This window comes from Cyrtonyx montezumae, unplaced genomic scaffold (genome assembly GCF_038088225.1).
Source record: "Cyrtonyx montezumae isolate F1298 unplaced genomic scaffold, pur_monq_1.0 scaffold_2, whole genome shotgun sequence".
In the NCBI taxonomy this organism is placed as follows: domain Eukaryota; kingdom Metazoa; phylum Chordata; class Aves; order Galliformes; family Odontophoridae; genus Cyrtonyx; species Cyrtonyx montezumae.
In genome coordinates, this window is record NW_027071936.1 from 53,672,288 (window position 1) to 53,792,238 (window position 119,951).

At 38.5% G+C, this 119,951-nt stretch overlaps 2 protein-coding genes across 6 annotated transcripts; one reads left to right on the top strand and one right to left on the bottom strand.

The window, feature by feature from the left end:
• The first annotated feature begins 11,319 nt into the window (after positions 1 to 11,319).
• LCORL (ligand dependent nuclear receptor corepressor like) lies at positions 11,320 to 85,312 on the top strand. 5 transcript variants are annotated; one of them, XM_065735738.1, is made up of 8 exons: positions 11,320 to 11,507; positions 35,576 to 35,641; positions 41,180 to 41,259; positions 41,494 to 41,623; positions 50,158 to 50,412; positions 58,426 to 58,516; positions 67,152 to 72,010; positions 84,201 to 84,273. In XM_065735738.1, exons 1-8 carry the CDS (start codon positions 11,351 to 11,353, stop codon positions 84,212 to 84,214), a joined length of 5,652 nt encoding a protein of 1,883 aa, XP_065591810.1. In that variant the 5' UTR covers positions 11,320 to 11,350; the 3' UTR covers positions 84,215 to 84,273. The 5 variants fall into 5 exon arrangements, with proteins under 5 accessions (XP_065591810.1, XP_065591812.1, XP_065591809.1 ...); XM_065735740.1 differs by lacking the exon at positions 67,152 to 72,010 and having other exon boundaries at positions 84,201 to 85,312; XM_065735737.1 differs by lacking the exon at positions 84,201 to 84,273 and having other exon boundaries at positions 67,152 to 72,767.
• Positions 85,313 to 88,347: 3,035 nt separating this feature from the next.
• On the bottom strand, positions 88,348 to 111,606 carry NCAPG (non-SMC condensin I complex subunit G). Its single transcript, XM_065735744.1, has 21 exons — positions 111,417 to 111,606; positions 111,110 to 111,313; positions 109,716 to 109,944; positions 108,234 to 108,379; positions 107,489 to 107,573; positions 104,490 to 104,682; positions 102,557 to 102,706; positions 100,861 to 101,001; positions 99,860 to 99,983; positions 98,430 to 98,519; positions 98,091 to 98,270; positions 97,603 to 97,713; positions 96,543 to 96,662; positions 95,496 to 95,732; positions 95,020 to 95,201; positions 92,465 to 92,639; positions 91,925 to 92,086; positions 91,271 to 91,442; positions 89,847 to 89,939; positions 89,541 to 89,619; positions 88,348 to 88,674 (listed from the first exon to the last, which is right to left on the bottom strand). Exons 1-21 carry the CDS (start codon positions 111,525 to 111,527, stop codon positions 88,548 to 88,550), a joined length of 3,111 nt encoding a protein of 1,036 aa, XP_065591816.1. The 5' UTR covers positions 111,528 to 111,606; the 3' UTR covers positions 88,348 to 88,547.
• Positions 111,607 to 119,951: the final 8,345 nt, after the last annotated feature.

The window sequence follows — 119,951 nt, forward strand, 5'->3', positions numbered from 1 at the left end:
ACAAGAGCAGACTGACAGAAGAACGTACGGGCTGCAGACTTTAGCAACCTCAACAAGGCAGCCCACAGCCATCAGCACTGCAGCCAGCAGGCAGAAGGAGGAAAGAACTTTTGGTATGTGCTTAAGTTCATTTCTAATTAGGAAAGTGGGTAAGTGGATGCTTGAAGTTAATCACCTACTTAAGCGCTTTCCTGAATTACAGCAATGCACTGCTATCTTTATGTAGACTCCATTTTATAACTCCATACAGAAGCAGAAAAGAAAAGTATCCAGGTTAAGTGAAGCTGAGTAAATTCTACCCATGCTAGTTTTGTTGGCTTTATTATAATACTGTTAAACCACCTTCAACTTCATTTAGAAATCTGTTTTTTTTGTCATTTTGGGGTTGATACATGTCTAAACAGTAGACTATTTCTGGAAGGTAAAACATTTCTTCCTTTCTCCTTTGCTTTTTGTTGTGTGCTTTTTTTTTTTCACATACCTTTTACCATTTCTTATTTCTGTCACTAAATAGATACAGCTGTTAGGATTGCAGTAATTCCAACTGTAGCTGTGCAGTGTGTGTGGCAGTGAGCTGCTTCCTCATCCTGGTGAAGCAGATTTCTGAGTAAATATTTACAAAGAAATAATGGAAGTGCAATGTAATTAAAATCCTAATTTTGAAAAAATGAGAAATAAAAATGATGTGACTAAATTACATGGAAAAAAGAATCAAATAAGAAAACAAGAGATAGAGTTAGTACAATCCTAATGATCATTATTAAACAAAAAAGGACATTTCTTGAAAATGATTATTCAAAAGAATATTTCACGTTCTCTGAATTCATTCAGAAACCCATCCACATCTTTGTGTTTACTAAACATTCTTCAATACTACATAAAAAGTAGAAACAACATTGCCAGCTATTCTGAAAAGATCCCAGTTTCTAGCAATTGCAGTTTACTTTGCTCACATCAGAATCCCAAAGCACAGAATGAAGCCAGACACAGTTCCAGTACCAGCAAGCCCACCCCTCAGTCCAGGGACTGACCTTCACTCTCTAAAACTGGTGTCTAGGTTGCTAAATACTCACTACATTTCATTTCAAAATGTAGCAAACTAACCCTATGCAGATTATATATCATGTTTGGTGAGACTCTTTTCTTCAGAAGAAGAGATACCATATATTGTCTCAATCTTGTATACTTTTAACCAAGCTTTACTAAAAATTCAACTATGAAAAGGCTCAAAAAATGGCTAGAGAATGACTACCGAAATAATTACTTTCCAGGTGTAAATCTGAGAAACAAAATAAGGACGTTTGTTTTTTAGATATATGTATGCCCATTTATTTGTGGCCAGGTAACCTAGGATTGAACTTTTGGAAGGTTGCTTTAAGATCAAACACTTGTCTATATCAGTCCTCTTGTAGGATCAAGGCCTAATACTATTCAAAAATAACCCAAATTCAGCCCAAAACTTGAAATTAGACCATTTTAACCTTTTTTAAAGCTTATTCAGAGATACTGTGGATTTAAAATCCCCAAAAGGAGGTTCCATTGGACAAATAATGAAGTAGAACAAGCTAGTCCTGTAACAGGAGCAAACTGAGAAATATTGGAACATACTTTCAAAAAAGGGTTTAGTAACAAGTATGTTCCCTGCCTGCAGAGCCTATAGGGGCTAAGACTTTTCTTGTAGTCCATTTTTCTTAACCAGAAATTTCCCAAATTGAATAAACTCTGCATAATCTCCTCATGAAAGCAAATTTGTCTCAATTTCCTCTGAGAGTTGGTAATTTGTATGTGAACAATACTGAAAGCTAGCCCTAACTCTCACAAATCTATTTCAAGTTTCAAATTTACAGTACACTCTTCCTCAGACCAATCTCCACTTTCTAAGGGGATACTGACTGGGGGGAGGCAAGACTTTTTTTCTCATCAACCAGTAAATGAAAACCTCTACTTTACTCATCCCTCTCCCAGTGCCTGTGCCCTACTGCTCTCAGTGGCCTCCTCCCTGCCAGCCAGGGTGCAGCAGCAGCACAGCACTAAGGCAGCTGCCCTCGCTGTGCTCAGTCAGGCTGGTGAATAACACATACAATTGAATGAATTGTGAACAAAAGGTGTTATCCGCTACCACGATGGAACAGGTTATAACCTTAAGCTTGGTGTATCAAGTTAGATAGAATTTCAACATTCTTTATTTTCTACTCTAACTTCTATTCTGAAATGTATCTCCTTAAAAGAAAAAAAAGCATTCAGTGATGGTACCTATTTGGGTAGCTGATTAGCTTGTGTTTTACATATCTCAGTACTTCTACTGGGTGAGTATTTGAACATATATATACTTTTTCCTTTTCTCTGATTATTCTCAAGATGGTACGCTGAATTTATTTATTTTTTTCTTCTGGGTTTTCATTTTAGGAGTGCTTCCCTAGAGTAGATCTAGAAGGTTTGGAAACTCTCATTTTGGTCACAGTAACTGCAAACAGATGAGGGAATGGTTTATAACATACCATTTTATGCTGTTTTAAGGTATTTGACTTTGTAATTATTAGAATACAGCACAATATTTTTAATCCTCATTTGAAGATGTGGAGCATTTGACAACATGGTGGTTAAGACGGAATCCTTACAAAATGATATTGTTTAGTGGTCCTCACTGATAGGAGGCCCAACATTATTTGATAGTTTCAAGACCTGATTGCTATTTTGATGTTCTCATTAATGATCTGAAAGTAAACAGAAAATCCTAGGGATGAAAGTATCAGATGCAAGGATTGTTGGATTTGTCACTGATGGTAACAAATTGGGCCTAGAATATTAAAAAAAGAAAAAAAGTGGGTCTTGGTATAGCCAAGTGGAAGGCATTTAAGGGAAAAGATGCTTTATACAAAATAGAGAACTATATTTCAGCCAATGACAATCAAAAATGTCTGAGTCAGACCAAGTGAGTTTCTCTAGAAAGATTAGTGGAATCAAACACTGATGTTCTTGCAAGCAGTGAGTCCTTTACCTAAAGTAATTATACTTCTAGTAAGTATCTCACTTTCAAGATTTTAAAAGTTCTTTTCTTATTCACCTTTTTTAAAGCACATTTTGAAGCTAGAAAACAGGCCAGCATAGATCACAATAAATAAATAAATAAATAAATAGGAATAAAAGAATATGGACTGGCTTGTGCCTGTAATGCAGAAACAGTTCTTTTCTACTTCTCCCGTGTATGAGAGGCTTAATACTGTGCCCTAAATATTCCTAGGGCACCATAACAAACCTGTTTTTTTTTCTTTTCAACCACTTAATAAATTTGACACCCAAAATGTAATTGAATATATTCAGTGGTGAATCATATCTCTTAAAATAAACTTGTTATTGTTTATTTGATTAAAATACAGTTTCTAAGGACTATTTGAAAACCTTCACGAATGTTGATCATTTTTAACAAAGAAAAGAGGGAAAAGAGGTGCTCTGCCATTTCATCAGTTTCCTCCCCAGATACCCTGATGCTCACCTAGATCATGGAAAATCCAGAGTGCATTATCCTCTTCCTTGGGAGATAAGTATACACTTCTCCAAGTACTGAAAAGATCCTGATGATTATTATATTTCAGAGGGCTTAGAGCAATGCTTGCTTGTCTGTGGGCTTAGATGCCCTTTCATTTTACAGCTGTCCTCTTTGTATGGATTAGACAAATATTTGCATTGCCTATTTGGTGATTAGCTGTATATCCACATAGGGTCCTATCCTGAGGGTTTGTCTTAGTTCAGACTTATGCTTGTTTTTGTCCTATATCTATATCTTCCCCTTACCTTTTTGTCATCTACTGCATATATGATTATCACCTTATTCTGGATGTGGTTCTTGCATCTTGAAACTAACAGTACTATTCAGTTAGGAAACTCATTTCTGTAAAACAAAATGCATTCCAAATCATATATTCTGTATAAATCAGTGATATGTGTGATAAAATAATAATTACAGTTAATCTTCAACTCTTTTCATATCAAGATGTCCTTGGACAACATCGACTTCTCACTGGGTCATATGCCACATAATTTTCTGGCTATGATAACTTTGATCAGAAGTATACTCAGGTACTGAAATTTAACAATCAGGCCACAGATGGCTGTTAATCTAGTCTTTGACTAAATTAATTGCTTTCATAATTGAGTACACATGGAGCTGTTTAAACACTAAGCATGGTGCTCTTAGGTATTTTTAATAAGCGATAGTCTGGCTGTTTTAACCAAAGCTTTGAGCAGCTGGGAACAGCAGGAGAGAATGTCAAAGGAAGAAGCAGTGCAGGGATATCTTTTCTCAGTAGGGCTAAATACAACAGTAAATTTAGAACAGGTTTGTTTGGTTACATCCAAGAAATGTTTCATAATTGCATGAAGGTAGGAAACTTTTCGCTGCTATCCCCTTACTGGGCACAGAATAAGCTTAAATTAATATGTCTTACTAGTTTCACCTACTGTTAACTAACAGATTGCTCATGTGTGAAAATAAAGGGAAAGGAATTTAACTATTACTTGCACAAGCTTTCTGGTTCTTAGGAATGCAAACCTTGTTAAGGCTTTGGCACATCTAGCTAGGACCCTGTTATGGGGAGGGCTCTGATAATCAGTGAGAAAGTGGTGGCTGTTATAAAGATAAGTTTGATCACCAGTAGAATACCAAGGTGTGCAGAATTTGTACTGGTGAATTCATACTCTTACATAGTGTTTTAGAAAAGCTACCTTAAGTAACTAAAAATTATCATAACAAGTTGTGCTGACATTGGCTGGTTTCTACCTGACAAGCCAGCTCTGTCTTAGATGACCTTAGTTTTGGAGAGGTCGGTTTTCACGTATGCATGAGCTTCCTACCTAGCACCCTGCAGACCCAGACATGCACAAGAATTCCCTACTAGCAATCTAAGCCTCTGTCTTGCAAATAACATCTGGATAGGCTACATCAAATAGAAAACATTTTCTCTGAAATTCCTCATATCTCTGAAAGCACAGTGAAAATTTTGTCACTTAGACTCTATTTATATTCTAACTGTCATGTTTTCCTATACTTCTCTATGCTACAAAGAAAGTGCAAGATATTTTAAAATATTAAGCTTTTACTGATAAGAAATATTGGTTCTGTTAAGAAATATAGATCTTGGTAGTGAAAAGATGTTTTTTCTAATACACTGTTGCCAACAATAATGCAAAACTGTTGTAGATGCTCAGTGTGGAAATAGAACAATTTATTTTAGAAGTCGTGCTCCACATTTAAAAAAAAAATCCCTTGATTCAATGCTAAGATGAAAGGCAAGAAAAAAAATACACAATAGAAAGTAATATAATAGAGAGGCTGGACTGGGAAGCAATATATTTGAATCTCTGAGGTACAGCGCCCAGACTAGAAGAAGCAGGATTCCAGCCTCACTCTGATGTAGCTACAGTGCTTTCAGAACCACACCAGCTTCCAAGCCACCTGTACCTTGTGCTGCAGGCAAGACACTGCTGGGGATTATGGATACTTAGTTGTAAAAGTGTCCTTCAAGGCTATTGGTGGAAATGCAAACTGAATTTTAGACACGAGGAAGAAAGGGAAGAAAATTACAGGCATACCTCCTCTTCTCATTTAAGAATCACAAATATAACTCCTGGAGGGGCACTGGAGACTAGGTATGGTACACAAATGGACTGTACACTATGCTTTGCTCCCTGGGCAATGGCTGTTGAAGCAGCCAGTTTGCAAACTGAGTTTGCCACCGCATCTGAAATTCTCTACCTGCCTATTTACACTGCAGTCCTTCAAGGAGCCATCTTCTCTCTCTGATGCTCAAAGGGCTCTGTATCCTGTCTTGGGCTCCAGTGGCACTGCTGTCACACAGGGGAAACCCCCTCAGTGCAGTGTTCACATAAGGAAGAGTAATACCAGTGGAAAATGCTCTCCTTAGCTTAAAAGGTAACTAATCTAATGCCTGCAGCAGAACTAGCAGCCCTTTTAGCATTTAGCTTTAGTGAGTACATAGCTAGCATAATAGTAGAAGTCATTCATGAGGACAGTAAACAGTCCTTTGTCTTTTCAATAATAGCATAACTTTGAATCGTCAGCACATGCTCTGACGGCTGGCTCAGTATTTCATATCTATTGCTAATACTAAGCTGCAATTAGTGATCTATTCTCTCTGGGTTTTAATGGCAGTATATTTTCAGCTGCAGAGTTGCTCTGGTGATGGCATACTTAAATTACTTGGCCACCTGGGAAACTTTAGAGTGAGTGAGTGACGTTACTCAGCTGTGTGGAACATGGGATATCAGTTTAAATGAAAGGAAAAAACAGCAATATTTGACTGATAGTTCTATGGAGACATCACTTAGGAGTATATATAGGATTTTACCTTCCCTGTAAATTTAATTTTAATAGTCAAATAATGACACGTTAAAACAGCAGCTTAATCTATAGAAGACAAATTCCTCTCTCTCTCTTTTAATTTTTTTGTCATTTCAAATTGGCTCTTTCCACTTACACACCTTTTTCTGCCAGGTTACTGCTGAAACATAGGATATATCATCCTCAGAAGAACACTTAAAGTATAAAAAATGTTTTAAATCAGTACTAAACATAAGTTGTTAAATTTCTACTTGAAAAGTACTCTAATTGGCTTTTAGAGGATAAAAACCCAGAATCTTTCATGTAGTTTGCATTTAGCAGTTATTATCAGCTCACAAGCATGTACTGTTTAAAGCTCTATTTTTTCTACCTTAGTGTCCACTGAAATTATACTGTGCTTTGGGAAGCAATTCTGTAAAGTAAAATTTGGGATACCATTCTGATCTGGATATTTTCCAGTGCAATCTATTGTAGGGAACCTGTTTTAGGAGGGGAGTTGGACTTGATGATCCCCAGAGGCCCCTTCCAACACCTGGGATTCTGTGATGGCCTACTTGAATTGTTTTGGAAGTAACCCCATTCTTTAACATTGTAAGTGAACATTCTGCATTAAATTAGATGAAGTTTCTGTATAGTATCTTAGCACAGTATTACCTTTAGGCTCTAAACAGTAATGATAAACTAAGACCTGAAAACAGTCTTCAAAAATTTCACTCTGTATTCTAACATGGTATAAACTAAAAGCTCTGTTCATGCCTTAAATAATCATGTAAAACTGGGCATGTCTATCATGAATACTAATATAGAGCTTAATAGCTGCTCCAAACTATGTTAGTTTGGAACATAGGGTCACATTTCCATTTAACCTGCTAGTATTGGTAATTTTTTGAAGAATATTAGTGTTCTCAAAAGCCTGACTGCTTTTTGCCAAGTTAAATGGTCTCATACAAGAACACCCTCTCATGCACATTTGAGTCCACACAGCTTCAGGACCACTACAGCAAGAGCATACAATCAGAAGCATTTTTTTTTTTATCTTCTCTTATGAGAGATAAAGATGTTTGCAGAAAACTCTCATCTGTCTGCAATAATCATGTTTCATGTGCTTAGAATTAGATCAATAATGTGGGCTCAAGTACAGCACTGACTTGATTGGCTTACTGCTGCCTTTCTACTTAAGGTAAGCTTCACTTTATGAATTTCTCTGTTGTTTTCCCTAGCCAGAGATTCAAGAATAATGTTTTTGGATGAAAATTTTATTGTACATTTTGAAGTTCACCTTGGCTATCTTTCTATTAACCTGTGCAAAGGCACAGCTGTGCACATATGTTGGAAGACAGCAATATTAACTGATACTAATGAGATGAGATTCCCAAAGACAGATCCTGTAATTAAGAGGTAGCAGTACTTTTCATTTTTACATTCTGCTGAAAAATGTAGCCACTGACCACCAAGGATTGTGCATGGATAATATTTTTTGTTTTAAAAATTAATCTTCAAGGCACAGGGAGCCCCTAACCCAGATATCCACAACTAATCATATAGGATTTCAACCTTTTAATTCAGTTCTTAAAGCTATTTTTGATCGAGGTTGTTATGAATTCGGAGCTATTAGATCAGGTGTAATCTTTTCACCTGTGCTGGTTGCCAGGTTGGGCAGGTTTCTTGCAGCCTTCCTGCTGCACTGCACTGCCAACTTTTGGTCTGGTTTCTTCTTCTGGAAGCTACTTTCCTCCTTCATTCAAGGAAAATGAACCTGGAATACTGGGGTAACTGCTAGCAGTAGGTGAAATAGTAGGTCAGTTATTCATGCCTCAAACCATACGTATCCAGCTACAGTGGAAAAATATTAACCATTCCCTAACTGTCCGTGATTACCTCTCTTTTGGAAGTTGCCGTCCCTTAGGAGAAGTAGCAGAATTGAAAATTTGTTGACTATGCAGCCACAGCATTTTAGAGAACTGAGTAAATTTGTGAAGTTCCTAGTACTTCAGTACTTAAGATTGTGATTTTATGAATCAGTCTAAACCTGTGAAATTCATGATATTTTAGCTCATAAGACTGTGACCTTATGCATCTTTATAATGTACTAAATTGCTGGGTAATGTATACTGCATGTAGGTTTTAGTTATCTATTGGCAACCTAATATTCACAACAGTTACTAAATAACCTTTGTTCAATTTGGCTAGATTATGTATCTAAATGATATTAGTGTTTATTGAAAAGTCTCCCTTAGTATTTCCTTTAAAATGCTTTTTTTTTTCTGCTGTGGTACATCTTTCAAGTATTAATACTTTTCTACAATACTTGGTCATAAAGCCTAGTGACCATTTTCTTTATTTAACCCTTTGTTTTATCAAAAACACTTTCAGTTTCCAGATTATGCTCGTGTAAGGGGGAAGGTTCACCACCTCAGGATGTATTCACTTCCAGACAGTATCTGAAAAGTCTTTTGAATGTTCACATTAGACTGCTTCAATTATGCTTCATCCTTACTCCCCAGTTTCCACAAAGCAGTATTTTGCAAAGCTGTCTGTACAGGAGGGAATTTCACTTCTAGGAATTAATTATAAAGAGGTTTTTGTGATGAACAGTTTTGCAACATGTCAATAAGATTGTTAAATCTCTCCAATATATGTTGAAAAAAATTAATCCAGAATGTCAGCTTGTGATAGGGATCTGGTGCCAAACCATAAGCTACTTTGGCTATGTTAGTATACTGCAGATGAAAACACATGTAATGGTAATTCCTGTAGCTTTAAACCGAGTTAGCTGACTCTCTGATCACTTACAAATTAGCGAGGACAGACAGCTAAACTGAACTAAATCAAAATTATCCCTTGCTGCCTCTGCTCTCTGTCAGTCTTGGAGTTTCCTTGTTCAGAAAAGGAGGATCAAGTCCATACAAGCAGTAATCTCTTGGCTGGGAAGTTGTTTTAAGAGAGAAGGAAAAGCAATTAATTTAAAAGTAACACACCTGATGGTTTGATTAAGCAGGACCTTTTAGTTGTCTGGCTTAGTTCTAGATTTGGAAGGACAAAATACCTCAAAGAGAAGGAGTTGTTCAAACCCCAGTCTCTGCCATATCTGCATGGAAGCAGAATTTTCAGAAGGCCAAGCAATACAAAATCCAAGCGGCAAGAAAAGATCAATTTAGTATTCTTTCCTCTTTCTTCCTCCTCTCTGGAATCTGCCCACCAACTTCATCATCATGTTTACTACTTTTTTTTTTTTCTTCTTCTTTAATGTCTGAAAAAGTTTCTCAAAGGGGTGAATCTTGCAATCACAACAACAAAAATATGTGCTAGATTAACAAAACAAGGAGTGTCTTCTCTACTCTTTATTTAATCATGGGCATCTCAAAAAAGAATCTTCAGATGCAGGATATTTGCGTCCCTGTGAAACCATGATAACCTGAGGGATTCTGTCAAATTAATGCTTCTTTAAATTGCTGGATTAATTAAGCTCAATTAGCTGTTTTACCTAAGTGATAAAGTTTAATTCTATGAAAACTGGTCATTCATATGGTCTGGTTTTGGGGTGGTCTGTGTGGAGTTGGACCTGATGCTGCTTATGGGCCCTTTCTAACACAAGTTATTCTATGGTTCTATTAAAAATCTTTATGGAAACAAACAAACAAAACAAACAAACAAAAAAAAAAAAACAAAGACATAACCTGTCATGTGTGTTACAAAGGCCTTGTTAGCTCTGGTGGAAGTAGAGCCGCACCTCCTGGTTGTGTTCTGCAAGCAATTCCTCAGCTTGTCTTTCACCTCCAAAACATCTCCAAGGATTTCTGAAGGAAACATCCACAAAGATTTGCACAAGAAGCAAAGCCCAACAGATTTTTTTTTAAGCCCATCTTGTGGCCAAATAAACAAATGAATTTATAATCTCTCATACAGATGATACTATTAGTTTGACATAATATGGATGTGTTTCAGTTTATGTGTGCTCTGATGCTGCCCTTCAGGAGTTGCCCTAGGTTTCACTATTTCCCTGTGGCAGGCTGGGCTCTGTTTGTTGTGTTGAAATTCAGCGCAAATAAGACGTGCAGGGTGCTCGCAGCAGATCTGAGGCGAAGAAGAAGGGAGCAAGGAGGCTGCTGCTTGCTTATTGTTGCTGACTGTTGTGGGAATTAGCCAGAGGAAGCAACGGGATGTCTTCCTGCCTGCAGCTCACATCCTTGTCATTCCTGCAATGAGGCAAGCACAGTAACAAATGGCATTTCTCGCAGAAGCGGCAATGCGTGCAGGGAGTGCTCCAGAGTGGAACGTTAGCGGGAGGCACTCGGGGAACACCTGCGGAAACAGCGAGAGCTCCATTTTCCGCGTTTACAGCTCTGTGCTTCGCCTCTCGTGCCAACTTTTTAGCTGTTACCCGGAGCCGGCTCACTGCAAGGCAGCGCAGGGCTGCGGACGAACAGTGCCCAGGGCGGGGCAGCGCTGACAGCTCCCCACCTCCCCAGGGCAGCCGCGGAGCAAGAGCCGCGACCAACAGGACGCTCATTAGTCGAGGAAACTTTGGGATCTATCCTGCGAGCGGCTCCAGGAGGCTCGCTAGGAAGGCGTAGCGTTGGGACTATAACTCCCGGCGTGCATTGCGGCCCGCCCCACCCGGCCGAGCAGCGGCAGGAGGCGCGCTGCATCACGGGATTTGTAGGAGGTTGGGGGGGGGAAGGGGAGGACACCAACGGGAGCGGGTCGGGGATAAGTTGCCGCGGGGCACGCTGACGGCCCCGTTACCGAACCACGCTCTGAGCGGGAGGGATCGAGCCCGGAAGGCAGGAAGATGTGGGAGGGCGTGACGTCTCGGGGACACGTGTCAATCACCCCGCCAGGCGGCGCGCGCGCGCTCCCCGCCCCGGATACTGAAGGGGGGGCGGGGGGTGGAGGCGCGGGCACGCGCTCGCTGAGGCGGGGGGGTGGGGGGGCTGTTCTGGGTGGCGCGCGCGCTCGTATGTAAATGAGCGGGCGTGAGGTCAGAGGCAGATGGAAAAGGGAACAGACAGAATGGCCGCCGCGGCTCCCGCTCCTCCTGCCGCCGCCGCCGCCGCCTCCCAGTGCCGGAGCCCCCGCTGCACGGCGGAGCGGAGAGGAGTCCGCCGCGAACTCGACTCCTGGCGGCACCGGCTCATGCACTGTGTGGGTAAGCGAGGGGACGGCGGGAGGGTTCGGCCGGCCGCGGTGCGGGGACGAGGGGCGGGGGCGGGGAGCCCGAGCCGAAGCCTCTCGGGGGGAGGGGGACGCGGGCAGAGGGGCGGCAGTGGTGGGAGCTGCGGGCAGCGCCGAGATGCGGAGCCGCCTCCGAGCGGCGCGGGGTGGGTGTCGCGGCTCGGTGCGGCCGATCGGTGTCTCCGCCGGCCCAGACCAGCTGTCCGCTCGGCTCCTTTTGTTTCGGCTCCGCGCCGTTTGCGCGGCGGTGCCGCCGGCCGCCCCCGTCCTCTTCTCCTCCATCGCCTCAGCGCCCGGAGGGGGGCGGGGGGGAGGGAGCAGCCCGCGCGTGGCGGCGCCTTTAAGAGGGAGCCGCTCTGCACTGACGGTTGGGATTTGAAGTTTTCCCTTCCCCCCCTGGAAGTTGTCATGGCGACGGCACTTCTCCCCTCGCTCCCCCCTCCCTCTCCCACCCCTATCCCGGGGGGGCTGCCCCGGTGCTGCGAGGTTCCCCCCCACCCCCGTCACGTGACGTGGCCCTGGCGGGCGCTCGGCGCCGTTCCTGCGCGGCCGGGTCCGGCTGCTCGGCTCCCGGTACCTGCGCTCACCGCGCGGCATCCGGTGCCGCCGACTCCGGTCTGATCGCGCTGCGGCGCGGGGCTTTTGTTGTGTTTTTGGTGCGTAAACGCCGGGATGCCCATGGTTTGTGTCGATTCGACGGAGCTTAAAGAAACTGAAATCGTTGGTCTTGAGGCAGTGTGTCCGCGTCAGTGATCTGCGCTGACAGCTGAGCCCTGAAGCGCATCTCGGTGTAACCGAGAGAATGGACAGCGCCCGGTGCGGCCCCGTGTGCAGGTATGCTGCCGGGGATCAGCCTTGTTCTCTTTCACCCTGCTTCTGCAAATTCGTGGCAACCCGGTGGCTTCTCCGTGCGTGTTTTGGAGCACTGCTAAGCACCTGTTACGGCACCTGTGGGTGTTAGGGCACCTGTACGTACTTGCACTCTTAATCCTGTAACTGGAACATGATGTTCCTGAGTAAAGGAAGCGTATTTCAATATACATAAATTAGGAAAACCTGTGGGAAGAATGTTCTTTAGCTACAATAATGTACAGAGAGTTTCCTCAGCATAGGTGTTGTGGTGAAGTGGTATCTGGTGGACTGATCCCTCACAAGTTACACATGAAATAGCCATTCCTCTGCTTACATCTCACTTGATAACACATCTCACTTGATAACATTTCAGTTTTAAATCTAAACTGGGATCCTGAAAGGCTGCTCGGTAACTGGAGGACTTTGAGCCGGTAGGAGCGTGCTGCTGGGTGCGCTCGTGGAGCGCAGTCGCACCTGACCAGCACACACAAGGGCTGCGTGGAAGTGCAGTGAGTGCTCTGAAAGACTAAGTGTTGCTGTAGACTGGGACCTCTGCTGGGCAAATACGTTGTGTTTGAGGGACTTCTTCCAGCTCTTTTTTTTGGTGGCTCTTAGTCTGGGATCTGTTAAGTGTAAAACCAGAAATTAATTACTTACCCTTCTCTATGTTACTGCTTCATGCTCTTTTTTCTACAACCAAAAGGGAGATGGCTTTTTAGAATGTAATTTCTTTGTGAAATCATTTTGCAAAATTCAATTAATATAAAGGATTAGCGGGTGCTAAGTAGGAGGGATGTGAGCTATGGTTTAAAAGTGAGGAGCTCTCTTAACAGTAAGAACTGTTGCTTGGTGTGCCTATGGAGCAGCCTGTGGCTGAAAGCCTAAACAAAGTGGTGGGAAAGTGAATAGTCAGGGTAATGGAGGTAGAACATACTTAAATGTGGTTGTGTTTCCTTCCATGCGTAGAAAATCTGTAGTGTTATCTTTTAGATTCACTCTAATTAACTTTAAAAACAGAAATGTTCAATAGTTCTCAGTCAGCAAAATATTTTTAAAGATTTGAAGAGCCCTACCAAAATTAGTGTTCTCTGGAAGGTCTAAAAATGAGGGAAATGGTGGATGTGATTGGTAATGTGATTTATTTGGCATAATGTTGGGGCTTTTCTCCACTCTTTTTCATGAGATGTACCTATGTAGCAAAGCAAGGCAAATGATGTGGTAAAATAGTAGTCTCCAAGCTCTTGAGCTCACTTTGTGTCAAGGAAGGGGGAGATGTTGTAACGTTCTACCCTCAATTCTGTTTTGTAAAAATTGATGAAAGGCGGTAGAGCTTTGTCAAGCATGGTAATTTGTCGTGCATTGCCAAGAACTGAAACAAGAAAGTAGAATGAGTCTGCTAGCCCTTTGAATGAACTTTGTTTTGACATCTTGCGCCATATTGATATATGATGATTCAATTTTTGTAGTATAGTGGTACTTGAGCACCTTGAAATGTGAAGGATGCCTCATCCACTTGCTTTATGGAAACGGTAAACTGAGCCAGTAATAATCGTTTCAAGACACTGATTGCCAAGCTAGAGACTGATAGTCAACAGATTGTTTGTATCCCCAGCAGCAAGGTGGCAATAACTCTGTTGTCTGAAATGTGCTGTTTGCTTGAGGGTCAGTAACGGTTAGAAACCTCTGCTCCAAGGGCTCCGTTACTGAATAGTGTTTTTGTTTGCCAAACCCTTATTGCCATTGTGAATGTTTGCATGGGTTTAAGAATTAAAAGCTTGTTTCTTGCCAGGCTATTATGTTAATTAGTGACTTTTGGAATATTACTTTATGTCCCAGGTTAAAATGTTCAAGCACTTCAAGTCTTGAAGAGAAAAACATTGATAAAATTTTACTGAAATTTCCAAGAATTCTATTACTTGATACCTTATGTACTTGAAAGTACAAAAAAAAAAATCCAACCAATCTCTGTGTTATATTTGAGTGGAATGTATTTACATAAATCCTAAACAGGTATGCAGTATGAAATAGCTGTTCAGATGGTAAGCTTTGTGTGCATTGTGCTGAACACTAAGCATTCCTAAGATGCCAAGGCTTCTCCTTATGGATGTGCCTTGGTTCCAAGTACCTAACTCTTGCATGACTCAGAGTTTAAAACCAGATGCTATTGGAAGTTGTCTGTGGATCTTGATTCTCTTGGTCTTCTTGTGTGTAATACATGCTAACAGGTACTGCTTACAGCCTCGATTACAGGTATGATCAGAATGGCTCACAGTTCTGTTTCAGTGCCCTTAGAGTAAAACTTTGCAGTGTGAATTGGTTAAATTCATTCCATTTGATTGAGAGGTTTTGGTTGTGGAGCTATAAATCTTGCTTCAGACTATAGTCAGCCTTAAGAAAAAGGATTTATGCAGTTCCCCAGAATAGTTGTTGATCCTACTGATCAATTTTACTGGAGCTTCACAGGTGAAGGAGTTGGCAGGTGTGTTGAGTCCACATGACTTCAATGTGAAAATACAGAGCTGACCTAGTAATAGCTGGGGTACTTAAAGATGCTACAGCACAAACTGGTGCTTTTTGTTATGTTGTCACAGTATCTTATGCACAAAGCATGGTGCTGTAACTTGAGACTTCTTAATGGAGAGTGCCAGGTAACTCCCATCAGGGAAGCTGAAATTTTTTGCTGGGGCCCTGCATTGTATTGTGAAAATATAAAAGACAGTGAATAAACTTTCTCTGTGAAAATTAAAGATTTTAATATAAATAATTAATTCATAAAACAATAAATGCATCTTTATTTAGGGAGAGGATAGAAGTTCTATTGGTCCTTTGATGCAGCTCACATCTGACAGCAAATGCCCTCACTATTGTTGCTTTCTTAGGAAAACTGAGAACTGATGAAAACAATTTTTTTTGTCTGATTGTGAAATCATGTCACCTCCCTTGCTTTCATTGTCACTTCAGTCATTTTTCTTTCTAAACCAGATACATCAGTGTATCGTAATGGTTCTAAACTTTCAGTGGTGTTTTGTTTCTACAGTGTTTGAATTTCTGCTTCAGCTTGTTCTTTTTGAACAAGTTCAAGTGTACTTTCCAGGAAAACAAATTCTCCTAAACAAAAGATTTGTAGTAACTGCTTGGTATTATCTCCACACTCATGGCACTCCTGCATGAACTGTTTCATATCTTTGTTCCCACAATGTGGACAAATGTTGTCAGTTTCTTTGTGGCTTTAAGTACTCTGCAGCATGCTACTGGATTTTGTTTTATAATGCCTCTGCAGTTTTATGTGCCAATGTATTACTAGGTCTAATGATTCTACTGTACTTCTGTTATGTTGTATCTGTCTGCTAGTGGTTACTTGATGGCCTGGTGTTCTTCACCTGGCAAACCACTTAACAGACTGCACACAATAATGGTCTTAAAATAAAACCTGCTTTGGAACTTTTGCTTCTGTGGCATTTTAGGTTCTTTAAACAGCAAACAAGCTTACTATGGCTATAAAGTCATTATCCAATATGAGCAGTAATACTGGTAAGATTTTCTTGGGGTTCTTTCATGCTTTGAGTGAAATTCCTAGTACAACTCTAGTGTAAAACAGATAAGAGAGGTAATCTGAGTGTTATGTCAAAAGTTGCAAGACTAGAAACACAGCATGTTGAAGGCTGGAAGAGACCTCTGGACTTGGTTGAAGCTACCTTCTTACACAGGGATATTCAGAGCAGGTGCCCGGGCTCACATTCAGGTAGCTTTTGAAGGTCCCCGAGGAGGAGGCTCCACTGCCTCTTGGCAGCCTGTACCAGTGCTCTGTTACCCACACAGCACAGGTGTTCCAATCCCATCATCATCCTGGTAACCTTCCTTTGAACTCTTCCCAGCTCATTTGCGCATCTCTTGCACTGAGGGCTCTGGAACTGGACCCAGCGCTCCAGGTAGTTTCGCCAGCCCTAAATAGAGGGAAAGGATCACCTCTCTTGACTTCCTGGTGATACTTTGCCTAATGCGAGAGAATTTAAGTTTAGATTGGAATCTCAGCACAGGTTCAGAAGCAGTTCTAGATGCAGTTTGGGAGATGGTGTCATGCGGGGAGTAGTTCAAACTGGTGTTGCAGAGTTGGAGTCAGAATTATTGAACATGCCGCATTATGTAATCACAATCTAAAAGTGTGGTGAAGTGCCATCTTGCATCATCAAGTCTCATGGAACTGTTACTAGAATGGAGAAACCATAATCTTGACTGCATGCTCCCGCTGCACATATGTTTGTATCAGCAGTCTGTGCACCACTGTCTGATCTGTTTTAACTCAGTGCTCAATTGTCAATTTGAGAGGAGCTACTGGCTTGCAAAAAAAAACAAAAAAAAAACCTCTGAATGCTGGTGCTTGCACGAGGATGGGTGTGGGGCTGTGTGATAGGAGCAGGGTGGGTAACAGCAGGAATAAATTACTGGCTCAGTGTAGCTGCCTATGGCGTTATCAGCTGACCGGGATGAGAAGGTAGTCCTGAATGTACTGTCCTGAATGAACCATCCTTATTTCCCATTAAATAATCAGATTAAGATAAAATGGTTAGGCCCAATTTGTTTATGTATGTCATTGGATGTTGCTGCGTTGCATCATGTGAGCTGTCTTTAGACTGAAATGTGAGAAAATATATACATGGGACTTACTTTGTTTCTTTTGGAATATCTTTGTTTCAAATATGTAGTGTTAAATAAGCTTCTCTCTCACAAGCCTTTTCAAAGCATCAACTTCTCTCTCTCAATTGCCTGCTGCTGTCATTATTTGTTTTCTAGGGAGTGTCTTAACTTTTTTTTTTCCCAGGGGTACGATATAAGAAAAGTTATAATGATGGAATCCAGAGGCTTAGTTTAAAAAGCAAATGGGGCATAAGTGCTCTGTATATCTAGCAGTAGATTTGAAAGTATTTTACTGATATGTTGTGGACCTACAATTGTAAGAGTATATGGAGCTTTTATGAAAGGCAAGACTTCATCTGCTACACAGAGTATGCAGAGTGGAAGCAGTGCGTTGTCTGAATTGTTTGTACTCGGGACAGAAGTGTGTTGCAGAGCATGCAAGTAAATATACTCATCTTGAGTAGTGTGGATAAAATCTGTTGTTTTTTTGTGCTGCTTGTATCTAGTATATGGAAGCAATTCAAATTTCAAGTGTTCCTAGGAAGTGCTCTAATCTTTGTCTGAGGCTTTAGGCATAGCTTGAACTTGTGTATTGTACATTCTTATATGGTCGCTGTTTGTTTTTCATGTGCTTGATGGTAAGCTGAGAAATTCAAACTCTAGTCTTTCTGGATTGTGCATACTAAGATACTAACAGTTTCTTAAACTGTAACTTCTTTAAACAAAAATAAAAATGGAGATCTTTGTAGTTACAACTCCACTCTCAGTTTTTACTTAGCATTGTCATTCAGTAATGCTGTACTAACAACTGAAGCTAGAAACTTTGGTTTTCCCGTTGATGCATGTGACAATTTCAGTGTTATTTTTTTTCTTGACTTACTGTACCTTACTTCATGATGTATGTAGATAGATATAAGGATTAATTCACTAAGCTATTCAATAAGCTTCATTAATTTTACAATGTAGTTTATAGCTAACCTGGCAAACGAGGGGAAAATGTGTCAGGACAAAGAAAAAGGAAGGAAAGGTCAGATCTAGTTTAGCTTGGCACAGCTTCCTAGGCAGGTTTACTATGTACGTGCTGTTTCTCCCGATTCAAATATAAGTGGCTTTCCAAGAGAGAACATGGCTTCTGATTTTTTTTTAATAACTGCTTCTTTTAACAATGTGGGGTGTTTGTTTGTTTGTTTGTTTGTTTTGTTTGTTTTGAAGAGAGTGGATTAGGATGCTGTTCAGTCAACTTAGTTTCCAGCTCATTTTAAACAAGATTACAGTGCTGCTAACAATAATGTGGTTCTGCTTATCCTTTCTTTGCTGTAGAACTGGTCTGATCTAATAGCCAACTGCCCTTCTGTTTTAAGTTGTTCTGGGGGGCTTACAATGATTTTTGTTGCTGTTTTCTGTTGAGTCTGCTGAACTGGTTTGCTACGGTAATAAGCACTAGTAGTTGTGTAAGGGGAAAGAATAGGAGTTTGTCACGCTGGCTGATTTATCATATCAGTTCATGTTGTTGAGGAGCTGTATTCCAGTTACTGGCAAGTAGCCAAGACTCACACTGCCTACAGCTACAATGGGGAAAATTAGTACCTCTCCCCCTTATCCGCCTCTGCCTTTTTTATTCCTCAGCTATATTATATGGGTGTTTTGTATAGGTAGTTACAATGGATCCCTTCTTCTTGGTTATGATTCAAGGTTGTTATTCTAACCTTTAGAGTTCAGTGTCTTTATGTGCAGTTTGTGTGTCAGCCAGAGCTTTATAGACTTCACTCACTTAAACTTCTTTGTCCTAGTTAGGACCTTGTCTTTCACATTATCTGTGTACTCAGAGAAAACTTTGATAGGTTGGAACATTTATAGAGAACTGAATTTGAGTTTCATGTTTTCACTATCAAACTCCTGAAAAATAGGGTGGCATTAGACTTAGTTACCCTATATTCTGGAGGGGACTGAAAAGCTTCTTTGAGAGTGTAAAGTTATTATGTGATACATCTTTTTGTCACTACCTATCACTGTATCCTTCCATCTGCTGAAGGCATAGAGAAGCCAGGAAGAAGGGAGGAGAGAATAAGAAAGATGGATGCAGTCATTCAACTATTTAATACTGTAAAGGAGTATATGATGTATTACAGAGGGTATTGGATTCTGAATCTGCAGGAGTGCACTGAGTGGTAAAGGTTGAATCCCCTTTTTATTAGTTGTGATCAGCTGTATATGACTTCTGTGATCAAAGACACCATGTGGCAAGTTGTCAAATTTTTGTTTCCGCTCTGGCACAAACCTGATTCCTGTATAATACCTTGAAACTGGATTAACCCCTTCCTGGAGAAGTGCTTTATTTCTCCTGGAATTCTTCTGAGGTCTACATTGTTACTTTTAGTTGTTTGGTTCTCAGTATCCATTTAGACTTGCGTCTCTGTATGACTGTGTTGTACTGTAGGGGTGAGAGCTGGATAAATGTCACTGATGTAAATTTGTAATTTATTTTTTAAGGCCTGATGGTAAATGGAAGGCTGCAGAATTTGTAACTTCTTTGTTTCTCAACTCTCAGATTCTGTGTAACTCTTAAGTAGTGTCTTGCTCTTGTAATGTGGGACCTCCTAGCTTTTGCGGTAACCAGAGATTACTCACATTTAAGGAGTGTTTCTTTGGAGGCAGTTGCTGCTTTGCCATGTCATATTCTGAAGTGCTACTTGCTGATTTAAAAAATGCACAGTTTTCAGATTACAGTACTTATTTTCCTCACTTCACAAATCTCAGCTTCTTCAAACCACCTGAGTTGAAGACTAGTTAAAATCTTTTACATAAAGGGTAATAATCACTCCTATCGTAATTCTGCTTTATAGGCTAGCTTCCTAACTGGAGGGCAGTGTAATTAGTCCAAGGTTGAATATGCTGCTGTTTTTCTTAACTTCTTTTGAAAATGCTTTGTAAATAGTATTTGTTTTACTTTTCAAGCCACAAAAAAAAAAAAGCTACACAAATTCCAGATCAAAATATTCCTGGTGCAAAACCACTGAGCATCTTTGAGTAATAATATTGCTGCCATATATAATGCAGATTGTAGAAAGGTACTCTTTTGTGACTGGTAGATTAGATGCAGGTCATCTGGTGGGGGCGAAAAAATAAGATCTGCTTGAGGTCTACAGCTGCCTTAAACTGCTCTGTACGAAGTGCCAGCTGTACCAAATTTGGTCTCAAAAGTTCGCTGTGCTATCAGCTGAGCAATGCAGGGACTGTGTGCTTCCTCAGACTGGTTTGTGTGCCTTCAGTCTTATTCTTGGGCCACCTTACATTTCAATTCTTCAACTTTTTTGAGCAGTAATTTCCTATCTTTAACTTACTAAAATTACCAAATTATCATCTTCAAATCCTTCATGTATTGTTGTTGGTTTTGGTTTTTTTTTGGTTGGTTGGTTGTTTTTTAAGTAACACTGGCAATTGTCAAGGAAAAAAGTTCTCTTATATGAAAAAACTATCAAAAGCTATTTCCATGTGGACTTTCCTTGTAGTTTACTTGCCTTACACTAAAAATGTGCTTACCAAGGTAATTTATACTTTCCATAAAGAGGCTTCTGCAATGTCTTCCTCTAAGTGTTTAGTCCGCTTGGTTTCTTCATTCAGGTGTTGCAGCTGGATTCTGCACTGTGTGGTACTTGAGAGAGAGGATTCTTCATACCACCTTATTCAGGAAATGTCAGTCTGTGGTGATCATGCTGTGTCAAGAAGCTCTCTATCTTCTTATTATGGACTTCTGCATACTTGTCAGTAATCATGTGAAAGGGCTTAACTGTTCCCTCCTGGAAATTGATTCCAAATTCATTCTGGCTATAAGTGTCCTTATTTTTAGTCTGAATTTATCCCCTGTGTGTATGTATTATAGGAATGTTTTTATTTGGAGTTTTTCCTTATGCTTTCCCTTCCCGATTTTCCCCTTTTTCCTTCAATATTTATTTTTATTCAGGTATTCTAACTTAACATGGTAAAAACTAAATATCAGTGGATAATGGTGCTAATGACTCAGTTTAGTGGATTTGAATTTTAAACAAGTAGTTCAAGCAAATGGGGGAAAAAATGTGCGTACAAATGTATACGCTAATGCATGCTGTTAGCAGCTGATATTCCTCAGAGTTTACTGCCTGAAATGTGGTACAATCCCATTTGCAGTATAGAGGCTTTAATAAGCTCTGGTGATCTGTTTGAGTAGCCTTTCCTTCTGTGTTAGTTTGAATGAGTTTGTCTACAGAGTCATTCCAAACAGTATTTCAAACAAAGAATAGTTAGGCTCGTGTTCAGTAGGGGGCCATGATAATGTCTCTGCATTATCGGATCAGAACAACTCAGTTGTTTGTTGTGATCTGTGATGGAAATTTTTCTTCGTTTTGATAACTGATTTACTAGGCTGTTCTGCTGTAAGCTGTTAGCACTGTGTGGGTGTGCATATTTCAAGCAATGTAAAACTTTAGTGTTGATCTCTGGTGTCCTCTGGTTATGAATTTTATTTTGGGTAACCCTTTTCTTTGTCTTAAAAGAAGTGGAGGCATCTTATGGAAAACATTATTTGCTTTTTTTATTATTTTAAAATAATGTCAGGTGCTTCCTTCATGCTGGTTCCCTGTAAAGAATGTGTTTGTTCATAAATGTGATAATTCTTCCCTCCTTTCTGTTGTTTTCTTAGTTCTGCTTTCTTCTCAAGAGGTGAAACTAGAACTGCAAGTTCAAGATCACGTCAGTGTCAGGTCACGTGGAAAAAGAGCACTGGCAACCTCTTGTGATTTTCTGCTATGAAACCTAACCATATACTTCTGTCTTTAACCAGTTGTCTATGGTAATGGCTTTAACTCTGTTCCTTGGAAAGCTTAAAAAAAAAAAAGCTTCTGTTTTTTGATCTATTTAAAAAGGCTAGAATGCTAATGTGAGAGAGAGGTTTTCTGTAGTTATTGTATAGTAGCACTGAGCCACGTAGACCCTCTGAGGAGCAGGAGAGGCTGTTCTATCCCTGTCAGCAGCTGACCTTGTATTCAGTCAGAATTTCAGATATGCTTGTATACTTCCTTTGATGGTTGATAAGGTATATTTAACAAGTCATATGGTAAATTATGCTCTCAATGAAACCTTCTAATAACCCATCTGGGTTATTATAACCCAGCTGCATTACTTGTTGTCTTCCTCCTTTTTTATTAGTTTCACATCAATTTTGTGTGTTGCACAAGTGCCCTACAATCTTGATGCAGTTTTGCCTTGAAAATCCCAATTCATGTATTTGTCCTAGCCTAAGAAATGATACGCTATCAGGCATGTCTGAATTGTTGGAATAATCTTCAGCAAGAGGTCTTTGTCACACCTTTTAAGGAGTGAACTGAAAATTCAACTGATTGTGGATTTCTTGTTTCTCCAGTCAATATATTCTACACTGACACTGTTCAAAAAAGCTCTGAGAGATACTCAATATACTCTTGTGTGGCAATAAGGAAATTTGCTTGGTATGATGATTTTTCGCTATTGAGACTTGCAGTCTTCCTTGCTGAATGTGCCTCTTAATTGGTGACTTCAGAAATACTTGAATAAGATTCATGGAGGAATGATCCATTCCCAATTTTATGTGAGGACTTCAGCTTGTTGCCTATTGTAGCATTTTGAGAGCTGATGGGAATTCACTTTTGATTCTTTAACATTTTTGGAAGACATCATGGAATCCTTAGAATTGGAAGTCATTAAAAAGTCATCTAGTCCAACTCCCCTGCAATAAACAGGGATGTCCATGGGTGGATTTGGTTGCTCAGAGCCTCACCCGGTCTGACCTTGATTGTCTCCAGGGATGGGATACATTGGCATCTTCTCAAAATCTCTCTTCTAAGGAATCAGTTCACTTTTTTAGGAGCAAACTGATACTAACTGTGATTCTTAAAGGTAGTAGGAGTTCTTATCAATATCTTAAGTAGGATCTACAGGTTGCAGATCTGCTCACTTTGACTGCTTCATTAGTCCACAGTATTGCAAGCCGTCACTAACTCAGAAGCACTGAGCAGCCTCTTCTGCTGTCTGCAAGAGTAGCCACTTGGTCATGATTTAGATGGTGTGTTTGAAGAGTTCTTCTTTTGTGACACCGTACATCTCCACTTACCCCCTCAGAGCCAACAGACCTGGTCATGTGGCATACAGAATAATTATGAGCTCGATATTAAACAGCTTTGTCAGTAGTATATCTGTAATGGTCCTCTAGCATCCTTCACTCTTGACCTTGTAGGTTAGTACTGTTTGCTCTTTGTGGATTAGGAGTGACCCTGACCTATGGGACTTAAGTTTGGTACCAGATAAGTAAATTCATATGATGTTTTCTAGAATGCTAGAACTGAGTCTTACCTCATTCCTGTGATAGTTTCCTTCTTGCTGGGAATGCATACTGTAATCATATTTTATTTTAATGGAAATCCTGATCCTGTATTCTTGCCCTTGAAGATCAAGCTGGCCTTAAGTAGTTTGTTACCTTCCTAAATTGTTTAGGAAAATAGGGAAAATTAGCCTTCTTAAAGATCAGTTCAAAGTGCTGAAGTTTACCATTTCACTTGCTGGAAGCAATAAGATAAGACTGCATTGGATAAGAGAAACTTGCTGCATTTTGAATGGAATAGTGAAACTTGGTGGAAGTTCTATCTCCTCCCTCCGATTTTCTTATGATCGTGGTCTTCCAGGCAAAAGACAAAACACTGTTTTGTTTTTGCTTAATGCTTGTGATTCAAATGCACTACTTCTCAGCTGTTTAAACAAGAGTACAAAATTTCATGAGGTTTGGTTCATTTTAAGGAAGAAAATTGCTATGTAACTCCCCCCCTCTCTTTCTACATAATATAAAATAAAGAGGTGTAATTTCAAGTTTTTTAAAGCAGGCTAATGAACTCAGATTGAATTTTTTCATTTCTATAAATGCATGTTTCATCCTCTTAAGGAGGAATGAGTGCTGCAATGTGGCAGGAATGGAGTGTTACTAAGATAAGATCATTGACCACTGTGTTTAAATATATGCTTGTCTGTACTCCCCATGATTAAAGTATTAGGAAGTCCTCCCGTTGTGTACTTGAAATATGTCTTGTCTTCCTTGTTTTTCCTTTTCTTGCCTGGTCAGTTGTTAATAATGTGAGTTTTAAAAAATGTACAAATTTACAGTATTGCTACAAACTTGGCTAATTTCCAATAAATTCCCAGAATAGGTATGTGGTATCATTTGCTAGCTTCATGGTTTGTTTCTTAACAGATGCAAGTCTGAGTCCAGAACTTGGAACCTTGCTGCTTGGTGCTGTGTCTTATGCCATTTAATGACTGGCAGGAGGTTAATCACATAGATATGTGCTTATTGCCTTTTAAAACAAACAGCAAACCCAAAAGTGAAGTCGCTGTTTGAAGTATGTCAAATGCTTTAAAGCAAAAGACCAATTCACTTCCTGTTCTTCTCTCGTTTGATATCTTTTCTACATGCATAACGTGAAGCAAAAATTTGCATTCAGGGTCTTTGTTTCTGTGTTTCTGCTTTTTCAATCTCTAGTGGAAATTGAGAAAATTCAGCCTTAATCAAATGTTAAATAATTGAAAGTCTGTATGTGTGCACATACTCTCTTCAGCTTTAATACACAGGTTCAACAGAAGTAACTATACTCCCAACTCAAAGGATTCTATGATAAAATGTAGATTGCAGGTTGGTTGCACATGACATATATAAATTGAGATATGCTACCTATTTACTTCAAATAATGTTATCGTTTCTTGGGTGTGTTCTAGACCAAATTTGATTTCACAATTGAAACAAATTTAGAGTTTAACTGAAATGTGTGAGGAACTTTCAGTTTTAAACTCAAATTCTAGACAATTTTGCTAAAAAAAAAAAAAAAAAAAGGAAACTCATTTAGTACTTCATATTTCAGTTGAAGGTTTTATTTAGTTTAGTATTTTATTTAGATTAGTGCTTAGTTCTTATTGACCTAGTTGATATGTTGCCAGTTCCAAAATGTATCTAATTTACCAAGCCTAACTTTGCCATCATTTTTGTATCTAAACAATGTGTGAAATTCTAGGGGGAGGTTTTAACCAGATCTTTGAAAGAATAAAGTTAAAGGTGCAAATGCGTGGCATAAATATCATAGAAGTGTTGAAATGTAAGCTTATGACAAACATACCAAATTAACTGGTAGCTTAAAGGCATGTTGCACTCATTGATTAAAAAAAAAATTACTTGTCTAAATCACTTGTCCAAGATTATTAAAATTACACAAACCCTGAACCAATTTATTCAAAGATTCATTAGGTTGGAAAGGATCTACAAGATCATCTAGTCCAACCATCCTCCTATCACCATCCCTACCCACTGAACTACTAAATCAAATCCCTTAGTACCTCATCTAAACACTTCTTGAACAGCGCTAGGGATGGTGCCTCAACCACCTCCCTAGGCAGGCCATTCCAGTGCCTGGCCACTCTTTCAGAGAAAAAAATTTTCCTCAAATCTAATCTAAATCTTCTCCAGTGCAACTTGTGGCCATTCCTTCTCGTCCTGTCACTTTATTAAAAAATGGAATCAAAATGCCTGGGAATAAAAACTGACTAGCATTTGTAGGGGTGATGTGTTTACTGCATGATAATTTGTCATCTAGATACAAGATATCTCTCATTCTGCAACTTCAGCAGATTATAAATAAATTGTGTGAATTGATTTCAGGGAAGCACCACGTGCAGTTTAGATTGAGGATTTCACACAGCTGCAAGCTCTTCTTAATAGTAGGAATCAAATTTCTGATTACAAAGGAGTTTGATCTGCTAGGAGAAAAGAATGATTTTTCCTTTACTCATCATTTCAATTATAAAGAGTTGTGAAAATTCTCACAAGGTAGAAACTCAGAATCCTTTAGTGAAGTCCACCTGCTTAATTTACTGTCAGGCATCAGTTTCATGGATCGCTCCTGAAAGCATGAAAGTTTGTTAGCTTGCAGCAGAGCCATGCTGTAGAACAGAAACTTAAGCTTCAGTTTCTCAATATTTCATCAGGCTTGGAATGTTTTGAATTAAATGCTTTTTTGGCTTAGTGAACTTGCTCTTTCTGATCACTGTTTTTTCCAGCAGCTTCCTTTTCTAGCAGAAGGCTTCACGCTTTTGATTCCGATAATCTAGGAAGTGTGCCAAGCCTATTCATTCATTCGTTGACTGCTAGACTTTCTCCTAGTTGCTGGTTAGATGTGTGGCACTGTGCAGTAGTAAAGCAATGTTGTGACTTGTTCATTGTGACTTGCTGTGGGCTTCACTTCTGTGGGATGATTAAGTAAGCATCTGAATAGGCACTTGTGTAGGAATGAAGCCTTTGTTTTGCAATCCTGAGCTTTGGAGGTGAGTAGCCATCCTTTTCAGTTCTCTTGTCCAACCTAAATTATTGTAGAAAAGCAAGAACCTGCTTCAAACACGTGGTCTCCTAAAGTAAATGGCTGTTTCTGTTGTAGTCTTGAGTAAACCTCCTCATGCTTAGAGAAGTTAAATTTGTAACAACGAAGTTGCAAGTGTTTTTCCAAACTGGGCAGTATTTTTGTTCGTTTGTTTTTACAGTGATGTTTGGTCTGATTTTTTTTCTCTAAATATACAAGCTACGAACTTGTAACCACCCTGAATTATCATAGAACGATTTGGGTTGGAAGGGACCCTTAAGATTATCCAGCCCCAGCCTCTGTGCTGTGGGCAGGAGCACCTCTCTAGGACAGACTGCTCAGTCACATCCAGTCTGGCCGTGAATGCCTCCAGGGAGGAAGCATCCACAGCCTCACTGGGCAGCCTGTTCCAGTGTCTCACCACTCTCACAGTGAAGAATTTCTCCCTAATATCTAGTCTAAATCTACCCTTTTCCAGTTTAATGCCATTATATCTCATCCTGTCACTAGGAGCCTTTATTAATAAAATCCCTTCCCAGCTTTCCTCTAGGTCTCCTTCAGGTACAGGAGGGCCACTGTAAGGCCTCCCCAAAGCCTTTTCTTCTTTAGGCTGTTTCAGCTCTCTAGCTTTCTCAGCCTGTCCTCACAGGAGAGGTGCTCCATCCCCCTGATGATACTCACAGCCCTCCTCTGAACCTGCACTGTTCAGAGCAGCAGTTCATATAGAAAATTCTTGGTTGGTAGTCCCTTGAACAAGTAAAGCAGTAAGCTGTGCTTCATTGTCTTCAGGGCTGTCAACCAAGGCTTGTGCGAAACATACTGTAGTTTTCTTTGAAATGTCTGTTCTATGTCTGACTAATTTAACAAGGTCCAACAAGTGATGAGAGTAGGAAAAGAAATTACACTGGTCAGCTCCAGCAGTTGGTGGTGCCTGCATTCTGAGGTAGCTGATTACTGGGTCTTGTTTTCAGTCACCTGTGTTAATGTCAAGGAGTGAAGCCTTAGGTGATGGAAAGATTTTTCTGTTACATGATGGAGAAGACTGTCTGCTGCTTAAACGTTGGTCACTATTAAGCAGTAATGGATCGGTGCTTTCTACGTTGGCTTGCAAATATGTAAAGCACATTTTGCTGTTAATGTCCTGTGAGGTTCACGCCAATTCCGGACCTGAATGTCTCTTTTTGACAACTAGGGTTATGCTATTGTTCCAAGAAATAAGAGTTTTTAATGTGAGCACATGAAAGTGTAGTACCTTAAGAAGCAATTCTCTTTCCTCCTACCCACAGACCAGCTCAGTCACTTCTGAAGTGTTGCCCTTATACTTTGCAGATTAGGAATAATGCTAGAAGTATTTTGTTGCTGCTTCAGAGATTAAATCTCACTTTAATTTTGACAGTGTCTAGAAGCTATAGTAAAAAGTTTCATGCCCTCTATGCTTTGCAGGTCTACAGTGACACGTTCTTATAGAAGAGTCATGTACTTTGGAGTGTTGAGGTGCTTCATTTTTCACTGAACATTATTTTTTTACACTGTTTTTAGTAAGAACTTGGAAACAAGACCTGATCTCAAACTCAGTGTTAATTTTTGTCTTTAACTGTGAATCTGATTTTATTATTTTCTATTGGCTGCCTCCCTTTTATTTAAAGCTGTTGAACAATTGGGGAGGGGGATGGGGAACACTTCCTGCCTTTGTTTTGCTCCTGAGGTATAGTCAGTGTCAGTCTCTAACACTGGAAGGTTGCTCCCTCTTTGCTTTCTGATGAACTGCTTAATGGCTCAACTAGCTCTTCTGATGTGTGTGTTCTTGGAAACTGCGCCATCACCCTTTCGAAAGCTCACAGTAGTAACTCAAAAGCAGGGATTTTTAGCTGAGCTGAGCAGCAGCTTGTTAGAACTGAAGCTGTTCAGTGGTTACGTTTTGCATCTCACTGGCAAGTGCGTGCAATATATGGTTCACCTGATTTCCCTGCCAGCAGCAGTGTCCTCGACTGCATTAATTTTTTGAGTCAAGATTTTCACTAGACAAATATATTTTTAGCTTTGGTTCAGAATTTGTATTGGAGTCTAAATAGAGGATTTCCTCCCTTTCACATTGGAATCTCTGGTATGTTGGTTGCTGTTTGTTCAGGGATCTGAATCAATACAGTAAAGAAAATGAAATTAAGTTAAATGTTTTCAAGCTTTCCATTTTATAAATACCTTTTTGAGTGCTATAAGCAAAAACTGGATTTGAGCTGGGCACAGTATTTGTAAAGCAGCCTTCTCCCTATCCTACTATGTCCTTGTGAAATCTGTCTTTAATTAAATCCCTAGAATGTTTCCAAAAGAAAATGAGACTGCTTTTCACCTGCAAATATAACCAGTGTTTTGTCGGATATTGAGTTTACTATGCAGATGTTCTGTGGTGACATTTCAAAGGATGTGTAGGGGGTGGAGGAATAACATTTTTCAATTAAAAAATATTATTCAATTTTGTTTCTATTGTCATGATCTAGATGTGGGGTATTTTGTCAGCAGCTTAGTTCATTCTTTTTCTTACAATTTGTACACATAGCAAAAATAATGGTGTTTTTTCTTTTTTAAATTGAAACCTCAGTAGTTTTATAACCTGGTAGATTATTTTCAAATTCTTGTTATAACAGAATTAAAAATACATAATAATGTGTGTATGTGAAGACTAAGTGAATGAACCTTTCGGTAGCTTGGGAAGGTGGGGGGCAGCTGCTGACCTCTAGAAGAGGGAAGTAGAAGAAACTGACAGATGTTAACGTCAAACTTAAGTTATTCTGTTAAATTCCTTGCTCCCTCTTTTAAAATATGAAAGTAGCTCTATAGAGTGTTCTCCTTGTAACAAGCTACAAGGGAATTGCTGCTGGTATCCTAATGGGATAACTAGATGTAGTAAGAGAAAGAGATTAAGAACTACTTGATGCTTTTCAAAAACTTAAATTAGTGTTACAAAAAACTCAAAATGCTTTCTAAATCAGTCAGGTGGTCTGATGCACAAGAGGAACTTGGTGATGGGTGATTAAGGAACATGTGTTTTTACATGAGTTAAGTTTTTCACGCAATTAGGTATTTTTTTCCCAATGAGGCTATTCCTTTATTTGGAGAGAAGCATACAAAAAAAAAAAATCCAGAGTTAATATGGGTTACCACTTTTCAGTGGAACTAGTAGCATAGTGCGGTATCAAATATCCTGGAACACAAAGTGCAGGCATCACCTGTAAAATGCAGGCATTTACTTAAAAGAATTATAACTTCATATCCATTCATCTTCCTATTCATAGTCATATGAGCTCTAAGCCCCTTAATTATCAAGTGGATAACTTATAAGAGAGGTCTTTGCCTTTAAATAAGCTAACACTTTATTTATTTCTATTCTTACACCTGTGTTTTTGAGTACTGATGGTAAAACTTGAAGAGAAGCAGAAATGAGTCATTCAGAGACTGTGAAACTTGGTGCTGTCTGCTTAGGTTACTTTTTAAAAACAAACAAAAATTCTATTTCCTGAAGAAGCAGATTCTGTCTCTGATTAAACTTGGTTAAGTCTGAGATATATTAGTAATGCAAACCACAGAACTTCATTCTGATACGCTTCTGAATAATACACATTTGTGAAACTGTGGAATGGGGACAAGTATAACTGCAATTGATGCTAATGTATTAATAACCAGAAGGGATCACTTTTTGCTTAACAAAAAAACAAATTGCAAAGAGAAAAATGTTGAGTCACTGTTCTAATAGTAGAAGAACAAAGCTTCACGTTTTCAATTGCATAAATATTTCTATACCAGAAAATTTTTTTACTATTACTGATGGCAATATTAGCGTTGACTAGTGAAAGTTTTCACATGGACTGTATGGCAAGGTTCTGTAGAAATCACAAAGTAACTGCTATTGAAGTAAAAGCATGTGGGAGAAAGGAGGCTAAGCAGTTAAGGAGGTTATTGGTTCACGTAGCAGTCTGGAGTGTGCAGGGCCTGTCTTTTGATCCTTACCTGTCCATAATTTCTTCCCAATGGGGTTTTGGTTTCTGAGACTCCTCATGCAGTCCTCATAAATGGAAAAACACCTTCTCTAAATATGGGTTGTGTTGTACAATTTCCAGATTGGAACAGAGTTTTCATGAAAGCGATATTCCCAGGCTCAAAGGAAGATATTCAGAAGCAGGAATCTTAGTCATGATCAAGTCAGTTTAATGTATAGGTGAAATAACACTGCTGTAATGTGTTATTTTACTAAAAAACTGAAAAGGAAGTTTCTTTTTAATGCTGTGTAATGGTATTGTACACTTCGTACAATCTCATTAAATGTAATCTTAATCTTTGGATTTTCCCAATTATACTTTAAACACCATTTGTTTTTTTAGTCCCCTAGCAGTTAAATCAGTTTTGAACTAATTTTAACGTATTTTTCTTTTAGAAGCAGCATTAATGTACTAAACACCATACTGCATAGAAAGCTCATTTGTTTTTCCTTTAGCTTTTCCTTTGATTGCTTCAGAATGTTAAATAAAAGAACTCACTAATATACAACAATGTTCCTTGTCTGAAGCATGCTATTTAACAGCATATTCTTAAATCAGACCTTTACCTCTCTTCAAGTTTATTTATTTATTTATAAATAAGCTGAGTAAAGTAGGGCTTTGGATTTTTAGTAAAACCATAATTCCAATGATCCCTAGTACAGGAAGCCACAAAGTGGAGGAAGGTGGAAGTTCAGTTGTGTATTTTTTAGATGCGTTAGAGTTGTGAAAATAACAAAGTAAATAGAACTGTATGTTACAAGGCAAGTTAATGAAAGTGTGTTTTAGAGAAACTTGAGATCCTGTGGTGTCTCCAGAGGCTGTAGTGCTTTAAGCTGAAGTCTTGTTTCACTGTAGTAAATGAAAACATGCATGAATGCCCGTCCTTCAAATCAGTGCACAGCAATCTTGTCCTTTCTGTATGTAGATGAGAATATCCTGAAGAAGAGAATAAGCAGAATTCGAGTGTACCTAGCATTTTCTAAGTTCCTGAAGCATTTTTTGATGCCTTTACCCTCTCTGCCATTCCCCTACTTCCAGGGAGGCCTCCTTATCTGGCAAGTGTTTTGGCAGCGATTTTTTGCTTTACCAAATGAATCCTGTCTCAAGCGCTTTCTTTCACAGAGAGAATCTTACTGTCATGAAAGCTGAAGTCCTGCCTGTGGCAAGATAGTCACATGCTTATTCAGTGGATGTTTTTGCTGTCAAAGCCTTTAGCCGGGTCAACACCTGGGCTCCAGTGTCCTTCACTATTGTACCAGGACCCTTGCAGTTAACTTTGGATTGAAGATCTCCCTTGGCACTTCCGTGGGTGGTTGTGTAGATGAGCAGCAGATTATAGTACAGTAGTCATGTGAACTGTAAGATCTTTCAGCAGCATCCCTCTGTCTGACCCCTGGGTGAGCAGCAGACTTTTGGAAATGGCATATCTATATGGTGTGTGGAAGTCTTCATACCACATAGGAAAAAGTCTGCAGTTGCTGCCAGCTATTGGTTCCTTTTATTGACATTGGCTGTAGACACATGGATTGGGCTTAGATGCCAAACCTAGCAGAACTTGTTTCTTCTCCTCTGTTCTGAGCCTTTTCAGCACCTCTTCCTGTTGCTTCAAGACACAACGTAAACCTGCCTTGTCCTGAAAGTCCTTATCCTAGCAGGAATGAAACAGATTTGGTAGAGGGTGATCATAAGTGGGGGGTGGGGGAGGAAGTTCTTGAGAAGGAAGTTGACAATTTTGTTTGGGAAAGCAAAGTATGAAAATGTTCTTCCATAAAAAGACTGGTAGTACCATAAACTTCTGCTTAGGAAAACTGTTGGGGAAACCCAACTTGGATCATAAAGGGTGTCAATAGTGAATAGAGCTAATGTTCTGTTTAGGTGAAGGTAAAAGATGTCAAGTGAAAAATCAGTTAAGAAGTAGATGGAATTAAATTGACATAATGAGGCATTGCAAGATAATAAAGTGTTGTGCTTCTCTTCAGTTTGGAGTCAAATAGTGTCTAGGATAAAACAGCTCTAGCTGCAAAAGGCAGTTTGACTGATTGCTTCTCTAATTCCACCAGGACATGGATGTGAAAACAGCTGTAAGGTGAACATGGAACAGTTTTTTGGTTTTTTGATTATTTGGTGAAATACAGGTGTGTAAGCAAAGTATATCTCTGGCTGGTGTCTACTGGCCTTTCAGCTTTTGAAGACTGCTAAAACAGCTGCTTTCATTTCCAATTAAAGTATTATTGAAAATCCTAATATCAAGTGATAACACTTTATAAAAGGGTGCTGGTAGATATTCAGCGGCAGCTGTATGAGAAACCAAAATGTATCTTTTTCTGTTTAGGCTAAACTGAAACTTGCACAGCCCTGCCAAAACAAACTTGGGGTACTGGTGGATGAGAAGCTGGATGTGTGTGAGCAATGTGCCCTTGCAGCCCAGAAAGCTAATCATATCCTAGGCTGCACTGTAAGAAGCACGGCCAGCAGGGTGAGGGAAGTGATCCTTCTACTCTGTGCTGGTGAGACCTCACCTGGAGTACTGCATCCAGATCTGGAGTCCTCAGTGCAGGAGAGATGTGGACCTGTTGGAGCAGGTTCAGAGGAGGGCCACAGAAGTGCTCCAAGGGATTGGGACCCCTCTCCTATGAGGACAGACTGACAGAGCTGGGGCTGTTCAGCCTGGAGAAGGCTCAGGAGAGACCTGAGAGCAGCCTTTCAGTACCTTAAGGGTGGCTGTAAGAAAGAGGACAGTCTCTTGAGCAGGGTCTGTGGTGATAGGAAAAAGGGAAAGTATTTAAAACTAAAACGAGAGATTTAGATCGGATATAAGGAAGAAGTTTTGTTTTGTTTTTACAAAATGCTGGAACAGATTGCTTGGAGATGTGGTGGCTGCTCCATCCTTGGGGACATTCAGGGTCATGCTGGGGCTCTAAGCAGCCTGATTTAACTGTTGATGTCCCTGTTCCTTGCTGGGGAGTTGGACTAGTTGATCTTTAAAGGTCCCTTCTTACTCAGTTGATTCTGATTTTAACAGGTAAACTTTGAGAGAAAGCATTTAGTATTCATGAGGGGTGGTGTGGGAAACAAATAATCAAACACTAAACTAAACTTGTAACTCTATGGGGATGTTCTAACGAGGTCTGGCAAGATAATTGCCATCTTAGATGGGTAGGGTGAAGCAAGGTTTGTTAAACGACAAGTGAAGTGGGTTGGTGCCTCCTTTGTTCAGGAGAGGGAGGGAAAAAAAAATAAAGCTACTAAGTACTGTTCATAGTACAGTCTGCTTGGAAGTCTGTTAGAAGTTTCCCTAAGGAAGAGCACAGTTTTGCAGTTTTATGTACTCGTAGTTTTTGCAGAGGCAGGAACAGGTATTGGGGAAGCAAATATGTGTAAGTACAGTGGAGACAGAAACAGATAACATGCTATACAGCCCAGGGGGGGAAGAGAAGGTGGGAGTCAAAAAGAAGAAAATAAAGTTTTTGGATGTTGGCTTGAGTTGTAACAAATTTCCTGGTGCTCTATATACTAAGTACTAAAATATGAGCATTAGTATTGTTCTTCTGGAATAAGCACTACTGACTGTTTCCAAGCGACACTTCACTCCAGTGAGCTGTGACTTGAAAGTACCTGGCTAGATACTGAGCTCAGGTGGCTCACTGCTTATAACAGTGATCATGATCATAGTAACGTATGGAGTGTATTTTGTTGTTTCAAAGGCTTGTTTGGGGAATTGCTATCTCAGCTTAAGATTTCTTCTCTTGCTTTTTGTTAACTGTAACCCGCTAAAACCAGAAAATCAGGAATTTGTGCAATGCTAATATGACTTGAATTTATATTGCATAAAATCATAGATTTCATATTTATTTCAGTAAATGCTTAGTGTATATTTGGGCCTTGGATTTTTGCTTTCTAATTTTTGTGACATACATTAATTAAAAAATGAAAAAAGTATTTATTGCGAAAGAAGTGGAAACCTGAGATAGCAATAAACACTTCTCATAGAATTATTGGAAGTATAATTACATTCGGTTGAATTTAATAATATAAACGTAATTAGATATAAAAACATGGTCATACAAAATCTGAAATGTATGTTTTAACACAATTGTGACCTTTCAGACTGAACAGCTCCTATGTGTTAATATAACTTCTCTCATTTATGTCTTGTGATAGAGCAGATTTATTAAAGTGTTCTCTGCTGGTAGGCAGTTTTTTCTCAAGTATACTGATACCTTTTCTGTAGCAGGATGATAAAATACTCTTGTAAAGTGCTGGAATGTAGCTTCATCTTTGATATGGACAGATGTCCTGAGTATGGAGAATTCGAACCCTCAAATGCTGCTCTGAATTATCCTCTTAGTTGAAAATAGGCTTATTATATAGAAGTCTGTAAGAAGAGGAGACAGTTTAAAACTGTTTAAACACTGAATTATACTTATGTTGATAATGAGATAGAATTCTCACCATATTTAATCAGTTGTCCTGTTGTGTGTGAGTTGCTTTTTTGGTTTGTTCTTTTGGCAGTGGGTTTGCTCTTCTCCCCTGCTGCAGTTTGTAATTTTACGAAGTACCTAGAACAGACTAGCTAGTCAATCTGGAAAATAATTGGATTTATCTAATCCTCAATTTTAAAAGGTTTTTGTGCAGTTACATAGGACTGCAGAGAACTTCTGTAACATGGGAACAAGTTTTGTAATGCATTTTTAGGAATGCTTCTGAGATAATGTATGGTTAGTGAATCTATGCAGGGTGTTTCTAATTTTTGCAGTCCTATCTCTTCCCTTTTTCTTCTTCCCAATTTCTAATTCACGGTGTAAGAACGGCTTCACTTGTGTAGAGCTATGAGGTTAATCTTCCCACCTTTAAGATTCTGTGGTAGTTATTTTAAGTCTAATGAGGTTGTTGGGGCATGGCTTAATACGCTGATTGTGTGCAGATGGCAATTGCCTTGTCTTATGTTTATCTTCTAATTCTGCTGAATGGCCCTATAGCAGCAGGAGTATTTATATGATAAATGTAAGAATTTTTGAAGTTGCTCTCAGGGTTTGAGAATATTTGATGCTGTGGTGTTTTTTTTTCAAATTTGCATTCTTTTTAGAATAAACCTTTGATTCACTGTTCTAAATGTTTGTTTCCAGGTTTTGAAAGTATTTTAGAAGGGCTTTATGGACCAAGGCTACGAAGAGACCTCAGTTTATTTGAAGGTAAATGAGTCAACTTTTAGTTCACTGATCTTTATGTGCAAGTTTTTTCTTTTAGCTAGGAGTACTCAAAAAGTAATTTAATACATATTTTTATATAAAAAAAAAACCAAACAAACAGGAAATCTCCAGTTGTTTTTCTTTCTAATGTATTTTTCTTCACATTCATGTCAGTACTGTGCAGAGGCAAAACCCAATTTAAAGTAGTTCCCAGGTCATGATTTGCAGTGAAATTTTGGATTAGTTAAGCATTCTTGAGTAGCTCTCATCAGAGTTTTACTTTTCTGGAATATTTCATCTCCTGTTTCATTCTCTGGACAGCTTTTAGATCAGCCTGTCTTCCTTATCAATTTTAATTGTAAAAGGGATGATTATGAATGCTAGCTTGCTTTTGCTATTACTAAAAGTTTAATCCTTTATGTAAAAATTTTTTTTAAAAATCCAGTCTTCTTATAAAAGATCTATCCTTATTCCATGTGAGTTTGGTGTTGTTGGAATAAGTGTTAAGTACTTAGCTAAGCACCTAGATGTTATTACCAGTTTTTAACAAAAGCCAGGGATGAGAATCTAGCACAAAATTGCCTTGAGATTTGCAAAGGGCTATACTGTCAAAATAATTGCCATGGTTTTAAAAAAGCTGTTGTAAAGCTTTCAAAATGTTCCATTTCCTCACAGTTCTATTGTTCGATAGTGTAGTTTATGAAGTTTTTAATTCGTGTACATGCTAGCACATGAGATGGAGTGTCATATACTGTGTATTCTTACTTAGAGCAGGTTTGGAACAATTGCTTTAATGTGGCTGTGGTTTTGTTGTCTTTGTATTGTGTAAGTTCCTTGGTCTGTATCATAGAAATAACACTATTTTCAAGGGAGAGAAATATTACTTCACTGCTATTTTAAGAATTTTTTTTGTCATTTATAAAGTTAGGCATGCCACTAGTCAGATTCTTAAAAACACTTAAATGTATAGATTTGGGCTAAAGCTTATGTTCTGGATTAGTACTCCCATCTGCTATGATAAAAACAAGCACATTGCTCTGGAAAGCAAAGAGGACAATGTTAATCCTAGTGTACAATTTCTTTTTATCTGGTTCTAATTCTGATGGGTTGTTATGTATTAGGCTTCATATTGATCAGTTATTAATGCAAGAAAATAATAAAGCTTTAAAGGGTTTACAGCTTGAAGGAAAATTCAGTATTTTGGAGGTTTTGTGTAGGAAGACAAAGCATCAAATGACTAAACAGAATATAAGTGTTACAGCTAAAAGAGCTTAACAGTCAACTGTAAAGTGTTTCATTACTGCTTTAGAGTTGCTTCATATATGTTGCTTCACTTCTTATGCGAAATGCTATAGCTTGTTTTTCTCATGCTGTTGAAGATTTCTTGTGACCTTAAGGTGTTCTGTGGTTTCCATTGTTTAGAGCTTCTTTGACTTACTAGCTTTTCTTGTCCTGCAGATGAAGTTCATGATTATCAAAAATGTAAACTGTTGAAAGTTATTCTCCCCAGTCCTTCTCATTTGTCAGTAATATGTCTGAATTTTTGGACAGTTAAAAGCCTTTTTCTGTATGTTTGACACACCTTTAAAGCTGGTTTTAGTTCCGTGGCAACTACAGAAGCGAAGGACGATGATAGGGTGCCCTCCTTACCTTGTTCTTTTTTATTTATTAATACATATAGATACTGTAACAGTCTGAAGGAGATTGCTGTGCTCTATAAATATGGTAAAAGTTGACCTTATAGGATGCAGGTCTGTTTCTTAATTGTCATCTGAATTGTGCTGTAAAGATTAATGCAGAATTCTTGTGTAAGATTGACAATAAATGTTCCCGTTATAATTAAAGCAGAGTTTTTCCATATTACAGATAAAGAAATAGAGAGAAACAAAATTTCCGTTAATTTAAAAATATGGTTGATATAAAGAAGAGAACTCATATTTTTAGGCTCTTCAGAACATTCTTAAGGATGACAGAGCACTGGCACAGGCTGCCCAAAGAGGTGGAGTCTCCTTTTCTGGAGGCATTCAAGACCTGCCTGGATGCCTACCCATGCAACCTGGTCTAGGGAGCCTGCTTTGGCAGTGGGATTAGACTAAATGATCTCTGGAGGTCCCCTCCAACCCCTTCTGTGATTCTGCGAAGTCACAATGTCTTGGAAGTTGTCCACTTCATCTGCCATGTCCACTGTATCAGTACTGTCTACATGCAGCATTATGCTTTACTACCAGGAGTGTATGTTTCTTTGATTTAAGCTCAAGAAATCAAATGTCTTTCTAATCTGAAATTATGTGGGAATCTGTTGAAATATATGCCTCACAGCTGCAATAGGTTTTTGTCTTATGTTGTTATTTTGTTTTTCTAACGAATAGTAGTATGCATAAAATGTAATGTGAGTGTATTACTTTGTGTAGCTCTTCCTTAGATTCATCTTGAAACAGTATTTGATCTACAGATTAAATTATTGTACTCAAAGCTGTTTGAGGGTGGAATAAATAAATTACAATGACAACTTCAAATGTAGATTTCAGGGTTTTTTATTTTATTTTATTTTACATTTACTTTTCAAAAAAAACCTTGTAAACTGTGCAAACTATTTTACTAAGCAGAATTATGGTAACATGAATTTGTTAACAAAAGCGTAGTATGCGTTAGTTTTTCATATGCAGACATGCTGAGAGAATAGCTCTACCAATCAGGAGTATTGGGATTGATGTTCTTACTGTACAGTCAGGAAAATACTGTCTTTTTTTTTTTTCCAACTGATGGTCAACTCTTCAACCTGTCAAAACTGCTATATATTTCCAGGGATGCAAATCAGCAGATTATTAATGCAGAATTCTGCTCTACAGTAGCATTTGAGAGTCAAGCTTACCTTAGTAGAACTCATTTTTTTCTATAGCTAATTATGTTCACATTCAATATAGGAACCTAATTTTCTTTTGGATTAATTTTATTTCTGGTGGTGCCTCTGTGATAACACATTTGGGAGAGTTAAGAGAACAAAGTAAAATTACCAACAACAAAACTGCACATTATTCATGAGAGAGGAATGTGGGTAGGGCGAAGAAACATAAGAAATGTTCTCAAGATACGTCAGAAAAACATCAGGAAAAGAGGGAGAGGAGGTGCTCCAGGTGTTGGAGCAGTAGCTTGCGGAGGGTACCACCTGGAGAAATAACCTGGAGCACTTAGAGAACCACAACAGGGATTATATCTGTGCTGCAGTCCGTGGAAGACCTTACACCACAGCAGGTTAAAGAAACTACAGCCCTTGGAGAGCCCACCCAGGAGCAGTTTTTCTGGGAACCCATGCTGGAGCCATCTTCTGAAGGACTGTGCCCTGTTCAAAGGCCCCATGCTAGAGTGCTTCTTGAACTTCAGCCAATAGGAACAATCCACACTGGAACAGCTGATGAAAACCTGTAGCCTGTGGGAGGGATTACGTGCTGGAAATGGGGAAAAAGTGAGGAGGGGGAAGGAACTTATGAATTCTTAGGAATGGATGGGGATTTCAAGATGCATATCTTCCTTGCACCATTTGGAGCTGAGGTCGAGTCAGTAGTGAAGGACTGACTGTAAAGACGGTGGGAAAATGTGTTTGTTTTTGCCCTTTTCTCATTATGGAAATCTGTTTTAAATGGCAATAAATTAAATTTACTTTCTGCGAGTTGAGTCTTGTGCCTTTGACAGTGCTTGGTAAGTGATCGCCCTGCGTTAATCTTGACCCATGAGTTTTTCCATCTTATTTTTCCTCACTACCCAGCTGAGGAGGGAGAATGAGAGGGTGATGGGTTGGGAGTTCTGGCAGCCAGCCTGAGTCACCCACCACAGCATTACCCCTCAAGAACCTCCCAAAGTGAACTGTGGTTGTAATTTAATCATATATTTAAAAAAAAAAGCAGCTTATAAGGAAAGCAGGTACACTTTTAAGCTGTAAGCAGATTAAGTGGAAACGACTGGTATGGTGGAAGGCCTTGTTGTTCTAGTTAAATTAATATTCAAGATGATGTAGCTGTGATCAAGACTCGGGTACAAACAGAATGCTGTAGCAAATGCAAGGGGAGGGCATTATCTTGAGAACTTGATCACCTGTATTGAGGAAGCAGGAGTCCAAGTGGCAACTCTGCAGAGAAAATGGGTCTGAGTCCTATGAGACGAGAGCAAATGGACTGGATTAGCCTAGCAAATTGAAGCATAAGGGGGGGATGGTGATATCTCTAAGTATGTCAAGACACTAAAGACACTAAATACCCATGACTGATAGATGTTTAGATGTAAGAACAATACTTCCACAAAAGGAGGCCAGAAGAAATTGCTATAAGTAAATCAAACAAGGAATTTGAAGGTTTTTAGAGCAGTCAGTTTGGAAAATCTGTAGTGATCGGTGGTTTGTGAAGGAGAGAGTTTGTGGTGGAAAGCTAACTTGAAATGGAGCTTAATAACATGATTTAAGAAAGTAGATGATGTTTGTAGATGTCTGTTTATGCCCTGTATTTGCTCAAGACCAGAGTAGGTCTTCTGGTAACTTTACGTTTTTGTCAATAAATAAAACATTACAAATAATGTAGGGTTTTTATTTATTTGTAGTGGTGGCACAGGATTAAATATCTTGAAGTACAATGCAATTTGCTGTAATGGTGAGGGAACTATTCAATTTCTAGCTTGGTTTGATAAGGGCTTGCAGGCTTTCTTTAAAAATAATAAGTCTGAGATTCAGAGCTTAATTTGCTGTATTCAGACACCTTTCATAACTGTAGTACAACTGAAATATATGAGTTTTTGAAGGGTGCTCTGGAAGTAATGCTTCATATTTTATTACGTTGGCCCGTGATATCAGAGGTAGATGTTGGTGCTATGGCTTTGTAGAGGTTTAATGTTCCTACCAATATTTCATTAAATTTTGTGCTGTGCAACAGATGGCAGCAGAGGGGCAGTCAGACAAAGTGGCATCTCACACAGTTGTGTGTATGAAGCAAAGGTGTGTAATTTAATTCATCTGTGTGGAAAAAAAAATGGCACCCATTGACATTCATCAATGCTTGCTGAACGTTGATGGAGATCAAACAGTGGATGTGAGTGCAGTGAGGTGGTGCCTGGTGCATTTCAGCAGTGATGACAGTGGGTCACCTCCACTGGTGCAAATTTTTATGAATGTGCCGTGAAGATCCTTGTTCATTACTGGTGAAAACGTGTGCCTAATGGTGGTGACTATGCTAAAGACTGGTAGCTGAGAATGTGCTCTATTGAATATTGTACTCTTTGTATCTGTTGTAGCTTCCTTGTGAATAAATAGGAGGCATTACTTTCAGAACAACCTTATGCATCTTTCATTTTAAGAAATATGCTTTGAATAGTGGACCATATAAGCTGGACTAGAATTTGGAAATATCCAAAGAACTAAGTACTGTTAAGTACATTTTGTCAATGAATGTGTACTAGATTACAGTGAAACTTAGTTATGAAAATTATTGGATGTGTATTTTGTTCTGAATTCATTTTTACATGTTTAAAACATCTAGCTTTTTTTTTTCTTCTTTTAAGACTGTGAGCCAGAAGAGCTAACTGACTGGTCTATGGATGAGAAATGTTCCTTTTGTAATTTACACAAAGAAACAGTCAGTGTAAGTATGAACATATTAAGCATGGTTTCCCACTTAATTTTCAGTATAAAAATAGGAATTGGAGAACTGAATTTTGCAAACAATTTAATAATGAGTTTTGACTCAAGATAGTTTGGCTATGAGGGGAAGTAAATAAAAATATTTTTAGTGGTTCATTTCATAGCTAAATAAGTTATATGTTGTTCTATCAGTAGGCTAACTTCTGAAAGGCTTTATAATTTTCATGTCTTCTAGGATCGTGCATCAGTTATCGGTTCTTCACAGTCATCGCCTACAGAGGAACTTTCATCTCAGGGCCAGTCCAACACTGATAAGATTGAATGCCAAGCAGAAAACTATCTAAATGCACTCTTTCGAAAGAAAGGTAATGAAAGCATATCTTTTCTACTAAGAGGGAACTTGTTCAATTTTTAAAGTTACAATTTACATTTGATTTTTATTCTTTTTTTTTTTTAATTAATGTACTGAGTTTCATCTCTTTTTGTTCCCTAGTCTTTACTTAATTTAATAGCAAATCAAGCACTACTTTTCTTCTGACTTGCCATTGTTTTTAGTCCTTTTGCATTTTCTGTTTTTCTCCTGGATCTGTGTTCACTATCTTTCTTCTGTATGAGCTAATTATTTCTTTCTATGCCAACTCTGATTCTGTTCTCTGGAATTCTTAAGCACTTAAACTTTTTCTGTTCCTAAATTGCTTTCACTTCACAACAGGAAATCTCTCTTTTAAGTGAAAGAATGTGTCTTACAAATTGCAAAATTGGGGTCCTCCTACTTCTCAGAGTTGCATCTTTCAATACATTCAAGTTTGTGTTTGAAACGTAATGCTGAAACAACATTTAGAAACTCTAGTTCCTTGTCTGCTCTCGTTCTTTTGCAGTTGGCAAGTATATAGGAGTGACTGAAAGCTGGTTCATGTAGATTTCTTTCCAGTAAGCTAGTCACTATTGACTACCTTACTGGTCACTCATTTTCTTCCTGAAGCTTCTGTGTAAGGAAGTTTACTCATGCCCTTTACATGGTTTTACTGGGGGTCTAGCAGGTGTACTTGAATGCCAGAATAGGTGAATGTTACAGTCCTCCCTTGCTTTATCATGTGCTCTTTAAGCACAGACTGGAGGGAGGGGGGAAAGAAGTTAGCTTTATCCCCTTTACCTTCCTGTACCAGGAGATTACTATGCATTGAACCTGGGATGGGTATAATCTTTTTCTGTACAGGGCACACCTGTTCAACCTACAATTTGCTTAGGATTTTAAAGAAATGTGGATGGAGTGCAGCACCATTTTGAGTCCATCTTTGTTCCTTGACTTTGCTTAAAACCAAATATTTTCCATTTGAAATAAAATGTCATCAACTCAGCATTTCTGAAACTACTACTATAATCTTATCAAGGGACCAGTTTATATGACACCTCCCTAGGCAGGTGTCCCTTTCAATTTCTACTTTCTTTGGATTGTTCCTGGTCTCTTGAAGTACTGTGTTTTCCAGCATTACTTGCTTTATGTTTTGCATACTGATTCTCAGAATTATAGAATATCCCAAGTTGGAAGGGGCCCACATTGATCAGGGAATTCAGCTACCAGCTCACACTAGACCACACCTAAACCAAACTGTATTTTGTTGTCCAAACGCTTGTGAAATTCTGGTAGGCTTGGTGCTAGGACCACTGCCCTGCAGACTCTCTTCTTGTTCCTAGCAGTCCTCTTGGTGAATGACCTTTTCCTTATACCAACTTGACATTCCCATGATGCAGCTCCATACTGGATCCTGTTGCTGTCCCCAGAGCAAAGACATCAGGGCCTGTCCCTCCACTCCTCTCATGAGGAACTTGTAGTCTACATGAGTCTTCCCCTTAATTTCCTCTTCTCTGGTTTGAACAATCCAAGGACTATCAGCTACCCCTTATGCACCATACTACTAATTGATATATCTGAAAATCAGATGCTTTCTTCCTTGGTATAGCATCATTCTTTGTCCATTGAGTGTTGTAAGCAGGGTAGACTTTTCACTTAATGATTCTATGACTGATAATGTTTAAGGTTGGAAAAGACCTCAGATCATCTAGTCCAAATGTCAAACCATCACCACCCCACTCACTATAAAACCATGTCCCTAAGTGACACATATACCTTTTTCTTGAAAACCTCCAGGCACAGTGACGACCATCTCCTGGACATCATTTTCCCATGAAGTTTTTCCTACCATCCAACCTGAACCAGCCTGGTACAACTTAAGGCTGTTACTTCTCATCCTATCTCTAGTTACCTGGGAGAGGAGATCAAGCCCCACTTCACTACAGCCTCCTTTCAGGTAGTTGTCGACAGCAATAAGATCTCCCTTAAGTTTTCTCTCCTTCAGACTGAACAATCCCAGTTCCCCCATCTGCTCCTCTTAAGAGTTGTGCTCCAGACCAGCTCTGTTGCCCTTCTCTGGATGCGCTCCAGAGTCTCCATGTCTTTCATGTAGTGAGAGGCCCAGAACTGAAGTACCTGAGTACAGTACCTGAGGTGCAACCTCGCCAGAGATGAGTACAGAGAGATAATCACATCCTTAGTACTGCTGACTGCACTGTTTCTTATACAAACCAGGGTGCGGTTGGCCTTGACCACCTGGGCCTGGTGCTGGCTCATGGTCAGCTGGCTGTGGACTAACACCCCCATATCCTTTCTTCTGTGCTGCTTGCCTGTCACTCTGCCCCAGGTCTGTAGCATTACATGAGGTTGTTGTGACCAAAGTCCAGGACTCCACTTTCAGGCTTGTTAAAGCTCATGCCATGGGCCTCAGCACATAGGTCTAGCCTATCCCGATCCCTCTGCAGGGCCTTCCTATCCTCAGACAGATCAACACTTCCTCCCAGTTTGATGAAAACTGAGAATGCACTCAATCCCCTCATCCAGATCATCAATGAAGATAGTGAACATAGATGGTCCAAATATTGTCCCCTGGGAAACACCAGTAGTGGCTGGGTACTGGACGGATTTAGCTTCATCACCACAGCTCTCTGGGCCTGGTCATCCAGCAAGATTTTTACCCAGCACACCTGTCCAAGACATGGGCCACCAGCTTTAAGTTACATGAAAATGCATCCTGTTTTTTAGTCTTTCTGTTTGTTGATCAGCTGACTAAACTAATTATGAGATGTGGTAAAAATATATATATATATATAACTATTGTTTTTAACCTGCTGGTGATTTTACAGTGAGCTGGGAAAGTTTACATGTGGAAATGGATGTTGCTGGGACAATTGGGTTTTTAATGTGGGTCACTTATTTCTGTGAAAGGGGAAGAGCTACAGTGTTTACAGAAAAAGCTGATAAGTAAACTGATGTAGAATATTGACTTGAGTAGCTACAGGGTTTTCAAGGTACATAAACTGGGGAAGCTTTAGTCCCAAATGTGAGCTTTGAATCAAAATAAATCATTACAACTAGGTAGAGGATGTTCTTTACATCCTGTCCTGTCCACACTGGCCCCAGGGCCACGGCACGGGCTATCTCCTGCTTAATTTGTTCAAAAGCCTGCTGCTGCTCAGGGCCCCACACAAAATCATTCTTCTTCCGCATCACCCGATAGAGAGGGCTCACAATGAGACTGAAGTTTGGAACATGCATTCTCCAAAAGCCCACTACACCCAAAAAAAGCTTGGGTCTCTGTCTTACTGGTGGGTGGAGACATGGCAGTGATTTTGTTAATCACATCTGTTGGGATTTGACGGCGTCCATCTTGCCACTTTATACCTAGGAACTGAATTTCCTGTGCAGGCCCTTTCACTTTGCTTCGCTTGATAGCAAAGCCAGCTCACTGGAGGATCTGGATTATTCTCTCTCCTTTCTCAAAAACTTCCCCTGCTGTATTGCCCCATACAGTGATATCATCCATGCATTCTAAGTGCTCAGGAGCACCGCCCTGTTCCAATGCAGTTTGGATCAACCCGTGGCAAATGGTTGGGCTGTGCTTCCACCCCTGGGGCAAACGGTTCCAGGTGTGCTGAACTCCCCTCCAGGTAAAGGCAAACTGCAGCCTGCATTCTGTGGCCAAGGGAATTGAAAATAAGGCATTGGCAGTGTCAGTGGTGGTATACCACTTGGCTGCTTTTGACTCCAGTTCGTACTGGAGTTGTAGCATGTCTGGCACAGCAGCACTCAGTGGGGGTGTGACTTCATTCAGGCCACGGTAATCTACCATCAGCCTCCATTCTCCACTGGCTTTACGCACCGGCCATATGGGGCTGTTAAATGGTGAGTGAGTTTTGCTGATCACTCCCTGGCTCTCTAGCTGACGAATCAGGTTATGAATGGGGAGCAAGGAATCCCTGTTGGTGCGGTACTGCCGTCTGTGCACCGTTTTTGTAGCAATCAGTACCTGTTGCTCCTCCACTTGGAGCAACCCCACGACAGGCGGATCTTCTGATAGGCCAGGTAAAACAGACAGCTGCTTAATGTTATCTGTGTCCACAACAGCTATTCCAAAAGCCCATCAATACCCTTTGGGATCCCTACTGAGGTAATCAATACCAAGTATACATGGAGCCCCTGGGCCAGTCGCAGTAGGATTTTTTTGCCTGTCTTTACCAGTGAGGCTTATTTCAGCCTCCAACATGGTCAACTCTTGGGAACCCTCAGTCACCCCAGAAATATAGATTAATTCTGTCCCTTGGTGACTCGAGGGCACTAGCATGCACTGTGCACCAGTGTCCACCAGTACCATATATTTTTGTGTTTCTGATCTGCCAGGCCATCGAATCCACACAGTCCAATACACTCTATTATCCTTTCCCCCCAGCTGGCTGGTGGGCAGGGGCTATTGTGGCTGGTGGGTACCTCGCTCAGTTCTGAAGGAGTACTGTTCAGACAAGAGGATGTCTCGCTCCGACTGGAGGGTGTCTCTTTCAGGTTGGAGGACATCTTGTTGAGACTGAGGGTTGTTGAGTTCAAACTGGAGGGCATCTCTTTCAGTCTGGGGGGCGTCTTTCTCAAACCAGAAAGCGTCTCGCTCAGTCAGGAGTGTGTCCATGTTGGATTGGAGAGCATCTTGATTGGACTGGAGGCTGGCTGTCTAAATTGGACTGGAGAGACTGTTAGATAAAAGACTCTTTTTCTGGATCTGGACACTATCCCTTTCGGCTCGGAGACTCTCTCGCTCTATTTCAGAAACTCTACACCTCTCTTGGATAGTACTGAATAAGGTCTGATTGGCATAAGCCAGACCCCAAATAATTTGGGCCTCCTCAGATCTGTCTGAGCTGCAACATATCCCTGTCTCAAATATCTGCTTAGGTTCTCAGGATCTTGCCAGGTGCTCAGGGAAAAAGTCCCAGTACGTTTTGAGCATTAAAAAGGAAAAAACAATGAAATGCAGTACCTTTAAGAGCAGTTTAAAAAGAGAAAGCATTTTTTTTTCCTTTTCTGAAACAAGCTAGCAGCACCCAAAAAAGCTTACAAATATCCCAGAACAACTGGCAGTATGCCCAGACGTCAAGGTCGTGTTTTGCCGTACAGCACCTGCAGTACAGATAAGCTTCCTAACGAAGCTCTCTCTGAGGGCAAAGAGACTCATTCTAAAAGTATGTCTCCGCCCGGCTAAGGCAGCTAGTTTTGCCCCACACTGGGTGCCAAAAATGTCAATGGTTTACGGGCAGGTTTGGCCCAGTTCCGTGATGATTGATGCGGTGGACCCACAGACCCACACCCCAGGAAAGGAGAAGGGGGAAAGGGAAAAGGGAGATGGGCCTAGAAACAAAACAGCGGCAACGATCTGAGGAGGAAAGCTAACTTACTAAATAAGATCAGAAAGCAAAATAACACAATACAGTACAATATAATTGGAATTAAATCTGATAAATTAAATAAAATGAGAAAGAGAGAGTGTCTGATAAACCGAAGGCAGTTGAAGGCAGACGGCAGCGAGCACCCACTGCTGAGTCCATCCCAAAGCTAAGAGAGTGCCCCGTGACCGCAGACAGTTTTTATCTTTCCCTCTGAGCGTAAACAGAAAAATGCAAAGCATTGCAAAGTCCTCTGGGGACTGCAGTTCTTATTCCCTTCTGAGACAGGTATACCTGGAACTATCGATGATCCACGGAGCTGGAGCATTAACTCTTTAACTCTTAATGCACCACATGATGTTATGATGTGGAATACCAGTGCCAAAAATCATAAAATCATGACAGCCTTGAATGATGGGGGTATCCACAGCTTCTCTGGACAACCTGTTCCACATGCCTCATGATCCTCTGAGTTAAGAACTCCTTCTTTTAACATCTAACCTAATTTCCCCTCTTTTAGTTTAAAGCTGTCCCACCTTGTCCTATCAGTAGATACAGACATTTAGATTTAAAAGTGACTCCTGATAAAACATCTTAAAATAAAACTTTTTGTTTGTACAAAGTATATCTGGTGCCATCTGCTGATAATAATTAAGAAATATTTGCTAGTGAGACTTAAGCTCAGAGGTCTAGTACTTCTCCCAAAATACATTAAATTGTGTTTCCAAATATTGTATCGTTAGTTAAAGATTTCCTATGCGTAGTGAAGCTTTACCACTGTGAACTTGAAATTACAGCTCTTTACCTGCTTTCATTTCATACTTCTGCATTAATACAGGCTTGCAAGCTGTTAAATGTAAGCATTTAGGCTTTTATATCATGCAGTTTAACTGTGTACCCTGTTCTAATCTCTTGGTCTTATACTGATAGAATATTTCATAAAAATTGTATCCTTAGAAGTCTAACTTTTTTTCTTCTCAAGAATGTAGTATGTAAAAATATTTTTTTCCTTTGAATATCTAACATCTCTCATTTCTGTTCTATGTGGAACAGGCTACTGAGAGAAACTGAAGTCTCCATCTACAAAATTTTCAAGACTGTGCTGGGTAAAATGCAAAGGAACCTGGTTTGATCTTATAGGTGACCCTCTCTGAGCAGGCAGTTTTACTTGAGACTTCCCAAGGCCCTTCTGACATGGATTATTATTTAATGCCTTGGTAATAGTCAGTACTGAAAATGTGATAGCCACAGTATTTGCATTTCTGACAGCCACAGTTATACTAACCGTGGTCTAGCCTTGTAGATTGAATATGCATTAGTGGCTAGAGTACTGCAAACACAGCCCTGGAGCACTTCTTTTCAGATTACGTGCTCAGAGGTATGGACTTTTTTCCAAATACTGTATTTTGTAGTAGATGAACTGTAAGCTGTCAATAGTTGTAGCAGTTTAATGTAGGAAAACTTCTGTTTATTTGTTCTTCCAGATGAAGTATTTAGAAATAATGAGGAGAAACATAAAATAAATGCTAAATAAAATATTATAAGAGCCAGAAATAAATCCTTTGTTACACCACCAGTTCTAAAAATAGCTTGGCTGCTAACAGAAATGTGGGCTCCTCAGGGAGGAGCTATCTAAGAGCAGTCAATATTTGGATATTACCATTAAGAGGAGTCTGAAATTAAGTAGAAAGAGAATAGAAACTTGGTGGTTCCAAAGGAATTTTTTCTTGATTCTGGAGGTCAAAGAATCATTCTAGGCTTTTGCAGTTTCTGGTTAATTACAGGTGTACAGCGTGCTCAGTGATTTTTGGTGTTTTAAAGGCATCTATAATCTTTTCCTTCTTAAAAGCAGAGGTTGTATCAGAATGTAAAATGGCCATCTTTCCATTTGCATTGATAATCACCTGTTTTCCAAAAAAAAAAAAAAAAAGTTTTTTCTTGGCTATATGAAGCAGGTTAATTTCATGCACAGGAAGCATCCTTCAACAAGAAATATCTGATAGACCATTCAGTGTTGATGTTTCATATACTTCATTGTGTTTGAGTTTCTTGATTACTCACTGTTAAATCTTTGCCTATTTGTTTTCTGGTTTTTGTTTGTTTTAAGGTAAGTTGTTGATCAGTAATTTTCTCCATTTGACAGTGGAATTATGGTTTTAGACACATACTCTTGTTCCCGGATAATAATTACTCTCATGAAAAGCAAATGCCATTGAACATTTAGTGGATTCATTATTCAGGAATCAGGAAATATCAGTAAACAAAGAACACCACCTGCATCTGGGTGTTATATGGCTGGGGAAGATTTTTGTACTTATTCTCCATCACTTAGAATTTCCAGAAACTCTTATTAAGTTTTATAAATTTTGGTAGTGTTTTGGTACAAGGAGTGTCAGAAGGTAGCCCTTCAACCAAAGGCACTTTTTAACTTCATACCTTGCATATCGTCTCTTGAAACTGAGTTGTCTAGCATATATTCAGTCTTTGAAAATGTAGGAGCTCCACCTTACCTTGTAAAAGCAGAAGTTTGAAGTATATGAAACCCTAGTTTTCTGTGGGACTTCTATAAATATGTTTGCACGTCGTTTGTATACGGTTTAGAACAGGAAAATTTTTTTTTTTATCCCAAATGATTTCATTGTTAGCACTTGGAAAATGACATGGGAAGGTTATTCTTAAATTCAATTGCTTGTAATATTACAATTTATGTGGGACCTTTCAAGTTGCGTCATATCAGTTTTGACTGATTATTTTCCAAACTTAAATCTACGATGAGGGTGTCATCTAATATACACATGAAACAACTCTTCTCTTTATGATCAGCTTCTGAAAAGTTCTGTGTGATATAAAAGACTAATCTGTAGAATTGCATTTTTAATATATATATGTATTTTTAGTTGTTCTTTGAAAGCAACTTCTCAGTATGGTCATACTGTATTACTGATGCATGCCAGACGTGCTCTTCCAGGTGTCCAATAAGGAATACTTGTAAGAAGAATTTGCTAGACAACTTAATTGCACACGTGAACTCATTGCATGCATTCATTGTGCTTATGTGAAATATTCATTTTAAGGAAAGTATTTTCATTTTTCTTAAATCATCTGTTGCTTGTGTTGTTGTTCTTTTCTCTCCTAGATCTTCCTCAGAACTGTGATCCTAACATTCCCCTAGTTGCTCAGGAATTAATGAAAAAAATGATCCGCCAGTTTGCAATTGAGTACATTTCAAAAAGTAGCAAAATTCAAGAGAACAGAAATGGTTCATCGTTTGAACCGAGTCTGATATGTAAAAGTATCCAAATGAACCAAACGGAAAACTCCCTTCAGGAAGAGCAAGATAGCCCTCTAGACCTCACTGTGAATCGAACTCAAGAACAGAATACTCAGCAAGGTAAATATCTCTTATATGTTTATCTGTATTTTCATGTCATTTACTACCTTGTTATATCTTTCTACTTCAAACATTAAAATAAAATAAAATAGTGCTTATCTGTGCCAAATAATACGTTTTCACTTTCCAGATTAGTGATCGGTCCATAAGAAAATAAGAAATTATTTTAATTGATTAAATGAAAAAAAGCCATTATAAAAGCATTTTTTCATACCTTGTATTTGGTGGTAAATATCCTAGCTTCTGAGTGTATGCTTTTAAGTATGGTATGGGAATTTCTCAGCTTTAGAGTACTTGGTTTTCTCACCTGTGGCTGTAACAGGTAGCAGCAGCTTATGATTTTATTGAAGAAAGCTCCATTAAGCCTTCTGACAAAAGAAGATGCTAGAATTTCAGAGAATTAAGTTCATTCTGACAGTTTCGATCCTTGGACACTGATTAAGTTCAGACAGGGTAGAGTGATGGAAAGAGGAATTTTCTATACTTAATACTTACAGATCCGTACAACTTTGTTCAGAGTAAAGCAAGAAAAATAAGAATTCTCATTATCATTTACAAATAGGAAACAATATCTTGTCTTGCCTTGAGGAATATTGCCATACAAAAGAGATAAGGTCCAAAGCACTCTTGTGATTTTATTGAAGTTGATTTGAAGTAGCAGCAATTTTCAGGAGGAATTGTGACTGTCATGTACAGCTGAGAACACCAGCAAAGTCCGCTAGTCTCTGACAAAAGCAAGGGTCCACGTTAGTCCAATTATACTGCAGACCACAGAGGAAAGTGAACCCACGTGTCACATAACATGCTGCAAGTTAAATGAAGATAGAATTGCAGAATTAAGGTTTTGTTTGTATACAGTCTTCAATTAGATGGTATCTCATTTAAAAAAAATAAAAGGTTTTGACATGGACCTACCTTTTTGGATATGACTATTCTAGATGAAATTGAAGCAACCTTTCTCTTTGACTATAGAACCTTTAAAAATTGCAGAATTCCTTTATTTATTCCCTGTGGTCAGCAAAGGCTAGCTCATGCCTGCATTTAGACACGAATTTACCTTGTGCAGATGAATCCTGAGAAAATGTATCTGCAGAGTGTTTAGAATTGTGTATCTTCAAGCAAAACATCTGAGGCTGAAATAAATAGTTGTTTATCACAGTATGTTTGGAGGACTTGATAGATGTTGATCTTGCTATGAGGTTCAGAGCTGCTGAAACAAGAGGAAATATCAAAATGAAACCAGAAGGAAAAATGTTTTGAGCCATCTAATCTAACAAGGAAGTTGTATTACACTTCTATTTTCCTATGAGCATATTAGTTTGGAACTGTGTTAGCTTTCCACTGTAGTGGTGACAGCAACACAAGGAAATAAAACTCAGGACAGAAAAAGACAACCTGTTTGGTTGTTTGCATTCTGTTCTAGGTGCAGTGGCTGACAAAAAGTTATTTCAATTAAGTGTTGTAAGGGTCAGTAAATTATTTTACCTGCTTCTCGTGTGTCAGCTGTCCTTCTACTGCAGACAGCTTGAGGATGCTGAAGTGTTATATGCTTACAGTAGAGAACTGTGAAACTTCAGATATCACCCACATCCTCCTGGTGTTTGTACTATACAATTGGACCAGCTTTTCAGGGGTACGGTGATTTAGTTTCAAGAAGTAATACGTACCTTGCCCTGGAGTAATGCCTCCTATTTATTTTCATGAAAGCTACAACAGATACAAAGCGCACAATAACAATATTTTATAGAGCAGATTCTCAGCTACAAAAACACTATTTATCAACACGTTCACTACCATTAGCCATGCGTTTTCACAAGTAATGAACAAGGATCTTCATGGCACATTCATAAAAATTTGCACCAGTGGAGGATGACCCATTGTCACCACTGCTGAAATGCACCAGGCACCACCTCACTGCACTCACATCCACTGTTTGATCTCCATCAACGTTCAGCAAGCATTGATGAATGTCAACGGGTGCCATTTTTTTTTCCACACAGATGAATTAAATTACACACCTTTGCTTCATACACACAGCTGTGTGAGATGCCATTTTGTCAGACTGCCCCTCTGCTGCCATCTGTTGCACAGCAACAGAATTAATGAAATATTGGTAGGAGCATTAAACCTCTACAAAGCCATAGCAGCACCATCTACCTCTGACATTCTGGGCCAGCATAATGAAACAGGAGCCATACTGCCCTCTGGGTAGTGTTGTGAAATCAATTGAAGCTTTCATCTTTTAATTGAGTTACTAAAAAAAAAAAGCAAATAACATAAAACTTTTCAGTCAGTAGACTTATAAATACGATGCCATCATTTGTTCCCTTTCTGGAAGTTTCTGATGATCTTGTAACTCTTATTGTTTGCTTATTGTTATTCCCAAATGAAATGACAGGAAGAGAGTAGGAAGTTTAAATATCTGCATTTCTCAAAAAAAAATCTTCAGAAGTTGAAATCTTTTCAGTATGAATTTTGTCTCTTTGTGAATCAGGGAATAGTCCACACCATAAATACTTCAGGTTTATTTGCTTAATTAAAAATCTTAAAAATTCCAGTTCTTAGTAATAAAAGCAGAAGGTCTTTTTCCTTTATTATGGAAATTATTCCTGGAGTCAGGAGAAAATTTTAGGCTTTATTTTCCAGATCACAAGAACCACCTGCTTGCACTGAACAGATCCAAGTGTTCAGTACTGAGAAAGGGCCATTCAGGTGTCTTAAGAATCTACCTTCACCTAAAGGTTTCTTACCTTTCTTGGCTAGCTTAAGTGTGTCTCTGAAGAACTCCCATAATATTCACGTTTGTCACTTGCAGCACTGCTTGTTGCCAGAACCTCTGTACAGAGTTCATGTGGCACTTTTAGTAATGGGAGGACTGTAGGGATGACCTCTGTGAGAAAATGCCAGGTGTTGCTCTATCCCAGGCCCAGCTACCTTAGCAGCAGACCCTCTACAGGCCAAAGGGGAGTGCAGCAGCAAAGTTTGTGCCATCTCTCTGAAAATACATTTAAGAGAGCAAAAATACTGAATGGGAAGAGGGGTGAGAGACAGTCCTGAAAACAGCATGGTCAGAGAAAGAGGGTGAGGAGGAGGTCCAGATGCTGCTGCAGGTATTTCTCCATAGCATGTGGAGAGAACCACGGTGGAGCAGTTGTCAATCCATCATGCTCCTGGCACTGAATCATTCAGTACTGAGTATTTAAACACTGACATCCAAGTACCTCTTAAGCTCTGTATTAATACAGGAACTTCTTTCCATTGATAGATAAGGGAGAACTGAGTTCATCACCTTCCAGCTGCTAAGTGACTTACAAGAGGCAAAAGTATAAGCTGTACAAGTACGTAGAATGCCTTGGGTTGGAAGGACCTCAGAGATCGTCTAGTTCCAACCCCCCTTGCTATGGGCAGGGTTGCTGACCACTAGATCAAGCACTAGATCAGATTGCCCAGAGACCCATCCAGCCTGGCCTTGGATACCTCCAGGAATGGGGTATCCACAACCTGTTCCAGTACCTCACCACCCTGAAATATTCATACTCTAAGAAGCTAGTTAGTTTAATGATACTATGTAAACATAGCAACAAAAAATATAGATACAATTTGCATTGACTTCCTCATGTTTCATTCATCCATTATAGGTTAAAATTTCGAGTAAATAATATAAACTGTCTTCTATTTACTAGTAATTCTGGAAGGTAGCTGGCAATGAGTGACATCTTGCTTGGCTGAAATTTTTAAAGCTATCCCATAACCATATCATTCTTGCTGTTTTTGAAGTAGGAAAAATAATAACCAGAGTTAAAAATGTAATTTGAATTATTTAAAACAGCTTTTTTATTATCCAGTTTACCACTGTGTGCATGAAATCACCAACATTTATGACAAAACAAGATTGCTGAATAGTAATCCAGAATTTGGAAATAATTTTTGAAAAGTATCTAATTCCAAATCTCTTGGATGCACACGTTCAATTCCGTATGGCAGCTGGGTTCACACAATGAATGACTTCTTTATTGCTATATTCAAACTTATTGAAAAAATTCCAAATACTTAAAAAGATGATGGGTGTTATCTTTATTATTTTAATACACTGTTCTCTCAGTGCATATTGGGGAAAATACTGTGGTTTTTGAAGGAATGCGTGTTATGGTTCAAAATATAAATTGTGTAAGGTGCAAAATATATTCAAGAAACAGGATTTAATAATTCTATGTGAAAAGCCCAATAATTCTATGTGAAAAGCCCAACCAACAGGGTTCAGGATTCTGTTTCTTCTTAAGCAAGAAAAAGTAGTGGTAGCAGCCAAACACCTGATCAGACACTCATTTGCTCCTTCCTCAGCAGCATAGGGGGAAAAATAAGAACAGAAAAAGAGTTGGAATAGGGACTGTTTTACTATCATGGACAAATTTAAGACTCATCTTGGGGAAAATTAAATATTTAAAATATTAGGCAGTAATTTAATAGCTAATTCAGGTACTGGAAAACAAAACAAGTATGTTAAAATGATACCTTTTCTCCACCTTTTCCTTTGCTGAGTTTCACTTCTGATTCCTGTGTAAACGTACCCCTTTAATGTGGCCCATTTAAAAAAAGGGGGAAGGGGATTCAAAATCAGCAGGTTTCTCTCTGTGGTTTCTCCTTCCTCACATTTTCCTCTGCCCTTGGGCTTTCTTCTACTTTTTCTCATCCTTTTTATTCCCTCTTTCTTTTTGTCCAGTGTTTTTAGTCCTTTCTTGAATTTGTTTTGCCACAAGGAGCCACCAGTTAGGCTGCTGGGACCAGTTGCGCCCTGCAGCAAATTTGTTGGAGCTGACTTGTATCAACTATGACTGACTGCAGTGGGGCAGCCGTCCATCTCTCCTCACAGTGGTCACCCCTGCAGGCCCTCTGCTGCCACCTCTTTGCTGTGTACACACAATATGTAACCATATACTTTGTGTGCCAGTTTTTTGCTTTATGAAATTACGTGAGGTCAGCAAAAATTGGCTAGTCGAAGTGGTAGTTAAAAATTAATCAAATTTGTTTGAGTTCTTACAAATAGTTTTCTGAAGCTTATTAGAAGGGGAAAAAAACACGAAAAGGGCTTTGTTTGCACAGTCAATTGTAAACATCTGGAACTGATGTGACAAACTGTTTTAGAGATGGGCAGTGTTAGTTGGTTCAAAAAAAAGGCTTTACACAGCTTCCCAGCAAATAGATCTTAGGCCAGATTATGAAGAAAGTAGTCAGGAAGAGAGAGCTCTGAGATCCAGCAGCTACTGGGACAGTAAGAGAGCCATGTGGCGCAGGTTGTGGCCAGGTTGACGTTGTGCTCCCATGCTAGGAGTGGAGTTTGTGATATCTGTGGAGAGTTAAGAGGGCTGAGTAGATCATCTGACTTAAGGTAGGTAGATAACCAGTGAGAGATTTCCCAGAAAATCAGATATTTACTAGAATGAGTACTGAAATACGTATGGTAGGAACTCAAGGGTATCGAATACAGGCCTATTTTTTCCATTTCTTTAACCTTGCTAGTCTGGAGGAGGATCAAGAGCAGACCTGAAAAACTTGTCACAATGTCACTCTGTTATCTAATTCTTCATAATATCTGTTAACAAGGACTCTCTTTATAATTATCATGTTTTTTAGCTAAAGGGTGGAAGTAGTTCTGTAGATCTTATTTAAACTTATATAGTTTTTTTTAGGTTCTGATGTCATTCTCTTCCTGTACAGAATTCTTATCTAAATCATCTGGTTTGAGTGATTTGATAGCAATAATAGAAAATGCTGTTTTGGTTTAAAAGGTACTATTCCTACCTCGTAAGTGATTTAGGTTTTCAAGGTTCATTATTCACCTGTACAATATGGGTTCTGTTCTTTAATACTAGAAAACTGTGATTTGGGCCCCATATTGGTGCAGGACCTGAAGGATGAGTTATATCTGCTCCATTCTTTGTGTTTGTGATAATGTACCAGGGAAGAAGCATGTTCTCAAGGGGCACTGCTATTCAGATAGATTTTTGTTTGTTATGCAGGAGATAATGTGTGTAAAATTACTAGAGTATGTGTAAACACCGCATCGCAAGCAAAATTTTGTTAAGCTGAGAAGATAATCTTGCTAAAACCAGTCTGTGATGACTTTATCTGCTGTTTTGTATGTGCATCAAATCTCTCACATTTCTCTTTCACTCTTCTTGCTGAGTATCACCTTTCCATAGAACGTAGTCTTCAGGGAATTGCCATACACATATTTAATAATTACATTTTCTCTGTTGTACATTCAGCTGTCTTGAGCCTGAATTGATTCTTCAGTTCTGCTTGCCTTTTAGAGGACCAAAATGTATCTAATTTTTTGCCCTAGCAGCCTGTATTTTCAGTACAGATTTAGTCATTTATACAACTTATTGAGGCCTTTTGTCCAAGGATCACTTAGGTTAAACAGGAGATATTAAACAGGAGATATAGTGATATTATCTGTTCAGATGTTGTCATGGAAGCTTTCCAGAGCCTTTCACTTTTTCCCTAAGAATCTTACTAGCTTCAATTCCTCTGTGTGTTGATTAGATAGAGACATCCAGGTTGGATATCTTGATATTCCAAAGTCTTAACAGTTTCAGGTTAATTTGTTTTTGATTTTTGTTTTCAGCAGTGTATCTCAGAACATGTTTTCGTTTTGCTGTTTGTTTTGATTTTAAAGTGTACTTGGAGTTCTTCTGTTCTTAGCAGTCAGGTGATAGCGATCTAATGATTGGCTCTTTGCAACTTGATGAGTTGTGAAGTTTCAGGTAGTTTTCTGAGGTATTTTTTCCAGTGACTTTGTCCAGTGATCTCTTCTAAGCATTTTATGTCATGGTGCCTGTGACTATAAGCTAACTGAAGGTGGAAATTGTGAAAGCTAATGCACAAATGAAGGCTAACATAGTTTGTACACAACAGATGAGACCTGTCTGTTGCACAGGAGCTGGGGATATTTTACAGCTGGGTAGGCTGGACGGTCCCTGGAGACTATTTATGCCGTGATTTTAATTGGCTTTTCCTTCTGAAATATTACTGCTTTGGAAAGCTTGATTAGCATTAACTAGTGCTTCCTTTGCCATCCTTAGGGTTTAAGAAAGACTTTGAAGAGAACAAGTTTAGGAGGAAAGGAGCATCTTGAAAAGTAGTATATTTAAAAATGTTTTTTCCTCTGATCTGCAATGCTAATTTTTCTCTTAACTTTTTTCCAACGCAAGATTATTTGGCAAAAACAGTCAAAAGTAGTTTTAAGCAGACCAAACCAAATAGCTGTATTTACTGATTACACAAAACTCACCCTCTTAGCAGTATGGGTAATAAAGCAGAGTTAGCCTAATAGTTTTTCTGTATTTACATTTGAGCAATGGCATTTGGGAAATTCAACCAGTGTTTCATGTTGAACATCCAAGGCTATGGGAAAACATAAGCAATTGATTAATATTTTAGAAATAACACATAGTAACATAAAGATGATACAACTGTGAAAAGGGCAAGCAAGAGATTGCTTATAGTGTTGAAACTCAAAATTAAGATTCATAGAGCTCAGACTCACAACCAGCTCAAGTTTGAAACAGAGAAGGTTGATCTGGAAATCTCCTGAGGACCTGAATTATTCAGCGAGCCCATTATTCAGTTAGATCCATTTTAATTACATTATTGGATTTGTTTACTGTATGTTTATACAAAAGAAAGATGAAGTTCATTGCCTTGGAAGTAAACAGTGCAGTGTCTGCGCATACGTGGTTTTTAGGAAAAGTTAAGCGTTTCTGCTTTAAATGGATTCTTCTTTTATATTTTGTTATTTCTGTGTGAGTTTTCATTTTTCTTTCTTAATTTTAGACAATTTTACTATAAATCATACAAAACAGCTAATACTGTGGGAAAAAAAATAAGGTGTCAAATTATGTAGAATAAATTTAACTGCTTAAAAATTGTTCCATAGGTACAAAAGATTGGTAACAAAATTTCTGAGATAATCCTTAAGCACCTGCTATCATTGCAACTCCTTCTTTGCAGGGGATGGAGTGCTAGATCTCTCTACAAAGAAAAGCGCAAGGTTGGAAGAACCAAAATATGATCCCTTGTGTTCTGAAAACTCGGTGTCTGGGTAAGCAACTTTTAGGACTCTATTGGGCTCATGTAAAAGAAAATGGAGTTTTCTCTTACTTCTCTGAAGTCAGGTTTTGTGTTCATAACATAACAGTATATACTGACACACACGCGTGGTTTATATTTTGCTTTCAGAAGAATTTGTGTCACTCATAAGTGTGTGTCTATGTATATATCATATGTTTCATTTGTCTTTTTTATTTTTTTCTGTTTAAAGAAAAGTTATCAGAACAATCACCAAACTTTAGTTCATGTTACTAAAAATGAACTGAAAATTGATTATGTAGACACAATAAAAGTAATAGGACAGTAGAAGAGAATGCACATTTATTCTTTCAGAGTTTATTTAGGAAACTGCAGTTTTTGACAAAAAAAGAAATACTATGTTAATATTTAGATTTAAAATATTCTTCAACTAACATGAACAAGTAAAATGGCTATTATTTATAATACTCCTTAATATGAGCAAGAGAATGCGCGCGAGAGAGAGAGAGCTCTTAATCATCATTCTTACATCATGGTTCTGGCTATGGTGTGTGGTGGCAAATAGTTAAGTTTCCTTATTTAACAAGAAAAATGCTGCCTCTGCTGTAAGCTACCGCCAATCTAGAGAAACGCATTGTTTTGTTGGATTTTGTTGATTTTGGCATCCTCCCATCCACTAGCCATAGCAGGACCCTTTTTGTCACCTGTACGTCTTACAAAGTAACTTATTGCAAATAGGAGTACAATAGCAGTACTTGTTGGATGGTGTAAAAATGCGTTTTATTAATTTGCTGATACAAAGAAGTTTTAAAAATTGATACGACTTTGTAATTAGCTGTAAATAGTGGCTAGAAGTTTTTTAAACTGTGTTTTATTTTGCCAAAATGGACTTGGTTGTTAACTACGACACCTTACCTTATGGTTGTAGAAAGCCTAGTTTGTGTAAGTCTGGGATGTTTGTGTGTAGTTATGTACTTATTGCTGCAAATTTTCTATGAGGGGGTTGACTCTTTTATTACTTGTTTAGCGGTAACGTCACGTTTCTACTAACAAAAACTCCTTCAGGATTTGGGTATTTAATGGAATGTGAATTGTTTAATTAAAATTATAACAGTGTTGCTCTGCAAGCATGTGGACAAGTGAATATAGCAAGCACATGAGAATATTACCAAATACAGAGATAGGATATAAAGTTCTTGGAAGGGCTGCTGTAGAAGCCACCGTATGATTTTTGATGCACTGTCCTACCAGAACTGTAACATTTTGCTAGGATAATCATTTAACTACCACATCTCAAAGGCTTAAAAGTATCAGAAGCAGTGATGTTACCGAAGCAAGGAGTATAATAAAGGAGTGGACCCTTCCCTTCCATAGCTGTGTGAGAGTCTCTCATACATCAGTTTACCATCGTTTCATTCCATCCATCCAGGAGACTACACAGACACAGAGAGGACTATGTGGAAAGAAGTGCTGAGTTTGCAGATGGTTTGCTCTCAAAAGCTTTGAAAGACATTCAGTCTGGAGCACTGGACATAAATAAAGCAGGCATACTTTATGGCATACCTCAAAAAACTTTACTTCTCCACTTAGAAGCCTTACCAGCAGGAAAGCCTGCACCTTTTAAAAACAAAACTCGAGATTTCAATGATAGTTATTCATTTAAAGACAGTAAAGAAACTTGTGCAGTCCTACAAAAAGTAGCCTTGTGGGCAAGAGCTCAAGCAGAGCGCACAGAAAAAAGTAAACTCAGTCTACTTGAAACCTCAGAATTAAAATTCCCAACAGCTTCCAGTTACCTCCACCAGTTAACTCTGCAGAGAATGGTCACACAATTTAAAGAAAAAAATGAAAATCTCCAATATGAAACTACGAGTCCTACTGTACAATTAAAAATTCCTCAGCTAAGAATAAGTTCTGTGTCCAAACCACAGTCTGATACTGCTGGTCTTCTGGATGTTATGTACCACGTTTCTAAAACCTCCTCAGTCTTAGAAGGATCAGCTCTTCAAAAATTGAAAAATATTCTCCCTAAACAGAACAAAATTGAATGTTCTGGACCCGTAACTCACTCAAGTGTTGATTCCTACTTTCTGCATGGGGACCTCTCTCCTTTGTGTCTTAATGCTAAGAATGGGACGGTAGATGGAACCTCAGAAAATACGGAAGATAGTTTGGATCGTAAAGATAATAAGCAGCCAAGAAAAAAACGTGGCCGCTATCGGCAGTATGACCATGAAATAATGGAAGAAGCAATTGCAATGGTAATGAGTGGGAAAATGAGTGTTTCCAAAGCACAAGGAATTTATGGGGTACCTCACAGCACTTTAGAATATAAAGTAAAAGAAAGATCTGGAACATTGAAGACTCCGCCGAAGAAGAAACTCCGTTTACCAGACACTGGCTTATTTAATATGACAGATTCAGGGACTGGCAGCTGCAAAACTAGTAGCAAGCCTGTGTAGAATAATTGTTAGCAAATTGTTGTGTGTGTGTGTGTGTATGTATGTCTGTATACACACACAGTGTGAGAAATACATATGTTCACTCTGACAGGAGACGTGAAACGATACAGTTCAAAAACCACATACATGCCTTTTGAAAAATAGTTTTATTCAGGGTTTTCACTGTGGACAGAATTATAGAGTTCCTCACTTAATTCTGGTAGTGTGTATTTAATATAATCCTTGTATAAATAGGTGAAAAGATTCAGGTTTTATTTGGTAGTCAATAGCATAAAGATGTTTTGGGAGAATGAGTATTTGTCATGTGAAGCATAATTTTTAATTGATGAAGAACCACTCTACCCATTCAACAAACCATCTTATTACAGAAATACACGATCTATGGCTAGCAAACCTATAAACTTCACAGAATACTTGCAATAAATTGTAAGTAACTCAGATTATACAAAGCAAGGGATTTTTTTAAAAAGCTAGTTCCTTACAAGGAAGTGAATTTGTGAAGTATTAGTAGGATATAGTACATTCTGTGAAAGAAAAAGAAAAGTTAATCGTTACTTAAGTATCCAATACAAGTAAGAAATAAACATTTCATTACTAAAAATGTGTGTTAGCAGACATAAACTGCATTTTTTTTATCATTTTAAGAAAATTTTGTTGGTGGTTTTAGAAAGAAATTGGTGTTTACAAAGTGTACACTTATGAAACCTGAGAAATTACTGTAGTTATAGAATTATTAAATATGAAATAAGATGGAATACTTAAGAGCATAACATAATTTAAACCTTATAATTTTCCTTTTTAGTTTGAAAAATAAGGTGACTTATGAGGTTTCAAAAGAAAGTTGAAATGCAACTTAGAGCATGTTCATAATGTGCACAGAATGAGCTTGAGAATGGTCTTTTGTTTTTTTGTTTTGTTTAAACGTGCTGGTTAGTTGATGTTATGACTACTTAAAATTTATTTAAGGATTGTGTCACACTCCTGTTGAAAAACCTCACTGTAACTGTAATGTATTTGCTGCTGTGACATTTCAAAACATTTTCAGTTTATCAAAATGAATACCAAGTTACATTATCATTTTGCTAATAACCAAATTTGCAGTTCAGGGTCTTGATAGAAATACAGATATTAAACAGTGAAGCTGTTTTAAACTTTCAATAATATAAAATCTTTATAAATTTGGTAGTTAGAAGTTAGGCAGTTCACTTTAAATACGTAACTTTTAATAGACTAAGGGAGACCAATTACCTTCATATTGCGATTTTTAAATGGATTTCAAAGTATTCACACTGTACTTTATAGCAAACTTAGTTTTTGCAAGGACTGTAACGAAGTACGCGTCTGCATATGAAGAACAGGGACTTGCTTCATATATCCGATACAGAACGTGAACACCCTTCTCTCCTCAAAATGGAATTATTTCTGTACGCATCTAATTTGGGGTAGAAAAAGACTTTTCTCCAACTTTTATACGTTTGGTGCACACGCGTACATATGCTGTTAATTTTTTCTTTCACACTTAAATTTTCATAGGTATAGGTTAATTTTAAAGCTAAGAAAAGAAAGGGGACATTAGATGCATATGGCTGCATCAGGTAACTTGATTTTTAAATGTATTTGCCATTTAAGTCACTGGAGAGCATACTTGCAATATTAGTGATAAAATCTAGTCCATATTTATTAACCTTACTGAAAAATAAGAGCTTACACTTTAAAACAGAGTAATCCGTGAGAGTTTAAGTGAAACTGCACAAGCAGTGCATCAGTTGTTTGGTCTCTAGGATCTATACTGAATCTTCAGTGGTTAAGGTTTACTTGCATATTTCAAAATGAATCCTTTTTTAAGCAGAACTGTACCTGGTAACAAGGTCACAAAACAGCACGTGTCAGGGTCATCTTCCACTTTAAAAAGTATTAAGCCATATTTTGTGAGGGCCAGAAGAAAGAAATTGTTAACGTATCCCCACTGCAAAGTGAAGCTGAAGAGAACGTTAAACGTTTCAAGATCTGTTTTACTTGCAAAACTTTGGGATCTCAATACATTGCCTAACATTTGTACCATACTGATGTTTTCTACTCCTCAGACGACATTATAAATTTGAGTCCAAAGTTTATATTTGAAGGCAAGTTACAGTGCTCTTTTTATATCATTTAGAAGATGACCTGACCAAAAATTTAACAGGATTCATAAAATCAGGGATCATTTTACTATTGACTTAACAGTACTCAGTAGTTTTGTATGTAATATTATAATTAATTTTCAACATTTTAGTACTTGTATTTATTTTTTGGTCAGAAATAGTATATTAAAATATTTTTTGATAGTTTATAGATGATACTCAACCTGTAAGTGTTTAAAGGAACAGAATTATTTGTTTCTAATTATTAGGCTAACCTTTGATTACACAACTAAGGAAAGGCAGGGAAACGTGTAGATTCTCCTTCCCTAACCCCTATGACTCCATTTAATGTCATTTAAATTACACACTTTGAACTGTTTTATAAATTCTGTTATCAGTCACTACTTAGTAATTGACAATTTCTGAAAATCCGTGTTTCAGCAGAATTTTAAATGAAGGCGAAAGCAAGCCCTACATGCTTTCTACTTATTTGAATGTTTCTCAAGTATTTTATATTAAAAAACAGTGCCTCTGTTTTTAGAACTACTGCTCAGTAAAGCTGTTTAAACCATTTCTGGTAGCTAATGACAATTTTATATTAAATTGTATATTAACTTTAGTGAGACTGATTTTTTAGTTGTTTACAGTACAAATACTTGTATTTGTTTTTTAATTGCAGTATTTCCATTGTCGCAGTAATTTAGTAAAACTCTGTGGCTGCCTTGATTTTTGACAGATTTTTGTTAACAACTGATTTTTAGGCAATTAGTTATATTTATGCATAAATCAATTGCACTATAATTCATGAATTATTTATTACAATATTTTCTAATGAATTCCATGTATTTGTCTTGTGTTGTAAATGTACTGTAATTCTGTTTCTTCTTTGTGTTGTTATATTCCTAAATCTAATTGTATGAATTTAATTGTTTAGTTAACGTGTTTCTACGTTGTAATTTGTAGTAAAGCACTTCAATGCTTTTGCACATAAATTTACAACACTGATGTGTGATTGATTTGCTCATTCAGTAAAAAAAAAAAAAAAAAAAAAAAAAGAAAAAAAAAAGAAATGGAAAACCTGTACGCTGACTCATTTGACTTACTCCCAAGGCATAAGTTTTTTATCAGTGGCATAAGAGCAAGACCTGTACAAAGCAAGCATTTAATGGCTCGTTTACTCTTAAGAATTTTCTGTAGCAGAGATAGTAGCTTTTAGGAAGGGTGACTGCTTAGAATTGACATATTACTCACAAGTGAGAAGAGTTTCAGAATACCAAAGAATCTAAAGTTTGTAGCTACAAATTATCAAAAACTGCATAGACGTTGAATGGAACTGAGTATATTAATAACGATATAGTTAAAATACAGCTTTTATTAGATAAAATGTGTTTACTTAGTAAAGTCAGAGGAAAAAAGATTATAGTATAGATTTGTATCCATAGGAGTTCCGTGGTCCATATGAGTACTTGCAAATGTGTATAGGAAACTGAGATAGAATTCCATAATTGCATTGAAAAGCTTATTTACATTAGTTTGTTTGAATATGTGGACATCTCCACAGACAGAGACTCTCTCTTCAAACAGATGTGTTGCTTTAAATCAGAATGAGCTCTGCTTCCAAGTGCTGACTGAGGCAGGGGTCGCCACCAGAAACAGAGGTCATTTGGAGTGTGGTAGTATTTTACAATAGGTGAAGTTGTCTTGTCAGAAACTAACACACGTGAAGGGAAAGTGTTTTGTAGTAGTTTCATGCAAGGGTAGGTAACCAGGAAAGAAAATAATGTTAGGAGAGTGTGCAGTGTGTTACTTTTTAATAGAGTGATCTCAACACGGCAAATTCAGAGCCGATTTGAGACCTCTGGAAAATGTGATTATTGGCTTTGAGAAGGTTTTAGGGTTCTGGAAGTTTCTTCCATCAGTGAAATATGTGAAACAGCAATTAGTCACGTTATGAATACAAGCAGTCTCCATTAAAAACCTCTAGTGAAACTCAATTAGACAGAATTGCAAGCCTGAAAAGACATTTAGACTATAGAAGACTGTGCTGTGCCCATCAGTTTGCAAATTAGCACGTAACAAATGTACTGTCATTTACAAACAAAAGGTCCATGACCTAGGGGTATGTTCATTGGTTTTTCTTTCTCCCCATCTGTTTAGATTTTTGATGCATTACTTCCTTAAAGTCATGGTGATGGGCAGGGCAGTTTTTATCTGTAACTGTATTATTAGAATATGCTTTATTTTCACAAGTATACTGATATAGTTCAACACATTGTGACTCTGGAATTTGTAGGATTATTTATAAGATAGAACTAGAAGTAACGTTCTAACTCCTCAGTGCAGAAATGTTTGAAAATCAGTTAAATCCCAACAAAAAGTTTCTTTGAATGTTTTAATTTTAGATTGCAGGAGCAAAGAGGGTTTTAATCTTTCTGTGCCTCCGATTTAAACATAATTGCTATTTCAGTTAGTAGTATCACTATTATCTTTGACTTCATGAGTTACCAGTATTACCTACTGATTGATTTTCATTATATTCCATTTCGTACTAAATATTTCAAGAGAAGGAGAGGACATAAGGAATTATTACAGACAGTTGGCTCTTTTAAAGCTCTGAACTATAAAATCCACATGGGACAATAAAACTACAAATTTGTGTATGTAACTTCTATTAAGATACCTGAAGCTGAAAGTTATTATTGATGTTAATTATATTGATTATGAGCTAATTAAAAAATAGGTAGCTTTTATATAAATATAGTACGTTTAAATAATGTTTCTTCCTCATTCAAAACAATTGTAATACCAAACAAAATTAAATTATTCCAAAGTTCAGGCTTAAATGCAAAAAGTTACACAAGATAGCGTTAGGTCCAAAAGTTAGTGTCATGTTCAGAGTTTGGTGATATGTTTAAATAATACATACTTTTCTAAAACAGAATCCTTCTAATATTTTCTGGTCATGCAGTTGGTTTCAGTGAAACATTTGAATTAGGTGTTAACTATCTGGTGATAGTTGCTATTCTATTTGTATTTAAATGAAGAAATATTTGTACTAATTTCTACCATGGAAAATTTTCAGCTTTTCAATATAAATGATTGATTAGGTAAGTAGTGCCATTAGTTTTAATAACTGATAAAGAATGAATTAAATAGTTAAGGTAGTTTTTCATAAGTGGTTTTATTTGAGTTACTATATTGAGAATAACTGCTCAGTTTCTACATTTCTTAGATGTAGCCCTACCCTGTGTTTGAGATTTAATGGGTATTAACTTTTGTCAGAGCAGTTAATTATTCCAGTGGTGATTATCTCTGTATAAGGAAGGAATCTGTGTGTGTGCATTTGTGTATGTCTACTGTATTGCAGTGAGGAGCCCTTGGTGCACCACTACAATTTATTTAAAAACCAGAAAGAACATTTTTATCTGAAAAGAACAGTAACAGTAGCAAATGGTTACTTTTAAATAATTTTCTGCGAGCCTATTAAAAGTAATCATTCTAGAAAGATGGAGAAAAATGAGTCATTAGAAGAATATTTAATGACTATCCTAAGAGCATTCAATATGTTTTGGTACGTGAATATCTTAGGAGGGGTCTCAAGAGATGGATGCATTCTTGCCTCAGCCATGAGCTTGAATTGTGACCTTAGGCAAGTCATTTACCATCCCTCTCTGTGCCTCAACTGCTCAGTTTGTGAAATGGCAGTAGCTGTGAGCCCCCAGGTTCATGGTGAGGTTTTACTTCATTAACAGCAGCTAAGATGATCTGAAATGTCAGGAAGTTGACACTGCTTAATTACGTTTAAATACAAGAAGTTGTGTTTTGAGCTATTTTTTATGCTCCATAGTTCTGATTTATTTTCTCCTTATGATAGGGTTACCTCAGCTGCATATAAAGATACGCATCGTTTCTAGTGAAACTTTCAAGTTTGAGAGAATTGTGCAAATAGAACAAAACTGTTTTGCAAACATCAGGATTTTAGTCTCGAGCTTAGCCATTGTAACAAACAGTAAATATGGTGTTTTACTGTAATTTATGTTTTGTTTTGATTTGTTTTCATTTTCAGTTCAAGCTCAACAGCTGATGCAAATTCAGAGGAAACTTCTAGTTTGGAAAAAGGAAAATCAGCATTAAACAAAGTTTTGGAGTCTTTTTGTTCATATCACTGGCAACAGACTTTGGCTATGTTAAAATTTTTCATCCAAGATGAAAATGTTCCTATAGTTCGCAGTTGCAAACAAACACATTCAGTCCACTCTGAAACTCCCAGTTTCCTTACTGAAGAAGATGTTCACGTTTCATTTTGCAATTGCAATGGACATATGCTAACAAAAAGGTGCTGTTTACAAAAGCCAAACACTTATTTACCACCTCTGCCTGTTTGTATTAAAGATTTCCATTCTTTGTCGTGCCAACCTGTAGCGATTGGATGTATTAAGACAGTGGTGAACAAAGCATGTAGTTCTCATAAGTATTGTGCTGAACAATTGCAGCATTCTACCATGCATTCTGTGAAAGCAGTAGCATGTGCATCTCCGAATAAAGACTGTGATCTGTTAAACAGCTTTAAAAATTCAAATAGATCTCGCAGCCCGTCACCGCCACCGCTGTCACCTGTACAGAATAAAGAGTTTGACACAGTGGAAGGATCAATTATGGATTTTCCAATTTTAGACAATAACAAGCCTGAAATATCCATCAACCAGCCTCCATACCTCTTGCCAGCTGAAGGAAGTAATGGAGAATTTGAATATGAAAGCAAAACATGTGGAGGAAAAGCAACTGAATATTCAGTTGGAACATTGCAGTCAACAGAAGAAGAAGATAACAATCGTATAAATTCAGAGAAAGGTGAACATCATGCCATTTTTGAAGATTTAATGGACCGTATTAATGAAAAGTTAAAATCGATAGACACTACAGATATAGCACCAAATCTCATAAAATTTTCTAGCAGTGACAGGGCACCAGAAAATGAGTTAAAATTAGGAGACTTTATAACCTCCCTTTTGCATAACGCTAAGGCAAGTGATTATAGTTTTATGGAATTACTTCACCAACATGATAAGCAAATGGAAAATAAAATTATCCAGACAAGGTTTCGGAAGCGTCAGGAAACTTTATTTGCAATGTATAATTCTCCTGATTCACCGTATATTCGACGACAGTCTTTGCAAATCAAGAGGCAGCTTGCAAGCCTTGACGAAACTCTCGTAAGAAAAAAGTCAATTTCTGAAAGAAACGCAAAGAAATCTGCAAAGAATTTTGATAAGATATACCCAAACAAAAGGCACAGGTTAGCTGTGATAGAAGATAAAGCTTTGCAATGTCTTGAAAGTAATCCTTGCGTGAATTGCCATACCAAACAAGTATGTTTTCCAGTATGCCAAACAGAGTCTTTCAAACTACCTCTTGATAATTTTCAAACCAGTTCTGACTTCCTAGTTCTTTCAGAAGACAGTGCTTTTGCAGCCAACCAGGCTAAACTTGCAAAAACTCAAGGAGATTTTGGAACCCTAAAAGGGGCCGATCAGATAACTCTGAGTGGGGAAAGCAGTGGAACCCTGGGCAGAACTAAACGCAACGTTGTGCCTCCTGGATGGTACTCTGTATACGTAACAAACAACATTGTATTCAGAAAAACATCCGATGCAAAGAAGCCTCTAGAATGTTTGGAAAAAATGAAAATAAATGAAGATGTCCATGCTGAAAGATGCAGTGACATAAATATAAGCAAAATTGTGAGAGACACAGATCTGCAAGTTGTTGTAGAACGTTTAGAAGATACAATAAACTTAGCTAAAAAAGCTAACAGTTCGTGGTTGAATAGTTACAAAATAAGCCAAAAAGTACAAGATAATGCTTATGAACAGGTTCTGAACCCACTCACTAGAAGAGACTTCCCTTTCAGCATAAGTGAAACAGGATGCACAGGACAAAGCTTCCTTCCACATTCACATTTGTCAAACAGCAATAAAAACAAAACTGTATGCGTGACAACAGGCAAGGAAGAAATGGTTATAGATCAAGAAATTAATGACAGCCTTTTGAAGTCTCTGACTGCTGATTCATCCGGTTCTACATCCAGCAACGAGGCCTTGCATACATCTTCTGAAGCTAGGGAGATACCATCTACCTTAAGCTACTCAAGTCCTGTTAAACTTATGTTTGTTTCAGAGGTTAATAGCAGTGAAGGAGTCAAATACACTTTGACATCTGCAACTACGTCTTCTAAAGGAATCGCAGATATTTGTTCATTTCAGGGGTACGCAAGCACTGTGTTAGACAGACAGACCACAGAGAATCTTTCTCATGCAATCTGTGTCAATGATTTTGAAAACAATGCTAGGGAAGAATCAAGCTGTGTTTGTGCAGAAGCGATTACAGGCTCTTGTGCAGTTGGTCAAGCTAACTTAAATGACTCAAAACAAAACGAAGTTGTGGAGAAATCAAGCAATGCTGACGAATCTGTTTTAAAAAGAAAGCCTGGTAGACCAAAGAAAATAGGTCCTCAAGTTGTTAAGCAGGTTAAGAGACCTATTGGGCGGCCTCCAAAACCAAAAGTAGATGTAACTGAAAGTAGAGAACGTAGAGATGAACTTAACAGGGATGGTAAAAGTACCAAATCTGATGCATCAGTAATGGAAGAAGTTAACAGCAACAAAAATATTACTGTGACCGTTGTTTTTGGAAGGTCAAGAAGGACAAGAAGACATGTTTCTGAAGGTAATCTAAACGTAATCAGCACTCTGCCCAGAAAACACGTTGACTTCAGTTTTGCTAATGACCACAGCAAAGTGAGGCATAGCACAGAAACTGAAAATGCTTTGACTGAAATAGTAAAAGCCTTACAGAATTCTTCTGCTGAAAATGAGGTCTCTGGTTATGAGTATGTCAGACCTATCAAGAGTAACTTAGCATCACCACATCCTTGCAGCAATATTATACGGCCAGTTAAGAAACCGCTAACTACCATTCGAAAGCCTGGTCGGCCAGCAAAAGTAAAAATCTCTGGCATATCTGTGACTGTTAATAGAGTTTCACCTCAGGAAAGAAAAGTGAGCATTAGCAACTGTTTGCCTCCTTTACAACAGCAGAACTTGTCAGAAAAAAACATACCACAGGAGAGAAGCAATCCACTGTGCAATAATATGAGTCAAGTAAAGAGTATGCAGAAAGATTCTAGAGAAGATGGATCAAACAGTGTTACTACAGCAGTGTCAAGAAAACGGGAAATTCCATTGAGACACTCCGTTAGAGACAGAAAGCCCTCATTGCATTTCTTACATTCATTAGCATCCTCTAGTGCATTTACTTGTAGAAGTGCCTTGCTGCATAAATCTTATAAACTCCATTTGAGAAAAGCTAAAGATCAAAAGGAGAAACGTAGGCAATCAAATCAGAGTGCAACATCCACAGATACCTCAGAAATGAGAAATTTGGGAAATTACAAGAAGAATCTTAAGGATGGTGATTTTGGGCCCATTAATGATGTATCATCGGATCCCATTTTTTCATCAAAGCCTTCTCTCAGGTGGTGGGCTGCTTCTGCTTCAAGTGACACTTTGATGGAAGAACTAAATAATAGATTTGAACAGATAACTAATACCTGGTTGCGAGTGGGGGGAAATGACTTTGATAAATGTGTATGTGAAAACAGGGATCCCACTGAACAAGACTGTAACAGTGAAATGTCAAACCCTTTAGACTCCTGCCTTGTAGAAATTGAAACATCACCTATAAAAATGCTTTTTCAGAAAAAGTGTAACATGAATGAGCTCTGCACCTGGTTTATGCAAACTACAGAAACACAGTCTCTCTCTCTAGTGAGAAAGGCAAATGCTCGCAATCCTTTAGAAGTAGTTAGTACCAGAGAGGTAAAGATGGAAACTAAGCAACCCGATCTTAGTACTTGCCTTTTCAGAAAGCACTTTAAAAAGTTTGCACTATCCTCTCCTTCAAAACCAGCAGGGAAATTACAAATTTTGCATAATATGGTGAGGTCTCCAGTCTTAAGCGTGAAAAGTAATTTCGCACTAGCCAGATTAAAAAGAAATGAATTTAAAAAGTTACAGCATGATAGGTGGGGACAAACAAAACAAAAGCTGTATAGCCAGGCTCCTGGAGGCTGGAAATCAAAAAAGAAAAACTTACAGTTTTTTTGCCAAAGCCAGTTGTTTAAAAGTACAAGTGGGGAAAACAGTGATGGAATGCCTGTGCTCCAGGAAAAAAATACAGTAGAAATCCAGCCCGCTCAAACTTTGGTAGAGTCTCAGAGTAGCCTCTTGCCAACTGAAAATGAAGCCAGAGATGCATTTGTTCAGCAGATGATGGGATCTTCTGACTTTAACCCACATCCCGGTTTAGCAAATATACTTAAGTCACATGCAGAGACAAATGGAACAATTTGTTGCCAACAAAATGTTAGAAAAGGACAAAGCCAAGATAAACTGTTTCCAAATACATGGAAAGCCAAAACCTTTAAAGATTGTAGAATATTTCTGAGAAAAATCAACCACATTGAGCAGCACAATTCGTTTAAGTTAAATAATGTCATTTATTCTCCTGAAGCTGTTGAAAGTAAAAGCCATCAGGCTTATTTGGAAGAAAAAAGACATCCTCTTTTAAGGTCCCACTCTACTAAGCAAAACTCATTAAAGAAACAAGAGAATGAAGTGGAGACACCTAAAGGATCTAATTCTTCTAAAGTGACTGAAAGACTGGATGACCAGTTTCACAGCAGAGAATTAAGTAGTGGTGTAAGCCATGACGATAGCCCTGCTGGTAGTTCTGAAGTTCTTATCAGGATAAACAAAAGAAAAAGTCCACAATGGGAGACCACTGACACAAATGTAAGAAAAAGGCATAAGAGACAATCATACAGTAGTGGACAAATGGCAACTTATTACCCAAAGTGCCAAGTAGGTAAGTTCCTGTTCCCCCCCACACCTTAAAATCCAATCTTAAATAATCAGAGAGGTCAAGAAACAAAGCACTTTGGGTTATTTTTTCTTTTACGATATTAATTTCAGAGTAGCAATGAAATTAAACAGCAGAATAATTCAGAAATGCAAATTCAACACATATAAAATGTTTTCCACTATTTTTTTCAGTTATAATAGGTTTGTTACATTCTTTTATGGCTATAGCATGGCAAGATGAAAGGAAAAAAGCTGAATAATACAGTCCAGAGGGACAATAAATCACTTCTGACATATTGAAGTCAGTGGCAGCTGGTTATTCATTTCAACATGAAGAATTTCATCCCACAGTATAGTTTCTCATATTGTGAGGAAGGGTAAATTCTGAAGCGAAGCAGAAATTCAGAGTATTGAACAACAGAGTTGTTTGAAAACAAAACTTTTTTTTGTTTGTTTTTTGTCACTTAATTATTTCTAATGCAAATCTGTGATGGTTTTGTAATTAAGTGGTAAAAAATAGCGCTATGTACTTCTGAGAAGTATTCATTCAGAGATCCGTTTTAGTATCCATTCAATGCCAAATGAAATATGCTGACTCTAAAGGGTTTGCGCATTGAATCCTTACAAGAACGATTTCAGATCCAAAATTATTCTATTCAAGTACAGTTATCATGCCAAATGCATTTGTTTGGAATGTTTTTTAGGCTAGTATGAATTGAATCTATTTTTAAAACTAGGTATTTATAATACATTGTTATACAACTGTGCAAAGAGGGTACACTTGTGAAATTATTTCCTCTCTGGTGCAAAGAGATCTCCTTAAACAGAAGTCTCAGCTACTTCAAATTAAATGACTACAAGGTGTCAGCTGTCCTCTAAAGCAGAAAGAGAGTTCTGCAGAGGGAATTACATTTCTGCAGAAATACTTGTTCTTAGAACCCTGTATGGGCTGATTTGACTGATCGCCCAAAGAATAAAACCCAAATTTGAAACATCGGAGCAAAATCTTATGTCCCCCCTTGTATTCTACATTGTAGAAAACTATCCCGGATAATAAACTGAGGTATTAATTTAAGTTGTAATATAAACAGTATGATGGCTCTTGTATACTTTGTTTCTTTTGTGCTTTATGTAATGTACAGTTCTTCATATTAAGCTTGGTCAGTGTAATCATACAGTGCTTTTCTGAGGTACAGAGTTTTTTGCATTTATGCTGTTATTTTGTATTTTAACATACTGATTTGGAGCCAAATAACATTTAAAAACAAAAACAAAACAAAAAAAAACAAATTTGTTTTTATGGAGTTCAAAGTTTGACCCACGGTTGCTATAGAAAAAGGCAGAAATAGTAAAGAGTGACATCTATCTGTTTCTTTTTACAAATGAAGAAAGAGCTCTCTCTTACTTCTTTTTATTTTGTGATTCTGACTGTAGTCAAGAAAATTTTGCATTCAATTTATATTTATCCTAAAAATTGTTCTTGCTATAGCGATGTAAGACCTATTACTGTGAGGTGGTCTCATGTTAGTTTTGATTGGGACTCTATTTTATTTACCTGATAACTTTCCTCTCTTAGTTTTGGATCGTTAGAAAATCTGATAACTATTTTACATTATTTCATTTACAATTTTTGTTTATTTTCTTCTTACTCATAGTTTATCATATCAATCGTTGTCTTTAGAATGGATATAATAGAAAGTTCCTTGGTAAAGGAAATGAAATGTTAAAAGAGAAAGAATTACAATTCTGGAGCTTTCTCCATGCTTGCAAATCTGTCTTTTTTTCAGGGTACTGTTTCAGCATAGCAATTGTCTTGTTTTGGCATGTTGACTCAACATTGTGTACTGTCTGCACTAGCTAAGGAAATCATAACAATATTTTTAGTCTAGCATGTAGTTACTGGCTAAAAAGAAGGAACATGATTTCTAGCTATGTGTGCATGCATTTTCAAACATAGTTCCTGCACCTGGAAGTTTAATGCACATGAAAACATCGTTATTTGTTCATATGTTCTTTGGACTGTATTTTTGTTGATGTGGTATCATAATTTATATCATCATTCTGTTGCCATGCTTGAAATGTTCTTACAGTGGCGCGGTCCATATTTAAAGTTTTTCTTCACATTTTACTGATGGTGGTGTATTCTGAAAAGATGGTGGTTTTGTGATGCTGGTTTATTACGAAGCGTTGTGGCAAGCAGGCAGAACGTTGTCAACTATTTGCGTATAGTCCATTTTTGTTAAAACATACCAGTGGAATTGTCAATGGAGTACTTACGGTTCAAGGTAGAACCAAGAAACAAGACCTAGCTGTGCAGTCAGTATAGCAAGAGAAGAGAATGAATCGTCTTTTTTTTTTTTTTTTTTAATTGTCTGTTTTATTCCAAGTAAGGTTTAATGAGTAATAAACAACAACTCGATTTCTCAACTGTTGCTTCAACAATGCATTTATGTGTTGAGGGCAGTTCTTTTTATTGTAGATGTATGTTGTGATCATTCAAATTGCTTTTTCTAAGAACGCTGAAATGTGTTTACTGTCTGTGTGGCAAAGAAAAATTGTGTTAAAAAACCATTTAGGAAAGCATTTATGTTTGTTTCCAGAGGATGACTCAGACCACGCTCAAGTGCTTTGGAGTCAGCCAAGCTTAATCCTGAAAGCTTCGGTAAAGCCAAGCACAAATGAGAGAAACTGTTATCCTTCAATGAAATGGGACACTATAAAAATATAGTTAATTTATTTTTAAAGTATCTGTGGATTTATCAGGGTTGAAAAGGAGATTGTAGACCTACTGCAGCAGTAGGCAGTGTTGCATTCTGTGATGACACGGCATACCTGTCTACTTAGCCTTTGTATCATGCTGGGAGCTCACACAGAAGAGCTTCTAGAAGTCCATTCTGATAATAGTTAGGCTTTTCTGCAAATAGTCTGGAGTTTCAGAGAAAAATTCGAATGCATTTTGTTGGCAGAGAATATAGGTTCATAGGTTCATAAGGTTGGAAAGGACCTACAAGATCATCTAGTCCAAGCACCCTCCTAACACCATCCCTACCCAACTACTACTAAATCAAATCCCTTAGCACCTCATCTAAACGCTTCTTGAACAGCGCTAGGGATGGTGCCTCAACCACCTCCCTAGACAGGCCATTCCAGTGCCTGACCACTCTTTCAGAGAAAAAATGTTTCCTCAGGTCTAATCTAAATCTTCCCCGGCGTAACTTGTGGCCATTCCCTCTCGTCCTGTCGTTATTTATCAGGGAGAAGAGGCCCACCCCCTCCTCACCACAACCCCCCTTCAGGAAGTGGTAGAGTGCAATAAGGTCTCCTCTGAGCCTCCTCTTCTCCAGACTAAACAATCCCAGCTCCCTCAGCCGCTCCTCATAAGACTTGTGCTCCAGACCAGAATATAAATTTTCATTTAAATTTTTCATTAAATCTGAATGATGTTTTAATCTATCTTAACAAGATCAAGTCAGCTTGACACTTAAAATGAGAATTTGCTAATCTTTACAGTCATTGCAAAGTCAAGTTCTGGAGTCGGGAATCAAACTGAAAACTGGATATGTTGATGAGTCTCTATGAGTTCTCTTGATTGTGTGTGTAAGTTAACCTTGTATCTCTAACTTCTGTATCAGTATTAACAACAAACAAAATTTTCCTCAAACAAGACTTCCCTTGACAGACTTTTTTTTTCTTTCCAAATTGGGAGGAAATGCTGTGTGAGCCCTTTGTATACGTATTAGGATAGCATCAGTGTTCCAGTGTTGTTGCTTATTTGACTTCCCGGGGTCCAGCAGGGAAGGCTATACAATGTGAATAACTTTCCTGCTACCGTAGATATTGCAGTAGCGACAAAAGCAAGGTTTTTAGGAAGTGTTCCCAGCTATCTCTTTCACAAAGGAGCATGTCCTACGTTCCTAATACGGAACAAGTTCAAAATATTAGATGAGGTAAAGTGCAAGAAACTGAAACAATCATTAAATCTGCTGATTGCAAGAAACTCTTTAACAGACGTATCTTAGCACTTTCCTCAAAGGCTTTTCAGGAGAAGTACTTAGCTTCAGGATGTTTCACCTATGGTTCACGTAGAGATTTTCATAACTGTAATTGCAAGACTATAAGTTACTTTTTCACACAGACACGAAACAAAGGAAGAAAATTGATTGAAAGTGTAGAAAAAGTAGTGAAAAGAATGACTGCTGTCATTAAGTAGACCATTTTTAAAGCAGAAGTAGTAAAGCAGAAATGTAGGCTCGATTTATAATTGACTACACGTGTGCAGTAAATCCTGGCTCATTTATTTAACTTGATGGTCTCTGCCTCATTCCCCTGAACACAGTAGTGGTGCCTCTAATACCACAGACTGGTGCTTCAGCTTCTTTTACACCAAGAATCTCCATCAGCCACGTGTGGTTCTATAGTCCTTCCTTCCCTCGGCTTTCTCTCCCATAACATGACCTAGTGAACAGAACCAGTTGCAAGTTGAGAGGTGGATAAATTTTGGGTGCTGTTTTGTGTTAAATTGTGATCATTTACATACCACCTTGGGAAATGCTGTTTGCCATGCTTTCTTTGAAGGTTCTGAGCTTATTTGAATGGAAGACTTATTTAAAAGGCCTTATTTCTCAGGTCCTCCTTTTCCTTAACCTGAGAGGAAATGTTAGTAGTTCAGTGTTGTGTTCACTGCGCTATTATGTAGGAGTTATATGTGCAGTTTTACAAAGATTCTTTCTCATCATTTTACTCAGTGTTGTTTCATCATATCATTTTAATTCAGTTTCCTCCAAAACCTCACACTTTATTTGTTCTCAATTCAGAATAAAGTGTTAGATTTTTAGCTTCCTTCAGGGAATCGGTAATAGCATTTAAATGTGTCTTTTTATTTTTCCTTAATCCATCCTCAGGCAAAGAAATGAGTAGCTTTCCCAGGCCTGCCTGGCAGTTTGGAAAATACGATGTGTACTCACTGGTCTTTAATCACACTCAAAAAATAGGTATATTCTGGATTTAGAAAGTACGTGGCAGACTTACGGTGCAGATAAGACTGAGCTATTCTTTGCATGTATTCTTGGGCAGATTTTCCATCCTTTCACCCTTCACTGAATGAAGGGGACCTTTTTCTGATGACTGCTCACACTTTCCAGACGTGTCACATTCTACATTGTTCATCAGTGTTCTCTGGAGTACACATAGTGGCATCTGTTGCTCTATTAAGTATAAATCTCTATCTAGTAAGAAATTTATGTTTTCTGGGATCTAAGTTTGTTTTCTGTATTCCAATGTTTGTTTTGTCACTCTGGCAGGTTTCACTGTCCCCTATCAGTAGTCAAACTTGACTTCTGTCCATGTTGATCTTTGTCTGTTCCTTACCAAAAATGAAATGCACACTCATTTCACAAACTCCCCTCTCGTGGTTCTGCCAGCCCACACACTCTCCATCCTTACTTCACACTCCCTTCAGCTTTGTGGGTAAAGTGCCGTGCTTTGGCCTCTTCTCATGGTGTATCTGTAAGAGGGGCAAGAAGCTTCACTTGGTTCTTGCCTTTTCTTCAGTGATGACCAACGTTAGCCTTGTCAGTAGAAATTGTCTTAATGTAACACCTCAAATCCTTTCAAGAGCATTAAGCCTTCTCATTTCTACTTGGTTTAGAATGTTTTAGATAAGTTGCACGTTTTTAAACCATTAGTGAGTAACGTGACTATATTCTTCATGTTTTTCCAAGTAGTTCTTAGTGGAGTGTGTGCTCTTATTTTTTGTTTTTTCTTTGTAGCTCAAGGTGGAACGTTTCTAAATAGCAATCCTGCTGGGACATTAGACTGAGAGTTCCATGTTTCTTATTCAAATATACTCATACGTGAAGAGTAAGACATTTAGGGAAGTCAGTCATTAAGGATGGACACTGCCACAGGTTCCTCTTGCCCTCACAGAATCAGCAGATTGTACTTGACGCTTTACTGAAGCCAGCTTGCCCTTAACCTTGTACATTTCCAACCATTAAAATCTTGATTATTTGCTCAAAATAATGGATTATTTTCCACTATGTGAAGTGTAGGCCTAGCAGAAAAATTCTAGGAGCTGTAATAATGACATTTTTCTTACTCCTAAAACAAAAATATTCTGACACTCCATTAGATGGTACTTTTCTTCCAAATCTGGGGAGAAGCACGTACTTACAGTCAGATTTCAGTGTTCTTATAGTGATTGTTACTGCAAAATACACAGTAACAAACACTCATTTTCCAAATGTAAGGAGTTAGTTTATTTACAAAGAGGTAAGAGTGGTAGGGAAGGCGGTTATTGCTCAGATTGGGGTGGTGTTTGAGGGTTACTTTGAGTTTCCAGTTACAGAGATGTGTTTCAAACAGAATTTCTTCTTTGGTAGATTTGTTCCGAGTGCATGTCTGTCAGCTCCCTGTACACAGCTGTTTGTCAATTACATTTAAATAGTAGAAATCTCAGAAAAGGAAATTACTGATTTGCAAATTATTGTCTGACCTTCCTTAATTCAGAAGCCTGGTGGCTTGTAAGCCACACAGGGACTGTCTCATGTCTCCCTCCATAACGTAACTGCATTTGTAATGCCAAAAAATATTTTGAATTAAAGATTGGAGATTAATGCAATCCAGATAACAAGATACACATAGCTGCATTCCTCAAAGTACTGAGGTAGTGGTGCTGTGTTTGCTTGGACGGCCCAAACGAGCATCTTCAGTTCTGAACCTACACCCCCAACATTTGTGTTGTTTTTTTTTACTTTGTACAAATTCTTTTTCAATTATGAATGAGTTAAAATAAAAATAGCAAAACTTTTTTTTTTTAACGTTATTGCATGTTTCTAAGGAAAACTCCTTGCTCAACTTTGGTTTCTTTTAGATTTTTCTTGTTCTGTTTAAATTGACTTGTATGCTGTGAACTTCAAGTAATGCATAAAAATTATTTTGTTTTCTTTCATGGAACAGAGGCAAACTTGTTTCACGGCAGTGCTGCAATACTGCAAACTAATTATGTTCCTCGTGAAATGAATGATGCTTCCTTCCAGCTGTTAGGTGCATAGCTAGTTTTTGGTGCCAAGGTTTTTTGAAGACAATATGCCATCAAAGATTAGAGACAGGACTATTTTTTCTTTAAAAAGTTTTAATACAAACACTAATAATGTATGCTTGAAAAAATTATCACTTCTTCGTACCCTTTTGGTGGCAGTTTACCTTAATATTTTGCTTTCTTTAAGAATTCCGTGGACTGTGCCAAATAAGCTGTATCACCACAGATCAGAGCGATTCTTCTGAAAAAGAAAACCTAAAACCCAAAGCAGTAGATAACTTTCTAGGTCAGGCTGCTTTAGACAAGCTTAGCTATTTTTTCTCATGTGTCTCATACGTATTTAATTTGTGTTCTCTTTGTTTTTGTGCACCCGTTCTGGTTCTGACTTCTCACACTGTATTTTGGCCTCAGTTCACTTGCAGTCGTGCTTACGTTTTGTTTTATTTTTCTTGGTGCTGCCGCTGTGTGAAACGCATCTCATTGATAAAGCACTCCCTTCCTATTGGTTACTGCCCCACCTTCCTGTGACCTGGTTGGGCGTGCCATCTGTTTCCAGGGCACTTCTCTCTCATGCCTTAAGCGCAATTGCGTCCGTTCACCTGAAAAATAGTTATTACGATGAGAATCCGTTTGATAAATGGCATAAAGAACTTTCTTTGTAGGTTTCTCTGATGTTGCATTTTGGCATGGTTCAGAGACAAGTTTACATTTCAGAGACAATAAATCTGACTGCATGCTTGGTTTGCCTTTGTTTCAACGTGTGTAGCGTTAGCAAATCAGCCTCTCCTTGAACGCATGTCGGGGTACTGTACTCACTGTGCATTTAACCCATAAAGGCTCTACGCCTTCATTTTCTGTGAGATCACTGAGTGGTTTTACATAGCAAAACTTCAGCAGCATAAAATATTTGGTATTATTTCCCCTCTTTATTTTGAAACTCCTGGCTAAAGCACTCAGCTTTGTATCAAGCACAGTGCATCAAGCATGCTTGTATGCTTTCTAAGCTATAGATTTTGACATCATTAACAGCATTGTTCTGTTTAACAAGTTTGGTTGGCAGAACTTGTCAGATAGCAGGAAGCAAAAACAGACTGACACAGCTCTCAGCTAGCCGAGGATGCATTATGCTATGAAACCAGTGTTGCTGAAGATTAGAGAAGCATAACCACACAGAGACACTTGCAAAGTCATTTTACAGCGTACGGATGCACAACATTTAATGGTAGCAAATGCTTCTTCGGCAGTAAATGCTGAGAAGTCCCCTAACAGATAACTGTTACCCTCACGCCTACTTCTTCTGTGTGACCTTCACATATCATAGGCAGACGTTAACTATACAGACGTGTGCACTTAGCTAGGCAGACTATTTTAGCTTTGTCCTTTTCATACGATAGGTGTCATACTCCTCTGGTTTTTCTTCAGGAGTGCAGTTCCAAATTGCAAAGAAAATAAAAAGCACAAAGAATATTATTTTATTTTTGTGCCTGGCAGCCCATTAACTTACACAGAATTGCTCTGAAGTGCTAGCATTAAGACTCAGTGTTTCTATTACTGTCACTGTGTGATTTGGGTGAAACTGAAGTAAGAAAAGCAAAACTTGGGAAATAAAAACTTATAGTCAAGTAATTTGAAATGGAAGTGTATAAAAGAGCAGTTTCTTTTAATAGAAACATCAATTCAAAGACCTTTCTATTTAATTCCTTTTTCCTTAATGATAGGAGTGCAGCATAGTGGGGAGAGAGAGTCCTTCTGGGTCCTAGCAGGGCTCTGTACTTGGCCACATAGAGGCTTTTCGGCCTAGATAAGGCAGACAGGACTTCAGAGTCCATCAGCATTAATTTAAACTGGCTTCTACGATTTGTTAGACTAGCATAGGCAATTGCTTTTTTCCCAACAGTGCTGAAAAAGAGTGAACTCAGAGGTGATTAGTAATGGCGACTTGGGAATTGTTACACCCCATAAAGTACAAACCTTGTAGTGTCATCGCTGGCAACTTCCTAGAACCACTCGCTTCACGCACCACTGCTGCCAAAGAAAGGCAGCGAGTCCTGAGGGCATCCCCACCCCTCAGAGATGGGGCAGAGCACGTCCATAGTGAATGCAGCACACAGCTTCCTCCTCTCCACATGCTCTCCGTTCCCATACTCAGAGTCAGAAAGGTTCTTAAGACTGACCGTGCTCCTCGCACAGAGCGGTGCTGTAGCACTCCGTGCAGAGGAGCACCTGCATCCCACTTCCAAAACTCGCGTGCATGGAAGCCAAGCAACTGAGTTGTTCTCATGTGGACTAAAACAAAATAGATGATAATTGCTGTAATAGAAAACAGATGGCTTCGGAATTGGGAGACTTTAACCTTTTCAGAGACTGGCATTTAAGATCACTAAAATGCCTGTTTTTGTCAAAGCATTTCACCTAATGAAGTTAAAAGGAGCTCTGTCTTCCACGCAGTGCGTGCCTTGGAAATGGAGAACACCTGAAGGATGGAGAGATAACGACCTACAGCCCAATTCCAAGTGCTACCAAACTCAGCTTTTTGGCTCCTGGTAGCATCAGACTGTAACCCACAGTTCTTCCTAGCAGAAGGCAGCTGTACAACGCACCTTCCTGACTGGGAATGCTTAATACACACCACAGCTGTCATAAGCAGAACAAGCTAAAATTTAGAGTAGAATATACTGATGGATCTGACTGCAAAGTTCAACTGCTTCTGTTTAATTTCAGGCCATAATTCCAGTATCTATTTAAAAAAAATACTATTAAAATACACGATCATTATACCTTTTATTACATTAACAGCTAGAAAATAAATCAATAAGGCAAAACAACCACTGAAAGTGAGATGAAAGACTAGGACCGTGTCGCTTAGAACATGTATTAGTGCAGCTCTCTAACTTTATTCTTTCCACTCCGCTCATACTAAGGTCCAACTCCTGGCTCCACACAAGACCACACAAAACTCAAACCATACTTCTGAGAGCACTGTTCAAATGCCTCTTAGATTCCGGCAGCTTGAGGCTTTGCCCACTGCCCTGGGCAGCCTGCTCCTCACCCACCAACCCCTGGTGAAGAACCCTTTCCTAACCCTCTGGAGTGTCCATCCTCCTTTGGACACTCTCTAACAGCTCTATGTCCTTACATGGTGGCACCCAAACATGCACCCAGTGCTCAAGGTGAGGCCACACAACACAGGACAGTCCCTCCCTGCTCCCAGCTGGCGGTGCTGGGCCTGACGCCCTTTTGGCTGCCAGGGCACGCTGCCAGCTTCAACTCAGCTTGCTGTCATCCAGAATCCCCAGCTCTCACCCCCCCGTGGCAATGGTTGCCCCATTGCAGGTACCAAATCTACCACTTGCTGTTGAACTTCATGCGGTTGGTGATTGCCCCACCGTCAAGTTTGCAGATCCTAGATGCCCAGGGCCTTTATGTTCTTTTCAGCTGACCAGAACAAAACAACACCAAAAACCTCCAGCACTGCTGCTTCCCTTAACTGCTAAGTGTTCCTGCTGATTGCTCAGGTCACGTTCTGCTGCCTTCCCAGCCACGCCTGGAAGGAGGCAATCCTGCAGAGATCAGCCCTAGCTCCTTCTCATGTGTACGTAATCCCGAGGCTTTGATTTTCCTCACAGCAAAAAGTCTCAAATCTGAAGAGGCTGTAAGTTCAAGGAGTTGACCATACTTTCTCTGACACCTCCACCTGCATGCTCTGTTTCTGATGGGAAAGAAACAATCAGTAACAAGAGCATGCACAAACCAGAAAAACCATGAAGGAAAAAGGTGCAAAGGCAGCGCCGACACAAACTATAGCTCTGAGGAATACGGACAAACAAAATACTGACTGGGGGAGCAGCACCCCACTGATGGAGGGTTAGGAACAAGGGTTAGCAAATTAGAAGTGCCATGCACGCTGCTTGCACTGTTATAAAGGTGCATTACATTTCTATTCTAAATTGCCACTTGGGCCATTAGACAAGCTGTAATTCCCTCCTGCCATCAAGAGGGAGGTAGTTTAATCTGAATCAGCCAATAGTCCTTGAGTAACACAAATCAATACATGTCAGGATATAGTCTTACAACTACTCGGCCTCCTCCTGCTGCTCACCCACGTTATAATCACTTCGCTTATGCCCTCACACGTACAACAAAGTCAGCTGGATGGTTACACAACTAGTAGATATCACTGCTCTGAGCACACCTCCCTGACCTGCACTTTAGTTCTGTGCAGACCTGAAATGCCGCAGGTGGGGAATTGCCCTGCTTGGTCCTTCAGATAGGAGCAGGGGGTGGGGGCGGGTCCTTCACAGCACGACTGTCACATCCTCACCTCCATTACGATCCATAGAATTTCATTTCTAGTACCCCAGCAATTAGGAGTACTTCCAGCTTTGTACCACTCCTGCACTTGAAATCTTTGAAAAGGGTGGTGGTGAACACTGTGTTGCACTCTGCGATGGAATAGGGTAGAGATGGAAGGGTATGAAATTTATTCCTTGGGGTTTGTTGTTTGGTTTTGTTTTCATGACGTGGTAAGAGTATTCCAAAGTCCGCCTCTTTTTTTCCCCACCTGAACATGAACAACTTTATATGCTTTATATGGCACCGTGGTTCAATCCACGTTTATGTCTTAGTTTGCTTAGTGATCCCCACAAAGAACTGGGTTTCTTTTTCTTCTCCTATAACTTATTTTCCTAGACTTGAACCACAGTAAGGGCTGTGTCCATATTAATCCTTTTGTGGCTGTGCTAACGTAATGGCATTAAAGAAAAAATAATTTCTGCCCATTTCCCGTGCTGCGGTTTTTACAGTGGATTTGAATTAAGGAAGGCCAGACTGCTGCTCCTGTGCAAAGGAATGTTGGTGGCAGGACACTGACCTAACACAGGTCTCCGCAAACAAACAAGATGAGCTGCTCCTGCACAAACAAGCCCCAGCTACCTTTGCGACATGGAGAGCTAGCACAGCCACCTTGCGCTCTGTGGGCTCCGCTGCGTTTCTGGAACATACTGCAATAAAACAAAGCAAAAATGATCCAGCAGCGTTCTCAGCCTGCCACCACCTCGCCTTTATGAGTTTGCTTTATGCACAGCGACGAGGAAAGCATACTAAACTTGTTCTCGTTTCTTTCTCCCCTCTCCGACCCCCACTTCTTTTCTCACAGCACGCTACAAGTGAAAGTCTCTGAGCCGCAGAATTCAATAGATGTGAACACAGAAAATGAACATTTGAAGCCCATAAAGATGTGCCTTAATCAGCCCACTGAGTGGAATCTGAGTTTTTCAACAGCATCTCTTGCCAGCTGTAAAGTTTTTAACCAAAATCTCAAAACTGATGAGAACAAATAGATTGCAGCTGTTCTTGCACTATTATTTTGTACATTGTTCTTGATCTTTTTTTTTCTGCTGAATAATAAGCATTTATTACATCGATCATGAAATGATCTCGTGTGATTTGGCTTTATATTACTATTAGCGGTATTCATTTGGATGTACTTTTTTAGTATGAAGTTTCACATCTCACTCTCATGGAATTCTTGCAGTACAAATTTATATCGGAATCAGATGTTCCCCTTCAATAGTATTGTGATTTTCCTACGTTCTCTGAGTTTAATTACTGCTTCCCAATTTTATTTTTGTGCACGAAAGTTAATATATTATGTAACTGTGGCATAAGTCACCGTGTAAAGAGTTATGGTAATAACAATTCAGACAAATCTGTAACAGGTGGAGACTGACTACCTCGAAGCAAACTGTGGCGAGAAGGTAAAGCACCCAAGATCTCCTTCATGAATGGACTGGAATGCTCCGAACACAGCAGTTTGTTTCTGCAGTACGCTTTCATCTTCATCTATCTTGAGAACTTTTGTGTGGCAGTGTTTAATGACCGTAATGTCCAAAAGAAAGGCCGACCTTGCAGGAGGATCTCTTCAACGATTGTCATTCAGCAAATCTGTATCTGCACTTTTTGAGGTTTCTGCTCAGTGGTCTTTCTTCCCCTTTTGTTTTAATGAATTGATGCCTGACACCAATTAAAATGGATGTAAATGTTCTTCTTATTTCTTTCTTTTTTTTTTTTTTTTTAAGTTTTTAAACTTGTACTTTGGAAATTCAATGTAACCATCAAAATTTTAAGCTCTACTCAAAGAAGTAGTAAATGGTTGTAGCTGACTACATTGTAGACATTCCATGCCTAAATAAGCTTTAGCAAGGTTTATGTACTTTATCCATCAAAACTTGGTTATTAATAGAGCTATAACAAAAGTGTTAGAATAAAACCATACAATACACTTCTCTTTGCTGGAGTCATACGTTCAATAGCTAGGAGAGGTTTTCTAATGCACTGCGCTGCCTTTCCCTGCAAAGAACCAACTCGGAAGGAATCTTGTCCTTGGAAGACTCTGTATTTTACTTAACAAATATTTTGAGTGTTCACTTACTGCATTGCTTAAAAAGATGCAGCTCTTCTTTACAGATATTTGTTTAATTACTGGATTGCATTTGTAAGTTAAAAAAATGCGAATCACTGTAACTCTCAAGTTCCATCCTGAAGGCCACTGAGTCAGCAAGACATCCAACAAAGCAGGAGATACAGAGCGAGCACTCTCGACACCTCCTGGACGGAGCACTCCTTGAACTTCTCCATTACAGACACATCTCACCTCCAAGCATTTAATTCCATCAAAAATTCCTTTTTTTCCCCACTGTGTGTTCAGAAGCTTTCAGTTAGTCACACACAGCTCACTAACCACCCCAAACATACAAGAAGCAGAACTAGGAAGAAAAATGGCCTTGGTACAGCACTCATTCTTCATCTTCAGATAGCAACTGGCCAGAGGAGTCTCTCACCAGGAGAAAATGTTTTCGTTTTTACAGACTTTGTAGGGATTTTGATTAAGAAGTAAACTAAAGACAATCAGCCTCGACTGTTGCTAATGATTAGCTTCGAGAAATACATCTAACCATGCTCCCCTTGCAGTTCAGCAGGCATCTTTCTCAGAAGATGAGGCACTTTACTGAGAGTGTACCATATGTTGTATTGCACTGCAAACCCTTCCCTTGGCAGGAGAAAAGTGCAGAAAGGAGAAATATCCTGCTGCTTCCCAATGAAGCTTCCAACCTGAAAGAGCATTGTGGGGTAATTCAGGCAGAGATGAACCTGAAGAGGTCCATAGCACACCCAGCTGCCCAAAGCCAGGGCAGCTTTGAGATCAGACCGCGTTACACTCAGGTCTTGAAAACCTCCCAGGACTGACCCTGCACAGCCACTTAGCACAGCTCATCCACTTGCACATTCTGGTCTGAGTTTTGACTTCAGTCCCATTGTCGCTTGTCCTCCCACGATGTGCAGCAACAAAGAACCAGGCCCCACATCCTTGCAGGGAGATGGGGTCTTCCCAAACCCCCGAGGTCCAGCCCAGCTCCCTCAGCACCTCCTCACAAGGCAGGCTCTCCGGCCCCGCCCAGCCTGCGAGCCTTTCCCAGACTCACTCCAGTTTTGTCACCGTCTCTTTGCGAGCACACGGATGAAACCACACCCACAGCTGAGATACACTGAGTGAGACTTGATGGAAACCTGATCTTTCAGTACAGCATTCCTGAAGAGGTTCCAGGGACAGAACCTGCGTGTGTGGCAAGGCACAACAAGGGAAAAAGGCAAAACTGAAGATCTTCAGTATATTCAGGAGAGCATTTGCAGAAGCCTTTAAGCATTTTTATTGTTCCTGGTTTTCCTAGAAACTCATTTTAACCCAAATAACAGAAGGGACAAGCAGCAGCTGCTGATAGTGTATGAGTGGCAGAAGAGTGGAGCACTCATTCTTACAGAGCATGCTTTATGTGACATTAAATATATATACATGTGTTTTTAAGTATACACTCACACAGTGGTATTTAAAGTGTGGGGGAAGCTTTGACTGACCTGGAAAAATCTAAAAGGTGCACTTCAGCCCTCTGAACTACATTCAGGTACCATTCAAGGCCATGTCTTTGATCTCAAGTGGTTGCACGCATGCAAACTCACAGTGGGAACACCATCTGATGGAGAAGAACTGTTAAAGAGGGAACTCAAAACTTCAAAATTCAGTTTTGAAATGATGAATAAAAATAATTCATAGCTGCATAAGCCTCTGAATAGCAAATATCACAGCACAAAAATGTGTCGTGGCATGTTGTGGTCTGAAAGATTTCCAACACAAACTGAAAGGGATGAAAAGGAACACAGTCCTGTCTCTCTTCTGTATGCAAACTTGAAAATAGCGTAGCAGTTGGAGCATTGTGCTTTGGGAATGCTGCTTCTCACGTGCTTTGTCCTTAAGCCGTTTCAGAGAAATACCAAAGAGCAGAGCAACATACCAACCTATTTCAAATGAACTCCTTAGAAAGCCGCACTGACACGTGCGCACTGAACGGTCAAGCTTTAACTGACTGCACTCAGAATGAAATCGTAACACAGAAGGATACGATTGACCAAGTGTTCCAAATCAAAGCCCTGACATTTCCAGAACAAAATGCTCAGCCAACGGTGCATATTTGGCACTTTAAAGTTAATCTTCTATTGTCTCCATAAAACTTTTGACTATTCCTAAATTTATCATTAGAAAAACCTCTGTGACCTTGAAGTCAGAGAAATCACACTTGTCTGCCACTTTAAACAGACAGTATGCAGAACCTTCTATTTTTTGCCCTTTCTGTACCTTACCTAACTGGATACTTAGTTGATACTTTTTTTTAATGCTTCTCTAAAAGTGCATCAGCAATTTCATATAGCAAAGCCAAGGTCATAGAATCACAGAATGGTTTGGGTTGAAAAGGACCCAGCCCCAAAGCCCACTCAATTCCAAGCCTCTGCTGTGGGCAGGGCTCCCTCCCCATTCAGCTCGGCCTTAACACTTACAGGAGGAGAAGCATCCCCTCCTTTCCAACCCCCCCCCACCCCACTAGGTCAGTAGCAGGCTTCCAGGCTTTGAATTGTAGAGTTAATTATGGCTGTGCCATTCTGATGCCATTTAAAATAAAGCAGACATTTATCTCCCAAGAAGCAGAATTCCCAATTCACACGAACCATAAAAGCCTCCTGAGGGACAGCAGACGTGCAGGCTGAGAAGGAAAGCCAGGAGGTGTGTTCACAGCACGCTCTGAAGCTGCTCCATGTGAGGCGTTCTCTCTGAGTAACGTCAAATATAACATCGGTGTTAAATAAGTTTAAGAACTGCCATCTCAAACAAGCTGTTAAATACTTACCACCAACAGCAGTTCCCATCTGCGAGTAAAAAGCCACCTTTTTTCTTCAGGTAATATTCTAATTACTTTTATTACATGAACCATGTACATCATGCTGGGAAGTTAACCAAAAGCATCTATTTAAAAAAATTAAAGCTCCTAGAAAAGTATGGAGTTATAAATGATCAAATACTGAAAAAGTTAAACAACACTAACAAAATCGATCTTAATTTTTCAAGTCTGCTGTCAACAAGTAACATTAGCAAGGCACGTTTTCTCTCATTTTGTCCTCATTCATCCACTTCCCTATACAGGAGGCTTGAAAGATTCATTCTTGTTTTTTCGAGTGCCACAGTCTTTGCTCGTCTCGAAGGCCTCGAACTCAGCACTGGGACCGACTGTGGAATTCCATCATCACTGAAACATAACATATTTTAAAATTAAGGCCCCAAAGACTCAGCAAATTGAAGCGTTTGTTAATAGAAAACTTGAAATCACTGCACAATGAATCTTGAATGAACAAAAATCTCACGTATAAAAAGCATGTGATCAGTAACAGGACTATAGTAGTGCTTTCCAGGCGCCACAATACCATTAGGAAAGATAAAGGATCAGCAGTTGCAAAATCAGTGAAACCCCCAAAGTCTGGTGGTACATCAAAGCAAACACTGCACAGGGAAACCGGAACGGTTAACCCTCATCATCCTGAGCCTGCGTGCTACTAGCTTGAAAAGAATGAACTCAACTGATGGTTGTAATTCAGTGCTTACATCCTACAGGATCCGAAGGGAGGGAGCACTGTGTGTATTGTCACATAGCACCCACTCCTGGTGTTTTTGAAGTGTTGAAAGATGGAAAACAAAAATAAAGGCCAGAAATGTGGAGGGGGGAAAAACAAAAACAGTACCACACTGAGAACTGAGAATCCTCCACAGAACTGTTATTAAAACAAAAAGCTGAAAAAACAGTCAGAAGAAACACAAGTCACAACATACAAAGAAACAGAAATCTGCCTTCTGACAGACAGAATGTGTAACAATTCTACACACAAAGATCTAAGACACCTAACATAAATGTACCACCTCTTAGGCAGTAATAGCACGTGACGTTCTCAAGCCTACTACTATACTACAGAAGCATCTGCAGGAAGGAATATTTTTCTTAAACATTTACTCCTGCATGAGGTTTGGGGAAAGAAAAATGTTCCTTTCTAGGAATGAATTAAGTTTCTTCTCTAGAACTGACATCGTGGCTCTGAAGGCAGAGAAGAAAAAAGTGTTTACCTTTCACTACCAGATCTCACAGCTGTGCCAGTTTTTCTTCGACTCACAGACCTTGTTCCCACTGCAGCTTTCCGTTGTCCTAAGTATAAGCAAAGACCTCTATTCACATCACGTTGTTTCTTTTGTTAAACCAGTTTTGCATCTTTCTTTCAATTAGTGATCAATGTCGTATTGTTATGTACATACATATATATATATATATATAAAACATGAAGTCACTGAATTGTTTATATAAAGAAAGAGGTTCACAGAAAGTCAATTATTTTATTGGAAAGAGTATTATAGCCAGAAAAATCCAGTGCATACCTCTGCCAGTTTTGTTTCTCGTGGATTTCAGTTTTTCAGTTTCTTTACTTTTAGCTTCATTAAGTGGAGTACAAAGAGCATCTTTAGTGTTCTCTGTTAGACAGAAGAGAACATGCAGAGGTCAGATAATCAACTTTCCATCTGCTGTAAGTATCAGCATGTTAAACAGTACCTAAAAAAATCCATACAGTTTAACAAAAATGGATTTAGAACTATTAATTAGATAATAAGGAGAGAAGGAAGTTTAAAATGTCACTCAGCTGTAACACTGCCCCATCATAGCTATAAACTGCCCCTACAGACATATATGAACTACTCCTGAAAACCCCTAAAATTACAAATGACTTCAGGAATTCTCTCTTCAGCCATTTATGTCATTGCTAGGAATTTTTCTTAATGTCAAATTTGTATCTCCTTTGCAGCAGGCAAAAGGCAAAAAGCAACTCCATTTTGCTCTCAACTATGATTCCAATATTTGAATATTACTGCTTGACCTTTAATGATCCAAACGTATTTTGAAAGGAAACAATGCCTTTCTCCTACAGCTTGCTTAAAGATCTCAAAATTCCTCTTCTGAGAGATTCATACCAAAATACTACTGGCTCTTAGCAGAAAGTGTTATAAATAGACATATGAAGCTGCTTTCTAAAGACAGAGTTCCAGCTTGCCATCCAATAAATGAGCGTGGTAATAACACAGAAGATATCTGACACTTTCAGAAGCAGATTAAAGCCTTGAAGTAATCTGCTAGGATATAAACAAATTTTATTTTAAAACTAAGATTTTTTTTTAGTGATATTCTGCTTAAAATAGTTGCGTGTCAGTCTTTGTGGAGGAAGCTAGGGGAGCTAAACACATTTCATCCAACTGCTTTTCTCCTGAAACATATTAGGTTTCCTATGCCACCAACACAACATGTACTGCTAACACAAGCACAGCTGCATAAGCTGTGCAGACTGTGGAAAGTCTTTCAGCTACTTCCACTTGAAGCTCAAATAGCAATAAAAACAAACCTGGCTCCAACACATGAACTGGTAACAAGGAAAGAGACCAACATCAACAGTTCAGTGCACTGACTGTACATTGCTATAATACAGTCTGCCAGAAGTGCAGGGTAACTCCACCGGAGTCTCAGTGAAATGTGGCCTAAAGATGTAAGAAGTTACACGGTGCTTTTTGTATGTTAGCATGGGACACTAACAGGCAGAGGAGTGCCAAACTGATTAAGAAAACAAAAGAATACTGTCTTTTTTAAAAAGAAAACTATAGGCAGATCTTGAAACTCAAAGCACAGCACTGCTTTGTTCTGAATTCCTCCCAAAAGTAGATCTATTCAGTAGAGGAATAACTAAGACTTCTTTCCATACAAATCCGTGCAGGTCACTCAATTGTACGTCTATCACCTTACACCTCTCCCAAATTACCTTCTTCATTTGGAGTAGTATTTGCAGATAACGTGTTTTCATCTTCCTGTGCCTTTTCAGACGCTCCTGTTTCCTCCGTCCCTTCCAAGGGATCTTTGCTCACATTTTCACTTTTGGTCAAGTTCTTCTTGATCCTCTCAATAGCTCTTTGACACAATTTATCTTTCACTTTCTGGGAAGAGACACTAAACGTTAACAGCTACTTAATGCTGCCACTATTTATTTCATGAAGTTTACCCACTAGGAGGATTAGTTAAATTTACGTTGAAGAAGGACAGAGGCACCACATAAAGCTGATCACTGCGGTTCAAAGGAGAGAGGCTCTCAACATCAACACCAGGCCCTGCAGACCCAGAAGAATTATTATTTTTGAACAGGAAACCTGAAGAAATATTAAAATTACAGGATGTTTCAAGGTGAGATGGAACACTGCTGATAGGCCCACAGGGGACTCTCTTCAGCATTTCACACAGCATTGGTTCTCTGTCAGATTTTTGTGAACGCCTCTTGAACCAACTTGTTGAGAAATTCATTGTGAAAGAAGAACTTCAGTCACGTTGTCACATTAAACAATACTCACTTCCATATTAAGCATATCTGAGTATTAGACTGCTATTGGCATTAGAAAAAGAAGTTATGATATTTGTATACTACCTCTAGAATCTCATCTAGTAGAAGCAGAAGATTCTCTGTGGAAGATCTGCTGATTTCCAACAAACTTAAAGCTCTTGCATAAACACGCACATCAGGCGCTGTTGGGTCCATCAAGATTTCATTGCAAATTTTCAGTGCTAAATTATCATGCACCGTTAAGTCCTGTGAAAGAAAGAAAGCAGACACACGGATTTTCTCTGAAAGTTATTTACAAGTTATGACAACTAGATCATTCTAATTTAGGCAGGTATTAATTAATTTTACATAGCAAATATAATGCATTTACAAAAATATTTTGGTTACATTCAATAACTGATTCTGAAAACTGCTTTTTCCCAACATGGATCACTAAGGACGGTACAAATTCCTTTTAGTATTACTGTAAGAGTGAAAGGGAAGTATTTAATAGCCTGAACAGTCAGTCAGTTGCTTAATCTGTCCTCTGAATCTAGGAATCTCAGAGGCCCCGACAAACAAGTAGCAGTAACCGAAGGGGTCAGTTCTTCATGTCTAATGCAGTTCCAGTTGAACCCACTGTACCTGATACTCTTGAGACTTTTTGGCCTGAGGTCTCAGTCCGCTCGGTCTGGTCAGATCCACCAACAGCTCGGAAACATTACTGACATCTACTTCAGCCAAAGGTGAAGTTGAAGGAGCATTTAACAGCGTTCGCAGAGTTGGAAGGTAAGCTTCCTCAAAGCATTCCTGGTTAGATCTTTTTCAGGTGAGCCAAGTGGTAAAAGCACAATGAGAAAAAATTAAATCTTCTATAGTTAAAGTTTACAGAGCCATTGCAATGCATTTCAGCTGTCAGAGAAGTGACCAATCTTACTAGAGATAGGCAGCAGGATCTAGACAAGAGAACTTGCTTCACAGAACCAACTCCCTTTAAGTTTTGGCTCATTGGGTTTTTTTCCAAGGAGATGTTATGTAACACTTCCTAATCTGCACCTAACCACCTACCACAGAAAGCCTAACTGATACAGACACATTTTCTCTTAAGGGACAGAAACACTTCCCTATACCTTCATTTTTCTTCTGCTCATCCCTCCTTCCTGCTAGTAATTCTCTTTGGGGGTACATCTCACTGTAAGAAAGCAATGAAGCCTAGCAAAAAGAAAAAGTGATTATTAACAGCACTTTGGAAGAAATACTTATGTTTTCTTGAACGTGACTCCTGCCAAGGGAGCTACAACCCACAGAGTTGCACAGGGTTCTGCAGCAAGTTGCCCGAAGGTGTAGTTCCACAACACAGGTCAAAACAATCTGAGAGGCACAGTGCCAAAACACACAAAGCACTGGACAGTGAAGCAAAGCCTTTTCGATTTGTTTGCTGTTTGTATTTACTTTTTTAATCTCAGATACTTGTTCACCTTCTATTTGAACCCAATTAACTGGAGAACAAAACTAATAATGTAAATTGTTTAAACTAACTAGATCGTTTGCTGCCGGATCATTGAGTCAAATGAGCTAACCAAAAGACCTTTTGTGCCCCCCTACGAGCGGGGCAAGACCTCTCCCACTTAGCAACATCCTGCTATGAACTGGGTGAATGCAGACATAATCTGATTATTTCCTACAAGTTACAAAAAACTAAGCTTTTAACATATATAGTAGTGCAGGGTTGCCAGGGAAGCTATTACTCTCATTAATGCACCGTGACATTCTAACGATGCAACAGAATGATGTATAAAAGCCAGCATCAACATCCGTATCAATGTTTACCTTCAAAAAGTAAGCCTCTTGACTACATCTGCAATCAGATGGGAACATCTGACCAACATGAAGAAAACAGAATGAATTTAAATTTCGGTATCAAAATTAAGCACAAAACTCTGCCAGAACTCACACATTTACCTCAGTTTTCCTTTTCTGAGTGGCAACTTTGCAGACTGCTCTGAACCAGCTGCCTCACACAGTAATTATAATACCTCTTCTCTGCAAGGTACAGGGAACTGCAGACACCCCGTGATTCATATTAAAAACCATTTCTGATCCAGAAAGCAGATAATGTTCTGGACAAAAAATTTAAGTCTCTTCTTAACAGAAATTTTGAAGTAGTGAGACACATTAACATTCAGGATTTTTTCCTCCTTTTTGCTCAAAGCATGCATTCCCCTCCTTCCCACCCCCCTGGTAAGGGGTTGTGGGAGGTGCTGGAAGGAGTTGCCACATTTGCTAATGAATTCAAAATGCACAGAATTACTCAGGTGGCCCTCAGTGGGATGGCCATTAGGACTCTTATAAATAAAGGAGACAGATTCAGAGGGGCAGAAGACATTCACAGAGACTATCAGTGGTAAAAGCTTATGTTCATTATTCAAACTGTCACTAATTTTCAACAGAGCTTAAGTAAGGAAAAAAAAAACACTCTGGAGAAGAATAGTTATTTTTTCCTCATTATTTTTCTCTGGCACACTCTGTCAGTTTATACCCAACAAAAACTTCTGTAATTTGGGGAAAAATAGACGAGGTACCGCATAATGCTCCTAAATTAAATCTTAGCCAGGAAGGAGGAAGAGCAGAGAAAAACCCAGCAAGTTTAGGCTAGCTAACACCACTGGCTGAAAATTAAGTAACGGAGTCAGTTTCTTTTTTAGGCAAGTAAAAGCAACAGAGAAGTACTAATTAAGCTCATCTGCCCTTACATATGTTCTCTACCCCCTCTGTCCATTACCAGAAGATATTGAATGTGTTGTGACTTTTCAGTTAATAAAACAAACAAAAATAGCTTGTTTCTTCAGTACCTACTGGGAGCTGTTCTGTTCCGACCCATTCCTTATAGCTGCTATTTAGTGACACTTAAAAGCAGCCTTCAACAGCATAAAGGACATCTTTTTAAGGACATCTTTTCAAATTCAATATACAGAAAAACACTTCCAAAGAGTCTTAGGAAATGAAAAAATAGGTCATGGAGGAGGGAATTAATGGAAAGTTTTCAGAATGGTCATAGTTTGAGTTAGCATACATTCAAAAGTAAAATGCATAAGAGATTGAACTAAACAGGTCTAACATGGATTTATGCAATACTGAAAAGTTTTGCTAGAGCTGCTTAGTCAATATACATTATCATATCACATTTTATGAAGCCATACCTGTTTGCATAAGCATATAAAGGGAAGAAAACTCCTAGACAATGCCTAAGTTGAGCATCCTCTTCAGTCACAGGATTATACCACAACAAAACGAGGCGTGAAAGAAGTTTGGCACTTATCAGCCTCCCAGAAAACATCAGTTTGGCTATGCCTTCTGCAGCTTCTGTTCTAAGTTCTGAAGACTGAAGAGAGAGTTGATTGTAGAGTCAAAACACCAACCACAGTGATTTTCACTTATAGTCTATATGATGTGATAAAGTATATCTAATTTTAGAAATTAGTTCCCTACATTTCAATATTTGTGCCTGCAGAATTCAGAAGTGGCTCAGAATTCACACTTATATCAGAGGCAAAGTTATTTTCCAGGGCAACGAGGTATTTTAACATTAGACTACTCAATGCACATCGTGTAATGTTCAAATGCATCCAAGCTTATTTTAGAACAAAAATAAAGCAAATATTATACTCTTTCTTACCTCACTGTCTAAGAAACCAGAAAGAAGCTGCAGGAAGCTGTGAATTGTAGCAGTCTCTTCTTTATTCTCTGTTGTTCCACTTTCTTCCTCACACCTTTCAGTTCCAACACGCACCTCTTCACTTTGAGACTCATTGTCTCTTCTAGCTTTGAATGGCTCAATCCCAAACAGCATCAGCAGATCAAATACTGCCTTTAAAGCACCCAGCTTTATCTTTATATTATCTATTTGTAAAACCTAGGTTTAATAAGGAAAATATATACATAATGTTATAGCAGACCACCACTGTTAACGTTAAGCAGAAGTGGTTATGGGCTTTTTTTCTTCGGTAAGATTATCCCAAGTACTACATATACACATTTCCGAAGATCCATATCAAGTTTCTCAAGTTAAACAAATTTCAGACTCGAGGAAGGTATGAGTTTCAGCTTAAACAACATGAAATTGTAATATCCCGAGAATTAATTTATCACATTTTCTATGTAATTTCCATTAACAAAAAAGAAAAAAAAAATAGCTGCACTCACAGTATCTTATATGAGACAGTCTTACCTTTCAACCTCTAAACATTTAACAAACAAAAGCTGTTCATCTGTGCTAAGTCCATAGCATTAGGCACTACAGAAAAAACACATCAGACCTGATCCTGGCTCTGAAAGACCACATAACTAAAACAAACATTACACAAAACACATCAAGGGAAGTTCACAAAGATCCATAGTTTGCTATGTGTATTATGCTTCAAATTAACATTCAAATCAAAAAAAGATACAGTGGGTTATAGCCTAGAGAGTGAGATGAGCCTTCATCAGTTTAGCCCAACACTGCTTTTGACTACATAAATAATACGGGTTTTAATTACTCATAGATATCAGAAATATCTACACAAAAATACACTCCCCTGGTCTTCAGGAAATCAGGAATTTTTGTTACTCAAGCACTAGCACTACGTAGGATAGCTTATTAAAGGTATCTTTAACAGATACAAGATGGTTTTATTTATTAAGTCACATGGAGCACCGTTCTGTCTTCCAATAGAAATTTTACCTGCAACAGCAATGCAAGATGTTGTCGAGCAAATTCTTTGTTCTGAAGGGCACAGCAACCCAAACACAGCACCGCCATGTTTCTCACAGCTGGATGGACATTAGTTATGCCAGGAAGTATCTGGAAAAAACAATACTCAGCTCGTAACTGAAACGCGCAAGTCAAAAACTGAAAACTAACATCTGCTTACTCTGAAACCAGAAATAATGTTGTGTGACAGAAGACTAGAAAGTGATAACTACCATGTGCTCTGTTTATAGAAAGAGAACCAGATTCTGAGTACATAGAATAACGGTAGAATCACCAGCATCCTGCTTTGTATTTGTTTTAGTAGAGCTTTGTTTTCAAACCAAATAGTTGGCCACTACTGAAATAAAAGCAAACCTACATGGTTCTTCACAAAGTACATTAACATTCTCGCAAAGAATCAGTACACAATTCCAAACTATAAAATACAGACGTGACTTTCTTTACTTGGAATAGTTTAAGAAGTCACTAGTAAGAATCCACATGAAAGAAAAGCCAGGTTACATACAGGATGCATGCTACCCTGATATCAGTCTGTATTTTTGTGATCAATGAAGAGAGAAAGTTAAAAAGTAACCAGATGCCCTAATCATGTAATATGTGAAAACCGAGCAAGAACAACAATATCAAAACAAGATCTTGAAGAAAGAAGCGGAATAAACAATGAACATGGAAAATTAAAGAACTAATTAAGAAGAAAAATTTAAGATGGACACATCAAAACTAATGATGATTTCTTAGAACATTATTATACATCTGAAAGAAATCAGGTGTGGCCCTATAACATTGAAGCTACTCTAAACTGGTGTTAGAATTCTAACTAGAAAGAAAATTGAAAGAATGTCCATACTGAGTCAGATCTTCCAGATCATTGCCCTTTTGACATCAAAGATTAAAAACAAATTCCTACAAACCACCAGTCACAGCATTAAAGATACAGCAAAACAATTCTGAGATAATCACAAACTATCCTGCCTGTGAATTAAAATATCCGTTCATATTAGAATCTAAAACAGTATTTATTATGACATACCAGAGATTCTATTATTTCATTAATGGTTGAATCAATTCCTTTAGAAAGGGCCATCATCTTGAGAAGCTTGTGACACATCAATAGACACTTCAACAGTGTTTCAGGATCATTCTTCAAGATGAGTCAGGGGAAAAAAAGAATTTTATTATTATTATATTATATAATTATATTATATTATATTATAGTTATTACTAAAAATGGTGGCTGTGATAGTGAGAATAGGCACATTAAGCATAATTATTTAATACCCAAGTAAACATTTCTTGTCCATTACACATTTGATATGTAAAAAAATTAATCAAAAAAACCAAACAATGAAAAGTGATTCAGTTTCACGTTTTCAGTTAATTAACAGTAAATACAGCATAACTAAAATATTTTAGAATCTTCAGTTATTTATGAACAAAATTGCATTTACTGCAATCAATTTTGAATAAACTTCAGAACACAATTAGCATTTGAAAAAAATATAGAAAAAAAAAAGAAACCTTCTCCACACGCATTTCTTTAATTTCACACTGCTCTGTCTCTTTTATCAGATCGTTTTTTGAGTGTTCCAACTCAGTTATTTTCTCTTTTAATTCTGATGCTTTATTAAAATCCTGCAGGGCAACACACTCTTCCAAAGCTGCTTTTGCCTCAATAAGTTTCACTTTTATTTCAGCCAACTGAAACATAAAGCAGAAAGAAAATAAGTATCATAATACAGCATTATAACCCACTTGGTATGAATTCAACAATGAGCTACTGACATTAGTTAATGATATACAACTACATACAACTCTTGATGGACAAGGTTTTTTTTCAGTTAACTAAAATTTGCTTACCTTAATCTGTTGCCTTCTTATTTCAGCAGCATCAACAGGTTGGTCAACAGAAACAATTGGCTCACGAACCTCTGAGATAATTTCTGCAATCTGTTGTTACAAACCAAATGTTAGTGCCAGTGATTTCAGCTTACATATCCAACACCAAGCATTTACTGAACTTTTCCAAATATAAAATAGCACCCTTCTGAAACTTCCATGCTGCTTTCCTTAATCATTACATCTCTGCACTAAGTCCTCAAAGAGGACTCACTTGACAACAGGCAGCCCAATCATGAAAGTCTTGTGTTTTCTACAGTTAGCTAGGTAAGCAAGAAAACAGAATACTGCACACCCTTAAGTTGGAACAGTTTCTATTATGACAGTTCACAGGCATTTCCTTCTCTAGGTTTGAACACATGCTTTTAAAAGACAGATTGGTAACAATAATAAGATCTTCCCTCTGTTACTACTTCAGTCAAAATACACCAACACTGTCCTTTCCAGGTCTATAAGTCACCACATGTAACATGAAAATCCACAAAATTCATTTAATTCCAAGCCAAATACATGCAGAGAACTAGAAGCAGAAGTAGATAGAGGGTTTTTCAGTAGGTTAGGGAGATCTTTAGGATCAGGCCTATTATAATAAGAAATGAAATGAAACTAAAGACTGATCGAGACAAGGATAGTTTCAGTTTGATTTATTTTGCATCGGATTTCCACAGTTAATTTCCTCTTAACCTCCACTCAAACAACAGAACATACTAGTCATGTACACTCATTTGGTATCTTAGAAAAATCACACATTTTTTGCTAGTGCTAGAGTACTATAGTGCCAGGGTTACTATAGTTACTCAAAAATAATCATGTAACAAACCTATATCCCAGCTCTACCTACTGGGCTGAGGCTTTCCAGAACTGCTCTCTGTCCATAAATACAGGACTTGAATTATTTGAGAAAAAAAAAAAAGAGTCCATTTTTTATTAGTCAAGTTGAAATAAGCATTCTGCATATAGGGATATAAAAAGAATATTTTTCTCATAAAGATATTAGAAGTCCTCTCAGCTGAAAGGACGGAAAGAAAATCTGGAATCTGGAAGTGTGCAGTATGCTCGTTTTCTTATTTGAATGTTGTCATCAAGACTGTTTGGATCTACTAAGCCAACCATTTTAAAACAGGTTGTTGAAGCGTAGCAGTTTTCGAAGTCGAGGGTTACATTTACAAAGTCGGCAATACACTCTGAAGACAGAGCTCTTCATACAAGCACAAAATACAGCCATGCTGGGGAGGGGGGAAGGCTGAGGTACACAGCACAGAAGAACATAAATACTTTTCCAAACTAAAAACACTGTAATTCCTGATGTTTCTGTCACAATGCTTTCTAAATGCTGTTTGTCATACAGAAAAGTAGAACCCATGATACAGTACGTCTTTAGAATTACTTACAGTTTGAATCCTTCTGGCATCATCCTTGATGATATTAAGTAATCTTTCCACAAGTGGAGATACAAGAGCTGTTGAAGTCGTAGGCAGAATGAGAATCTTTTTTAAAAGAACTAACAGATGCTTTCTGCAGTAAGAATGGAAAAAAATAAAGAAAAAAAAACACAATAGCACCGTTTGCTTATTTGAGGAAAGACACTTAAGCATTGCATTATTTTACCAACGTTGATGTGATGAATACATTACAGGAGAAACTACTCTGTAATTATTTGAATTGCTGAATATGTTTTATTCCTTAGTAGTGTTTCTTCTCCTTATTTTACCTCACTGCCCTTGATTTGAAAATACTGATTTTTTTTCAATCAGTTTTCACTATTGCTTAGAAGTCATTCCAGCCAGAAATATCCTGACTGTGTGCCATTGCACACGAGGCTATGAGGGTATGAAAATCATACAGTGTTAGTACCAGCATAACTGTAATTTTTCTGAAAATGCTGCTGATGGAACGAGCTTCCAAATTACCACTTCACAGGAAAAGGCTGTTCAAACTATAGGCTGACTATTTGAATGACTCGGTTAACACATTTCAACTCATTCTGAAATCTAAATCATCTTTACCTTTTTAGGCCTTAGCAAACGGGGCCTAAAACTCAAGACACTCAGGTACTTACTTCAAGATATCAGCGAATAAATCATCCACATATCTCATTTAACTTCTGGTATATTGAGTTCCAAATGAACAGTCTTGTAACTTCATCATTATAAACAACAAAATTTGCTCTCCACAACCTTGTGGATGCATGACATTTCCTTTTTCCATAAAAGCAAGCAGGCAGTATTTTGCACACTCCATTAAGGAGATAGTGTCCTTTCCCCTTCCCCCCCTCATTTATCAGAGAATCATATTTCATCTGTTTGATCAGGTCATTTGCCCAGCAAAGGCTTCATGCCAATCCATAAACAAATACCATATGCTTAAAAACAGATTTTCCACCCAAGTTTACCTTCCTCCTTCTTCAGTGGTGTCCATGCAGTCTATAATAAGAATCAGTTGCTGGCCTATAAATTCTTTTGTCATCAGGTTTTCAAAACAAGCGAAGTCTTCTCTTTGTTCTTCTCTGAGAACTGGCATATTTTGTACGTAACTGAATCCAAACAGAACAGATCTGGACTCAGAATCATGGTTGGAATGAGGAAAAAAAAAAGCAACAACAAGAACAAAACAAGAACACCTTCCTGTCACGTATAAATTAGCAGTTACCTTGGTTACAAGGCCTAAATTTATTTCTTTTTTTAATGTTCTCCTTTTCATAGATGAAATATTTCTAATTCATATTATTTCTAGTAATACTCACGGATGAATACCAATAATGTACAGTTTGAGAATAATGCGCTCTGTCTAAAAAATTCCGTCTGGGAATTAAAAAAATGCAGTATCTAAAATCTTACAATCCTGGGTTTGTTCTTAAGCATCAGTGAGCTGCAGTTTCTAACTCTTCTTAACTGACACTCTCGTTCACCAGACTTGCAAATCTTAACTGCACCAACTGATGAGACTACTCACCAGTGATACTACAACCAATTATCAGCAGACCTACCTAATTAATTTTACTCAGCTTCTTCCTTACAGGGAAGATTGCTGAAAGCCATCTGAGTAGCATCGGATGGAACAGCTTTTTAATTTTTTTTTTTTCTGAGAACAAATGTTGTATGAACTGTTAAGTACGAATTCATGAAGTTCCACTCTCTAGACTCGACCCATATTTCTATATTAAAGAAGCATAAACACTTTACATATAAGATACTAATGAAACACATTAGCACACTGAACACTGGTAAGTAGCAATATTTGTACAGCTTATACTAGTACACTACTCCACTGAAGAGGAAAAAAAGAATGTGTGTATTTTTAATTGGGAACATCTTTCAAAATAATACCTTTTTCAGCAGTCCTGATTTACCTGCATTTTAGGAATCTTCACTACACAGTTCACAAGTGCAATACACCAATTAAGATTCCCCAGCATTCTCCAGGCTCACACAATTTGGACCGTATGGTAATGTGAAGACTGAAAGCTTTTCTCTCACCAAGAAAAATAATAAATAAATAAATTCCTTTTCTTCACTTAGCTAGAAGATTGACTTAAAATATCCACTGCTTCTTTGTTAAAATGGCCTGTAACTGGCTCACGTAGCAGTTCTATCACTGGCTGAGAACTAAGTTTTTGGGAAGCATGCCCTCATGACCATGGAGAAAGGCAGGGACAGCAGCCAAGTATCAATTTATTTTCACAAGTTACTGTAATGAAAAACACGCCAGTTTCTGCAGGCTCTTTGCCAAACAAACAGCAACCTGGGTACTAACGGACAGCCAAAGGAAGAGCTGCATGTTACAGAACAATCATTCTAGTAGTTTGAAAGGCATGGAATTATATGCAATTAATCTAGAAGTCCACCTTGCTCATAATTAATGAGTAATGTGAAAACCACATTCTGGAATACTCTATTAGCTTTTTATGGTTTGTGGTTTTAAAAACAATTTGAAGACATTTCTTTATTCTAAAAAAGAAAAATCACTGTTCAAACAGAACTTCAACTCTGAAAGAAATTTCAATAGTTGAAGCACAGAAATATGTTCTACCTTTTAAAAAAGTAATTGCTTTTGTGGAAAACAAGAAAATTATTTTAAATGCAATGTACCTTAATAAATAATCTGCATATATGGCTGGTTCTGGCAGCATCTGCTCTAGCAAATCTTCACCTTCTTTACCTTTTGACTTCAGAAATTCACAAAGACATCTCCAGTGTAACACATTCTCAGCTGTTAAGTTCTCCAATGGAATCAGTTTTCTTAACAACAGAGACAAAGATTAAAATATACAAAGCAAATGCACAGAAATAGATTATTTTATAAGAAAAATCCTGTCAAACATGTTCTCCACAGCTGTACTTACTGACAGAAATGACTTATTTCATAAATAAGGACACAGAGTTCCTTGAGCTTCTCAATACACTGAGCTTTTCAGTATTTTGGACCAAGACAGTTTATGTTCAATATTTTATACAAAAGCTTTATATTTGCAGAAAAAAAAATCTGTTTGGCCTTTCAGATCTCCAAAAGTAACCATCTATGCTGGACTATGACTCTATGAAACATTGCTATGACTACGACTGTGGAAGACTGAACTCAATCTGCAGAAATACAATTGCATTATTTTTCAGCTTCTGCTCATAAACTATTTGTTCTGTTCTCGTCTACAGTATTTTACAGAATGTTCTATAAACTTTTTGCTCCCCTCAAACAAAAACAAAACAAATTCCAACCCTAATAACATGTAAATGAAACCTCAAGGTGTAATCAGAAGAGTCATGCAAGAAAAGCCAAGCGTTTTGCATAAATCAAAAACCTTGTTACAAACTGAATCATTTCACTTGCTTCTCAAGGTATCGTTAATCCAACAGATCCACTTCAAAACATTACTTAGAGTTCTCAGTTAATCCAGTCTTACAGAAAGCAGGCTTTGTTTTGTGCAGAATCAAAGTTGGATCAACATGTCTATAACTTTTTCCTTTGAACTTTAGATATTGGCACACTTCCAAAAACTGTGAGAAAGTTATTTCTCCCTTACCATGCTTTTAAAAGCCAGACAGGCCTGCACCTGTAGCTTTGCAGTACAGTATATCATCTACTGGTTTCAAAACGTAAGTCATAAGCTACTACTAGAATGCAAGATATTACATACCATGACATTACATTTTTTTCCTCCAAAATATAGTATAACCTTGTTAGGATTTCTTAATCAGTGACTGCTTGTCATTTATGCTTATACCAGTTTCTAAGTCTCATCTCACATGGAGTGGAATGATTATCTTTGATTAACTCAAGACATTTCTTTTTGCACCTTTTTGCCTCCCTTAGCAATTTCCTATAGCTTCTATTTTTTCCCCCCTCTTCCTCTCATTTTATTAAGATGAAATTTAATATTGATCACATACTCTCCACTGTAGCTTAGAATTCAATTAGACAATTTCTACAAAAAAATTAATGCAGGGAATGAAGCCTCTGAGCTCCATCAAGCTTCTGTTAATAACTAAAATAGACTGAAACAGAGGCTGGAAAACAAGCTCAGTAACTATTCTGACATACTGTCCAAACAGTCAAGTTGTGCTGCCACTAAACCAGCAAAAGGCACAGAGGCAAGCCAATATGGAAGAAAAAAAAAAGCAATACTGAGGGGAAAGAAGAGAGAAAAGGTGATATGCACAATCTGAAAAGGTGATACAGAATCTGTGATGCTGATTCTTTTAATCAGTAATCACAGATTAAAAGAAGAGATTAAAGTTCTGCAGGTGCAAACTAAAGCACTGCCTTAATGGCAAATTATAGAGACAGAACAGGAAAATGAAAGAAATTAAGAATTATTAAGTCCTATTACACATAGCAGAGCTTGCTTTATTGATGAGTTTACTACTCCTTGTGATTTTCACAATCATTTTCAGTTACTGAACACATTAAAAACAAACAAACAAAATGTAACCAAAACACTTAAGGGCACAAACATCAGGGATACATAGCAGCTTACATGAACATATCAGTCTTATAAGCAACAGGAAAGAAAGCTCATCTCCATACCTGTTGTCAAGGTATTTACAGTTCTGAATACAGTCATTAAGTGGAAACAATGAAAACACAGCATTCACTACTGGGACAGCCACTTCTGGGCAGTTTTCTACATCCAGTCGATGAAGCAATTCTAAAACATCTCCTTCAGTAAATTGTAACCAGGCTTGAAGCAATTTCTTCTTCATTACTTCCTTAACAGCGCCTAATAATACATGAATTTCAACAGTTGATAGCGTTAGAGTAAGTAAAAAAACAACACATTTTCAACATGCATTCACACGTCATTGTTATATAAGACATTCTGGACAAACGTTATCATATAGTTGAACTTTTTTTTCTTTTTTTAAAGTAACACAACAGTTAAACGAGAACTACCTATGGAACACTACCACACATGAGGGAATATCATTTTTCCCTGTAAGGAGTAAAAACTCTTTATCCAAAACCAGCTACTCTACAATCAGCACCTCGCCCAAAAAAATTCATTAGTCGTGAACTCTTGTAAAAGCAGTGGAACACTATAAGGAAGCACTGCTACACACTTGCTGTTTTTTAGGCTTTTATAATTGGCCACTGCAGAGGCAGGAGACTAATAGACAGACCTTTACTCTGATTCATCACAGAATCCTCATATGAATTCAACTGTCCAACTGGATTGTGAAATACACGAAGTAAATCCCTCTGGTACCTCCTCCTCATTGAGGAAACAAAAACATAATTCCAGAATCAGTGGAATAAGATTTACCAAGGAAGAAGGTATTTATGGAAACATCTAGTATACACACAAGCAGGGAAGAAAGGCTAAAAGTCTAATAATAATGGTTGAAGGAAAAAGATGACTACAGTGATTGGAGTATGCTCTTAGAACACTTAAGAAAACAATAGCCAGTACAAGGGAAACAAGCAGTTAGACTATTCATCTTCCTATTGTATATAATTTGCAAATAAAGACAGCACTTCCTGGATTCTTAAAGACAAAGATGAGTTAAAAAATAATAAATTAAGGTCCTAATAATGAGAAGCAACACTAAGATGCGAAAGGTGTAAACTAGCAGAATGTAGCAGTGTGAAAGAAAATAAGAACTGACAGCTGAATTGGTAAGTGCACCCTGAAAAGTACAATTAGGCAAAAAATTGGATTATGACTTCTATATCTGGTTTAATTATAAACCCTCGCTCTGATATCAGTAAGGCAGATACCCAAAATTCCAGCCTAGCAACCTTTCATGAACAAGTCTCCTAAGCTAACACAAGAGGAATATGATCAAGTGAGCAAATTCAATACAGACATCCATATTCAAGGTTATAGTTTGCAAAACAGATCAAAATGTGAGAATTCTAGTGAATGTCTGTGTAAATAGACTGCTTGGAACATATATGCTCTTTGCTGAGCAAAGGAGGTTTAACATCAATGAAACCGCATACCCTGGCAGATACATATAAGGTATAAATAAATAAATAAATAAAATAAAGCCCTCAATTGTTGGGATGAAGAATCATCCCAAGGAAAAGAGACACCAGTAGAGGAAGTACCCTCTCAGAATCAGAAAATAAGGCAGCTCTAAGCCGAACACATCAGGGACACCAAAATATAAACCACATAGAAAGCCTTTTATCTTCTCAGTAAGGAAATACAGTGAATCCTGACAGATGAAGGACCACAGAAAAATCTTGTAAAGGTATGTTCCTGCCCTTGTCCTCAAAGATTATTAAAACCAAAATGCATTCATCCAAAGACAAGGGAGTTACCAGTCAAGATCAAGTATTGCTCCTTTTTAGTAAGGACAAACAGCAAGCAAGAATTGCCTGGTTAAGTCAAAATGCACATTAGTACAGTGATAACAAAGAAATAGCAGTCCAGAATGTACGTTTTTCAGTGCTAGACTTCAAAAACAGAACTTGACAAACTTCATTAGATTACTATAGAATAATTGAGAGTAGTTGGCAAAAACACTGATTAAAACTTATGCAGAAAAATGACTTCTTTATGAGTGCAATTCAGTATAGCATAAGAGAGCACTGAGCTGATCCTCCCTTCTGCTTCTGTCAAGGATACACAAGAATGAGCCCCACCTCAGAACACATTTGTATATGGTGCTCTTTTAAGAGCTTCGTTTACCAATTAATACAGAACTTGTTTTGCTCTCTAAAGGCACACAATCCCATAGGTTATATTCCTTACAATTCACAGGCAGTATATCACTAAAGAAAACATGGAGTAAAACCTAACAAGGCTTAACAAAGACTTCAATAAGCGTGCAAAGTTAAACTTGCAGTTTTTAACATGAAATTCTATGTAACTGTTATTGTTGCAAAGAAAAGACACTTTCTGCTGAGGCAAATCTCTCAGCTGCATATGTACTTTTGATTCTTTTTATTTTTTTTTTGTTTCAAAGACAATAAATATGCACAAATATGGCTTTTTATGAAAATGATACAGCAAAGAGGATTTCAAAAAGAATAGAGCTACTTTATGATGAAATGAATGAGGATCGATCAAAAATTCAATAAGTAATATCCATGCTAGTTAAATGATAAACAGAAAATTTCTTGCAGTACATGGGAAATGTGAAACAATTTACAAACTGATATTAAATTCTTCCATATACATAACTATCACAAAATTATATGAAATAAAGCACCCTTTTTTTTAATCAAAAAAACATGTAAGTAAATAATTACGTTTTTTCTACTTCTGTGTAGAATTACACTATTGGTGTGAGGTTTTTTACTGTTTATTTTCTTTCTAGCTTAAACGCCAATGACATTCATTCCTATTTTAGAGCTCAATGGCTTTCAAGTTCCTTTGAAAACACAATCCTTTATCCAGACAACTGGAAAAACAGAAGCAGTAAGCAGAATTTCTTGTGCTTAAACATTTCCCAACTTCTTCTGACTCCCTTTGAGCTCCTTCCTGTTGCCATCACAGCTCCCACATCAGCAATCTCCATGTCATGAGAAGGTATTCTCTCAAACATTGGTATTAAGATATTTTAGAAATGACTTACCAGATCTGTCATTAAGTCCTTGTTGCAGCAGTTTTACTCTCTGTGCTATTGATAGAGCTCTCATGTGAACTTTCTCTGCCAAAACCTTAAGAAAAAAAGTAAGATATTAAAATGTGTAGAAAAGAATTTTAATAAGTGAATTTGTGAACTACTTGTGGGTCTGAACTCTCAATTTTATCCAATCTAAGTCAGTGAAAGCCTATAATACCTGTATCATCACCACTGTACCAGCTAGGAAGCAGATTGCTGTTCATGGAAGAAAATGACACTTAGAGTAAGCAAGAAGAGAATATAGTTGTGCCTGATAAGAACTGGACATTTTGTTTGAAGATCTTGTCCTGTGATTTTTAAGGCACTTAAGCAAGAAACATATATGGTAGCGACCTTCTTTCCTTTTACCTCTATGTGTAAAAATAGATAACTGACACTTCACAAAAGTGGAATTTGAAAACTATGCATAATTTTACACTAGTACAGCTACGAGTCTAATATTAGTTAATCATTTGTGGTATAAAACAGAAGAATAATTGCTTCACTAACTTCACAAAGAAGATTACACTATATAAATAACTTGGAAGAATTACATTACATTAAAAATGTAATTTCTCTCAGGCAAGTTCTTGAATACTGGTAAGCTCCCCATCAAAATGAAAAATCTTACAGTTTAACCAGTGAAATATGATAGAAATTTTAAAGCCTTTTCCTACACCACTGTACGAAATTAATTATAAATGATGCAGTTTACCTCATATGCTAACTTCCTGACAGCTTCCTTTACATCCATAGTACGTCCTACAATTTTTGGCAAAGTCCTTGCCGATGGAGCAATACATGACAGCACAGCACGCCTCACTTCTGAATTTGAATCATTTTCAAGCAACGTGCTATAAACTGAAAGTAAAATAGTCATGAGTTTCTGTAAGACTAAAGCATTCATGTTATAGAAAACTGGAAAATACTAAAGAAGATGAGAAGGTGATATTGAAATCCCTCTCCTTTTGCATAACGCTCATATAAATTTAGGGAATAGTTTAGGGTCACAGCTCCAAAATTTTAAGGCAATTGTACATTGACAAAGTCAAACGCAGAAATAGCATTTGTTACTATTATTAGGACCTTCTTTTAATAAAATTGCTACTCTAGATCCTACCTATAAATAATTACTTTGTAATTAACTGGACAAAAAAGTTTCCAAACATTAGCGTCTTGGACCGCCATTCACTGAAATACCTCACCATCTTTGAGGAAAATCCTCAATTTTTCATAAAAACTGAAAATTGACAACTCCATTAAACCTACCAAAATATATTCATTAATATTATCACTCTCACATAATTGTTATATTCTTGCCACTTTTTCAAAGTTAAAAGCAACAACAAAATTTGATCAGAGAATGTTGGACTTTTCCTTTTTGATACATGACTTCTTTGATTCACTACAAAATTTTTGTTCCTAAATAAGAAACATATAAACATGTTTTAGAAAACAATTTCAAAAAGGCATCTTAACAAGAAAAAGAACTCAGCTAATAATACACTATAATTTTACAAACATACAGTGCATCTACTATTGTCCCTTGAGACAGTAGGAGTAAGGTCTAATCAAAAATTATACCATCCAAACCAAAATCCACAAGTTGCCACAAAAAAAAGCATTAGGAAAACTGGGTTCCAGAGGTACTAATCTCTCATATGGAGCTGATTAACGAGCAAGATGAGATTTGTCAAGGAAAAAAAAGGGGTTAAAAATGCATAGGCCAGCAATGCCATTAACCAGGTGGATCGCTGATACAGAACTCAGGCATCGTTTTGGACAAAAGCAGTTTTTCCTATTTACATTTCTACTTCTCCAAGCATTTCCAGACAAATTCAACTCAATAGTTCAGAAGCAGCCTAAGAAGGTCTGAACAGAGCAAGCACGTATCCTTTCTTCATTCCAGCTTGCAACACTATCTTTCTCACCATCCTACAACTGCAGGGAGTTCACAGAACAGCCTGAGTACACAACAATCAATCATTTAATTCCCAGCGGATCTCCCATTCAACAGGTGCTGTTTTCTCTGAATGTACAACAACCTTACCTATAGGAGCCCCACCACTGTTCTAACAATCTAACAATCAAGAACACCCTCTAAGAACACATAGCTTGAAGCTTCAAAAAATGCTTTAAAGCAAACTAACCTAAGAAAACAAACCTTGTTACTCAAAAGAAAATAAATACTACTTACTATTAACAACAGGACAGTTTTCATCCTTAGGATCTTGAAGCCTTGAAAGCGCCAAGACAGCTTGAATTCTCACATTTGAGAACTTATCTTTAAGTCTAATCAGCATAGCTTCATTAATTTTATCAAATAATTCATCATCAATCTGAGCATTCTCTGGCATGTTTCCCAAAATCTTATTAACAAGCTGGCACGTTCGAAACCTAACTGCATGGCTGTTTGCATCGTGAGACTGCAGGGAAGTGGCACAGGGATGGGAGGGAGAAAAAAAAAAGTTTTTATAGCCACATTTATTTTATTTCCATTATAAGATTATTACTATGCACATACAAGTAGTTAATACTCCAAACAGAAGATAAAATACACACTTTCATATCTCTGAAGCTTTCTATTCTTTATTAAGACTAAAAATTCATAGAATCCAAAAATATTTATAGCTCATCATTATATCAGCAGTGCACTGTACATAATTAGCAACACCCTCAAAAAGGAAGAAAACCAGACCACTAATGAGAAGACACTGCTATGTGAGCTACCTTCCTCCTGTCCCCATAAAACATTACAAGAAAATAGGGATGATGGCTAGCTAACGCTCTTGGCATTACTGATGATTTTTCCACACCAATACATTAGTTTGAAAGAATTTAATTCTACTTGTGATTTCATGTTATCAGAACTGAAAGACTTATTTCTATATATAAATTCCTGAAACAAGCAGGAATTAATAGCAAAAATGCCAATCACACACATGAAAAAATATTTCAATATTTTTACTTGTCAATTAAGCAGTACCAATACGACATATAAATGCACCCAAAATGAAACACTTAATGGCATACTTGATAATCAAATAAAAAAACAATTTACAACCTCTCACAGACCTAACTTCTAAAATCTGTTTTGCTGAGGGTTTTTGAGATTTTCATAATTGGATAAAACATAAAAATATTGAGGCTGGAAAAGACCCTTAGGATCATCTACTGCAAACATTCATTCACCTATCACCAACATCACTCATTATCTGCTAATTTGCTCTGTGTGCATGGTTTTTGTACACATTGTTTTGGTTTTGGTTTTTTAAACCATAAAGCACTGTCCTCGCCTTGCTTTCACTTTTAAGCTTCCCATTTGTAGATAATGCAAGTGCAAGGAAGTTCTCCACACTGTACATGAACAGAACCACAGAATGGTTTGTGTCGGAAGGGACCTGAAAGCCTATCCCAACACTCGTGCCACGGGCAGGGCTGTCACCCATCAGCTCAGGCTGCCCAGGCCCCAACCAACCTGGCATTAATACCTCCAAGGACAGGCACCCACAGCTTCTCTGGGCAGCTTGTTACCAGCAAGCAAAATTTCCATGTCGCCAGTTGAAGATGTAACAGCAAGTCTTACCGTACCTTAAGTAGAAAGTTAAACACATAATTCAAGAGCAAATTATCTTCTTCCTCACTGCTGTCATCTTTCTCCGCCTGACAAAACGAAGTCACAAATTTCGCCACAAAATCGATCAGCAGCTCCACGGCCGGCTCCCGCTTGTAGATGATCATGACGTACTTCAGGAAATGAATGAACTTCTCATGGAAGTCATCTTTATCTTTCGTCTGAAAGAAGCACCAAACCCCAGCTAGCAGGGCCTTTCAAAAAGCGGTACCACAATTTTCCTCTCAGCCTCCGGCGCCCGGCGGGGCCGCCCGTTGCTCGTACCTGGCTGTAGGCGCTCCTCAAAGCCACGACGAGCTTCGCGCGGTTCTGGTGGGGTTTCTGGGCCAGCTGAAAGGCCTCTCGGACCTGCAGCGGTTTCTTCGCCGGACACATGGCTGCGAGCAGGCCGCCGTTCCCACACGGAGCACTCCACAGGCGAAGCGGAAGCCGATCCCCTCCGCAACGGCCGAATGCTTCAAAATCGGCGCGAGCATCACACGGAAGTCTCGCGAGAAAAGGTGGGCACGGGCACGCGCACGCGCGCGACTGAGGGCGGCTGTCAGTCCGGGAAATGGCGGGTGGGGCTGCGCGGTGCCGCGCGCGGGTTGTAGGAAGTTGCGTGCCGCCATCTTTCTCTGGGGAGCGCAGAGCTGGGCGGTTTCTATGCGTAGTCAGTTATAAGCTGGGATTAAGACGGTATGGGGCGTTTTAATAGTCTGAAAACGCGCCGAGCGATCAAAAGGTTGCTGTGTTGTCTGGGTACATTATCAAAGCTGAGAACAAGTTGCAGACCGCGTATTTCTCAGAGAAACACCTTTTTGTATTATGTCAGCTGTGAGAGGGCATAAAAGGGCTGTAACTGCCTCGTTGGAAAGAGTATTTGTGCCTTCCAGTTTGCATCTTTTACTGTTGTGTGGTTTTCCACTAAATTTTTAAGCATTTGTTGTAATGTTTTCAAAGAAATCCTTTAACGTGAGAATAGATTCTGTATCTCATTCAAGGTTTCTTCCTTAGCCTGGAGGACTCTCAGGGGAAATCTCATTGTGCTTTTCAGCTCCCTGAAAAGAGTGTAGGTAGGGTGGGGGTCCACCTCTTATCCCAGGTACCTGTGACTGGATGAAAAGTAATGGCCTTAAGTTGCACCAAGGGAAATTTGGTTGGATATTAGGAAATGTTTCTTCTCAGAAAGAGCGGTAATGCATTGGCACAGGCTGCCCAGGGAGGTGATGAAGTCACTGTCCCCAGATGTGGTCAAGAAATGTGGAGATGTGGCACTAAGGGATATGGTTACTGGGCATGGTGAGAATGGATTGGTTGGACTAGGTGATCTTAGTGGTTTTTCCAACCTTAATGATTCCACGTTTCTCACTGAAACATCTTTCTGTTTTGTTTCAGCTGTAATTGGGGGGAAAAAAAGAAAAAGGGAGAGGGGGGGAAGCACTTACTAATTACAAACTGAAAACATAAAAAAATGTGGACCTAAGTAGTGAACTGTGGACACTAGGAACTTAGGGTAGCTCACATCCATCTGTGTTTGGGCTCGAGAAGGATGTCTGATTACCTCAAGTGACAGTAGTTGTTTAGTAGAGATGGATGACATACCTTCATGAATAAAAATGCATGAAATAGACAGAACCCATCCTAAAGAAAAGTCGTTTCTTGTTTGAGAAGAATCCAACAAATAAAGCGGATAAGCACTAGGGGTCAGTATTGTTTCATATATGAATTGGCACGGTGTTTCTTTAAATGGTTTTTTATCAACAAAATAATGGAATGATTTTGCCTTTACAAATGTGTCAAGGATTATTGAGTATATGAGCTATGTGTGGAAAATGGAGGGCAGCACTGGGAAAAAAATAGATAAAAATAGATTCTAAAATGATTTATACATGTGGCATGTATAAATGTACTGTTATACGTTTACATATATTTAAGACAGTTACCTTCTTTTAAAGATGAGTTATTTGTAGTTTGTATTAACTTGTCAAACCTACTGATCTGGATTAATCCTCTTACACTCCTAGGGAGCAGGAAATAGATTCTTTACGTTCAAATATAATGGTAACATAGAATCATATATGTTAAAAAAAAAAAACTTTTTCCAATTTTTTTTTTAATGTTGGAGAAATAGTTACTCTGTAAAAACATGATAACCAGCAGCAAATCCTCGCTGAGGTTTTTTTTAATTATTTCTGATAGGGTTGATTTTGTTTGCAAGTTCATAATTTCTAGGATAATATTAGTGTAGTCATCTTTCTGATTAAGATATTTGTACCAGAAAAATTAGATTTATCCAGACTTTTTTTCCACTACAGAGGTCTAGTTATGGAGAACAGGATTGAAATAGGAAGGGAAGAGCAGGTGAAACTGCGTGATTCTGGTGCCTTTAAAAACCCTGGATTTTTATTTTAAGTTAAACAAATAATGCAAACTGAATTACTTTAGATTCACGATATCTGCCTGCATCTCAAATGAACAAATGGAGATTTTCCCTTGTGAATATCTTGCTGTTTCTTATGATCGATTTCATCCAAGATGTGATTTACTTCTTCAGTCTGCTTTAAATATTTCTGCTAGGCTTTTTTATTTCAAGATTGAAATAGAAGTCAGGCTTCTGTTGTGACAAATTGAAGTCTAGTCTGGTTAGACATAGTGTATTTCAGAGTAAATATGCTACAGGAATCCAGAGTCCCATAGGTGTAACTGTGTCCTTGTGATACCAACTCCTTTGTTTAACTGATGGAGAGATTTGGTGTCTGAGTTTTTGCAGGTTGTGATTCTGAGTCCCAAGTGCACTAATATGGCCCTGACTAGCCTCCCCAGGGCCTGCAGCCACGTCCTGCCCATGGGCTCCTGTCCCCCAATTCAGCTCACTCCTCAGGCTTCACTCCCATCCAAGCTAAATGTCAGACCTCAGTGAAAGCCAGCTGCTTCCTGAGGGAGGGGGAGCTGACGGGGGGGGGGGGGGGGGAGACAAAATAGGCTTGGGCCCAGTCCTACAGTGCCTGAGTGAAGTGGGCAGAGCAGGCCAAGAGGTCGTGAAGAGGAAAAATGAAAATCAGAATCTTGTATTCTGCACCAGGTTTTGGAGGGAAGAGTGATTAAGACTTTCTCCTTGTCCCTCAAGTAGTCACCTCATCTGTTATGCTGTCTCTTTCTGGCTGTCTCTCATCTGATGGCACTGTTTTAGATCCTTTCCCTTCCTTTGTCAGTCATGCTGTGTGAACAAATACAGAATGACACAGGTTGAGCCAGACTTGCTGTATGCCACTTACTTTGCAGTGATTTCAGTTGTAGGTCACTGGGTAAAGAACAGCTTGAAAAAAGGAAAGTTGATGCTATCCTATTTCCTTTGTGTGCCAAGGTTTTTATAACTGATGCATCTGGTTGATTCCGGTTTCTACTTCCATATTAAAAAGCACACACAGTAATATTTCATCCATAGTAGGGCCATCATTATGCAGTAGTAATTAGAGATTCTGTTCCTCCATAACTTATGTTCAAGTCAGCTATAAAACTGTATACACATTTTTAAATAGTTACTATTTTTAGTCAGTAGGAAGTCAGCACCACTTCTGGTGTGTTTTGAATTGGGCTCTCAAATCCTATTTGCTTTATGAGAGGGGAGGAAAGAAAAATTGTAAAATAGTTACATAATCCCATCATTGAAATTACCAGTGGCAGAACCACTTGTCCTTTTTCTGTCATTCAACCTCTAAACAGGATTTATAGGAAATAGCATAGTGAACTAAGCAGGGAAGAATAGCTGTTATTATGGGTCTTCTGGCCACTTCTATCCCTCTTTACAGCGTTCTCTTTGTTTTGTTTTTCCTTGGAAAAAGGGGAAAACGTCCCCAAATTCTTACATTAAGATCAAGATGAATTTAAATAGAGACTAATAATGAGGATAGTGAACAATAGTGAGGGATAGTTATGCATTAAATTGGATTCTCACTTAGGGATGCATCTTCCTCTGCTGAGACACTGAATTGAGAAGTTGTAAATCTATTATACTGATACTGTCATTTGAAATGTATCATGACAGTTAATGACTACTTGTATTGTTGTACCATTTTCAAATGAAAATTTTATTGATCTGGAAAACAGAAATACAGTCTTTACCTGAGGTATCAATTTAATTTTGCCATCATGTATAAAAAAAATTCCTGCTGACTTCAATGAGACTTGTATAGTGGCAGAATAGGGTTCTGTATTAATGGTGGTTTGTGAGAGCTACTTGTAATACACTAAACAAAGGACGAAGCTTATGCATTGAACATTTGCATGAGTGCTGTCTTCTTCATTTCTTAGAATCTGGGATCTTACCTTCCATATGATACGCAGACTTTTATATGTAGGCAATAAATAATGATGAATTGATGGATTTGAGTTTCAATCAAGATAGTGAGATAAAATGGGTGAGTTTGATGACCTTATTTTAATTATATGATGTTTAAATCATGCAAGGTGTTAAGAATTAGAAAGATGATATTTGATTCAGCTATGTGACCAAAAAGCTAATGCATTTGGTGACATAGATTTTGTAAGAATATGCAGAATTGCAACTTCTCACATTTGCCAACTCTGATAATCAGAGAATAGCTTGTGTTGGAAGGGCCCTCAAGGATCATCAAGTTCTAACCCACCTATCACAGGCAGGATTGACAGACCCTAGATCAAATACTGGATCACATTGCCCAGAGCCCCTACTGACCTGGACTTCAACACTTCCAGGGATGGGTTGTCCACAGCCTCTCCAGGCAGCCTGTTCCAGTACCTCACCACCCTCTCACTGAAAAACTTCCCCAACACCTAATCTAACTCTTCCCTCCTTTAGTTTAAAACCATTCCCCTTTTCCTATCTCTATCTACCCATGCAAAAAGTTGATTTCCCTCATATTTATAATCTCCTTTTAAATATTGGAAAGCTGAAATGATGTCTCCCCACAGACTTCTCCAGACAGAACAAGCCCAGCTCCTTCAGCCCATCTTCACTGGAGAGGCGCTGCAGCCCTCTGATCCATTTCATGGCCCTCCACTGGACCCTCTCCAAAAGCTCAGCATCTTTCCTGTGTTGGTATCCCCAGATCTCAATGCAGTACTCCAGAAGGGGCCTCACAGGGGGAGAGTAGAGAGGGACAATCACTTTCTTTATCCTGCTGGCCACTCATCTTCTTATGCAGCCCGGGATAATGATGGCATCCTGGGCTGTAAGCACTCACTGCTGGCTCATGTTAAGTTTTTCATCTACCAAGATCCTTAAGTTCTTAGTGTCATCATGAAACTGTAGGTGCACTCGGTCCCATCACCTGTGTCACTGATAAAGATGTTAAAGGGTATCAGTCCCAAGGCAGACCCCTGGGGAACACTGCTTGTCACCAGCCTCCACCTGGACATTGAACCATTGACCATAACCCTCTGGATGCAACTTTCCAACCAATTCCTTATGCACCCAATAGTCCAACCTTCAAATCCCTATCTCTCCAATTCAGAGATCAGGATCTGTTGGGGTTCTATGTCAAAGACCTTGCAGAAGCCCAGGTAGGTGACATCTATTTCCTTCCCTTTGTCCATGGATGCCATTACTCCATCATAGGTCACTAGACAGGTCAGATCCAACCTTCCCTTGGTGAAGCCATGCTGGCTGTCTCAGGTCATCTGCTTGTCCCTCATGTGCCTTAACATGTTTCCCAGGAAGATCGGTGCCATGATCTTCCCAGGCAGAGAGGCAAGGCCTGTAGTTCCCCAGGTCCTCCTTTATCCCTTTCTTATAAATGGGAGTGTCAATTCCCTTTCCCTTTTTCCGGACGCTGCAGACTTTACGTGGCAACCACAACTTTTCAAATATGTTTTGAGAGTGGCTTGGCAACCACATCAGCCAGCTCCCTTAAGACTCTAGGATGCCCCATAAATATTTAGTCTCTTGGACTTGATCTGCCCTGACAGTGGGGTAGAGTTTGCTCCCTCAGTTCCCACCAAGAGGTTCAGGTATGGTACAAATGTGAGAATCCTGGCTGCCAGTGAAGGCTAAGGCAAAAAACTCATTGAGTATCTCATCCTTCTCCATATCTGTCGTAGACAGTTCTTTCTCATTTTTCAAAGGAGATGCCATTTCTTTGACCTCTCTGTTCTGACCGGTGTACCTACAGAACCATTTCTGTGGTTTTTAATATCCTTTGCCAAATTCAGTTCCATCTGTGCCTTGGATTTCCTATTCCCATCTCTGCATGTCTGTACAGCATCCCTGTATTCTTCCTAGGTGACACATCCTTGTTTCCACTGCCTGTGTATGCCCTTTGCCCTCAGTTGGACCAGCAGGTCCTTGCCAAGCCGTGTTTGATTCCTTCCTCCTCTGACCTGCTTTCTTATTATGAGGGATAGAGAGCTCTTGCACTCTCAGAAAGGCATCCTTAAAGAGTAGCAAGCTTTGTTCCACTGCTTCGTCTCTAAGGACAGCTTCCAAGATCTTGTCCAGCAATTCCTTACACAGCCTGAACTTCACTTTCCTGAAGTTCAGGGTCCTAACTCCACTCTTTGCCAGGCCCACGTTCCTCGAGATCACAAATTCAACCAGGGCATGGTTGCTGCAGCCCAGGCTGCCTCCAATCTGAATGTCTGTAATCATCTCCTTAACCCCTACTGAGCACCAGCAAAGCTTGTGTAACAGAAGTGTATAGCATGCAAACCACAGCTGGCTGAGCAGAACTGCAAAGGAGGATACAGATTTCACAATCTGTATAGTCTGTTCATAGAACAAGCAGCAGGTGCCAAAGTGGAAGGCATACGGTTGTTTTCTCCTGTGGCACAACTTTGGTAAGAAGAAATTAAATTAGTCAATGTACTTGAGCAGTAAAGCTATAAACCTATATGCAGTTGCTCACAGACTTAGAGATTACAGTGTCATAACTATCTTCTCTTTCATAATGAATGTAAAAGTAATGCTACAATAATAACTCAAGCAGAAGTATGTTTTCTGTTTAAGTTGTTCTAATTTTTATTCTAAACTGTATCTTGTTGTGTGTACAGCTCTAAGTTCAAGAAAAAAATTCACATTCATTTGTATGTTCTGCAGGGTTACACATGAAGTTCACTTTTGTGTAGCACACACTGGAATGACACATGGTGGCATCTTTGCTTTGTCTCAGGTCTCCATCCAGCCATGCATTCAGGTTCAGTCATATCCTCCACTGTTCATCAGTAAAAAGAAAGAAAGAAAAAGAACAAAACAACAACAACAAAAAGAAAACAACAAAGTTGCTACTTCTATCTTAGAGCAGTAACACAGGTAAGTTATTGTAAGCACTTTTAAAACCCAGTGCATTCTTCTTAAATATCGTTCTATTTTCCCTTTACTGTGTGTGAGATTTGTTGTTGTTTGTATTATTCCTGAGGAAAAAAAAGATGCTAGGAAACTTATTACTGGAAAATCCAGAGGACTAATGAATCTAATAAGCTTGCCAATTCTATCAAAATTGTGCATATAATTAAGTTCCTGCCTTCTTCCTTCAAACTGACAAGGTTTTTATGGAGGAGGTTTCAGTGAGTTAAACTTCAGTGTGAGTGCAGCTCTCATGAGGTAGCAGGCAGTTGACAGTGGAGCATCCTTATGCCATAGCTATAGAAAAAGTTGTGTTTTCAAGCAGCAGCATCTTCATTCACTGTTGCCAGTGAACAAAGTGTGTGCAAAGATTATATTTCTTGCCTGTCTTATTAATTTTCTGTCCAGGCTAAATTATTTTCCCAGTTTAATATCCCCCAGTGACCTCCATTCTCCTTGGCCTTCATCTCCTATGAGTTTCTCAGTCAGCCTTCATGTTAGGGTCCCTCTTTCTCTCCCAGCAATTAAAGGGTTTGGTTTCTCTGTCCCAAGTCCTCTCTTCTTACATCTTCTCACTCCTCCCTCTCTGCCCTGCTGCCTTCAGGCATTCTTCTGCCCAATCTGTCTCCACTTGGAGTGCTTATGCTTTAACAGTGCCTTATCTCTTTTTGCCCTCATTGAGGATTTCTCTTTTTCACAGATTCCTTTCGCTGTGCTCTTAGCTGACATTGGATAATCCTCTTTTCCAATCCTGAGCGCCCTGAGGAAGCTCTTTTTCAAGCCCAGCACTAGCCAAGTGCAAGCTTCCCGGCCAGGAGGAAGGCAGGAGCTGCCGGGAGGTGAGTGAGGGAAGGAGCAGCAGAGCTGCCTCTTGCTCTGCTCTGCGGGCTCTCAACTACTGGCTGCAGTGACAGTCACAGGGTGCTCAGCAGCGCTTAGCTTCCCCTACCTGCTCTTTCTCCTTTTTCATCTTTACCTCTTTATTTTCACCCTACTTTGCTTTCTTTTCCTTCCCTTTTCTAGACTTGTTTAAACGTGTTCACTAACTGCTTTCTTCTTTTAAAAAACGATGTTATTTTAATGGCTTGCATATTTCTGGGATTTTTGCCTGCTTTTTCAGCGGTTTTTCTCATTTATTTTTGTGTAGAATGCTTGTCCTTTTGAAGAGAGGGAACGGCTGCAGCTGAAGACAAACGAACAGTGTGAGATATTTTCTGGTGACAGTTTTCTTCCCGCACCTTTCCCACGTGAGCACCGCAGCCGAGGGGAGCTGGCCGTCCGTTTGGGTGAGGCAGGCCCGGCAGGGATCGGCTGTGGGGTGGAGGTGGAAGCGCCGCTTCACTCCGCTTTCAGCAGAGCAGCAACAAATTGAACAAGATTTTCTTCACCGCTTTATTGGTCCATCTGGACTTGTAAAGGGTTGCCGAACTAAGAGCTTATGAAAGGTGCCGAAATCATCCTCTCAAGTGATCTCTGTAGCAGCCCAAGAAGACAACATG

Coding starts and splice junctions, on each gene's coding strand:
- LCORL (XM_065735737.1), top strand. CDS start 11,351: ATGGAAAAGGGAACAGACAGAATGGCCGCCGCGGCTCCCGCTCCTCCT. Junction 50,413..58,425: donor AGAACAGAATACTCAGCAAG/GTAAATATCTCT, acceptor CCTTCTTTGCAG/GGGATGGAGTGCTAGATCTC. Junction 58,517..67,151: donor TCTGAAAACTCGGTGTCTGG/GTAAGCAACTTT, acceptor TTTCATTTTCAG/TTCAAGCTCAACAGCTGATG.
- NCAPG (XM_065735744.1), bottom strand. CDS start 111,527: ATGTGTCCGGCGAAGAAACCGCTGCAGGTCCGAGAGGCCTTTCAGCTG. Junction 99,984..100,860: donor ACCACTGAAGAAGGAGGAAG/GTAAACTTGGGT, acceptor TTCTTACTGCAG/AAAGCATCTGTTAGTTCTTT. Junction 98,520..99,859: donor ATGCCAGAAGGATTCAAACT/GTAAGTAATTCT, acceptor TTGTAACAACAG/ATTGCAGAAATTATCTCAGA.